This window comes from Scardinius erythrophthalmus, assembly GCF_964197995.2.
Source record: "Scardinius erythrophthalmus genome assembly, chromosome: 10".
NCBI lineage: Eukaryota > Metazoa > Chordata > Actinopteri > Cypriniformes > Leuciscidae > Scardinius > Scardinius erythrophthalmus.
The window spans coordinates 33,345,627-33,489,805 of NC_138230.1; the positions used below are offsets into that span (position 1 = coordinate 33,345,627).

The window sequence follows — 144,179 nt, forward strand, 5'->3', positions numbered from 1 at the left end:
TGCCATGTGGCTCTTAACTAATCAGGGACAGACCAGTGTCAGTAAACACACAACACAACAGTGCTAGACTGAGATGGGAACTTCCGTTCGTGACATATATACATGTTTACCTTGCTTTCGATATCTAAATCAGGACACACCACAGACTTGCATGTCAATGGCAAAGTGTCCATGATAAAAAAAAATCGAGTCTACACACTTAACCCTTTACCCCCCCCCCCATTTTTTTATTTTATTTCTAAAACTTTTTTTTTAAGTAAAATGTATTTTATGATTATTTACAAATATAATTAAATGTTAATTGATATCATTAAGATTCGACATTTTTCAAAAATGTTGAGATTTTTGTTCATTATGTTATCAGAACAGTTGACATTTTTTACTTTTTCAGAAATTAAAAAGCAGACATCATAGAAGAGTGTATTAATTGCATTTTTAATGTATTTATATGAAATAAATGAATAGATCTGGACAAAAAAAAGAGCACCATGTCATTGACCCTTATATTGTTTTTGTATAAGCATGCTTTTATGTATTTTTCAATTTTTCAACTGAGGCCCTCTGCAGATTTCCCCTAAGCAAACTTTTGTTCAGATTTAACATTTTTAGAGATACATTTGCTCCTTTCTATAGCTAAGTAACACACACACACACACACACACACACACACACACACACACACACACACACACACACACACACAGTGAGATTAACTCGTAGAAGAGCAAGTCTAATGAAGCTTAATTAAGGAGGCCCATGTTAGCTATTGTTTTAGCAAATATTTGGTTAATGGCAAAACCTCTGCAATGCAAACGGATAACCAGAGCTTTTTTTTCCTCACGTGACTGAAAAAATAAGCTTGCACGAAAAAGTCTTAGACCAGTGCTTATCTTCTTAATGAAACATCAACAAATGTAGAGTCCACTGTCCAAGTTAACAGTCATACATTTAATAAAGAAAAAGTCAGGTATGAAACGTTGCAGAGAAATGAAGCAGGAGTGCAAAATGTTAAAGGGAAGAGCTGCTCTTTTACTCTCCAAATCTACAAAACCAAAGATGTGTGGGGAAGTTTCAGCTTTGTCTCATAGTGATACTATTCCCTTGAATAATGACAGCTCTATTTGTATTCCTCTCTCTCTCTCCCCCTCTATCTCTCCTTACACACATATATATAAATCTGGATAATTACTTAAGTCATGACAGATTGTCTCAGCGAAGGTCACTTTAAGGGGCACCCGCTCTCCCTCTCTCCTTACTCTGCCCAGCCCTGCTCTGAGTGCCTAGTAGGACAGTCTCCCTCCAGTGTTAATGATTTCCGCCCGGTTGGCTGGCAGCGTTTCTGCCAGCACAGGTTGGAATGTGGCAGCAGTGTGGGTGACGCTGCCATCTGTCCCAGTAAAGTGCCCTGTGTGGTGCCCAGCTGGTGTGGAACTGCTAACGAAGGAGGGAGTCTCATCCACTCTTTCTCTGTCGTCTTCTTTCCTCCCTCGATCTAATTTAAGAAACTGTAGACCAAGTCAAGTGAGTGAGACCTTTTTCTGATTATAAGGACGCTTCAAAATGTGATGTTCAAAGTAGTCCATGCGCATTTTACTCCGTCATTCAAAAACCAAGCAATTGCTTTGTGTTAGGAAAAGACTGAAATGTATTTATTTATAACAATAAAACAATACAAATAGCAATATATATATATATACATATATATATATATATATATATATATATATATATATATATATATATATATATATATATATATATATATATATATATATATATATATATATATATATCCCAGACACACACACACACACACACACACACACACACACACACATATATATATATATACAGTATGTCTCTGTATGTACACACATTTATACAAATATATATTTGTGTCTATAAACACACACACACACACACACACACACACACACACACACACACACACACACACACACACACACACACACACACACACACACACACACACACACACACACACACATTATATATATATATATACAGTATGTGTGTGTGTGTGTCTGTGTATATATATAGCTGTCAAATCGATTAATCGTGATTAATCACATCTAACATAAACGTTTTGGTGTATGTATATTACTTTTATATTTACATTTCTGTCTGCTCTTTACACAACACACCATTTAATTTGTTTTGTATTTTTTATTTAATAGATAATTTTTTTGGTTGACATACACCAATATCCCACCCTCACACTGCTGTCTCAAATTTGACCAACCATTTGTTTGATTTCAACAGACATTGGGAAAAGAATAAGAATAAGGAGGAGGAAAAAAACAAGCAGGAATGGAAATGGACTAACCACACAGCTCTCTCTCTCTCTCTCTCTGGCACCTCGTAAAACAGCTCTATCTAATTGCTGCCGTTGGCTTTTTGGCAGTGTGTAGAGAGTCTGTCTCTGAGGAATAGAATGAGACTGTGTTTAAACTGTGCAAACACACACATTTGTGTCAGTGAGCGGAGGGTCTACCGCATTTACTGCCCTCAGGGCTTCTAGAGGGAAGAGCTCAGCAGGTCTGTCTGAAGTTCAGCACATTATCACCTCCTCTTCTCTCCCACCGCTACAACAGCACCTCCTAATCCACTTCATCCACTCATGATCTAGTGCCGCAGTATGTGAGGATATGGGCTATTTTTCACAGTCATGTTATCTCATGTTTGAAGGTAGATATTTTAAGTGCCTTTTTTAGGAACTACTATTTAGTAATTTTCTAATATTATCGGAACAAACAAACTCTAAATATTTAAGGAGGTCCTATTATGCTTTTTCACTTTTTCAACTTTAGTTAGTGTAAGGTTATTGTTATGGTAAGCAGCGTGACATTTCCCGAACACGCACTAAGCGGTGCCAGTCAAGCACTCTGGTCCAGCCGACCAATCACAGCACATTTAGTATTTCGAAAAGAGGGGCTTTATCGAAACAGGAACTAATGACTCATTCAGGTCAGACGGAGAGAGGTGCTGTAATAATGTAAAATATATGTGAAAAATTATGTTTTTTTTGAACAATCAAGCATGAAAGCATCCCAAAACAAAATCAAAAGTGGGCTCAAAGCAACCATCTAGAAACCACTAAAACACCCTAACAACTCCCTAGCAACCACTGAGAACAACCTAAAACCCCTTATCCACCACACAGAACACCCTTGCAACCACTGAGAACAACCTAAAACAACCTTAGCAACACCCAGAACTCCCCAATAACTCCCTAAAACACCATAACACTCTAAAAGCCCTTAGCAACTACCAAGAACAACCTAAAAACCCCTGACAACCACTCAGAACACCCTAACAATTCCCTTGGGACCATCCAAAAACCCCCAGCAACCAATGTCAGGGGTGAGCTCTAAGCAACCCGATATAAATCACTTCAAACACCTTGTCAACCCCCTTTAAACCACCCAGGACACCCTTAAAAACTTTAGCAACCTCCAATAACAACCTAACAACCCCCTAGCAACCACCCAAACCATAAAAACTCTAAGCAACCACTCATAACACTCTAATTGGAACCACCCCAAACACTGTAGAAATCATTTGTTAAATCCTAGCAATCAATGTCAGGTGTGGGCTCTAAGCAAAGATAGAAATCACTTAGTAGACCATATCAATTAAATAGTAAACACACAGAACACCCTAGCAACCACCATAACACCCCAACCCCTTAGAAACCTATCAACCAAAAAAAAAAAACACTCTGCACACATCTGCATAGCAACACCCTGGCAACTGCTCAGAACATACTAGCATCATGGAGGCATCTTTTGCACAAGCAAGCATCACTCACATATTCTTCAAAAAGTGTAAAAAACGAGTTTAATATGCACAGATTACATTGAATAAAAAATTAGACATCCAGATCCTTTCTTTAAGAACTAATTAAAATATTAGAAAAATCTAATGGAAATGTAATTCACTGCGTTTTTAAAAAGTAAATGCACCATAATGGCCTGAATAGTTAAGAGATAGTTATTCATCTGTCGCTGATTCTTTATTCTGCCTCTCTTCTCACACGGCTAGAGTGAATAGATCAAAGCTCGCGGACACATTGTTGACCTGTCATTTGTGTAGATCTGTCCATTTGCAGTCTATTCAGTTTATTCTCTTTGTCCAGTCTGCATGGTGCTGTTTGTCGAGACGCTGAGCGCTCCGCAGAGAGTTCAAAGGTTTCGTCCAGCTACTGTGTTGGGGTCACCGGGAGCTTGGCTTGGGGTCAGAGGTTGCTGGGGTACAGTAGTATCGTGTGTGACTTGGCACTCCATCACAGAGCGATGTGTGAGAAAGCAAAAGCTTTCTTTGAGGCCGCATCCTCTCAATTTGCTTCAAACCCACCTCTCATTCAACCTGTTGCTATGAGATTCGCTAGCAAGCACAGGCGAATTCAACCCCCCCTGGGCAATTCTGTGCTTGTCCGTATTGTCCCGGTTGTGTAAGAGGTAATCATTAGACACCATTAAACGGCGGGAGCATTTAACAACTTGTTGGGTGGCTGAAAAAAAGATTGTCCATTCAGTTTTAACTCCCAAACCTGAGAAAGATGGAGACCACGATGCTGTTAGAGGAGGGGGAGGAAATGAAAGAAAATACAGCAAAAATAAAAGAGGGCTGGGAAGTAAAAAGAGGGAAAACACAGTGAAGACATTAACAACCGGCTGCATATTGTCTGTGTTTCTTTTGTGTTGGAGAGAATGGGTGGAGCTCATTCAGAATGATATAGGGTGAGAAAGAGACAGGGCTAGAGGAACAGAAACATATAGTCAATGTTAGCTTGTAAATCCCACAAATGCTTAACTTCATTACATGGCAATTATCATCAGTAATTGGGAGGACAATGGCTTTGGCGTCGTTTCAGGGCCGGGATTCAGGGCAGAGGAGGAAGGCATGAAAGGGTCAGGCCTTTTACATATTATTAACTGAATAGGACCCTGGTTACAGTGAGAACAAAAGCAATGCATCTATTCTTCTGGAGTGGTTAAACTTTAGGCTTAATGTGAGTGGGAAGTGACCAATCTGTAAATGTTTCAGCCATAGTTTGATTGGTGGATGGGCGGAATGGGTTTAACCACTTTAGGGTCATGTATAGGTAAACGCAAGTTCACCTTGGTGCTCTACTATTGTATGAATTAACTATTTACTGCGATCACAAATGGCTGACATAGCCCCATTGGGAAGAGAAATCATAAATTAGAAGTCTCTTATATCTCATTTGTTTCTCCTAGACATCATAGAATGCAAAATTTAGCGCAAATATTAATCTCATGTCTCCTCAGGTTTCTCAGAGATCTCTACAGTGTCTCAACAAAATCTGCAGTCAAGAGTCAGAAATCTCAATATGACCTCAACCATTTCATCATCCAAACCACATTATTTAGGCATTACCATATCCTCAAGAAACATTTATTATTATTATCAATGTTGAAAACAGTTGCTGCTTAATATTTGTGAAAACCATGATATATATATATATGTATATATATTTGTTTTAGGATTCTTCTTTGTGTGTGTGGCTAGCACAAATCTATGCTTCTTGCATTTTTAAATATTTTTAGGATAAAGAAGTTTACTCCCCTACCTAAAATAATGAATCTTTATAGTAGGATATTATAAGTGGAATAATCTTTATTTATTCATCTGTGGAAAATGTGGTCACAATATTATTGCAGTTGCCATAGATGAGGCTATAACATTTAGAAGTTCTTCATATTAGCAGCACTATCCCACAGCACAGGAACATCTTATTAAAGACTTCACTGTTTGCATAGTGCTGGCAACCAATCAACAGCCTTCATCTAGTCACTGCCTTTAGAGCTAATCCAGCTCAAACATTCGGCTTTATCTGTTTTGCCGTAAAAGACGGCAAAATCCGATCCAGTTACTCTTGACACATGCCAGTGTGCTCACTCAGTACCGGATGCTTTTTTAAAATGCCGGTGGACAGGTAGGAGGCGTAATAATATTTCGATTGATTGAGACCTTCCTCTTCTCAGGTTCAACCCAGCATAATAATGATATTGGCGGAGGTCAACAGTGCTTGGCTGCCATCATCACCAGCTTATTAACCCTGTGGCCCGCAGAGATCCACACAAACACATCGTACAAGAGGCTCATTCAGGCCTCAGGTTGGCCTGGCAGAGAGAGGCTGGGGTATTATAAGACCTAATCACGTCGAGGTCAAATATTTATGAAAGCTGCTTAAGAGAGAATGTGTTTTAAAGTCGATGCAGTTCAGAGTTAGCATAAACCCTCTTTAAGGATCCTGAACGATCAGATCCTGCTAATTCTAAAATAATGATGCTAATGCTTTTTGACTCCAGCAGGATCATTTGAAATGGTACTTGTTGCAGTAAAGTTGTAGAGTCTGAAAAGCTGAGCTGATTGATAGTATTTAGACAGATTAGGTTTATTGACTGGAATGACGATAGACACCATCAATGCGCTTAAGCCCAGAGGAACACATTTTTCTGCATTAGGTCTTGACTTAACCAATTTGAATGTCATTGTAACAGTCTTATTGTTTAAATGAATTTTACTCTTAATTTAATCAGTAAGAAACAACGAAATATCTATTAAAATTTCATTATTTATTCTACATGTATTTACCATCTGATAAGGCCCGTCCTTAGGTCGATGCAACCGGTGCAACCGCGAACTGACCAAGGGGACAAACCCCCTGGAAGGCGAAACTAACCAACCGAGGAGGGTCCACGTCCTATAACTCGCACTGGGACAGCCCTGCCTCTGATGCATGAAAAACAGTAATATTGTAAAATATATTACAACTTAAAATAACTGTTTTATATTTTAATGAATTTTAACTCTTTCCCCTAGACTGGGTAAACCCAGCCAGATCTGTCGCCGATTTGATTTTGCCCTGCAGCTCAGGCTGGAAACCTGTACATGCTTCTATCCTGCTTCCGTTACAAATTTGCGGGGACCAATCACAAACTGGCTTATCCACCTGGCACACTATTGGTGGGTTTAATCCAATCCAATTCCTTTTAACCTCTCGACGATGCTCAATGGCTTCTTTAGTTAAGCAAACAAATCGCTCGAGTAGGTGTAAATACCACTCACTTTCATGTTTTTTTTTTTTTTTTTGCACAACCTGCAAAAATCTCTCGATGCCATTGCTGCTTCTGCAAACCGCTGATCAATGCTCCAAACCAACATGTTTGTTGACACGTTTCCTGCCTGGAGTTTTCGCTGCAAAGTAAGTCACCTGGATCGTTGGTCTGATTGGTTGAAGGACTATCCAATTGCATACAGAGTCGTTTGAACTATGCCCGTTGATCACTCCTCTTGTGCAGTAGAAAATACAGAGCAGACTCCCCAGACTAATGTTCAATCTTAAAAGATTGAGCTTGGTCTGGTGATAGCCAGACTATCTTTCCCCGCCATTTATGGAAATTTTAAGGTATAGGGGGTGCTATTACACATACTCTGGAAGAGTACTGAATCTTCAGATCAAAAGACATGTAAAGAAGCAGAAACAAGCGATAGCATAAGCAGATGTATATATAAAACAACATGATATATAAATACGCGGCATATATATCAAAACTGCTTAATGTTAATGAATGAAATGTTGACCCAGCACAGGGGTAGACAAGTTTGGTCCTAGAGAGCCGCTGTCCTACAGAGTTTAGCTCCAACCCTGAAGAAAAAAAAAAAACCTCACCTGCCTGTAGCCTTATGCTGAGTCCCAATTCGCATACTATCCGTCCTAAATAGTATGCGAAACTAGAATTAGTACGTCCCAAATCGTAGTATGTTGAAATGAGTATTCCAAAGATACCCGAATAGTCTACTATTTCCGGTTAGAATTCGAAGTGCAGATCAATGCACACTCTAACGGCTAATATTGCCCACAACCCATTGCATACGGGAGGGAGGAGCTTTGTGGTGATAGTGGTGATCAGTGTTGCCAGACGTACGATAATTATCGTATTTGTGCGATAATTTTGACCTCTGTACGATGTACGAATAATAATGACAAAAAATCATAATGTAGCCTACGATAATTTCAGAACTGTGTGACACTTCAAATGATGGTCGTTCGTTTTAATCATAGGGCTTCTATACTCATTGATCTAGCTGTGGATTCTACGTCTACGAACGTGAAGAGAGAGGGAGCGAAACCCCTGTTGGAGACAGGTTTGACTCTTGTACGATAATTTTCTTCCAAATACAATAATTTTGAGCTTCTGGTACGATACTTGGACGTGATGATGTAAACATGGCAGTCGGATGCAGCAGCGGAGATGCGCCCTCAGTTTTTAAGTGTAAGAATTCAAATGTTTAACCCTAATTAAAGTTATATTTAACCACACTGACTTGTTTGTTGTAATACTGTGGCTGTACAAATGTTTACTTTATCAGTCCAACCAAAAGACACATGGTTACTACACTTTTTCTATAGTAAAAGCTTGGTTCATTTTCATCGGGGTATTTTTGAGTATTATACACAATGATAAAATTAAGTATGAAATACGTTAAACAATAGTTATACTATAAACTTTAAATATTTTAACTCAAATAGCTTTCGTTACACACATTGCACATGAACGTCAGACCCAGCCGCCTCACAAACGACCTGCGTTTGGTTAATCTACGATGACGCCCTGCTTCACTCCTCAATTTGGTAGAAAACATTGTAAATGTATTGTGGAAAAAACGATGAGGAAAAAAATATGGGAATAGTAAATATATTGGGCATAAGAATGAATGAAATGTAAAATGTTTTGTTAATAGTCGCGGTGTGCATAACTAGGCAACCACGTTCAAGTTCACGTTGCATGACGTCATCGAAGTATGTCCCAGAAAGTGCATACTCTTTTGCTACACACTCAAAAGTATGTACTTTTTCCTCACAAAAAAAGTACATACTTTTAGGTCGTAGTATAAGTAGGCGAATTGGGACTCAGCATTAGTAATCCTGAAGACATTGATTAGCTTGTTCAGGTGTGTTTGGGTTGGAGCTAAACTCTGCAGGACAGCGGCTCTTTAGGACTGAACTTGCCTACCCCTGATGAGCCATAGGACTGTGAAGCTTTGGGGGTGTTGATGGACTCATTCTTATCAATCTACGATCTACTCGTTCTGAATGCCATCAAAGTCTTTGACAAAAGTTTTTTTTTTCTTTCTTCCTTTTTATATATTGCATGTTCAGATATTCATACAACAAAATATTCTGGGGGCCATGAAACTTTTGAGAAAATGATGGCGGTGGCTGCCAACTTAAAAAAAAAAAAAAGCTGGCTGAGAAAGAGTTAAAATGCAGTTAGCGAAGGTGAATTTTCAGCAACCATTACTCCAGTCTTCAGTGTCACATGATCCTTCAGAAATCATTCTAATATGCTGATTTGCTGCTCAATACATATTTCTTCTTATTATCAATGTTGAAAAGAGTGCTGCTCAATATTTTGAGGAAATTATTATACATAATTTATTCTGTTCAGTGATAGTTATTTATTCTACATTTATTTAACCCTCAGATGCTACATGATGAGATGTCCTTTTAGAGTCTTTTCTTTGCAGTCATTTCTAACCATTCAGGCTGTGATATTATATCTAAACCAGCATGGGCAATGACCTTTAACCCTTTCCCAAAATGCTATATAAATGTCCTCTTTATATAGGCTGTATCCAAAATCGCAGGCGAAAAACAGTAAAAGTTTAACCGAATTCCCAGAACTCATAAAATAGGCAAAAAGTACCTGGATGACCTACTTCTTCCGGCAAGATTTTGAAGTGTGCATACGATGGACACTTTTCTATACCATGAGGCCACGGAAGAGGATTTATGAATGGCGGTGACGTGACGCTGATCAGGTCACATGATAAGTGCAACATGGCGAATGTAGTACATCCATATTAAATTCATAATACACACATTTATATATAGAACATACTTTTTTAGCAAATGAAAATAAGTACCTACTCAAGGGAGTATCCGATTACGGACTTAGGCATAGTGTTTATTTATTTAATTAAAGATAAGTTAAATATGACTGATGAAAGATCCCCTAAATATTTGATACAATCTTCCGTTGCAGTGGAAAGAAACGCATGATTATATTCTTGTTTTGAAGTAAAAAGTCAATTACAGTTTTTTACAATCACTTTGCTACTATTTTCAGAACCTTGATGTCATTTTTCAAAACTCTAGACACAAAACTTAAAACGGTTATCACTTGTAACACAGGCTGTCTAATGTTCAAAACATTGCATTGTACATTCACATCTTTAAAGAAATCTTGCACTTGCACAATCAGTGGTTCAAAAAACAAATTTACTGTGAAATACCATTGAAACATAACTATAGATCAAACACACACAAGCAACCGATAGTTTCACTGTGTCATTGTTCGTACAATCATTAAATATTGTAGAACAAAATAGGTGATACAGGTTTCATTATGGCACTACATGTACAGTAAATACATCTCTGTAAAAGCACTGCAGTAGTAGAGAGAATACTACAGACACAGTGGAATCATTGAACAAAGTTTGTAATATATTGATGAAAAACACTACAGTACATTCACAACATAGGTTTATTTGAATCAAAGCAAAAATAATAAGCTATGAAATAGAAAAGAAAAGACAGTACTGTAAAACATCAAATGCAGTATTCCTCAACTTGCTTGTACTGTAAGAAACCGAACAGGAGTGATGATCTGTACAGTGCAGTGCTGTCAATACTGTACATAGTCTGAAAAGGTGGTACAGTATTTGGGACCATAGACACAGTGTCTGATGAAGCATTATGATAAAATATTAGGCTACATCCATGGATAGTGTAGTCTAATTGGTTCATGCTCCACGCTAATTGGTGACAATGAATCTCGTTATCTTGAAACTTTCATGATTTAGTAAACATGGAAGATTGTTTGTCTGTTTCCATACAACTATGCATTCAGAGTAATGCAACAGTAACTTATCATTTTGAGCAGTTGTATCAATTGATAGTTAGATCATTGTAAGGAAATGAATAGACACTCATTTGAAATGTAATGTGTGAATTGTCTTTTGAAATAGCAGTACTGTGATCAGGGCCGGTTCTAGACATTTGGAGGCCCTAGGCAAAATTCATGTTGGAGGCCCCCCACCCCCAATAAAAAACACTTGAAACAAATATGATTCCTAACTTTTTTATTTATACAACATTTCATTTTAAATTTAGTATATTTTTACTTACACAGTACATAAGTTTGGACAAATTACTATTTTTAATGTTTTTGAAAGAAGTCTCTTATGCTCATCAAGCCTGGATTTTATTTGATCAAAAATACAGAAAAATAATATAGTGAAATATTATTACAATTTAAAATAATGGTTTTCTATTTTACTATACTTTAAAATATATTTCTGTGATGCAAAGCTGAATTTAGTGTCACGTGATCCTTCAGAAAACTTTATAATATTCTGATTTATTATCAAATGTTAGAAATGGTGCTTAATATTTATTTTATAACATGTGATACTTTTTTTCAGGATTTTTTGATTATTAAAAAGTTGTTTTAAAAAAGTCTTCACTATCACTTTTATATATTTAACACATCCTCGCTGAATATTCCTGTTTTTTTTTTTCTGTATTTTTGATCAAATAAATGCAGGCTTGTAGAGCATAATAAGAAACTTCTTTCAAAAACAATAAAAATAGTAATGGGTCCAGACTTTTTACTGGTAGCCTACTACATCAAACTTTATCTAAAGTAATCTCTTTTTTGTTTAATGAAGATGTTATTGTTCTTGTTGTTATTTTGCTGGTGTATTCAGTTTATTCACAGTTCCAGAATACCACTTCAGTAGATGAACATAAACGTGCTTTTATAATTGTTTTCATAGCTGCGTTATGGGCAGATATTGCATTGCTACCTTAAATATGCTATACACAAATCAAGTGGAAGAGAAAGATACGATCGCTACTGAGCAGGGAAAAAAATCTAAACTAATATTCGTATAGGCTATGATGTCAGGGTATTATCTAATCATCAGCAGAATATAGAAGATAGACCCATAGATATGAGATCCTTTATTTGAAACATTTAAAAATGTTGCAGTGTGTTGGTTTTTTAACTTTGAATACAAACGTCTTATCTTTTACTTTTGTAGCTTTTTTACTAGTCAGCTCCCAACGCGATGTTATTCATTGTACGCGCAAATTCAAAGCGTCGCGTCTGGGCACGTTAATGACGCTCGCACTCTTTTAAACTCGTAGACTAACAAAGCGGTGAATGATTTTTCCAGAAATGACGCTGATCTACAGTAGCCCACACGTTTATATTTAAAATACATTGCAATCACTCCAAAATCGATGACCTGCATTACGAGCTGTGCTTCTTTGCGTGCCTATGTAGACTTTTGTACAGTCATGGGCTGGCGTTAATGTGACGTAATGTAACAGTCTATGGTTAAGATAAACATCGTCACTATTTTTAGTTAATTAATAAATTTTGAAATAAATTGTAGATAGGACATTTGTACATTTATTTATTTATTTTTTATTTTTTATTTTTTTGTCCCTCTGTCTGGGCCCCATCCCGCCAATCGGGCCCTAGGCACGTGCCTAGTTTGCCTTTGCGTTAATCCGGCTCTGACTGTGATGTTAAGTTGTGTCATATTGAACAGGTGATTTTTGTTGAATGAACAAATGATCTAAGTTTTATGTGTATTGTATCCAAGCAATTGAGAAAAAGGTTAGAGTTTTGAAAAATGTGCATTTTGATCATTGGTTGTGAGTTTTGTGTCTAGAGTTGTGAAAAATGACATCAAGGTTCTGAAAATAGTAACAAAGTGATTGTAAAAAACTGTAAGATTTCCCATTGCATCAAAGGGTTAATATCTATTCAAATTGTGTTTCTTGGTATAAATTATGTGAGTTTTAATTGAGAGTTTCAATCACTTTTCTACTTGTACCGTCTCTATTAGCTAAAGTCATTTCATCCTGTACTGTGCACCGACTCTGTTCTGCTGAGTGTAATATACACCCGGATGATGAATTATTCTGGTCAGATCGGCCATGCAAACCCAAACATTCCTCAATCTCTCTCTCTCGGCTCTGAATGTTCTAGCAGGATGGACATAGGACAGGAACGAACAGATGTAGTTTACATCTGCCAGTAAATGGCACATGACACTAAGCTCTGTACGAATTTCCAGATGAGAACGGTTCTGCTGTTCGAAATGAATTCAGACTAGCACAGTCTGTAATCATCAACTAGCATAATTCTCTCACTATGAGAAGTGCCTTTGAAATGTAGTTGTGTTTCAACTATAGAAAAACAGTGGGAAATGTTAAAAGCTAGTAGTTTTATCAAGAAAATGCTCCAGGTGGGTAAATTACATTATTTAGACTTTCTCAGATACACACACAGCCCATAGGTGTGTGTGTGTGTGGCTAATTAAAGAGCAGTTAGCTTTGTGGAGCAGGTTCCTGGAGAGGCACTCGTTACCCTGTCCATGTGTTTCTGACCCCCATCGTCACGTCAGTGTCCTTTCCTGCAACACACACACTAATGAGCCATGAGGGGATTGAGTGAGTAGAGCAGAATAAATACTCACCGACCATCATATCAACACACACTCGGTGAGCGGGAATGGAATGATGTCATCTCAAACGTTTTACTGTCTAGACAGATTGTGAGAATATTTTGAGGTACTGTGTTAAGAGAGATACATGTTTGTTGGATATTGATCTGCCAAAGAAGAGACAACTGGGGAAAAAGAGAAAAATCAAAGTGTACAGTAGAAGAAACAAACAATGCTGTTCACCTGTTAAGGGTGTGTGTGTGTGTGTGTGTGTGTGTGTGTGTGTGTGCCTACTTAACTCTATTTTGGCTACAAATTTGTACCCAGAAGTGACCAAAATCTCCAAAAACCTCTCTTTAGGGACATCCTCATTTGTAAATCTGTTGTGTGTGTGTGTGTGTGTGTGTGTGTGTGCAGCACTAGCAGCCCATACAATCTGGATCACTCCTTTAATTCTTGCTCTAATCTTTCCGTTTTGGCCAGTATTATTATTATTTTACAGATTTTCAGGATGTAAAAAGATGAATTTCATTTAGATGTCAATTTGATTTGGACATTAAAGGATAATAAACAAAAAAGCTAAAATTTACAATAGGCTTGAGCTCAAAGGTCATTTTTTGTGGTGGTTTTCTTATTGACCACCTTATTTTAAGAGGGTCCAGTTAAATTGCATAGTTGCGCATTTATTGGTTTAGTTTCTTAATAAATTTGTTTCATTTTTATGAAAACAATTCCTGATTCATAATGCATAGTGAACATCCATTGTGTGCATTGATAGGTAGAAAAATATTACCTTCACTAGAAAACTAAAAATCCTTCCATCTAAACTAGTGGCAAACTAAAACTAAACTAAACTAAACTAAATTGTGTTTCTCTGTATTTCTCATTCTGCTATGTCACATTCAGTAAAATTCCTCTAGTTCACCTGGTAGTATTTTAACATTAAAATATTCATAAGATGGGAAAATAAAGAATAGAGATGAGATGAGAATGTGGTTTATCCCAGTGACCACTGTGCCTGGAATATCCTGTGTGTATAAATATTTTATTTTGTCCTCAATCTTATTCTTTCCTCTCTTATTTGTATATCTTACTTTTACATTTATTCAGTTTTATTTGTTCTTTTAATGAAGCATTGTCTTTTAGCGCAAGCCTCATTTTTGGTCTAAATTAGCAACAAACACAGGGCATTTTATGGTTATTTAGTGTGGATTATTATGTTTTAAGCAAGTATTTATAGCATAACATGTGCACAAACAACTCATTAAGCCGAAATCCATTGGGAAACAATTATGAAGTAAACACAAGTGAAGCCTCATTTAGAATAAAGTCGTATTTAACATTCTTTGGTAACTTTTTAAAGTTCTTATACTTTTTAGCTAATTGAGTGCAGAGCGTCTCAGCCGGTTGCGTTATGAAGGATAAGTAGAAATTTCACTCTGGGCTTTTCTTGTATGACTCTTATCATCTGCTTTGAGGCACGGATTTCATTAGGCTCCATATACCACAACATACTACAACAACCAAAGCTAATATAGAAAACTTTTTTTGGGGCATTTTGTCTTTTTGACAACACATATCCCGGGTAATCTTACCTGCTCCGAATATCAAATGGGAGCATTTTTAACCTCGTATTTCCGATCATCCACGGCGCATTCAAACAGGGCGGTGTGTTCCTATCTAAACACTCTGCATTCATAGCACGATGACAGGGTGTGTTTCAAAGCACTCTCTCTGCATTCTTCATACGTCTCCTTAAAGACACAGCTACTGTACTGTGGGTGCCTGCCAGTCTGCTAACCTCTACCCAAGACAATGTCTTAGGCTCCTTGAAATCCCTACTATTAGATAAAAGAAAGAAAAGAGGTGATCCCTTAATACGGCTGAATGGCACGTCTCGGCCTCAGTGGCTGGCTTGTTCTTTTTTGTTTGCGTTTGACACAGAACGATCACCTAGTTTGGCATTTCCCTAGTCTTTGTCTGAGATGAACCTCTGCAAAATTACTGTTTGATGTACTTACAATATTTTGGCTGTCTGCAAAGTTTTAGTCATTATTATCCACCGGCTTTGAGGTCATACATCACGAACGGCTTCTTCCCTCCTCGCAAACTTATGATCAAAATGTTCTCGGTTAATTCTATGTTTTCCGTAGATTAGAAGGAGAATGTTTCGCCTTTAATTTTGAGAATTGTAACTAGCGTCCTTTACTCCACCCCGTTCACAATGGATGGGATGTAGAATCACAGAAGTAATGATTACACGGCTATAAGCAAACGTTTCAGCCGTTTAGTCTATGCTTGACTCATAGGTTTGCAGAATCAGGGTGGTTATTATAAAGGAAGCCATGGTAATCTGCACACATTCAGTTTGGGGTATCGGTTTAAGAAACACACAACCTGTGGGGTTCCGCATCAGTATATGACAGAATATTTTGGTTGTGGTCGTTATTAGAGATGGTTGTGGTGCAGTGTGTGCATATTTTTTTTATCATATGTCCATGATACAGAAAAAAAAATCTCTGTCACATGGTTTTGAAAAGCTTTTATACCATATAAACTTATATTCCTTGAATACATTGTACACATCTTAATCATTATTTTAAAAGGTTTATATGATATACTTAATCAAATATAATGAATTCATACTCATCATTACATTTTTGGAGAGTAAAACCAAATGATATTTTACAACCTAACCTAACATCACCTTGTCATAAAAGGTCAAATTATATTTAATATAATTCCTGTTTCTGCATGTTGGATGCACTAGTTTTTCAAACATTAATAAGCATTTTTTTTTCTTCAAAAAATAATCATTAAAGAGTACGACAAACTACTTAAAAAGTTTCCTTTTCAAGTATTTAATTTTTATTGATTTAAAAAAAACAAACATTTTCTTCACTTTAATATCAGGACAGTTGTATCAACCTGACAATTTTTACTCAATATATAAGGAATCATAAGAGGTGTTTTCAAGTCACTGAACTGTACGTATGAATTGCATGTTTAATATATTTTGAACAAATCAAAGCAGGACAAAATAAGCTCTCGTAAAATATTTCTGTGCTCGGAACATTTTCTGTATTTGAGCAAACATTTTGGAATCACAGTATGTCCTCTGTTTCTTGCACACACATACAATATGATTCATAGTTCATGGTATAAGGTTTCTTATTTGATTTTATTTGAGTATCTTGTTTAGAGCCCCAAGGCTACCTCTGCTCCTAATAGTAAATTGGCTCTGCAGAGAGCAAGTAATAATGATCATACAGCTGAAAACAATTGTATTGTTTAACTGGTGGGCATTACTCATTCTGGGCATATCTGTTCATTTATTTTGAGGCTACTTTACTTTTACATTTATTTGTTTTTATTTTTGCATGCTACGCACTGCCAGCATGCTTGCAGCATTTCCTTTTTCTTAAAGCTCTTTTTTAATATCTTTTTACTCTGCAAGCAAAAGAAACACACAAAAATTGCTATTTTTTATAGCCTGTGCATAAGATTAACAACAAATGCATGGGCATGCATTAAAAATAAGTGTTACTGCACATCACAGTAGTCTAGATAAGCAGTCTTGGCATCGTCTGCGGCGTTATGCTTGAACGGAAAGGTATGGTCTCCGAGGAAGAATTCCACCTGGAAACAAACAGGTTGCTCGTGGCTCGGATGAGGGGAATGTTTCCCCATCTGTGCCCGATGGAAAAGTATGTGTGAGAGGAGCACTCGACGGGGGCTCTCGGCTTTCTGCCCCGCCGTTAATGATGTGGAAACGCCTCCATCTCTGTCGGAACGAATGCTCTGAAGGATTTATACTGAGCCCGTGGCTTAGCGAGATCCTGTAAGCTCGCTAAATTACTAATGTATCATTTGATGAATTGGCATTTCTGCCGTTCACTTTGAGAATTGTGATTTCTAGTTTTTTATTCCCCCTACAGGAGTGCTGCACTTCAGTGGCAATCAGTTTACTAAAACGTCCACCGGTCAAAGCTGCACGCAATCTTTTGTTTTTTTTGTGCTTTGTGCTGAAACTAAAAGGCCTCCTGTCAGCAGCAGCTCCGTTGCAAAGTAAGACCTTGACTGAGAGACCCAAACAAGTTGCTTATACTGTTTATTTTAAAGGAGGAAGGCAACAGCATTTTTTGCCCTGCGGGTAGCGATGCATTCTGAGCTTAGGCTAAAGCTCTGAATGATGGTAAATCCATTCAGTGTGTGTTTGTTCTCCTCAAAGCAGTGCTTTATCAGATATTCCAGAGAACTCAATCTATTGCCTGCCCTTAGGTGATTTGTAATGGCTGATCATTGTCTATAATGCATAATACATTACTGCGGGTCCCCCGCTCCTATCAATTCAGCTCACTTCAAATGCCTCTGTCAGCCTATCTCACCCTTGAGCCAGTCCGGATGTATGAATAATGTGTTTAAAAAATCAATTGAAGGGATTGGGTCTTCCCTGTAGCGTCTGTTTATCAACAGCGTCTTTAGAGGTACCAGATTCCCCCTGCCGTCCTGAGGGAAAAGTGTGTGAAATAAGTTGCGAGTAAACAAAATGCATACAATTTCCCTTGGTCGCTAAAAATTTCGGCAGGCTGATAATGGAGTGAGAAGATGTGATGTATATGATTGAAGGATGAACTGAATGGAGAGAGAGAGAGAGAGAGAGAGAGAGAGAGAGAGAGAGAGAGAGAGAGAGAGAGAGAGAGAGAGAGAGAGAGAGAGAGAGGAAATGCTTCTCAGCCTTCAGAGTCGCTCCATCTGGCCCCTCCTCTCCCTCTGTGAGGGGATTTGAGTTTTATTTACATTTCACAGGGGCTATTATCCCCTCATTAGTGTAGCTCTAGAGGGGTCTGAATTACCCCAAGAGCCGGTTAAGAGCTCAGCGCATTTAGCAGCTGGACTAAAACAACCCAATCTTTTTTAATAAAGCAAACGTAGCATGCTGAAGGTACGGTTACATTATTGAGTTTTCTGCGATGTGTGAAGCACGCCTTACACAGAAGTCTTTCAAAACAATCAGCTTTCTGATGCGGATCGCGTGGCTTCCTATTTAAATGAATGGACTTCGCCTCGGAAAATGTGCTCATCAATGGTATATGGCGCATCTTAAAGTCACCATGAAATCAAAATTGACAATTCTTTTTTTTTTTTTTTCATGGAATATTGCAGTATTTATTATAAATGATTTATCGGCGCACATCATTATTTTTAAAAAATTCATGTCCCCTCATAATCTTTCATCAAAATAACTTCCCCTCTATCTTGCAATGATATTTCTTCTCTTCTCAGATGATGTGTTCACTGGTGTGAGGGTGGAACAACCTGTCACTCACATGACATCACAGCAATAGCAAACCACAAAGCCTATCCAATCACCAATGGATAAAATCAAGCCCCGCCTTAATTTTTCTTAGCCATTTCACTCATCACATTAGGGGAAAAAAGGCTATCTGAAGTGCCGTTTCATGTTGACTTTAACACCATTAAAAGCGCACGTCATGCAGACTCTGTGCTAATCACCACTGACAAGCTTCCAGGTTCACCTGAATTTGCCATTTCGGAAATTACCTACTGTAATTAGTCCAAATAAAAAAAAATGGCTGAAGATACACCATCTGAGTCTATTTGAACGCTTGTGTGTTATTGTTAAATGTGCGACTTCAAAAAAACACATCCAGACGACACAGACAAAGCTAACAGCGAGTTATTCGGTGGCATTCGATTCATTTCCCCAATCCTAACTCTCTCCCGCGCAGACACAGGGCCCCTTATAAACGCACAAGCGCCTTTGTTCTTCCTTTGAAAAAAAAAATGTGGCGAGAAAAAGGGGAAATATTTATAAAGCCCGGAACGATTGTGTGTGTGTACCACCGCTCGTCCCTGAAGATCGCCACGGAGATGAGGGTGATTATAGGAAATAAAAACAGCGGCGGCAGGCTCATTAGCATAATGATTTCCCCTCGCGCTCCAGCGCGCCAGAGAGGGGGGAGAGCGCGAGAGTATGAGAGAGACTCCCAGCGCTCCTTAAGCATTTGAAGCATGTTAATAATCATTAAGTGTTTGGAGTAGAGAGGAGGGGAAAGAGAAATCTGCGAGGGTTGACTGGTTGGTTCACCTGGGCAGGACCAAATTAACCTCTCGCCTCCTTTTCCGCCTTGTTGCCATCCCGCTGCCGTAAGGGACCTATTAGCGCAGGCTTTTAGCCGGGAGAGTGCTCGCGCTACCCTGCTATTGGCTGTGGCCATCAATAGCGCGCTATTGCGTTTAATATAGCTAGAGTCGTCTCTCTCTCTCTCTCTCTCTCTCTCTCTCTCTCTTTAGAGATGCTAATAGCCTATCCTGGGAGATTAGATAAAACAGTACAGAAATCAGCTCATTAGCGGACACAGATGCTAAAGAGTGTGGTGTGGCATATCAACACTGTGCATGATGCCTATGTCCCGTTACTAGTCCTGCCAACCTTGCATTCGCCTACCTGTCTTTGTCAGCTTTCACAATGTGACACTCAGACATTGCACTCATTTATTAGCAGGTAAATTGATTTTTTACGTAATAGCATTTAACAGTGTTCGGTTTAATTTTGCGTCTGACCCTTTTTATCAAGTTGTGGACTGATATAAAGGTGTGTAACATCCAGTAGTGTCAGGCTCAAATCAATTTGACTTTGATAATCGGATAAGATTTTCCATCCCCAGCAATTTCGTCGGGTTTCATTTTGCATTATGGAAGAGCAGCTGTTCATAATTTCCATGGCAACGACCCTGCTGGTTACCATTTGACCTTCATGTCTCTGGGCCAATTTTAATTGGCTCTTGTATCAAATTAAAAGGCTGTGACAAACTAACCATGGCCAGACGAATCAACACATGAAATGTTTGTGTATACTATAAACCGGAAGCTCAAACCATTTGTGGGAGCAACTTTTATCTATCCAGGGTAATGTATTTGCCTTTTGAAGTTTTAAAACACAGGAAGGAAATAGATTGACTTAAAATAGGTATTTGCAAATGTTGTATTTAGAGTAGGCACTGACTTCACAGACACAACATTGCCACATATATGATTATTTTTATGTGTATGTGTGTATTAGCTTCCTTCTTTGTCAAAAACTCAAGGTTCAGACCTCAGGAGTTAAAAAAGAAATAAAAATAAGAGAAAAGCCCCATACCGAATGTGCTTTTTCCCCTCAGTGCATAACCAATCACATTCAAATGATGGAGTCGGACCCACATGAGGTTCTCTGTGACGGTAATGAAAAATCTCACTCTCATTTCCAAGTCAAACTCCTTTCAATCTGTCTACCCTGATATTCATTTCCATATCTGTATAGTAAATATGGATGCAGATATGAGCTCCATTTTGCAGTATTTGTCTGTGGAAAGGCAATGATCGGTCTTATTCATCCTAGCAGGCAGGGAAAGACTCCGTTTCAGTGCAAATTCCCATAGCGACAATTTTAATTTAGTTCAAATCTAGGGTATAAAGCACAGACCATAGCCTACCTTATGTGTTCATTTCATAAAAATATGAGCATCATTATATATATATATATATATATATATATATATATATATATATATATATATAATACGTTGGGATTTATATTAAGAAAATTTTATCTGACTTTAGTTAATGCAGTGTGAACTAACATGAACATTTTATTAACAAGCATTAATAAATGTTGTAAAAATGCTGTATTGCTCATTATTAGTTCATTTTATTAAAGGGGTCATATTATGCTTTTCCACTTTTTAGTTAGTGTGTAATGTTGCTGTTTGTGCATATAAAAAATCTGCAAGGTTACAAAAGCTCAAAGTTCACTTCAAAGGGAGATATTTTATTAAGCAGAATCCCCTTTTCCAAGAACTACAACAAACAGCTCGTTTGGACTACAACACGATTTTTCTGGGCTTTATGAAGTCATAATGTTCCTCATTTAAATAATCTCCACCCACGGAATACGCACAAAAAGTCACAAGGCCTGTTTGAGCTGCATTAGAGAAGACAGTGTTGTCGCTATGCCAATGAGACACTGTCTTTTCCACAACATTTCCAAAACTCATTTGTTTGACCTTCCTAAGGTTGACAATCTTAGAGTGGTTAAAATTTATTTTAAACACTGTTCCTGAACATTTTAACCCCAACGTTTATCTGTGCGCTGCACATTTTATTGAGAACCGCTTGTTTTCTGTTGCTTTTGTAAGCTCTCGCTTTTGTAAGACGGTTCACCGCTCCTTAGAAAAATTAACCATGATTTTGTGATCGATTACTGTTTGTATTACCGTAGTTTTCCGATAAATATCATGATTAAATGGTGGATAACATCGTATCTAAAATGTATAAGGAAATTACAAAAAAACATACCACTCTGAAACGGCCTGTGAAATCTGTTCTTGCAAAGTCTCTTGTTTGGTAACATTGTCAGAGTTTTTAACATTGTCGAATTGGTTTGAAATTGACGCCATCCTCAATTTTTACACAAGATGAGAACTCGCAGTTATGGAGGGGTGGGACATTTCCCGAACACGTGCTAAGTGGTGCCAATCTCAACACACTTGGCCAGCTAACCAATTACAGCACATTTTGTATTTCAGAAGGAGGGGCTTCATCGAAATCGGCAGTGTGTTCGACGTCGGCTGCGGCTGGATGTAACCGATCGGCGAGAGTAGCCGCGTGGAGGAGCTGAAAATGAAGTCGGACTCTTTCTGGTTCCCATAGTGACCGCTCACAAGGTGTTTGCATACTTTACCACAGCAGAAGTGAAATAAATGCAATATTTGCCAAATACACAGATGTTTCAGAGACATTTTCATTCAATACTTATAGGCTACTTTATGTACTATACAGCAGCAGTTTAATCAAGAATAAAGTTCAATAAGCCTATAGCTACAGTAGGCTACAATAAATGAAATGGAGTCTACGTTTTTTTCCCCATTTTGATAAACATGACACAATATAACATCACAACTACCTGAAAAGAGTGTTTACTGTTATAAAAAATTGATTTGTGAGTATTAGTGGAACTATAGGAGTGAGAATAAAAACAAAACACATGTGATTGTTGTCATGCGGTGAATCCGGCCAATCGTGGAACAGCTGTGTCGTCATCAGAGCTTGTGCAGCCACTCTTGAGTCCTGCGCCGGCTCTCGAATAGCTCTTGCGGTTCTTTGATGGCATACGTCACAGTCACGTGGCGTCGGCGCTGTATCAAGTCGGACAAATTTCTTACAGGCATGCACTACTTCAAGTCAACTGCCGATCGGTCTGCGCAGAGCTGCATGAAGTCGAACAAGCCTATAATGTTCGAGAGTATGGGGTCTCTACTGAACAAAAGTGGGCGTTTCTATATTTGTGGGTGTTTTCAAACTGGTGGGTGTTTGTAATCATTCAATGAAAATTATGCCCTTTACCCAACCCCATACCACCCCTAAACCCTACCTTTACTGTGACGTGGGCAAATCAGGTACACTTGATGTTCGAGCCAGACTGCGGAGAGAGGTGCTGTAATAATGGAAAATATGTGAAAAATAATGTGTTTTTTAACATTCAAGCATGAAAACATATTCTAGTAAACCCCTAAAACAAAATCAAGACTTCTTAAAAGGGCATAATAGGACCCCTTTAATGCATGTGTACAAATGAAACCTTATTTGATAATCTTCTTGCTCTTTCTTTCTTTTGATTCTTGTGATATAGGCTACATGGACAACTTTACAATTTTATAACTTGTCACTGAATAGTTCCAAATTGAACAATGTTCAGTCAGTAAATAAAAGACATTTACTTCTTAAGTCTTTCATTTTCCTCGTTCTTTTATTCAGCCGTGAACACACAGTCTCACACATCAGTCAGTCCTTGAGAACGGATCATCCGTGCCATTGGTTCATATTCATATTCAACCTGAGGTTCCCCATCTGACATTCCCTTTCCTGAGCGCTCCTAAGCATCTCCCCCAGCATCCCTCTTTCTCTCGCTCTCTCTCTCAGAGCTCAGCAGTGAGATTAGCCTAACCAGATTAGAGTGCTCTAATGCATTATTCCTCAACCCTTCCCTCCACTGCAAATCCACTCATGTGAAAATAATACACATCCCTGTGTCAATCACTCTGGCCTGACCCCACTGGGGCCAAAGCAGCCAGCATCACTCCACAGTGATTACAAACTATAACAAACGTGACCTCTGAAATCCACCACTGTAAACAGGGAATCAGGAAACTTCCAAGTTGGGGTACATTCAGTGGCTTTGTAAATAACTATGCTATCTTAATAAAATCTCTGGATATGACTTAAGGGATAGCTCACCCAAAAATTCTGTCATCATTTACTCAAAATTGTTCCAAACCTGTATGAATTTTTTTTTCTGCTGAACACAAAAGAAGATATTTTGGAGAATGTTGGTAACAGAGTAGTTGATGAAGATATTGACTTTCATAGTAATTTCCCCCATACTATGCAAGTCAGTGGGGTCTATCAACTGTTTCGTTACCCATATTCTTCTAAATATCTTCTTTTGGGTTCTGCAGAAGAAAGAAACTCATACAGGTTTGGAACAACTTGAGGGTGAGTGAATGATTTTTGGGTGAACTAATCCTGGGTGTCTGAGTTTTACCTACCAAAATAAACTTCTTGGGTCTACTCAATTTTATTTGTCATGGTGCCAAATTTTGTTATTCAGATGTACTTACATTTTTTACTTGCATCAATTCCTAACGTATATGTACTCAATAATGTAAAAATGTTTTACCCCAAAAACATTGCTTCAAAGTTTTTAGAGTGTAATGAAATTGGCTCTATGTTTAATGCCAAAGGATGTTGAAATTCTGCCATGCAGCTCAGAGATCTACTGACATGAGGTTGCCATGGAAATTAAGTGATGCCATATTTTGACATGATAATGTCCTGCACTGTCTGTCTGACTTGGTGGGGTTCAGCGAGGGGGATAATCTATTCCTTCCCTTTGAGATTCTGGCCTGGGGGGTGGGGGAGAGGAGCGCCAGGAGAGCTCTTCTGTCTTCAATCATATCAGAGGAAAACTCCTCCATTAGAGGCACAAAGACATCTGAAGTCCGAGAGAGAGCTGAGGTCTCCTCTTATTTCCTGTGTAATGTATTCTGGGAAATTGTCTGGATTTATTCCTCCTGCAGAAGTCAGGAACGTGTGCGGGTTTGCTGGAGTCACTCTGTGAACATCGATATTGACACATTTGGCCACATAACCTGGTTGTTTGTTATACTTCAACACACACACACACACACACACACACACACACACACACACACACACACACACACACACACACACACACACACACACACACACACACACACACGCACACACACACACACACACACACACACACACCTGTATGGACCCCACAACCGACCGCTGTGTAAAGGCATTAATTATAGATAAGAGGCAGATGAAAGATTGATGACTGGTTGATAAAGTGTGTGCCGATCCCGTCGGCTCTGTAAAGACATCAGGAAGGAGTCTTGACTGCTTGACAAGGTGGTCCAGAGGGAGCAACAGCTATAGGTGATGACATTTAGCACACATCTTCTGCTCTCCTGTCCGCAGGAATCAACTTAAATGATGAATATAATAGCTTATACAATATAGGATAATAAAGCTTTGAATTTTTCAGTAGATTCAATTGTTTCATTAAAAAAAGTCAATGTGAAATCAAAACTGACCCTATTCAAAACAAATTAGGACTATAGATACAAATACAGAACTGTGTTTTAAGGGATAGTTCAGCAATCATTTACTTGCTCTCATGTTGTTCCAAACCTGGATGACTATTTATTTATTTGGTTTTGTCCATACAATAGAAGTCAATGGTAACCAAAACTGCTTAATTACCAAAATTCTTAAAAATATCTCTACGTTCCAAAGTCATATAGGTTTGGAATGACACGGTGAGTAAATGATGATGGAATTTTCATTTTTAGCTGTACTATACGTTTAGAAAAACAAAAACAAAAAAAAACATGGATATTGTCATAAACCAAAAGTAAAACATTGTCAAGGAGTTAAATGTTTGACTAAACATTTCAGACAAAAGGTCTAGACCTGCATTTTTCCAGTTTAATATCCAGCTCCACTCATCTCATGTTGATTTTAAATTCTGTACTTTTGATATGACACTTTAGAACAAGAAATGTAATTAACTGAATGAAAAATAATTAAATACCTTTTTTGTAGCATAATTAAACCCCATGATGGTTCTCACAGATGGGAGAAACTGTCACCTGTTCACAAAATACGCTTTTGTTTTAAAGAGACAATCACTCAACTTTAAGTGTTTTACTCATCCAAAATTTTGTTTTACTCAAGAGATCTTTCTTTTCCCAGCATGACACATGGGAATCATCTAAACTTATGTGTGTGAGTATGTGTGTGTGTGTGTGTGTGTGGCCCTCCAAAACCCTACATTATAGGGACAAAATGTCCCCACAAAGATGGCAATATCTGAAATACTTATATAATATATAATATATATATATATATATTGTATGTGTGTGTGTGTGTGTGTGTGTGTGTGTATACATATAATTTATATTTATATTATTGGCTTTCACACAAACTAAAATAGGCTTTCGCTCTTCTCTGTCATCCTATTACAGGCGGGGAAAAGCTCTCTGAAGTCTTCACACATTCAATTACAAAACCTGTTTACTCTGAGCCTCCCAAAATCCCACACCTCTGACGTGCCTATTCACACAATTGTTTCCTCTTCATAAAGGGCAGACATGTCATGAAAATGCCTTAACATATATTGGCAACAACAAAAAAAGGGCCTTATGTGGTCATTTTTATTATCATCAATTTGTTGAGGTAATGAAGAGCAGTGAGCAGCACTCATTGATTATTCCACAGGATACATGAGTGAGACTCACCAAAGAGGATCATGGGAAGGGAAGTTATTTCACGCAGGCATAGGTGAGCAGCTTTCCTGGACAAACATCTGTACAAGGCTCGTTTGTTCGTGACAAAATCAGAAAATTCAGAGATTTATTGCAAACCTGATTAAATGAAAACAGGCCCTAATCCGGCGGCGTCTGCTGTATCGGTTTGCCCACACGTCTCTGTTAGACATATGTAACCTAATTCTGTTTTGTTTCAACTGCAAGCTTAGCTGCAGGGTGTCTTGGAAAGGTTAAGCTAACATGACGTAGTGCCAGGAAAAGCTGCAAGGTGTGATATGTTGAAATGGACTCTACTGACATGAAGTTTTAATTAACTCGAGGCAAAAACAAGTCGGGAAGTTTTAGCACTTTTCAAACTGTTTATTTAACTTTTTACATCATACACTCAATAAAAAGATTATTATACTTTTAACTGACGCGTTTTATTGTTAAAATGATAGGCCTAACTAACATTTCATTAGCTACATCTATTCTCTATTATCTAAATAGCCTGACTAATCCGTCAATAATTTAATAATGTCATTCGGAGTTTTTCATGGCACTGCATACTCATTTTACACTCAGGATGTATTTAAAAGGAGTCCATATTGTAAACAGCTTGAAAAGGTGCAGTCATTGACTTCTCCATCGATTAGCTAGTGAGGAGAGCACAGTGTGTTACGACATCAGACTCCTCCTCTCAAAGGAAAGATCTGATGCTCTTTTATAGACACATCTCATGTGGGGGATGACGGCAAATGCTATTCCTCAATTATTTACACCGCTTAAATGGCAGCCACTGCAGGGTGTCAATGACATGTGTGTGTTTGAATTAGATAAAGATATATTTTTTTATATTTGAGATTTTATTTTTCATTTCGCTACAGAGATAAGTAGGCTATTAGTCGCCAATGTTTCAAAAATATACACAGAAGCTATTGTCATGCTTTGCTGTGGTTGCTAATTGTTGATGTAGCCTAGCCTAAGAAAGTGACTGAAATTTCTCAGTGAAGATTTTTTTTATTATTTTAAACGTACACAGGTATGCATTTATAAATTGAATGTAGCCTACATTGTATTTAATCATAGGCTATCTATTGCATATTTTACTTTTGACTATAGGCAGTTTGATAGGTTGCATACTACCTGACTGTTCTTGTCACAAGGCTGCCCTCTATCTTTCAACTGAGGGAATGCATAGTGTTTGACTGTAAATGTGGCTTAGAGAAGTTTACCCATATAATTAAAAATTCGAACTTTTACTCAGTTTAGCTATATTTTGAATGTTAGAAAAAATGAAGAGTGAGGTGAAACCATACAGATTTACCACAACACTGTAAAAAGTGGTTAACATTGTTACCTTAAAGAGTTATTTATACCACCTGATTTATTCCAATAAAATGAGTTTTGTTGGTATAAATGAATGTTTTTTGGTTTATTCAGTGCTATTACATTTCTGACTTGGATAAAACCAGTTACATTAGATATTACCTTTGTTTTTCTCACTGTGGAACTGATTTGACAGTTATTTGAAAGACATTGGACTGTGCTGTTTGAAGGCGTGGGGTTTCTAAGCGTGTATTTACATACAAACATTGTCATTATGGATATGGACTGAAATTCCAAAGCTCTAATGTAATTTAAGGTTTTAGAAATTGTTATGAGTGTAGAGGGTGTGATCTGAGTGAGATGTCAACAGAAAAGCTTTCAGGATGTAACCACACGGTGGAGGTCTGGTGCTTAATTATTGTAATAAAGACAGAATTTAGAAATGAAGTGTAGCTGAAAATGATTGGATTCATTGAAACCCAATGAAAGATGCCCATAGTGTATTAATGTAATCTAAAACAAGAATCAATATATTGAACACAGAGTGTTCTTTCTTTATATCTTCATGGATGGCTAAAGAGAATTAGTTCAAATATGCAGTACATTATATATTGTACATTAATAATGTAATAACAATTTAATGCCTGAATTGTGTTTTACATGTAAAGCTGCCAGTGCCACTGATTGATTACTCCACATCTAATTTCTCTTGCTGGGAGCAATCTGGAGCTGAGTGCACACACTTCGAAGGCCGTCACCTGTCAATCATTCCTATAATTGATGATTCGGCCAATCTTGTGTCTGCTCAACCCCCTGCAAAGGAAACTTGTACTGTATCCACTCAGAACAGCCAGCTGCCAGTCAAAGCTATAGTCACACACAATCTTTTCCCATGCTAGGACAAAATCAGTCAATCCTTGTCTCACAGTTCGTCCATACGGAATCAACCCAGCTGTCAATCAGACCGCAGGTCAGTACAGCCCAAAGATCTAAGCAGATGGAACCAGCCAATCCCTGTTGTTTTTCCTTTTCTCTCTAAGATGACTGAATCTATAAGGTAGTGTCTTTTACTGCACCTCCAGGCTGTTTAATCCGTTTGAAGAGGGTCGAATCAAATCACAATAGTGATGATACTCATGTAATGTTACAGAATGAAGGCTGAGGTTGCTGGCGCAGCAAGACGGCGGCGTCCCTGAAGATCCCGGACTCTTAATTATGGTGAAATAATCGGTGCATGCAGCATAGCCTCGGGCTGTCAGCCCCAGAGGTGAGCTCTACACAAGCACATAGAGAACACAGAGCAGAGAAGATACTGGTACTGCTTTGAAAACGCTGTGTAGACCGGCCAAAGTGAACAGGTTTAGATTCATCTGTGACAAAGGTAGCGAAGTGTCATTACAAAGCAATAGATATAATTGGCTATTCAATACAGATATAGTCACTTTCTTTTTGGTTAGTGGAACATGTTCATGGTTAATGTGATGAACTACATCTGTGGTTACTTTGTTGGACAACTGTGAAAATTTGAGGAGAACTGACTTCACCTTGGCACCAGTCGCTTCAAAGTCGATGAATAAGTTATGTTTGCCAGTCCCATGTGGGTCAATGTTTTACATCTAATGCAATGACATTGAATTGTTTGTAATGTTATTGGATATTAACAATCAAACATGAACGGCCTACTAATTCTGCATATAAAAGTGGGAGAAAAGTGTTTTAAAGGGATAGTTCGCTAAAAAAAGCTGTCATCATTTTCTCACCCTCATGTCGTTCTTCTGCGAAACACAAAAGAAATATTTGGAAGAATTAAACAGTTTTGGTTGCCATTGACTTTTATTGAGTGGACAAAAACATTGAAACATTTTTCACAGAAGGCAGAAAATCATACAGGTTTGGAATGACATGAGGGTGAGTAAATTACGACAGATTTTTCATTTAAATCCCTTTAACGTAAAAAACAGCATTTAAAATGGCAGTCAAGCCATTGTCTTCGTTAACACACCCTCATGACATTCTAAACTATAGGCATCCTTTATTTCTTCTTTACAAAACAAGATATTTTTAAGAATGTTTAAGAATGAAAATGGATGGCGACCAGGAGCTGTCAAACTCCAAACATGACCAAAAAAAGTCAGCTAATTTGAAGACTTGAGTTGTTGGTCACCATTCACTTCAATTGTTTTGAAATGAGCAGCATAGACATTTTGCTTTATGACGCTCCTCCGTGGAACAGTGAAAAAACAACAGCAACAACATGAGTGTGAGTAAATCAGTACAAACTATCCAGTGTGTACAATTTTGATATCAATAGGAATTCAGAGGGGGAAGTCAATCGAACGCTTTTGTGGAAACCTCTTCATTTTAATCAGCACTGGAGATGGTCTTTCCCGTTCACCACCAAGAAGATCACACACACACACACACACACACATACACATTATCTTCTGCTTATTGTGTTCCAGCCCGTGTCTTGAGATTAGGATTTTGTGATAACAGATCTCACCCTTTGAAAGTATGTGAAAAGCAGCCTAAACATCCAATCTACATGCATTCATCCCCATGACTAATCTGCAGGCCTCTAATACTGTATGTCTGCCCTGGAAACAGAGGTGCAATGAGGACAAACATCTACTGCTGCTCCCCAAGCCCAAATGAAAGCAGATTAGCGGGGGCTTTATCTGAGATGGGGCTCTCCTGTTGCTCTTTTCTGTCCCAGATCCCTTCCTTCACATTCTCCAGTAGGCACATAAAGGGGAGATTTCGGGGCTTTCGACTGCGGGGGTGTCTTTCGATGCATTTAAGGAAGTTTCGGTCGTCGAGGCATCCAGAGCTTTTCAGCGCTTGCGTCGAACAATGGCGACGTCCTCCATCCCCCAACTTAACTGAGCCGCGGCGGACGGAGAGTCGCCCCTGCTCGTATGAATGGGTTTGGTAAAGGCCCCTGCTGGATGGGAGAGGGCAAGGCCTGACAGCCTGGTCCTCGTGTTCCACGATAGCCCAATTGGAGGTGCCCGGCGGGGGGCCCACTTCCCCCCGGCCTCCGTCACGCTGAGATAATCAGGTTTGTGTGAGGAGTATGTGCTCTTTTGACAGTCATCATCCCCTCATTGATCCATTACACCCAAGCCTTCATTGTTCCCCAAAGTGTTTGAAATGCCTATTGGAGGAGAGGGGAGGGGCCGGCTTTTCTCAGTCCTGTCAATCAAGACGGACATTTTTCTCACTGTTGCCATAGCCCGAGGTGAGAGGTCAGGAAAACACTGAATGAGAGTTGACGAAGCGATAATAATAGCGTATTTGGGAGGTTCTTTTCAACGGGGAATTCTGCGAACACACTAACACACAGTGAGTAAATGAAGACATGTTTGGATACCACAGCCCCGCTGTGAGACTGAGGGGGAGACAGCGGTGTTTGAAAACTAAATAGGCTTAGGAGATTTTTTACCCATGAGTCTTAAGGAGAAACCCCCTTTGAATTTGTGACCCTGCGGAGGCTCTTTATTTCTGCTCTCCTGAGCTCTGCCGAGGAGCTGAAGTGACCGGGCTGAATTGACTCCGGACGAGAGAGCTTGTTGTCTTTAGCTGTGATTCAACTCAACGACTGCATTGCTTATTTGAGAGAGGTGAAAAGGATGTTAGTCTAAAAGGCAAAAAAGAAAAAAGAAAAAGTTGCAATGAGAAAGTCAGTCAGTTACTCATTGCAGAACTCATCGATGTCGTTCACGCCATCAGAGATTAGATTTTTTTTCTTTCTGTCATGTAGGAACATAATACATTGTAGTATTTCCTTTGTCAGAGAAACAACTTGAAATAACTAAATTGTAATATATTGATTTATAACTTATTTATTTTTCTAATTTAGGTAACACTTTATTTTACAGTGTCCTTGTTACATGCTGTATGTACTTAATGTAGTTACATCAGTAAATTAGGCATAATTACATGCAACTAACCCTTAACTAAACCCTATGCATATGTTGTTCATTAATATTACTCAAAAAATAAATGTATAACACTGTAACAAGGACACCTTAAAATAAATTATAGCCTTAATTTAGGTCTATACATAAACATAACATAACATATGTTATATATATTTTGTTGTTGTTGCTGAAATGAATAAGAATTAATATAGATTTATTATTTATTTAATTATTTATATGTATTACTTGCATCATGCATGCTTTATTTATTTATTTATTAATTAATAGGCCTATAACATTTTATTATTAAAATGAATGATTATTAAGAATAAATATGTATTTATTTATTTACTTACTAATTACTTGTAGGTCTATAACACTGGATAGCTGAAATGACTGTTTAAGCATTAATGTTTATTTATTTATAGACCTATAACATTTTATTGTTGAAATGAATGATTAAGCATTATGTTTATAGTCATATATGATTGTATTGCTAAAATAAATAAGCAGTACTATTAATTAATTTACATACTAATCATATTTTATTTCTGAAATAAATTATGAAACATTAATATTTATTTATAGGTCTATAACATTTTATTGCTGGAATGAATGAATGAATTATTTATTTGTTTATTAATTTATTTATAGGCATGGCATATACAATTTTATTGCTGAAATGAAACAAAATAAGCATTAATATTCACTATCTTTTTGTTTATTTGTAGGCTTATATCATTTTATTGTTGAAATGAATGATAAAGAATGAATAATTCCTTATCAGAATATCTAGCAGGAAATAAGTCTGAAAGGCTTAGTGATGCTCTACAGTCCAAACTGGATTGATAAACCCAACTTTAGCCATTCTTTTACATTTCACCATTGTAAACCAAGACAACACATTGTCCCCATTGAAGATAATGACTGCGTAGACTTATTTAGAGTACTGAGGATCCCCTTGATAGCGATGTCAAAAAGAGGCCGGTAGTTGATTTATGACCCCAAAACATAGCCCTGGCCTCACAGAAGGATGATACAATTACCCCAATATGAGCCTTGTTACTTTCAGCTAAGTGTCATGCTTGAGATGAAGGCTCTGTGGAGTCTGTTGTTTGGCTGGGCTATTTAACCGAGCGTTTATTACTCCTCCCCTTATAAATCAGCATAGACAGTCCTGCTGAGGCCAGAGAGTCCCACCAAGCACTTTTCATATGGCTTCAGTTGTTGGTTTGCTTGCGTGATCCATCCATCTTGGCTGCGACACACGGACCAAACAAGTTGCAACTAGGTGGCAAAGAAAGTTAAAAAAAACAAAACAACAAACAAAAGATACATTCAATGCTAACAAGGCCGGTGAGATCCTAATCCTCGTCCCCTGTGTTTGCAGCATGCGCTTGAGTTTCTGCATCCTTCTAGGGTTTCTCTGGGAATGTTGAGTTCTTTTACTGGTGCCGAACCTGAAGATCTTTCCCCAGTGCTGAGAGGCTGAGACTGAGCTCCCACCTCCAGACTCAGTTTGAAGACACCACTGAGGAGTTCCTGATGGAGTAAAGGAAAAGTTTCGGTTTACTGTAGAAGCATTAGCGGTGACTATTTGACATAATATTGTAATGTAGATTCATTGCAAATTTAGTAATACATAGCTAAATGTCAAATTGCTATTGCTTAGCAGTCATATACAGCATTAGAGCTCTAGAATTTCCATTTACAAATATTTTTATTCAAAATATTTTTTACTACATTTTTATTAACAAATACCATAGTTTATTTATGTAATATTATTTTTTTACAGCCATATATACATTTTAAAAAATCAAAATACATGTGTTCAAGCAGGGGTTTTCAGAATTTTTGATAACAAAGACACCAAATGATGATCCTCTTTCTAAAGTTTAAAAAGTAATTTTCAAGAAGTGGGACATTTTACACCAGGCTTTTACATTGTCACTGGTAATATTATCTGGTAAATACTGACTTTAAGTTTGTAACCTTTTTTTTTTTTTTACCAACTAGTAATGCATGATGATATAGATACTAACATTTTTAATTGAATTTGAATTTATTTGAACATTTTTTAACAATAAATATCATTCCAAAGCAGTTTTAACTTTGCTAGTCCAAAAACAAAACAAAACAAAAACTACATTTTGTAAAGTCTCAAAGTATTTTCCACGGAGCCCCCATGAAATCTCTAGCGGCCCCCGTGGGCCCCACTGGAGAAACTTTGGTACATATTCATTGTCATGTTTATCATTAGATGTTTAAGTCATTAATGTGGGAATTAAGTGGCAAAAATAAATGTCTGTTGGACATACAGTGTTAAAGATTAATGTACCTCCAGTGTGATGAATCTGAAATGCAGTATGGATTTTTCCCTGAGGCTGCAGAAACTCCTCACCGTGTGGTAATTGCAATTGCACGAAACAAGGTTGGTAGTGACAAGTCAATGCTAGAGAGGACTTCACTTGGATGAATCCATTAGTTTGTGTGTGTGTGTGTGTGTGTGTGTTTAGGAGTAAGTGTTTGCATATGCATGTTTCATGCTTCAGGAGGCAAAAAGAAAATTAACCACCAATTGACCTTCTGTGTCTTCCACTGTAGAAATGGAGACTTCCCCTTAGCATAATTACTAGCCTTTTACCTAGTAGTGTGTGTGTGTGTGTGTGTGTGTGTGTGTGTGTGTGTGTGTGTGTGTGTGTGTGTGTGTGTGTGTGTGTGTGTGTGTGTGTGTGTGTGTGTGTGTGTGTGTGTGTGTGTGCGCATGTGTGTGTGTGTGGTACAATGCAAGTTGGTGTATATTTAAATATATGTTTGTGAATTTAAAGTGTGGGAGGTGTTTGTGTGTATATGTTATCATGTCGGGCAATATTACACCTCATTACCAGCTTGACTGCAAAATGATTACACTTGATAATGGGATACACACACACATTATATTTTCTCTCTCAGTCTCTCTCTCTCACACACACACAGTCTGGCGGGGGTCTCGGTAATGGAGTCATTATAGGCTTCACTGGTTTGAGGACTTATCACAGGATACAGGAAGTCTGCTGGGAGAAAAAAAATCAAATGAGTTCAACCAAGCGCACAAAAGACCATTTCATTAAGCTCTGCCCCTATCAGCAGAAGATGGGCGCACCCGAGCCGCCCTCACCGTACAGGAATAGGTCATTTATTAAGGGAGACTAATGGGATTGTGCTTTAATGTAAACGGCACTCATCTGTTTGGGTTCGGTGTTTAAACCAGCCATTATTCTGCTCATTACAAAGAGAGGGTGGGAATTATCTGACGGCTGTCAATATGACCATCTGCGTGAAGCCGTCACAAAGATCACTGACCACAAAGCTTATGATTATTCTTATATGGGTGTCAGCATGTGTTGTGTGTGTTCGTTTTCCTTATAAATCAAATGATCTCCTTTGGGATCGTAGGCATTTTTATTATGTGAGATACTTTATGTGGATGTGATGGATATAGAGACAGGGAGAGAAAACTCTGTTCCAAAAACCTGTTGAGCTTCCTTGTTTTCTACTGCCCAAACAAACTGCCATCTCCTTTTAAGGCAGCATCTTATGACAAGTCCTTGTAATTTGTTTGTGACTGTGAAATTATATGATGTCAAAAGAGACTTTATTTTCTCTTGTACAAATATGACTTCTCATGAGACCAGGTTGTGCATCATGCTTAATTGAAAGTTCAATTAATTTCAATTGGATTGAAATGCGTACTTGTAGAATACTTCAAATCTTAAAATTATATATAACTATACTTGCAAATAATATAGTATTAATGAAATAAAGACTGCTTAAGTGTACTTAAGAGTGCACTGTTTCTTAACACACTTAAACCACCTTTAAATAGTGCACTTTGTAATACATTTTACTTTAAAGAACACTTTAAATAATTGTTTTAATCTGTTGTCATGCTTTAAAGAAGTACACTTATTTTGATGTGTTAACATAAAGCATAAAAGCAATTGATTATAATTTATTGTTGTGTGTTTTTTTGATATTACATTTAAAGTCAATATATTTTAACTGTACTAAATTGCAGCTTGTGTATTACAAAAATGACATTTATATATATAAATGACACAAGTTTGAATAGAAATGACAAAGTATGCTTGTAAATAGGGTAGTACACTTAATTATGAAATTATATATAAAGATATATGTTAATTGGGTCAAAAACACTCCAAAGTTCAGCAAATTGCATATAATATAACATTTTCATGAATTATATTAAGTTATTTCAATAATTAGTACTGCTGTAAAAGTATGCTTGTCACAGATCACAGATGCTAAAGTGTACAACTTTTTACAAGGGACTTCATACACTTTAAAATGTCAAGTTATGTTATGTGATGAATGTTATGTCAATATTGTGCTTTATGAGTTTTCTTTTTACTACATTAGTTTATACCAACAACAGTAATTTTAGGGTTTAGATCAGGTAACTACTAAATGTTACCATTTTTTTTGGGGGTTTTAAGCAACTTATTTGGTATACGCTCTACATAGACAGCATCTCTATGTCTCATATGAGAGACTTGACATACAATGGATTTCAAAATAGTTTGGTTTTAGCATGTTGCTGAGATAAATAATAAAAAATACTGATCTAAAAATGACAGCGTACATAAATATTGGATAAAATGGTAGATTTTTAAATCAAAATTGATATTTTTTCATACTTTCACATTTCAAGTAAATTATTATTTTTACTGTTACTCTTTGTCCTCCACTTTGAATGTGTTTTTTTTTTTTTTTTTACTGAGGTTGCATTATAGTATCACCTTTCCTATAGATAAAGTGATGCTGCCTTAGAATTTGACCAAAAGCAGGAATCTTATTCTACCTTCTGGAACAGGCTCGAGAGCGCACATATGATGCCTTAAAATGCTGCATAGGAAGCTCTCTAGGTTTTGGAGTGAAAGAGTGTCATTTGATCATCCTTTCATTCCTTTCCCCAGTCAGTGCTTTATGTAATTGAGTCAAATGGGCCATATTAACCCCGGCCAGCTTGTGACTGGCCAAGCCACTGGTCATATAAACAGTTGGCGGGTGTCCTGTTTCTCTTTCGCCTGACTCTCTATGTGCTCTAAGGCTGCAATTGATAAAGAATACTAGATATCAGCTCATTCTCAGAGGAACGCTCGCCTGGAATCATAGTGACCCTCCTGGGAAAAGAGAGAAGTGGAGCGGTATTGACTGCTGTCTGTCTCTGAGGGAGGTCAATAGGCAAACACCAGGTAATTTATCCACCCATCAATGACTCAGTACTGCGTTAAAAGAGAAGGCACAGCAGAACGCTTCAGTTATCAACAACCTACGCTGCTGCTGCAAGGTTACGGGCCATTTTCTTATCACAAGCTAACAGATGTATAACCGGGCGGTCTAAAAGCGATGCCGGGATCAAATGGTGTGCTGACAAGCTGTCTGCTAGTTGACCAAATAATTCGAGAATCATTAGTGTCATGGGATACCCCATCAGTGAGGAGAAAGATGACCAAATGGAGGTTGAAACATTGAGAGTGTGTGGGACGGATGTCTAGACTTTGGTGGTCTGTGTCTGGGGGGTCTTAAATGTGTCGTTGTTCACAGTCAAAATCACAGTACTTAAATGTGATCAGGAAGATGATTCACTATTTATTCTGAAGATTATGTGTGATTATGTTCAAATTTAAAACACGGTCAGAAATTAAGCAGGGCTCAGGTCAAAACATCTAAAGTGATAGTTTAATTTAAGAGGGCCCCGAATGTAACATTTAATATATTTCATAACAGTCTGTTCTAGACCCACCGATAGTTGTTATACACTGTAAAAAATACATTGCTAATGCTTTGTTCTTACACTGCTTTAACTAATCAAAATAAGTTTTTGTAAGTAAAATAATAAGTAACAAAAAGCAATTTTCAACTTAAAAAAAGTCAGTTTAATGTAATTTAAGTTGAAATGACTTAAACATCCAAGTTGATTGTACTTAAAAATTTAGGCAGCAACTTTTTATTTTATTTGATTTTTTACAGCGAATACAAATATCCGTTTTTGCTGTTTAAATGTGAAGCTAATATTAAGTGGGTTTTGTTGAAAAAAAAAATCACTTTACTTTTATAAAACAAAATAAAATCTGGCAAATTGTTTATTGTCTTATATCTTTTCAACTACTTTTGTAGGCCTATTTGATGTTGATTTTATAGGTAACTACCATCATTTAAAGAGCATTTTGATTTGATGATGATTGAATTACCGATTTTGTTGAATTAGTAACATGAATCGATAACATATTGTGTGATTTTAGGCCTAGTTGAAAAAGAAAAGAAAAGAGGATTCGCCGCTTTAAAGGTATAAAATGACCCTGCAAAATATACCGAAATACGGCCCCTTAATAAAAAAAGTTGTTTATGGCATTTCATTTATTTGTTTGTTTTATCTTCATTTTTAACATCTAATTTCATCAAATAATACACTGCATAAGGTGCACATCAGTGAATGGTTTCTGACAATGCTATATTGCTTTATGTCATTGTGACAGATATTGAGAGTAGCCTACCTGAGTGTGTGTGTGTGTTTGAGAGAGGGAGAAAGAGTATGTGGTTCAAATGCTGATTACAGTAGAATAGATGTAGTAATGTCTATTGATCATACGCCATGGTTCTTCAGTGTGGCTGCTGCTCTTAGACGGAGGTTGTGTGTTACTCTCCCTGACTGAAGATGTCATTACATTGCATGTTCTCTCCATTACACATGGTAACACACACAAAGCACTTCTTTTTGATTTTGTCTAATCAGATTGCCTGTGCACTAGACTAGAGCACACACTATAACTACAGAAAACAATGCAGTACTGAAAGTCCATAACTATATTATTTTGTGTTCTTCGCATTAAGATTGTTCTGTTCTGTATCACATCTTTTCTACTAATATAAGGGTGCACATTTGATATGTTTAATTGAATAACCTATTTAATATACACATAATCACAATCAGGGGCAGGAGAGTCAAAGTGTGTGGAGTGTCGACTATCATCTCCAAAATTCTGCAGTCATACTCAAACTGTCCAGACGGTGGCGCTTGAATTCAGCATGTCATATTTACCCTTTCCACCTCTGCACATCCTCTACTTAACGAAACTCCATGTATGGGTGTTTTGAGTGCATTTTGATTGTTTATGTACAATCATCTTTTAGACATTTAGACTGAGGCTGATTGGCACAGTTTTCATTTGTTTGTTTAATATCTCTAGTGGACTGAAATTCAGACTGGGGGCTATAGATCATGGGTAAAAAAAAAAAATAAATAAATAAAAAATAAAAAAGATATATTTAACATCACAAATTATTTAACAAATTATGTTTATTCATGAGGTTTGCTTTACTGTTGTGCCAGCCAACTAACACATGGATGGTTGGCACAACCAACATGGTTCTGGCACAAACAGAAAATTCTATTTTAAACCAAACCAACTCCACTCACATTTGTGTGATATAATTATTTTTATAATATGATTCATTTAATCATCTTTAAAATCTTTTACAATAGCTTTAACACCTTTTTAACTACTTAAATATTATACTGTACACTGTAAAAAAAAGAAGACTATTGGTAAGTAAGTTTTACAAGAAAATGCTATTTCTGTTTTTCTACTTCAAAATTTCATGTTTAATTCACTGTCGTTTCTTCCTAATTATTAGAAAAATGTACTGCCACTTATTCAAAGTAAATTTGGTTGTGTATAGTTTCAAAGTGTATAGTTGTTGAATGTGAATCAGAGGTTTAATGTTTGTTCTGACAGGAAAATTTGTTAATATATATTGTAACACTTAATTTTACAGTGTCTTTGTTACCCATGCTACATGTACTAACTATAGTAACAGTAAATTATGCATAATTACATACACATGCAACTAACCCTAAACCAAACCATAATCCTAACATTATAGTAAGTACATGAATCATGATGTTAATTAATATTACTCATACTTAAATGTATAATTAGACTGTAACAAGGACAACTTGAAATAAAGTGTAACAATATATATCAACATATTAAAATAAGGTGATCTTAATAGAGTCAATGAGACCAAGAAGTTAACCCTTTACCAACCAACACCTAATATATATCCCAAACCATAAACCAAGCATAAAAAAGTTTTTATCACTTCTATTTTGAACCTAACAAGAAAATATTATTATAGGGTGTTTGGACTGATAAAGAAAAAATAAAGAAATACAGGTAAGAGAGAGAGAGAGAGAGAGAGAGAGAGAGAGAGAGAGAGAGAGAGAGAGAGAGAGAAGCAAAGCAAGATAGAGCGAGGGCAGACTTTAGATAGTAAAAGAGGCTAAAACGTTTTTCAGCTAACATTGGTCCCAGTGGAGGATGGATTGACTGTGGGTGAATAATACATGGCTGGTGAGGGAGTAATGAAGTGGAAGTGATGGGGAGGAATACGCTGCTCTCAGTGGGATGGGGAAATGCATACTTTAAAGAGCTCTCGCTCTCTCTGTGGCACTGGCCTGGAAAACAAGCCAAGCAGACGCACATACACTTCCCACAGCCATTCCTCTGGAACTCCACACAGCTGTCGAGATTGTGTTTGTAACTTCGCTCAGACGTTCACTGCTCGTATGGGTTCACCATCGGGTTTGACACTGCTGTGCTGGTCTTCAGCATTTAGTGAGCATCGCCTTGACACTGAACTCATAATGAAACTAAGCAACAGTGATGTATATTCAGGCATTGACAAATATATAGAGCTAGACATGTAGCAGATCTCTGTTAAGTGCACTTGAGTGCATTGCCAATTCACCTGGTCGATTCCGCTTCAGATCACACTATATGTGAATTTAATGCTCTTTTTAAACAGTAATGAGTAATGAAAATTGGTTGACTTTTTGGAGACCTTTAACTTTATGATAATACCTATGGAATATGTGAAAACTTATGAGTAGTACTGAATGATTAACATATTCATATAGTATTTACGCTCTTAAAAATAAAGGTTGTTTATTGGCATCTATATTGACATTCCATGAAGAACCTTTAATGTCCATGGAACCTTCCATTCCACAAAAAGTCCTTTATTGTGGAAAAAAAATTCTTTAGCTAAAATGTTCTTTACAAACTAAAAAAAAAAAAAGGTTCTTCTTGTGGAGTGTACTCCAAGTAAAGGTACTTCAAAGAATATCAAGGTACTTTTAGAGACATCTGAACTATAAACCTGGCATAGACTAGTGTTAAATACACAGAATATATTCCAAAGGCTTCAGTAAAGCACTTATACCACATCCTCACCATTCCCCTTCTAAATAAAATCCACAAGAAAATGGTCTACAGTCCCCAGACTACATGTGTGCGAGGATAACCGTCTCCAGACCCCCTCTAGAGAAGACTAAAAGCTTTTTCCATACTTTTGCCATTTTTAAACTTCCTGTAGTGGAAACAACATGATTCCATGATCATTTATAATTTGCTATTAATAGTATAAGCACTTCTTGTGATAAAGGAGTATGCTTAATTGGATTTAATGTGCAATTATAGTGTACTTCAAATCTTAATTTAAAAGTATTTTTTAAAAACTGTACATGCAGATAATATATTATTAAATAAATAAAGGCCACTTAAGGGTATCTACTTAAAGAGAGTACACTTTCATAACTGTTCCTTAACATGCTTAAGTACACTTTTAAAATGTTAAAATGTCAAAGAATAGTTTAAAAGTACATTTTAAACATTTAAATTTTAATATTCTTTTGATCTTTTAAGAAGTACTTATTCTGATGTGTGTATGTACACATATAATAATGTTGTAACCAGTAAGCAACACGCACGGACGAGGAATACTACAATCATTTATTATAATTGCAGTAGATTTTTAGAACAACACAAGAGTAAACAACATATTACGCATAGAACGCAATAATCAACAAAGGACTAAACTGAACAGGGAGTATATATATATATATACAGAGAATATAATCAGAAATCAAGGAAATCAAAACTAAACAGTGAAGGGAAACAGGAACTAAGGGAAACACAACAGAATATCAAAATAAGTGTAACACCATGACAGTAGTTCCCCCTCCCAGAAGGCACGTCCTCATGCTGTAACTGTGGCATTAGAGGAGGGCGCGGAGAAGGTGAAGGACAGGGATGAGGAGTCGGTGGAGAGAAACACCACGGTGGAGCCGATGGCACGAGGAGCCAGGGTGGAGTTTTGACTGAATGCCCGGGCAGAACCTGTGCATGGAGAAACCGGCAAGCAACATCCACGGGCCGGAAGCCCAAGGTGGAGCTGCTGACTTGCGGGACCGAGGTCGAAGATGGGGGTTTGGCAGACCAGGGCAACAATGGAGGTAGTGAGGACAATGAGGAAGCCAGATGGAAAGAGAGGCCAGGTGGATCCAAAGGGTTGGAGGGTCGAGGCGCAGCCAGAGACCCTGAAATCCATGGTGGAGGCAGAGCGATGACTGACAGAGGTTGAGCCTGAGGGACGAGGAAGCCCAGAGGAGTCCCAGGGCTGATGGTCCACGGCGGAGACAAGGGAACGCAGAGCTAAGGCGTAGTCGACGAGCTAACAGGTCAAGGTGAAGACATGGGCCTGGAGGCCCGAGGTGAAGCCGGTGACTCAACCTTATGCCAATCTGGTGGTCGGGAAGCCCGAGACGGAGCCTACGAGCCTCAAGGAGTTAGCGGCGAGGGCAAAGCCGAGGAGTTGCACGACACCAGTGGAGCCGAAGGACCAAGGGGACTGGACGTAACCAGCGGAGGATATGGGACCAGAAAGTTGGGTAGGAACAAGGGAGGAGGAAGATCTCCACATGGGAATGGAGCATCCAGATAGACGGACTGGACGAGTGGAGAAGGCGTTGATTCGAGGGTGGGGACTCAGGGGGGAACTAGATATGTGGATCACAGGTGTATAAGGCAGTGGTCTGCTCCTGGCTCTGGAATGGACTGGACGACTGGCAATTCAACTCTGTGATAACTCCGGTGGGAGGATCTATCGCTAGGCCTGAGGTAGGCGCAGGGTATAGGCACTCCCTCTCTGCCTCGCAGATGGTTATTTCTCTTTTAAGGTTTGTTATTCTGTAATGAGTAAGCAACATGCACAAACAAGGAATACTACAGTCTTTTATTATAAACGCAGAAGATCGTTAGAACAACACAAGTGTAAACAACACATTACACATAGACAATAACCGACAAATTCCATATTTTTATATTAATTATTTGGAATGCAAGGGTAAATGAAGAACTGACCATCTAGAAAGCCACAATATCAACTTTGACGACGCAGTGTTTAATTATTTAAAAAAAAAATGTTTTTTCCCATTTCCTGAAAAGCTGTATTTTCCACCTGACAGTGACGACATTAGAGAAAGAGCCATTTAGAATCATGATCCGGGGAGCCCCACAGAAAAAAAAAAAAAAAAAAGGTTGTTGATTGTGGCCTGTGGAATGTCGGTCCACTCCTTTTCAATGGCTGTGTGAAGTTCCTGGATATTGGCAGGACCTGGAACACACTGTCGTATACGCTGATCCAGAGCATCCCAAACATGCTCAATGGGTGACATGTCCGGTGAGTATGCTGGCCATGCAAAAACTGGGATGTTTTCAGCTTCCAGGAATTGTGTACAGATCCTTGCAACATGGGGCAGTGCATTATCATGCTGCAACATGAGGTGATGGTCATGGATGAATGGCACAACAGTGGGTCTCAAGATCTCGTCACGGTATCTCTATGCATTCAAAATGCCATCAATAAAATGCACCTGTGTTCGTTGTCCATAACATACGCCTGCCCATACCATAACCCCACCGCCACCATGGTCCACTCGATCCACAACATTGACATCAGCAAACTGTTCACCCACACGACGTACAGTGAAAACCAGGATTCATCCGTGAAGAGAACACCTCTCCAAAGTGCCAGATGCCATCGAATTTGAGCATTTGCCCACTCAAGTCAGTTTTGACGACGAACTGCTGTCAGGTCGAGACCTTGATGAGGACGACGAGCATGCAGATGAGCTTCCCTGAGACGGTTTCTGACAGTTTTTGCAGAAAATCTTTGGTTATGCAAACCGATTGTTGTAGCAGCTGTCCGGGTGGCTGGTCTCAGACGATCTTGGAGGTTAAGATGCTGGATGTGGAGGTCCTGGGCTGTTGTGGTTACACGTGGTCTGCGGTTGTGAGGCCGGTTGGATGTACTGCCAAATTCTCTGAAACGCCTTTGGAGACGGCTTATGGTAGAGAAATGAACATTCAATTCACGGGCAATAGCTCTGGTGGACATTCCTGCAGTCAGCATGAATGAATGTGTTTGGGATGCTCTGGATTGGCGTATATGACAGCGTGTTCCAGGTCCTGCCAATATCCAGCAACTTCGCACAGCCATTGAAGAGGAGTGGCCCAACATTCCACAGGCCACAATCAACAACCTTTTTTTTTTTTTTCTCGAACTGCACATTTTAGAGTGGCCTTTTATTCTGGCCAGCCTAAGGCACACCTGTGCAATAATCATGCTGTCTAATCAGCATCTTGATATGCCACAACTGTGAGGTGGATGGATTATCTCGGCAAAGGAGAAGCATTCACTAACACAGATTTAGACAGATTTGTGAACAATATTGGAGAGAAATAGGCCTTTTGTGTACTTAGAAAAAATCTTAGATCTTTGAGTTCAGCTCATAAAAAATGGGGGCAAAAACAAAAGTGTTGCATTTATAATTTTGTTCAGTTTAATACAGAGATGTTTATGATGAACCGATTCACTAGAATAAATCAGGCTTTCGCGCACTACATTATAGAAAGAGAGAGAGAGACGTTTATAATGAACCAATTCACAAAAATTATTCTAACTTTCCATTGCTACATATAATAGAGAGACAGAGATAACAGGTTCACTAGAATCAAACTTTACCGATTCAACAGAATGAATCAAACCTTCCAGCATTACATACGAGAGAGAGAGAGTCATTTATGACGCACTGATTCTAGAATGACTCTGACTTTCCTGTGCTGCATATGCGAAAGAGTTGTTTATGGCAGAATGATTGGTTTGTTACTGGAAAAGCTACGCTGCAAACTTTTAGTATGCAAACTTTACTCCACACACTGATGTCCATATAATAGCTTGAGAGTCAGACCCTGGCATTTAATATATTGAACTAAACTAAGAATTTTAGGAATGCATGTTGATCTCACCAAAGACCTTTTACATGTTACAGCACTTGCAGCTCTATCAGGTCTTCTCTTCAAGCACTGTTTCTGCGAACTGTGCTTAGACTCCAGCAATAAGCTGCAGTTGAGTTCTTCCCTGCTTGTGTCTGTCAGAGAGGGTTCTTGTGTAGAGAGGGAATGAAGTGTCAGAGATCACTTGACAGTGGTCCCCAAGGTGCAGCTCATCAGGGCTAAAGTGTGTGAGAAGAGAGTCAACTCCCATTCCATTTCCTGTCCTCCCCCTCCCAACCCTCCATTTTCTGCCTGGATGAACCAATAGTCTGCCTGAGAGCGTGCAGCAGGTCCCACCTGGACCATTCGGACCAAAAAAAAAATACAAAAACACAAGAGCAAGCAGGAGAGAGATTGAGAGGGAAAGGTTTTGGAAACTGCTAAGTGTTATAAAAATTGAAAGATGGAGAGTGGAAGGAAGTGGCCGGAGGTTGAAGGTCAGTCGTGTGCAGATTCATACCATTCTTGTTTTGAAGGTAAGTCAGTTTCAGACAGCAGAGCCCCACTGTCACCGTCCCTGGAGACTGAAAAAAGAGTGTTCACTCACATGAATGACATTTAATTTGTTTCATGAAAAGAATGCTCATATATTGAACAAGCACTGTTGTCTGTGTTCGGAGTTTGGAATGGAAATAAAGCTTTTGCTCATGTGCTGCTTCTCCAGTCTAACAAAAAACCTGTCAGTTAAAGGACTGGCAATTTGTATTTGCCTGTAACAATGAATGATGGTCTCTTCATCTATGTAAACACACCCGTTTCCACACATTCATCTTCCACTGCCTCAATCATTGAGACAAACATTTCAGTAGATTATGATGTAACTCTATCAAGCAGCTGTCCATCCAGGAGCTCCATTTAAACGGCTGAAGAGCTTGGACGTCCCACAGTCTGCCAGTTTCATTCTGATCTACATCAGATGGGGGCATCGGAGAGATACAAACATGTTTTGTCAATTCAATCTGCCTAAGCCATGATTGAATAAAAGCTTTATAATTTTCCATAGACTCTCTAGTGCCTTGGCTTGATATGTTTTTATGAGTTAAACCATCCCTACACCCAAAGAGCACTGGGATATGGATTCTACACCCCGGGCAGCACTTTTTCCATTCATTGTTTCAATTGGTCAATTCACTCAGCTTCTCGTGCATTAACACTTTTAGCTGTGGAAAATAATGATTTTCTTGAAGTTGAGAGTATATACCCGAGGTAAATATCTCAGCTATATTTGAAGATCATTTTTGTAGTACGCTCTTAAAAATGAGTTTTTTTTTTATTGGCATATGATTCCATGAATAATCAGAAAAGTTTTACACCCCCCCCCCCCTTTATTCTTAAAAGTGTAATATTTCTTGAATAAATACAAATTCTAAATAGTAATTTCTTAGTAATATTTCTGTAATTTATTTTTTATATGGTTTATTATAATTCATTACCAATTTTACAACTAAAAGATATACTTGGATATGAATGCTGGGCTCATTGATTTTGGAAAAACACTTTACTCAAAGCCTTTATGTATAATCCATTGTAAAGCTATTCATTATGTACGTTATAATGCTTTATATCTTTTCATAAATAACTGTAACCAAATTTAAAATGCATTATAATATTTGCAGATTCTGGGTTGTTTGTCATTGTTTTTTAATGCATTATACTTAAAGGTGTGTTCAATGATTAGATAAGTATTATAATGTATTATAATGTTATTATAGTGTTAGTGTAACTATACAGTTGTTATAATGTAACTGTGGTTACAATTATTCATGAGACCATACAATGCATTATAAGGTGCATTACAATCCATAATTAATGCATTAAAATACTTTTATAATGCATTATACATAAAAGCTTACCGATATTTACTATGATGCAAAGTAAGTAATGCTCACTGCTAAATAAATTCGCCAAGTGCTGCTATTGGCTAATGGTTTATTTGTTGTTTGCTTTTTGTTCTCGGGCTGGTGAAATGCTTTATATATTTATTTATTTGTACATACTGATAAATGTATTCTCTCTGTGTTCATTATATTGTGATTTTCTCCCAGGTTTGTCCTTCACCGGGCATTCTGCACATCAACTATTCATTCATATGCACCTCACAAACAAAAGTGTTTTTCTGCAAATTCATTTTAATCACTGTCTTTTGCACTTTTAGTCTCAATAGCAAAAGAGGTTGTGTTGAACCTTGTTAATGATGCTAAAAACCCTAACTGTTTTGTTGTTGTTTTTTAGCATAAAAATGCTATACATTAATATACAACATTTCATCAATTTCTAAATAGAAAAGACAGAAGATAAAAAAATAAATACTGTACCATAATCATGCATAATATAAATAAACCGTTTCACTGCATGCATAAACAAATAAGATCTTCTGGCTTCTTTACACAGGTGCGGCACCTCAACATTGTAATCAGTTGTGTTACATGTGTTGTGACCTACAGGCAAAAAAAAAAAAAAAAACATAAAAAAAAAAAAACCCTGAACACTGAATTAGGTGGTTATAGTGCTTTCAAACGGGGATGTCTATCACAGTTTCAATCTCTAATGAAAAGACCTCAGGAACAAAGTGTTAAGTAAATGCACTGAAGTGCCCTCATGCATTATACATATTAAATGAACTCTGGCAAGCCAAACCTCTTAGCCTCAATGAAGAAAGAGTATGAGGTGGCTGAGAGACACATTTAAGGTACTGTATGTGATAAAGGACTGATTGATATCCACAAAAAAAAAAAATATATATATAAGGGACCGAAATGTGACTGTGCTGCAACACAGTGTCACTTTTGGGTTTTAAAAGAGTTATTAAATGAAAAAGATCTTCACAGAAAGAGAATTAATTACTATAAATTAGAGAGAAACCATTTCTATATGATCTGAGTCTGACCCTTAAAATTACTTTTATTGGTGTGATTTTTGTATAATGTTGGTTGATTTAGTCATATTAAATAATAGTTTTTAAGGTTAAAAGACAAAACATGTTTTACACAGTTTTCATCCTCAAAGTTCAATAGAAGTCACTTCTGAAGAAGAAATAAACTATTGTTTTAGGTAACAATGCTTCGAAGAAGAATAAAGCCATTTCATTTTAATGCCACATAGATTACTTACCAAATGTATTTCTACCATTTAATTTGTGTGTTTTTCTTTCAGGTACTTTTGAGAGAACTTTATTTTAAGATGACACACACATCTAACTCAACAAATCTAGCTATAGTGAAAGTGAAGTTTTTTAAATCATGTTTTCTCTCCTGCAGTTAACATAATTTAAAAATAATTACCAGTCTGTTTTTGTTGATGTACGACATATTTTTCACAGCACTGTAGGCCCTAGTATTTTGATAGATATCGATCTTAGACTGTTAGTTTTTGTATGTAGGTTTTATAATTCAGAGATGATTTTTTTCAACAAATCCAATGTTATTTAATGGTACAAAGGTGTTTGATAACTACATAGAAAGGCAATTATGGTAATCATTCCTGGGCGGTCATCAATCATGTGCGATCGAGCTGTCTGTGAACTGAGTCAGATGTGTGATTGGCTGCTGGCGGGCAGGGAAACTGAACACGTCCTCATTAATGTGAGCGAGACCCCGCAGGCTCCTCACGAGGACACAAGCGCATCGTTTGACTCAAGTTATGCAGCGGCTATAAAGTGTTCCTTTGTGTGAACAACAACTTTTTTCCGTGATTAGCGTTTGTTATCTGGACCTTTAAATCTGATCCTGTGACGTCAGCGTCACCGGTGTTTAAAACAACGTGCAACTGAGCCAACGTTTGTTATGATTTTTTTTGAAGTTCAGTTACATCGCTGCACCACATTGAATCCGTGTCATACTGCACTTTCTGCAATTTTTTTATTGATGTTTGTATGAAAGACTTACAGAAACCAGAAAGGGACGTTTACCTGCAGTTAATGGACGATTTTCGTGATGAACTGATGACCCGCAGCGGGACTGCAGCTTTCTCTGTGCTGGACACTCATCATGTCATTTACACAGTTTGGCTATTCATATCCTGCTGCACCACAGGTAACTTTTTTTTAACACTTCCACACCTCACTTTAGTGTGCCAAAATGTGTCACACGTGCTAGACGTTAATATTATGATTAATTGTGAATGTTCCCAATTTTTGTGTGATCCTTTAGTCAGGGGAAATTAATGAAAATATTTGTTAAGTAGGTATACTATGTAGATTATAAAACCTTTAAACTTTTATGTGTACATTAATCACTTTTAAAAAATACTTTCTACTTATTTTTTAAGAGTGTTGAAAGGTTGCACCTGCCATAATGTCTCTTTTGGGTTTGTCCATCACGCAGATATTTTAACTTTGCCTTTATAATGCATGTATAAAAACTGGTAAAATCAGGGAAATTCAGAGAACCCTTTCCCTTTGAACTATATATTTAATTTAATGTTTTTCTTGAATTTATATTTCATGAGTTTTCAGATGATCACATGAAAATGAGAAGTGGCAGGGAGGCATATCGATACCAAAACAAACAGCACAATGATAAATTTGAAGATCATAAATGTAATTTATTTTAAGATTGAAGATCTGCAAGTAGTTTTAATAGCGATTATTGCTAATCAATAATTAAAATATTAAAAATTGCTAAAAATACTTTTTTTAGTATGAAGAACATAAGGTTAATAATCTAAACAACCTTTTTTCATTATGTGCAATGGGAAAGTTCCATGGATGTTTAAGGTTCTTCATGGAACCATGGCAATAAAGAACCTTTATTTTTTTATGTTTATTTATATATATAAATATGTATGTATATGTAATTTACTGCTGGTGAACATTTTGTATTTGCAAGTCTAAGACTTAGCCTTTTTTTGGGGGGTCAAAAAAGAGAAAGAATTCATTATTATCCAACATCATTGCCCTCAATATTAAAATGATTGGAAAAAATATGACACAATCTAACATTATTCAAAATCCATAAGGCCATGATCATATATGTATACCAGCACTTGTGTTAAATGTTTGACGATAAATAAACGTATTGCAGAAGTGTCCTTTTCCAAGATTTCATGTAGTCAGAAGTGCATTGTAACAGTAACAGTATTGTTTTCTACACAGATGTATCTGTAAATGTAGATAGCACTGGAAACTAAAATTCTTTTAACTCATTTAAAGTCATTAATAATCTAAAGGCTGTGTAAAGTGTTTCATAGTTTTCAAGGACATGCTTTAGCCTGTTCGTCCTTTCGTTGACAGCTTTTAATGTCTTCTAACGCTCTGAGCGCCTGCTATGAGTCTAATGGTTCTCTGCTGGACACTGGAGTGGCAACTTCTCCTCAAAACTCACTTTACTGCCCGGTATATGAAAGTAGGCTTGTGGCCTCCACCCGGCATGACCTGATCCCTACTGCTGTCTATGGAAACTCCTGTTCAAAGAGTCACAGTTATGATACCTACAGCACTTACGGTCCAGATTCAACCTCATGCTATCCTCTGGTACGCATTTCATTTATTCATTTCAATAATAATAGATGTGCATGTTACCTGTACTGTCCAGAAAAGTTTTGGAAGCTTTTGTGATTATTTGCATTTTTGCTTTATATTAGGGTAAACTCAGTGAGAAAGATGGAGTGGCGACGGGACATTCAAGAGTTACCCAAAGCTCTGCATATTACCATTACGACAACCCAATTGGACCGTACCAGTATGACCGATATGGGTAAGGGTAATCTTGTTATTCAATAGAAATTTGGTTGCATCAATGACCATTTTCAAATACAGCTATTGTGCATCCAACTTTAAAACAAATGGACTACTTGTCATGTTATTTAGATATGGATCTGTAGATGTGAGCACAAGAAGAAAAAATGCTACCAGAGAGACCACCAGCACACTGAAAGCATGGCTGCAGGAACATAAAAAGAACCCGTACCCCACCAAGGGTGAGAAGATCATGCTGGCCATCATCACTAAGATGACCCTTACGCAGGTTTCCACCTGGTTCGCCAACGCACGCCGGAGACTCAAGAAGGAAAATAAAATGACGTGGTCGCCGCGCAACAAGACCTCAGATGAGAAGGAGTGTGACGACGAAGAAGATATGGACGAATCACAGGGGGAGCCAATAAAAACCGAAAGAGATTTCAATGGTTTGTTGAAAGCTTTTTTTGACGTCATTCTTGGTTTGAAAAGCAAATATTGTTCATATAGCCTATTCAGTGTAGCGATACAGTTAGGTAATGTTTGGTGGTTTTAAATAAAAACAACATATTTGTAATTCTATCAGTGATGGTGATCTAGATCAGTGAATTGGTTACCACCTTCAGTGAGTGTCTTTTCAGCAACAACTTTTGCTACTAATACGTCAAAATAATAGACCTACACATACCACCCAGAATTTGAATGCTGCAGTTACAGTATGACATTTAACGTTATATACAGTGATTTTATAACCTGCTTAAATGTTTTATACCTCCAGACAACCAAGGAAAGGATGATACAGATCAACTTCACAGCGATCTGGATGATTTTGATCTGGTGGAATCAGATGGTTCGGAGTGCGAATCGAAACCATCCTTTGTCGTGCGGGTTTGCTCAGAGACCAGCGAATCTCCAGATAACCGCTTTAAAGAATCCGTTACCGAGCTTCCCAGAGATGTTCATGAATTTATTGAAGACCGCCTAAGACCGACTGCTGAAGACAACCAAACAGCAAAGTTCTACCTTCAACAAGGCCAAAAGACTATTGAGACCAAGCCAAAAATCTGGTCTCTTGCACAGACTGCTACGTCATTAAACCAAGCCGATTACTCATCATGCATGCATGAAGGAACGCCGTGCTCTTCTTCGAACTGTGACTCAGACTCCGACATAGTAAAGAGGAAGCAAGAGTCTCCAGTGGCCACACTGAGAAACTGGGTTGATGGTGTGTTTCATGATCCTTTATTGAGGCACTCCAACTTCAACCAAACTTTCAGCAACTCCACAGAGTTATGGACTGAAGCCATTTCCTCACAGAATACCTAACATGAACACTCAGAACCTATTTTTTCATGCATTTTTTGCACCATCACAAGGCTTAGATTCTAATTGTGTTAATGTCTTATTTATTAGTTTCATTCTGTGAGCTGTTGTAATATGAGACCTCCTGAAAGTCTGAGCTTTATACATTAGAACTTGCCAACACGCCAATGTAGATTTAGGAAGATTGGCTTTTCACTTAAAAAAAGAAAAGAAAAAAAATTCTGATTCTGTCTCTGTAAAAGAAAGTGATCACTGCTGTATAATAGCACAGTACACAATTTCCCCCAATCTGAAGTCTCAATTGGTCATCTGACATCCCTCAGTAATAAAGAGTCATTTTGTGAAGAAAAAGAATAAAAAAAACATCTGCTGTCCATGGTGCTGAAATATTCCCAATCTCGTGTTGGTCACTAAAGTTGTTTTATTCGGTTGAATTTATTGTTTGACTGACATTTTTTTTTTCTGTGGAAACACAAAATGATTTTACATGCATTAATAATTTGAACCCTTCCACACAATAACCTTTAGACCGGGACTTAAGTTAGAACCACTCAGTCATGATAAATATAAATACTCAAGGGGCTAAACTGTTAACACAATGGTATTTCTAAAATTCATAGTCAGTGAAGCATTGTTTTTCAATGAAGTGACTGATATGGCAAGCTGTTTTAACATTTATTACTTATTATACTTATTAATGCTATAATTAGTATTATTTTCAATTGCCACACTGTACAAAAATATTGTTGCTTTAACTAAAAGTAACCCGTTTGCCTTAAAATGTAAAGTTAATTGAAGAAGAAAAAAAAAGAGTTAATGAAGGAGATTGGTTTAATCAACAGAAACCCAAAATGTTATGTTATCTGAAATCATGAAAATAATTCAAATCATAAAATTATTTTTTTATGATATTTATGAGATATCTATAAGAGACACTATTTAATGAGTATACTTCAATGAAACTGGAATAGACGATAGTAACTATTTGCATACCAGTATACTGTACCTAACTAAATAATTAGTGTTAATTCTTAAATAATAATTAGCATGAATGAATGAAGCATTTATATAGCACTTTATTATGTTCTATTTTATACCCAAAGCGCTTTACAATCATATCAGGGGTCTCTTCTCACTCACCACCAGTTTGCAGCATCCACTTGGATGATGCAACAGAAATCACATTGCGCTCACCTCACATCAGTTATACATTGAGGAGATGATAAAGAGTGATAAACCCAATTCAATGGACGAGGATTATTAGGATGCCATGATTAAAAACGAGCCAATTTGGAGGAAAAATCATTATACTGGGGCTTTAGAACCCACAAAGAGTGAGCACCCCCTGCTGGCCTCATTAACACCTCTTCCAGCAGCGACCTAGGTTCCAGATTTACTAAACAGGGCAAATTAGCGTGAGAGCGCAATTCCAAAAGCGCTGATGGGAGTAGAAAGTTCTCTATGTGATCTACTGATAACATGCACATTAAAGAACACAGACGCAGCCGGATCATTAATGACCAACTTAATCTACCAAGAGCAGCGCAAATTAGCATCTGGTTTAAGACATGCTATTTTTTGGTCTTTAAATAATGGCGCAAATACCAGTAAATTGACTAGCGCAAACCTTAGTAAATCTCCTTGCATGATTCATTTAAATTCTCTCCTCTCAAAAAAATTGCGTCTGAAAGGGAAACTCCAACAAATGCATATGCAATAAGGTCAGCCACAAAAATAACCCTGTCCACGCCTTTTCAGCGCTATTGTTTCACTGGGTGTCTTTAGTAAATCCCGACAGTAGATTTTTTAACGCTAAAAGAGGTTTTGCGCTGGCGCAAGCTGTTAGTAAATCTGGCCCCTAGTTTCCCAGGAGGTCTCCTTATCCAGGTTCTGACCAGGATTAACCCTGCTTAGCTTTAGTGGGCAACTTGGGAATAGGTACCAGAAACAACGGGAATATACACCAGAAAGTGAATAGTTGATGTCTGACGCACAGATCCCCACACAATTCAAATTTGAAATGTAATAACTACTTGTCACTGCTTGGAAATTGACTATAAAAAGGGAAAAGTAGTATTTAATGAATATCTACAAGTGAAAGTGGAAAGATATGGTTAATACAGGGTTACTTGCTAATGATCTATAGCAGAAAAAAATATTTAATAGTTAAAATGGCTTGCCATGATGTCAACGAGGAATTGGTGCTATTTAGAGCCACCTGAGACATGAGCGACCCCCTGTGAAACTAGATGCTAACTTTTTAAAACCAACTAGGAAGAAAGACAAATGGTGTTTGACAGTCTAATCCTAACCCCTGGTGAGAGGAGTGAAGTAACGCATGATTTGAACGAAGTAGACAGATTGGCCTCTAACTCTTTTCATCTTTGATAATTTAAAATCCCCATGGTCCAGATAATTGGCACAGACATGGATATCACTCCATCCACTCAAGATTTTTCAAATAAAATCGACTTATATATGGACAGTTTCACACAAATATAGATATATACATACATATATTAGATTTTTTGTTGTTGTTTTAAAGCATGCAAAAAAAAAAAATATTGTTAAGTAAAATTAACCATCTATCCATAGTTTAAAAATACATAAAATTGCATAAAAGTTTTGCTGATCGGTCATTGTGTTAATTGCATGCTTGAAGTTTGTCCTTGATTTATTTATTTATTTATTTGTTCAATCTTTCCAGTTTGAAGCTTGGGATGATGATAATAAAGTATTCATTAGAACAGAGGAGAAACCTGCCACAACCTTGTATGGGGTTAACGATTTTAGACTGAATTATTCAGGATGAATTCATCCGAGGATTCCTTTCTTTTTCGGCATTATAAATAACTTACATATATGGTAATAAATAATGACATCCAGGCGTTCAGTAAAGAAACTTGGAGCACTAAAGAAATAGGAAATTCCATTTTCGTATTTAAAGATGTTGGAAAGATATTAAGATTTTTTGGTTTATATTCGATAAACACTTCATCCCATACAAATTGTTGTAATTAGTTGTTTTATGATCTCAATCCAATCAAAGTATATATTTTTTTCTATAAATTATATTATCCCTCTTTTTGAAGGCAGAAAAATCAAAACCTTAAAATTTCTCAGTCTAATTTTAACTAATAATTTCAGCATTAATGTATATACATCTTAATGTATGGTTTAATCTGTAAGCCTATGATGCATTAGCCTGTTCCAACATGGTCTAACTTCCAGCATATGGGAATCACAACCGAGGTATTTAGAGTGTTAACTCAACAAAGTTTCTCCAATGTAACGTCATTGTGTCCCCTTTGTTATTCATGATTTGGATTACAAGGTTGGGATGTGTTGAGATTTTGTTCTAAACACATGAGGTCAAATAAAACAGGCATTGCAGTGTTAACTGCAAGCTGTAAACATCATGGTGTCACAGGTCTGCAGAAGCACTAGATCAACCGAATTGTTAGTGATTTGTCTCATTCAGAGCCATTATGTTGCAACAGCAGAACAGTAAAATAACATATGCCGACAAATATGCATCACTAAATGTTAACAAAACATTAGTTTTTCTTTCATTTCTGGTGGCACTCATAAGTAGTCTACACACACACATACACACACACACACACACACACACACACACACACACACACACACACACACACACACACACATAAACTTTCTTGAAGCAATAGTTGGAGGAGTCTGCGATAGCTTTGAGAAACATGACACAATCTCACGAGTAAAGGTCATGACTCTAGTACATGGGGCAGAAGGGAATTAATGCAGACAATTAGGTGAAGTTATGAGTCATTTCACAGAGCACTACAGTTTCTTTGTGACGGTTTGGAAGAGTAGACTAATTATAAGAAGCAGCCAATCCGTTCATGTGGTGAAAGACTGCCATATGAATTACATAAAATAATCCTGCAATATTTGAAAAGCCTGTTGTGCCCAGCAGGGTGGGGGTGGAGCCGTGGGAACAGAGCAAGGCCTGTGGTGCAAATGTTAATGAGGGTCTTGAGGGTCACCATGATTTGTCCAAGTAAGACAAGTTCCTGGATCAATATATTTGTTGATCCCGGAATCAATATTCCTGACCAAAAATGTAGTCATAACCCTACCCCTACCCTTGAACCGAACCCTACCTATAAGTAATCCCAAAAATCAGAGGGAAATGATAGTTGAATTACACTGATGTAGAAGCAATCAACCCTGGTTGTAAGCCTAATTGACATAAACTCTAAACGTGTCCCTCAAATCTGATTGGTTGATTGGAATGTTGTTCCAGGATTAACAACAATGTTGATCCAGAAACATGCTGTACTTGTTGAAATCACGTTCTCCGGAGTGAATTCCAGAAAGCAGGTTATGTGACATACCCGGGAATGTTTAAGGGTAATAAGTAAGCGGATAACCTCAACTTTCGGTACCAAAAACGGAGGTAACTTTCAGGGTGTGCAATAGCCATAGCAACCTACTCGCTCTGGCTCCGGAACAGGTTCTGTTTCAGGGTTAGTTTACTTCAGAGGTGTTCAGCGCATGCATGCAACTATTGATGAGGCTCTAGTGGGCGTGACAGATTGCGCACAATATTATATATAGTTATATCGATATATAAAGGGTCGTCCGTGAGGGGCTTTTATTGTTTGATGTTTATTTTTGTGATTAAAGTTACGTTTACTGTTTGCCAGTTCCGGCCTCCTTCTTCCCTGAGTTACTCTTTAACTTTGTTACACTGATGAGGGGGATTGCAGTGCTGAGGAGGACGGGCAGCACAAACTAACGTTGACCGCCAGTGTCTGCTGAGAGGGGCGGCTGCCGTCCATGAGGGGGAGAAGTCGATGGCGTTTGCCTGAGGAGCCTTCGCCGTCCACCACGGGGCATCCAGTACCATCGATTGAGGGCCTCTCAGCTGGTTGAGGACTGAGTGGCAGTGTGTACTGGGAACTGGAACACAATTTTTGTGAAATTCTTTTTCCTCTCTCCCCTCTGTCTCTCCTCATCCGTCCATCCCTTTTTCTCTCGACTTGTCTGTTCATACCCCCAGCTGCTGTGGCTGTTGTGACGCTCGTGGGTGTCCCCCAGCCTGTGAAGAATGATGAGGGTATGTGGCAAGCAGGGAGGGGCCGAGAGCCGTGGGTACGGAACGAGGCCGGTGGCGTGAGTATTGATGAGCCGGAAAGAGTCAAGGAGGAGTGACGACAGTGGAAGACGAGAGTGAAGATGAGTGGCAGTCATCCGTGAGGGGCTGGTGCTTTACTTTCATTTAGTTGTTTGTTTATTTTGTGATTAAAGTCACGTTTACTGTTCGCCGAATCCCGCCTCCTTTTTCCCTGAACCTTTAACATTGTTACTCCCATTCACACCAAGAACGAGAACTATAATTATACCTATATTAGCATCCACACCAATGGACGATAATGTTCTGTTGCCCACTGCAGTTTTGTCGTCTTGCGTGCTTAGTCAGGTGGATTCTGTTTGACAGCCGTCAATTTATCATTTTATCAGCTGAAAAAAAAAAAGATTCTGAAAGTGATTTCAATTATAGGCCTATCATTCCTCTATGCCCTTATCAATATAGGGTAGCTGGGGCGTGGACTTTCCTATTCTCAGGATTAGAACGATTATTAAAACTTTATATAGTTAACTATAGTTAACTATAGTTAACATGTGAACTTAGTTTCTTTAATGGAATATTGCAGTATTTATCTTAATTTAAATTATTTTTCCAACATAATTTTTTTCTTCTCTCCTCTGATGATGTTTACTGATGTGAGGACGGGACAACCTATCACTCACATGAGATTACGGCAATAATGAGATTACAGCAATAACAAACCACAATGATTCAACGATATCAACGCTATCGATATCAACATCAAATGTAGTCCTACCCTACATTTTTTTTCTTGTTTGAGAAGCCGTTTCACTTGGATATGCTTATAAGGAACTTCCGTTTTATGCCTGAATAACAATTTAGATCAAACGGAAAGATCTGATCAAAGAATGCAAGATTTGTATCAAGGGTGAAATTTGGATTTAAATGAAATAAAAGAACAGTTCTGTTACTGTGGAAAGAAATGGTGATCACATTTAAATGTCATATACGTACACCTACCGCCAGCACTGCAGAACAATTTAAATCGTGAAAAACGGCATTTTCTGCCATCCCACAACATCCTGCTGTATCTCTGCTGGCTCCATTTTAGCTTCATGAATAATAGAGAGCACTTTCCTATGCAGCACAATTCATATGCTCAGTTTCACCCCAAGATTTTGCTCAGAGCAATGTTTAAACTAGCCAACCACCTGCAATTTAGACGCCTCCTGATAAAGAAAAAAGCCACAGCCCTTAACAATGAAGCCTTCCCCTTACCTATCACACATATTGGACAGGACAGAGCGCAGATGAGGGTTAATTGGCATCACGCTGTCTCCTGCCTTCTGTCACCAGCCCCAATTATAGCAGCATGGCTGCCTTTCTCTCAACCTGAGGGGTCTCCAGCCGGAAAACTCAGTTCCACTGCATGCACCACTAGAGACCGGGCTTCCTCCACACTGCCACAAGGCCAATTTGGCATGGCCGTGCCGGCAGAGAATACTCTTGATGAAATATATATATGATCTTCCTCAAACATGTATTGTTCCGCACTAGTGTTTCTTATCAGACTATTCCCCCCTTGACATTCTCCAAACTTAGCAGGAACAAGACAGGAACGCAGCTCACCAATGCTTAAAGATGCAGGTTGCTCCGTTCTTTCACCCTTTGCTTCTTTTCATGTCGTCCTGCCCTAGCCCGCATTAAGAACACACAGGGCCCTGGGGCTATGGCAAACCCAAGGGCCCCCTTTCATAGTAGCCTATCTTTGGTGCCACAATGTTTTCATACCGCATGAATAATATTTAAAAAAAAAATCATATCTTTAACACAAAGAGATACAATGTATTGCATCTCTATCTGAAATATTAAATATTTTTATATTTTAGATAGAGATACAATACATTATATCTCTTTGTGTTACAGATATGATTTTTAAAAAATATTAATTATTCATGCGGTTAATTAATTATTCCCACAGGTTTCCCCATTAATGTTCTGCTGGGGTAACTTCTATAAATTGGAATAAATAAAGGACAGAAACAATATAAAAATATTAATAATGAAAGGCTCTTATTTTTTTTATTAATATTTTGCATTTAAAGTTAATTAGAACTGAACTAGAAAGAATAAAAAAAGTATTGTCCTGAAAAGATACCATTTTTGCTGCATTGTTTAACTAAAATCATGACAGGAAAAACTAGCTCCTAATTACCATGGGGTTTCTATAAAAACAATAATAATACTAATACTGATAATAAACTATGGCATTAATAAAAAAAACTTAAGCACTATAAAACAACCTCTATAAAAGTAATTTGTTTGCCTTTATATTACCCAATATTTAATGTAAGGCTAATAGGGGTTATGCGCAAATTAACTTCCGCATTCTGTCAAACAGATTGCTTCCGGTCCTGGGGCCTCATTTATAACCGTTGCGTACGCACAAAACAGGCCCTGAAAGAGGCGTACGCCACTTCCGACGCATAAGTTGTGATTTATAAAAACAAACTTGACGGGAAAATTTGCGCACCTGCACGCAAACTCTGACCCATGCGTACGAACGTTTTGGAGATGGAGCAGTTTGGCGACACCGATGGTGAGCTGGAGTTAAGTGTCTTTTTGGTCACTTTTAGACAGAAAATCTAAAGAAAATTAAACATACAGAAAGATAATACAAATATACTTTCACTCACCAAGCATGTCACTTGAAGCAAATATCCATCCCATCTTAAATGTCCGCTCCAGCGAGCGTGTTGGGCCGTTTAGTGAAACTGACGCAAATACCAGTTTAAATAAATAAAATAATGATTTAAACTATGTTTTACTTCTGATATAAACATTTTGATTAAATATGCCATTCAAATTAATGGAGTTAAACACTTAAACATGAAATCATTACTTACAACATTTTTTATATTCAGATTCAATCAATAGAAATATTTGTTGTGGATGTGATGTTTTTGAACACTTTTCCTGTGGCGTGCTGTGTTTAAATGTTTTAACCACAGAGATAATTGCTTATCATGATAATACCAGATTGTCTGAGAAAATAGTTTCGTGCAAATAATGCCCAAGGCCTATCTGCTTCAATTAAAGGAGAACTCCGGTCAATTTTAACATTGAGCTAGTAGTCGATTCCCGAGTTCACGCGCATAGGTTTAGTACCTATGATCACGCGCGTGAACTCGGGAATCGACTACTTTGGACTTCACCCGAAAACAGGATGTAAACACAGGTATTTGCGCTGGCTTAAAAAACATAATTTTTATACATTTCTTTCATATCTACTGCAGTCAGATTCACTCGTGTTCACTCTGAAGGAATCACTCACATTTTCTGTGCACTTGTAATGACACATCAAGGATGTTAAGAGGCTAAAAGCAGGTTTAGTACTTGCCCCACTGAAGTCAACATGGTGCAAATTTAAAAAATAGAATAACTCGGTGTAGGCAACACCGATTTTTGTCGTTGTTCTCTTTATTGACAGCACTCCAAATGTACAAAAAAAAAATGAGCTCAATGTTAAAATTTACCGGAGTTCTCCTTTAAAAATACAATTCGGCCAGTGCGAAAGAGTGAGAAAAACTTTCTCTGAAATGTATTTTATACACTATTTGATTTTTTTTGATGATTTTTATTAATGTAATGTGTCTTGTACATTATCACATGGATTAATAATCATATGCAAAGGATATGCAGATGAGGATCTGCATAGTAAAACTAGGCGTTGTAAGCTCCATATATGGTTATTTCGGGGAGGAGACGCATGTGCGCACAATCTTCCACTGACTGGGATTTACAAAGTGAATTCTGCGCAGGTTCTGGCGTACGAACGGTTTTATAAGTCTCAATATTTTTTTGCGTATGCCTTTTTTGGCTTTCGGGCGCACGTACACTTTTAGTAAGGTTCCTATGCACAGTTTTATAAATGAGACCCCTGGACTTTTGTATTTGCTTCGTGAAAAAATAAGCTGTTTTCCTCAAGATAAGCTTAAAAGGAGCGAGCAAAGATGAGCATAACCAATGTCCCTCGGCCTAGGCCTATCTAAAAATTTTTTCGTTTTCACACTAACGTTTAGATATTTAAATAGAATAAAACGCCAATAACAAAGTGATCTAGGTAGGTTAGCTGATTACCTTAAAAGTCCATAGTAGATATCGAGTCAGTTCATTCTGCTGTTAACACTTTCTAGCAACATTATCAATAGACACCACAACGTCATATTTTTACAGCTTCAGTACTACATGGTCATTTCGATTGTAGTGGCGGCGTATGTATTAAAAAGATTGAAATGACCATTTTGTGCAGTTTACCTCAACAATTCAGTTTGCATGGGAGCTATTCTGATTTCAGCTAGGTTCACCACAGAGTCTTTAATGTTCACATATGAACACAGATCAGCAGTCTTCCTCTGCTTTTAAACACAGACCTGCGTTTCCGGGTCATATGTCAGAAGCGTCAGCATCACACACGCATGCGTCACCAAGGAGACTGATGCGGAAGAGAAGAAATTGTTGAATAAAGTTTTTTTTTTTTTTTGGCACACAAAAAGTATTCTCGTCGCTTCATAAAATTAAGGTTGAGCCACTGTAGTCACATGGACTATTTTAACGATGTTTTTCCTACCTTTCTGGGCCTTCAAAGTGTAAATTAAACAGCTGTCAATGGAGCCCTTCCTGAGCCATCGAATTTCATCAAAAATATCTTAACTTGTGTTCCGGAGATGAACGGGGGTCTTACGGGTTTGGAACGACATGAGGGTGAGTAATTGATGACAGAATTTTAATTTTTGGGAGAACTAACCCTTTAAGCCCTGCATAGCCCTATTGTTAATGCGGCCCTATGTGCTTCAGAAACATCGCTGAGAGTAAAATGAACACCATCCACCCTACAGAGTCTGTCGGAGCAGGAAAATGTCAAGTTAGTATTAGACCTGAAAGCTGACTGGTCTTATTTCAGTGCTAGAAGACAGAAGGCTATATGATTATGCACGAGACCTGTCAGATCATTTAGGGCACACATGTATTACATTCATGGTATTGCACATATGCTGTCAGAACTCAGTGAACCAAACCTCAAAGGAACTTTTTATAGAATTACTCTCAAACACAAATGGAAAACATAATAACTTACAGATATGAATAAGTATGATTTAATTTAAATAATCACTGAGGTAAGCTGAACCCGGTATAGTGGCATCAAAACCAGGTGTAATAGAAAGATAATATCCAAAATACACATCCAAAAAAACATTTGACTAGAAAGTGCTGAGGGTACATTTACATTCTAATTCTTTTAAAAGGATAGTTCACCCCAAAATCAACACAAAAGAAGATATTTTGAAGAATGTTGGTAACCAGACGGTTGATGGTAGCCATTAACTTCCATAGTAATAAAAAATTCTATAGAAGTCAATGGCTACGATCAACTCTCTGGTTACCAACATTCTTCAAAATATCTTCTTTTGTGTTCAACAGAAGAAAGAAACTCATACAGGTTTGGAAATTATGACTAAACTACCCCTTTGAGTGATGATAGCATTTTGCAAAGACCATGTGCGCCATCTGTCTGTGAATGCTGGAATAAATCATGTGCATGATTTGGCGACCTTGAGAGTTGAGACGCAAGCTTGGAAAGGTGCAAAAGACACCAGAAAATAAAGAACTAAAAATGTAAATAAGAGGCAATGAAACGCTGCAGCTTCTGTAGTTATATTATACTAATATTTTATTTTACAGAGAAAGGAATAAGATATCTTTAAATGTAAATAATGTATACCCCACACAAACAAAAGACAGTTCTTCAGTGATGATGCTTCTGCTGAAACTGCAGCCCACAGTATCCACAAGTGCCAACTTTGGTCTCCTTGTCCTGTGAAAAGGTTGAATTAATTAATGCATGATACAATAATAAATGTTACATGCAGCATGAAGACAGACTTAGTTTTAATCTCTAAGCATTTGATTAGTTCAACTGAATATGTGACCCTGGATGACAAAACCAATCACAAGTCGCATGGGTAATAGTCAACAATACATTGTATGGGTCAAAATGATTGGTTTTTCTTTTATGTCATGTTCCATGAAGATATTTTGTGAATTTCCTACCGTAAATATATAAAGAAATATTTTCAGAGTGAATGCAGCACAATCACGAACACAAATGGACAACTTTAAAGGTGATTTTCTCAATGTTTTGATTTTTTGCACCCTCAGATTCCAGATTTTCAAATAGTTGTATCACGGCCAAATATTGTCCTATCCTAACAAACCATATATCAATGGAAAGCTTATTTATTCAGCTTTCGGATGCTTGATGTATAAATCTCACTTTCAAAAAATGTACCCATGTGACTGGTTTTGTGGTCCAGGGTCACATGGCATTTCAAAAATGTGAACCATATGGAGTTAAATTGTTTGAGATGTTTCCTGGGAGTAAAATTCAAAGGGAAAAATTTGTATTTTTATTTTGCTGCTTTGTTTAAAAGGTAACCTTCTCATTCCCTCTCCCACTTTCAGAAACTATTATAAAATACATGTTTACCAAGTTGATGTAAACTTTGGGGTGGCCGAGAGCCCCTCCGCCTCCATCACAGGACACCACTCTTGACTCTACGTTTGACACTGGTTCTTCTGCAACCAAGTTGATTGCAAAGTTCTCATTCACCTGCACCAGAGATTAAAAGCTCCATGAATGAACAAACTAAGACAATATTTTACTTTGGAGTAGATTAGTAGAGTATGGAAATTGTTAAGAGGGTCTGTAAATAGTTATCTTTACCTCTTTTAGTCTACCGATGAATCTAGCTCTTCTCACATCATTTTCGTCATAGAGCTGCAACAAAAACAAGCAGCAAAAGGAATCACTCCAGTCCCATCATAACACTGACAAGAGGCAGCAGCATCCTTCATTTGCCATTAAATGCACAAAATACCGCACGACCAATCCTTAACAGCAAGATCTGAGAGTCAATTCTCACAACAAATGCTAATACTATAAACAGACGTGCATTGAATCCTTTAAATACTGTAAAACTGTGCCTCACCTGTCCCGTGTGAGTCACTTTTTCTCCATAATTAGAAACCGGTACACTGTATTGCTGGACTGAAACTACCGATAACCTCATGCTATTGAGCAGAGCCTTCGTGTTTTTACCGAAGGACAACATCCTTGGAAGGGTGGCTGCCATGTTTGCCTGCAAGTATTACCCAGCAGCCTTTGCTTTGCTTTGCTTTGCTGTGTGTATAAATCTCTTAATGGTTCACTGCTGGCCTCTGCTGGTCGAAAACAACTGAATTAATTTGTGCATTTAAACAATTTCCCTTTACAATATATAATGGACACTTATTTAGAAAATCCACTCGTTATTTTTAAATAAAAAAACAAGATATATAACAAAACCTTTATTATTCACAAGTTTGAGTCCTCCTGGTTCCAATAAGGGTATTGTACTGTGCGCATGCGTGCGTTATGACTTTCCTGAAAGTCATTACGTCACAGGAACTTGTACACTATACAGTTTCCGCACGCTTGAAGCATGCTACCTTAACATCGATGCATTTGGGAATAAATAGATTTATACACGTTTCTATCGGTATATTCAGACAGGTACGCGATGCTTATGTTTTTGTTTGTATTTCTGACTGTAATCATTGTATTGAAATCAACACATTTATATGCCGTTGAAGAGAGAGTGTTCAGTCTAACGTTAACAAGCTAACGTTAGTTAGCGCTCAGTTTATTTTTTTTATGCCAACTTTGTTGTAATGACGCCCTCTAACGTTACATAATACTCTCAGGAAATTTATATGTGTGGAAATGGGGTTAACTTAGCCCGTATTAAATTGTAGCATGCAGCTCTGAATACGAACTAAAAGGACAGAATGAAAATTAATGGCAGTTGTAATCTAGCTATTAGTTTTTAAAATACCAAATTAATCAGAGATGACATTTCAATTTCTCTCTTTATTTTGTCAAATAAATGACAATCTCTTATTCCTTTTAACGTTACCTGTCCTCAGACCATAACTCAATACTGTTTATGGGTTATAATAAGAAAAGAAACACTAAGTTACTACTATGTTCAGGCAGTATTTTCTAAACTGTATTTTATAAGGTTTCACTGCGTTGTCACTTTGCCATCAGATATAATTGATATTTGAAATCATTTACAAAATATGGTCATACAAATAGATAATATAAGTCAGCAGTCATCCAGAAGGTTAGTAATTGTGTATTTTTTGTCGAAACCATGATAATTTATAATATATTGTTATAAGTACATAAGAAATTGTTTGACATTTTTAGTATTTTCCTTCATTTTAAGTAGATCATACTAGCAGCTAGCAATAGGTACTGGTTTTAATATATGATGCAAAATATGGTAATTTTGTCAAATGATGCTGGTCACACACCTAAATGTTGTATTTTCTGTTTCACTAGGTGTTGACACCATGACACCTCTATTGCTCTCTAGTCTTGTCGGTTCCTTGACTCGGCAGATGTCCCAAGTTGCCAGATGTGCTGCGTCCTGCTCCTTACCTGCAGTAGGTGCACAGAGATGTATCTCCACCATCACAGTTGCAACAATGCAGTTTAGGGGATTCTTCAACCCAATGTGCAAGCCACACACAGCTTTCCTCTCACCCCAGCTTGGACAATGCCAGCAGCTCCTGTGTGTTCAACCATCTGCTGGCATGAAGACAAAAACAGCTCTTAAAAGACGCTGTAAAGACTGCTTTTTCGTTCGCCGCCGTGGAAGGTTGTTTGTTTTTTGCAAGGCCCACCCCAGACACAAGCAGCGGCAGGGGTGAATTAATGAAGACCTCAATGTGTGTTTTCATGCCACTGGCTGTTTCTCAAATGAAGACTTGAGAATCACTTGTCTTGAATGATGTATTTGAACATGTAAAGTTCATAGAGTTTCTAATAAATATTGACATCCGCATCTGGAAAGATTCTTTTTGAGAATTATTCACTTTTTTTCCCCTCCATATATTTTCAAATGTTCAGGAGAGCAGCCGTTACCTAAACCTAATTCAGACCTTAAATATGCATGTAAACCCACTGAATATTATAGAGGTTGCTTATTAATAATAATTAAAATGAAACTTTTGCCAATGAATCATGCACAGCTATTTGTAAACTGGTTTGGTCTGGCAAACGTTTGGCTGTTGAAATGTCAAAGTACATTAGAAAAACATTCTTGACTTTTTCAGGTCCAGAATATTAATAATAATAAAATTAAAAGATCTCTTGATATTTCCTGTTTGTTCATAACTGCAAACTGAATTTATGAGGATTAATATATTATTCCAGTTAGCAGATATTTATTTGTACAGCAGGGGGCGATGCTACATTCATGAGGCTGCAAGCGATTTGATTCAAAGGTTTCTTGCATTCTTTTGTCTTTTCTTATTGCATCCTATATAATAAGTTCTAACATGCGCACTTCAATTTTCAGAATTTTATATAAAACGCTTTCAATGGAGAAGCATGAATGGAAACTAGTTTGAAAACATGATGCATAAGAAAGGACAAATTATATGTAGACCGAGTTAAATAACATGATTTTTACGTAGAATCCTTGTTTTGAGCTCTGAACGCTGTAATGATCACCATTCACAACACCCCTCAGCTGTGGCCGACTATGGAAAGTTGTTATGTTTACAAGATCCCAACGGGTTAAACACGTGCATGTAAATGATTCTCTAGGCGATAGAGCTGGAACTAAACTGTTATGAAAAGCACCGAGAGTGCCTTGTCGTTTTTAGTTCTTTGTTTATTTTCAGCTGTAGCCCTACTGTCAGTAAACGGGGAAAAAAAAGACAAATTATACCAAAAACAAGGGCGAGTAGACCAATTAATTGTTCAAATAACACACCCTCCAGTCCATATCGTTAGAAAAACCCAGTGTTTGGATGATGTCAGAACTTGCGTCTATCACGCATGCGCACAATTAAAACGAGCATGATGCTGCCCGCTCAGTAAATTACAGGAGTTGACAGCGTCAAAAGAGAAGCCGAACGCTGGTTGTTTAAACTCGACCTGAAGCGCACGTAAGACCAGGACATTCAGAAAAGTTCTTTAGTATATAAGAGCAGCACCGCGCGGGCGCATTTGCTTTTCCTTTTATTATTATTTTTAGAGATACATGTTTACTCTTTCAGCATGAGGATCTCTAACAGAAAACTACACACGGCGGTGGACGGAGGAGACTCGGGCGTTTCAGCACACTTCAAAAATCCTTTCGTACACGAGTTGAGATTTACTCCTCTGCAGAAACTCAAGGTAAAGTAACTGTAAACTATAAACCACGTTTTAAAATTTCCTCCTCACTGAATACATCCGCTGAAGAAAGAGTGAAACGTTCAGCAGGAGTTATGGTTGCTATTTCACGTTTCAGCACGCTGAATGTGGTCTGTTAAGGCTCGTCGTGCGTCATCTGCCAAAAATGCCGAAAATCTTCCTGAGTGTCCCCAAATCGACAGACTGGTTAAAATCTTTAAGCAGGTGTAGATACCCTGCAGGTTAAATGTCAGAATTAGTTGTTGTTTTACTTGCGTTATTTCTTAGGATACAGTTGCATGCTTGTTTGTTCTGTACAGTTGTGAAATCTATATTGTTAGATTCAAAAGTGCTGATCTAACGTTACATGGGGTTTGACCAGTCTATGGGTTTGAAGCGAAATCAGTGAACCGAAAAGAATCCGGGTTAGGCTATCTTGTTTAAAATACAGATTTACAGATGAGTTACAGTTTGTTCTGTTACTCAGTGTGTCGTTATTTCAAGGCTGTCCAGACTGTATTTCCGTAGTGGAACAGCCTGTTGTTATAGTATGAATCACTGAGTGTGTGTTGGTCATGTTTGCCTGGCTGCCCACCCGGGTTTGGGTCTGTAATAAGATCAGAATTGACAAGGGATCAGGGCAACCAGGGAGCCAGTTCCTGAGATCTAAAATGAAATGAAATAAATAAACAAACTCACACTGCTGAAAAAGGCATCTTTTATAATCTAAATCTCGCACAAAGCTGTCTAAGATGATTATTGTCTTTTCTAACTTAAACTAATCAAATATGCCCATAGTGCAGAATATCTTTTTTTCATTGGTATTCTGATATCACTTGCATGAAAAGTGTTATTTATTTCCTGGCACTGGGTCACCATTGTCCTAGAAAAACCTGGAAATATCAGGCAATTTCAAAAGTGTGAATTTTTTTTTTTTTTTTTTTTTAGGCTGGGAAAGTTCATGGAAAAGTCATGGACATTTCTATAGTAAATACAGCCTTTGCATCATGTATTTCTTCAGCTAGAAATGACTCTTTGTTCATTAAACTTATTTTCACAAAATTTATGGTAACTTAGATCCCCGATATGCAGATCAGGGATAAAATCAACTTTTATTAGATGCACTTTGTGTTTGTTTTTTGTAGTTGCGTAGTGTTTTGTTGTAAAGCTGGACAAGCCATGACACAAGGTGAATGTTAAAATTAATAAAATTAATAGCCAACTGTATGGATAGACTGAAGCACGATCATGGGATGTGTATCCATCCAATTCTAAGTGATTTTGGGGGTTTGTCATGTTTTGTTTTTTTAGGAAGTTTTTTTTTTTTTTACTTTTTGGTTGTTTAAGGTTGCCTGATCCATACAGATCATAGATCAAAGTTTATAGTGCCATACAACGATCAGGCACAACATTAAAACCACCTGCCTAATATGGTGTAGCTCCCCGTCATGCTGCCAAAACTGCTTGAGTCATGGACTCCACAAGACCTGTCAATGTGTCCCGACTCCTGTGGCACCAAGACATTAGCAGCAGATCAGTCAGTAGTTCTCAACCTGCGGCCCGTCACTAATGCAAATGCGATGCATGATTTGCCGACCACATTTAAAAAATAACTCTGTCTCATCTTCTGTCCAAACATACCGCACCTTCTTTAAAGAATGATTGACTTTTACGTACGCCAGGTGACCTGTAAATGCGAAAAAACGGTTTCCATTGCAGTTTTGCGAAATATTGCTTTAATATTGCTCGAATTGCCTGAAAATCCACCTCATGCGAGCATAAAAAAAAAACATTTCTGCGATATATGGGAGTTTTGGTGAAATTGACATGTTTCCATTTGGCGTATTTTCAATTCGCAAGTTCAATTTGCACAATTTGAAGGGTAATGGAAACGCTGCGAGTTGAGCCTTGGTTGCCCATGACCCTCACACCAGTTCACCGGCTATCCTTCCTTGCTCTACTTTTGGTAGGCACTAACCACTGCATACCAGGAACACCCCATTTAGTTGCCATTTTGGAGATGTTCTGACCCAGTTGTCTAGCCATCACCATTTGTCCCTTGTCGAAGTCATTTAGACCTTTTTGCTTGTCCATTTATCCTGCTTCCAACCGATGAAATTCAAGAACTGACTTGCAGCTTAATATATCTCACCTATTGACAGGTGGTGCTGTACCGATATAATCAATATTATTAATTTAAAGTCACCATGAAATCCATTTTTTACAGAATGTTGCAGTGTTTATTATGAATGATTTATCCGTCACCCTTGCACATCATTATTTAAAAAACAATAATATGCCCTAAGCCTTGTAATCTTTAAAGGGGTCCTATTATGCCCTTTTACAAAGTCTTGATTTTGTCTGCACTAGAATATGCTTTCATGCTTGATTGCTCAAAAAAAACACAGTTTTTCACATATTTTAAATTACAGCACCTCTCCCCAGTCTGGCTCGAACGCGCTGAACAGTTCCTGTTTCGATGAAGCCCCTCCTTCTGAAATACACAATGTGCTGCTTTGATTGGTTAGCTGGCCCAGTGTGTTGTAATTGGCACCACTTAGCGCGTTCGGAAATGTAACACCCCTTTACCGTGAACGAGTTTCATCTGCTCAGGTGTAAATATTAAAGGAACACTCCGACTTTTTGTGACTTTAGCTTATTCACAGTATCCACCAGAGTTAGATAAGTCCATACATACCTTTTTCATTTCTGTGCGTTCTGTAAGGCCCTGTCCCAAATGGCGCACTTCATGCGGACTTTCGGTCTCGTGGACTTGAATTGCGCGTGCTCGCTGAGTCTACGAGTCCGTAGACTGTCCCATTCAGCATTTTACCGCTCTGAAGTGTGCTCAGCAGCGCCCCCTTTGTACCCTTGAAGCGGTCTTCCGCGAAGCCCGCATAGAAGCAGGCTTCACGCACTTTAACTACCCAGGAATCCTTGCGAAAGGCCAATCACACAACGGATGGGAGGAGATTTCACTCACGGATAATTGTTGACATGGCTGAGAAGAAAAGTTTTTATGACCTAAATGTACATTTTACCAGTTGTTCCCTACAGTTTATACAAACATTATGGTCATCGACCAGTGGTTGATGTCTCAAACATAATAATAGTGCGTTGAATAATACGATCACATTATGATTCATTTAATAAATAGAACCGAATATCAGGGCTTTACTGAGTCATATGTAAACATAGTATGAATATTGAAACCTGTAAATTCATCTGAAACTCATGCACATTTTCATTGTTTTAAAATTGCAATCTTAGTTCAAATGTAACATTATGTATTATTATGTACAACTGTATACATCATTTAAATAAGCATGATATATCTATTGTCTAATGCCCAGGTGATATGCACAATATCAAAATATAGAACTGTAAAATTAGGCTGTGTAGTGGACGTGGAGATGAGACGCTGGAGCGCAAAAAATGTGATTTCTCCTGTCCAACAACAACCAGACCTGTAATATTTCTGTCAGTAAGGTTATTTTTCACTCTGATGTCTCTGAAAATAAAAAGCTAGGCCTAGATGATATATTAAACTTTTTCTGTACGATGGGTAAATATCATATTCACAAAGCAATATACCTTAAATTCAAACCTAGTTGAAAATTTTTTGCTTATGATTTACAGTTATTCTTCACTTCAAAAAATCCCCTCCAATAAAAGAGCTTCGAAAATATCCTGTATTATAGCACAAGTTTTATATAAATTGTAAAAATATTTTATTTACTGTTATTATTTACTTTAATTTTCTCTGTATCCCCACATGTTCATGTTCATTGTTTTGTATTATTTCCATTGTAATGATATATATTGTAATGCAAAAAAAAAAAAAAAAAAAAAAAAACAGGCCGTTATTTCCGGCGTGACGATCGAGTCTGTCCCAAAAATACCTCTCAATGCGCCCTCGTGGACTCGCGCCAAGGGCCCTATAGGTCTGCACTACATGACGTCACCAAAGTGTGGACTCTGAGGAAGTCCACAAGTCCGGAGTGTGCCATTTGGGACAGGGCCTAAGTGTTATTTGACGCACCCACCGCTAGCCTAGCTTAGCACAAAGACTGGATGTAAATGGATATGGTAGCATACTAATCCCAATAAGTGACAAAATAATGCAAACATTTTCCTATTTACATGTTGTGATCTGTATAGTCACAGCGTGTACAAATAACAAGGCTATATGTGACAGAGACCATTTTTAATCGTATAAATACTGGGAACTATATTCTCACTAGGCATAGGAGCACAGCTACTTGGGCGGAGTGGCTACTTTGTTTACTGAACCATCAACAGGGCGTCTCGTGTGCTGCGCTAATCACTCCGCCCAAGTAGCTGTTTTAGTTTGACCACAAGATGGCTTTTGAGCGAGCGAAGCATAACAATTGCTCAATAATTACTCCGCCCAAGTAGCTGTTTTAGTTTGACCACAAGATGGCTTTTGAGCGAGCGAAGCATAACAATTGCTCAATAATTGGATATACAAATGAACACCGAAGGGTCAACACAGAGCTGGGCTTGCTGAACGTCTGAAACTAAAGTCTGGATCACTCTCTTTGGCTCAGCTACACACCTCGGACAAGTAAGTCAACTAATGATATATAAGTGTGTTGCTTTACTGTTTACGGTTACCTAGATTGTTACACGTAGAATGTGGCTGTAACATTAGCTATGCAGTTTATGTGTGTGAATACACACACTGTAACGCGAGTGTTGTACACTTATTTGTTATTTGGATAACCGTTTTCCTGTTGGTTATATGGCGCGCGCCATATCTGCATTTCAAGATCGCAGAGCTTGATGATGTAATTGTAATAAGATAAATTACAGATGTTACAGATCTCTCATGAAAAGGCAACAGTAGGTTAGCGTTAGCTACATGATAATAACTGTAAACCATCCGAATAAAGTACCGTATCCAGACATAATATTTTAAACTAACCATTCGGAAACGTCCTGCTGGAGCCGCTGAGTTGCAACTTCTTCATCCGGATCAGATTCTGGGTCAAACTGAAATGCTTGAAAGACTGCGTGTCTTCGTGCCATTGCAATATATCCAACGTAAACATGCACGCCACGGTACCGTTGCACAAGATGGTTAAGGGCACACCCACCCTCCACCTTGCGCCGCCTTTCTCCTCCTCATTATCATTTAAAGCTACAGACACCGAAACGGCCCGTCTGAAGGAAGCTCATTCTGGGACTGGCTTGTAGTGGCTATAATTCTGCACCGAGGCTGAATTTTTGGAAAGATTTCAGATACAGTACTAGGGACCACTAAGGCCTATATTCTGAAAAAGTAGCATGTCATGGGACCTTTAAGAATGTTAACTAAAAAGAGGATCGTCCAGAACTGATTTCATGCACAGACTTTGCAAGCATGGATTTCACAGGACAGAGTGGTATGTGTTTTTTTCTCTTTTTTTCTTTTTCTTATACATTTTAGATACAATGTTATCCCCCATTTAATCATGATTATTTTCGGGAAACTATGGTAATACAAACAGTAATCAATCACAAAATCATTGTTAATTATTTTAAGGGGCAGTGAACCATCTTACAAAAGTGAGAGCTTACAAAAGCAACAGAAACACTATATCAACACTTATGTTGGCTGGCAGGCGAGCGGAGCCAAACAGCTTTGCCCTTTGTTTACATCGTAGCAACAACATAAAACTCATAATTGGAACTGTTAATAGAAAATGCAACTACAAATACTAAGACATACTTAAGTTGTGATCCACAAACAACAGATTGTCCCAACAAAGTGGGAACTGCTCCGTTTTAGGAGAAGCTTTTGTGCACAGCATATATATATATATTATCAATGAAAACATTTTTTTATTTAATATTTCATGAATTCTTTAAAATCACTACCCCAAAAATGGGGTAATTGGGGTGATCTCAAATTGACCCTTATTTGTTTCCTATGGAATTTTGACTCAATCTAGTATAAAATCCTTCACAACTGACTGCAAACTGGCATTCAGATCTGGGTCAATTAGTTTGCAACGCCAATCAATTCCCAATGACAATCTCAAGTCTCGTCCTACATTTTATTTTCTCATTCCAGAATCTGTTTCACTTGGATATACTTCTATATAAAGGGAAGAAAATACTATCACAACTTCCGTTTGTCCTGCTCTCCCTGTTTAACTGTCATCTCGATCTTCTCAGCTTTTCCTGTTGTTTGTGGGGAATAGAAAGCAAATACATCAGTTGCTATCAGGCAGGAAATCCACCAGAGTCACTGATTTGATAATAGATCCACTTATCCTAACATTTCAGCAGGTAGATAGACCCTCTGAAAGGGGACAAGTATGGTCACATTTCATAAATCTGATGAGGTCAGATAATTGGTTACTAGAAAATAGTCCAGTCTCTCTCTCTCTCTCTCTCTCTCTCTCTCTCTCTCTCTCTCTCTCTCTCTCTCTCTCTCTCTCTCTCTCTCTCTCTCTCTCTCTCTCTCTCTCTCTCTCTCTCTCTCTCTCTCTCTCTCTCTCTCTCTCTCTCTCTCTCTCTCTCTCTCTCTCTCTCTCTCTCTCTCTCTCTCTCTCTCTCTCTCTCTCTCTGTTCTATTAGCCCACTGTTATTTTATAATATAGCATTCTTAAAAAATAAATAAAAAAACAGCAGTTTGAAGGATCCAAAATAGGCAGTGATGATTCACCTGATTTCCATATGCATCAGACTCAAAGATAAATGGACATTTGTGGTATTATGCAAGATTTTTTTTATAGGCCTTAGGGTTAGAAACACTATGAAAAAGCACAACATCTATTTATAGCATTTACTTGCCATATTGGAAATCTGTGAAAGTAGGTGTATCACCTACTTTTCTTTGCCGGCTCTTGTAAATGAGAGGAAACTTATTCAGACATCCGTTCTAGAGAGCTATTGGCATTAAAATGTTATAAGCCTTGCTGACAGTTAAAGTGGCAAGCTGGTAAAATCAATGAAGACCAATAGAAAGATCATGAGTAGGCTTGGAAAAACATTTGCATGAATGCTCCATCACGGAAACCCACTCTTGCTCACTCGGGTTTCTGTTGTTTTTGATGGCATTGCTTCATGCAAGTGTTCCTTTAGTGCTTTTTTACAGTTACGTAATGTATCTTTGAGCAACTATGGTCAAAACAAGCAGAATTCTTCAGATTCTCTGAAACTGCTCGAGCTGTAACATGAGCTTCGTCACTTTACGGTGTCTGTTGGCATTGTAAGTCTCATTGTGTTTCCTGCAGTGAGCGTAGAGCTTATGTTGTAGTACAGTGGGATCCAGGCAGTCAAGCAATGATTATATCAAAGATCAAATTTGAATTAGGGTTAATAAATTTATTAAGTAAAATCCAAAGTATTGTACCTAACAGATGAAGATTGTGAAGATAAGAGTATAGAGAAAGAAGGGCAAAATAAGTAAGATCTTTGCAGAATGAAAGGAGGGGTAGAAGAGACGAAGCAGCAGAAGATATCTGTAAGTGTAGGAAAAACTTACATCTCACTTTACGATCTGTTGTTGGTCTGATAAGAAAGCTCAAGCTGAATTATCCATTGTGTCAGTATTAATATATGTCTTCCTGTTAAAGGGTCGTGATAGGTCGTCGTGACCTTTGCAACTTGCAAGAGAGACAGAAATAGATGCAGGAGGTGTGGTTTTAACACCTTCTGAAACAAAAGAAAGCAAAGCTTGCACATTTCAAATATCAAATCTTACGTTACAAAATATTATTGCAGGAAAGGTGCATCTAGTTTCACGTATCTCAAATTCTGAGAACATCGTCACTTATGCAGTACTCGGAAGGCGTCCAATATCTAACAACATGAGTTATCAAAATATATCTTGTCAAATAGGAACTTTTGCAGAACATTTGAATATAAAAGTCATATCCTCAAACAGTATTACATTGATAAAATGAAATAGAATAATCATAAACGAGTAACAAATCATAAATGAATGTATGATAAAAATAAAGACATTATCATAAACATTGACCATTTTGGATACACCAGTTGTTAGATAGGAATGCACAATATGTCGGCCACCACATCGGTATCGGCCGATATATGTTAATTTTTAATGTTAACGGTCCGATAAGAAGATTTGGCTGATATCTTTTAGCCGATAAATAGGCTAATAGATTAGCTATTTCTTTCAGCTGAGACACTTCGTATGCACACTGTTCGCCATGATGGTTTTGATTTGTTTGAAATATGATTAAAATTTTATTTGGTAAGGGAAGTTGGCCACAGGAGTGTACTTACACTGGTTCAAACTAGGCTACTGTACTTTTTTTGTTTGATTTATGTTGAAGTGCTTGAGACATGGCTTTTAATGGTGAGACTTTTGTTTTTGTAATCAGGGCTCTCAAAAATTGTATAAAAATTCGGATTTAGATTTATCAGCCAGCATATTGGTTATCGGCTTTCAAATATAAAGAATTGTCTGTTAGCGATATCGGCCAAAATGTTCATATCGATGTATCCCTTAGAGAGAACGATTGATGGTGATCCGAAGGGAATGTGGAGTAAGCAAGAGCTCGGTCCCCTCAACCGTACGTGGCTGTGAAGTGCTCACAGCGAGAACTGATCTTAGTAGATCTCTCTAGCTGATCTCTCTAGAATGATTTACCAGAGTCATTTCCCTTGTAAACATGCACGATTGAGATGACATTGCAAGCAGTGTAATTGACCAAGACAGACCCAACAGCTTCCTGCTGTCTTGTCTCCACACACTCTTTTATTGGTATAATGTGATAGTTTACAAAGCAGATTTGGGTTCTGGCTTAGTTAAATGATCATCTGGGAGTCATTGAGTTTTGTAAGGGCCTCAAGCTTCTACAATGCTTAGCCCCTACCTATATTACATAGTCGGACAAGTGAAGTCTGTTGACATGAATGTGGTTGAGCAGGTTTGAGCATACGTTAAGTATGCTATACCTTGAAAAAAGTCTCAATTAAAATGGCCAAGCTCCTTTCAAAATGAATTTGTTCTCAGCATTCATTACACCAGAATAATAATGACAAATATAGTGCAAATATAGTTAAAATAAACATTATGTATTATGAGACCTTTATTCAGCAAGGATGCACTAAATTGATCAAAAGAGGCAATAAAGACATTTACAATGTTGCAAAATAATTTTATTTCATATAAATGGTGCTGTTTTAATCAAAGAATCATTAAGCAATGTTTTCAACATTGATGATGATAATAATAAGAAATGTTTCTTGAGCACCAAATCAGCATATTAGAATTTTTTTCTGAAATATCTTTTTTTTTTTACCATTACAGGAATAACTTACATTTTAAAATATATTCAAATAGAAAAGTTATTTTAAATTATAATTATATTTCACAATATTACTATTTTACTTTATTTCTGATCAAATAAATGCAGACTTTTATAAAAAAAATGTAAAACTCTTACTGGCCCCGAACTGATTGTTATTAAACGTGTTTAATATTTACATAAAAAAATGTAGGCCTATCTATTTATAATGTATTTTGGCATGTGGCTTCATGTGATTGCAATGTGACTTGAAGGGAGAGCTGAATTGCTGAGCTCGTGCAAACATATCCACGTCATGTGTTTATTTTGTCGTGTTTATTTTGTATATTAATAATTTCATCTAAACGCCGCTCTCAGCAGCGTGGGTAGTGTCGTGATGTTTGCTAACAGTATACCGCTGCTCAGGTATTTTCAACTTCTTTTTACCCCCAAGCAAAGAGCCAAAAAAAAAGTTTGCCATGAGTATACCAAGGCCTTAAGGGTGGTTTCTTTTTACTCGGACCAGTAAGCAACCACCTTGAATACCCTGAGAAAACCATAGCAACCACTCATAACACCTTAACAACCTTGAGGTCAGGCTCTTGCGTGGGCTTCGTTGTGACTCTAAGTAGCTCTTAACCCTTCTCAAAGACACAAGCATCATCCACCTGCTCTTTTACAGCGCTGCTAAAAGCATCAGATGCAGGTTAGGGTGAAGATGGGCTTCTTAACCAGCACATCCCCCTCATCCTCCCTCAGGCTGAAGCAGATGGAGAGTAGACATGAGGGGGAGGCTGTTAACAGGACCCTATAGGCTGGGATCAGGGCTGCGCCTCTCACTCCTGAGACATTATATAGTGGGTTGGGGTGGGGAAGGTCGAGACCGGGTTATAATTCTTGTTCTCAGCAAATGATTTTAGCTCTTTATTCTGTTTGAAAAGTAAGTATGTGTTGTTGTTTTTTTATTTTTTTTTTCAAATCCCATTGGGAATAAGTGCTTTTGTATGTAGTCTTCACTTATAATACATTTTACACTAGCTCCTTCTAGCTCTCTGCTGCTCCCTCCCTTTCCCAAGAGAGCCATTGCCTCAGCCTCTAGCTCAGTTTAATCTTTCTGTCAGGGCAGACTGCAGGAGTTGACAGCAGCTCTAGATAAATATATAAATACTAAACCAGCCACGCAGTTCATCTCCTCCTAATGGAGGCGACGCGTGAGCCCATCCACTTTTAATCACCACTCTCAGAGAGATGCTCCGCTCCAGCTCTGATCTCACGAATCACAATGACAACCTTAGCCCGTTGTGTCATAGCTAACTGCTAGTAAATTTAACAAGATGGGTGTCATTTTACAAATTCGTTGTTTGTGAATGAGAGACACACAGGAATAACCTTATTTTAGGCTCAACAAATGGAGCAGTGGTCAAGAAACTCACGCTTTTCGTGTCACGTGTCACAGTCGATTTTTCTTGGAAATTGGAAGCACATACTCTAAGGCAGATTAAATATTCATTAACCATTCCGGGTCTTAATGTGAGCTCGTTCCTGTCTTCTACTTTGTCATTGGTTCTTGCTACAGTCTAACCAAAAAAAAAAAAAAAAAAAAAATCTCAATTAGCTTTTAGCTGCAATCAACAAAGTTTTTGTACATATATTTTTTTTTACTCCAAGCTTCAGCAAGATTGGTTCTCAACCTGCTGATTTAGCCCTCTAAATTGTATTATGTGTTCTCAGATCTAGGAGTCGTTTGAAGCTTTTTTTTTATTTTTGAATTAAGTATCTTTTTATTTTGCATGTTTATTTTTTAAATTAAAGCAAACAACATGAGCCTGGTTAGTACCTGGATGGGAAACCTCCTGAGAAAACCAGCTTGCTGCTGGAAGAGGTATTAGTGAGGCCAGTAGGGGGTGCTCACCCTGTGGTCTGTGTTGGTCCTAACGCCCCAGTACAGTGATGGGGACACTATAGCAAAAAGCACCGTCCTTCAGATGAGACATCAAACCGAGGTCCTGTCTCTCTGTGGTCATTAAAAATCCCAAGATGTCCTTCGAAAAAGAGAAGGGGTGTAACCCTGGCATCCTGGCCAAATTTACCCATTGGTAATAAGCTGGTGTGTGGTCTGGCGCAATATGGCTGCCGTCGCATCATCCAGGTGGATGCTGCACATTGGTGGTGGTAGAGAGGAGATTCCTGTAAATCGCTTTGAGTACCCAGAAAAGCGCTATGTAAGGGATACCTCCGCTTCGCGTCGGGGTCCTGATCAACTTGTCGGGGTTGTATTCGCTATAACAACCGCCTTGTTTTACATTATCCCGCTTATTACATGGCTACCTACCAAATAAATCAATAATTTGACACAAAATATTGATTTAAAAAGGAGTTTATTGATTTAAAAACGATTGTATTGCGTCCGCTAAAGAAAATAGTCTGTTCCGTCTCTACGGTTAGAATCCTGTGTCCATAGCAACGCTCTGTTTTTCATGGCAACGGTGTGTTATACTTAGCAGCGGTCTGTTATCAAAAAATGACAGACCGCATTCTACTTTAGAATTCAACCAAGCCATGTAATAAATAAATGTAACGTAAATAAATGTAAATATACTCCAGAATGAACCCAGTTTAACCTTCTTGTTTGGAAATTGAATTGAAAGACCCCAAGAGCAAGCAATTTTATACATATATATATATATATATATATATATATATATAATATATATATATATATATATATATATATATATATATATATAGAGAGAGAGAGAGAGAGAGAGAGAGAGAGAGAGAGAGAGAGAGAGAGAGAGAGAGAGAGAGAGAGAGAGAGAGAGAGAGAGAGAGAGAGAGAGAGAGAGAGAGAGAGAGAGAGAGAGAGAGAGAGAGAGAGAGAGAGAGAGAGAGAGAGAGAGAGAGAGAGAGAGAGAGAGAGAGAGAGAGAGAGAGAGAGAGAGAGAGAGAGAGAGAGAGAGAGAGAGAGAGAGAGAGAGAGAGAGAGAGAGAGAGAGAGAGAGAGAGAGAGAGAGAGAGAGAGAGAGAGAGAGAGAGAGAGAGAGAGAGAGAGAGAGAGAGAGAGAGAGAGAGAGAGAGAGAGAGAGAGAGAGAGAGAGAGAGAGCTTTTCCAGTTGTTTATTTTGATTTGTCTTATTGCATATTTTACAATATATTTTTGCCTGAGCCAAATATACCTCAAACTGAACTGAAGACACATTTCTGGACAAGATAATGACTTTTTTTAAGTGCACAACTGCTTTGTGGTTAAACAGTGTTAAAGCTTCAATAATATATCTCTACTGGGTTTGTTTCGGTTAGAGGAACATAAAAAAAAAAATTAAGCGAAAATGATTCATTTTTATTAGTGTTATTATTATTATTCATTTTATATGTACAGCATTTGAGTCTCTGGGATCCCAAATGTTACGTGAACGTCAACAGAAAATTAGTGTTTCAGCACAAACTTCTGCTTATCATTGTGAGCTGAGGTCTTTAGATGTAAACCATTGATGAGAACATGAGATATCTGTGGTCAAGAGGTCATCAGAAACGCTGACGCATACCTAATCTTGCTCCTCCGATGATGTATTGTATCAGTAGCCAGTGTACAGTTGAGAAAAGCCTGGCAAACTACATGAAGTTGTGTGTGATCAGACACAGGATATTCAGGAACATTGAATTGAGTTTGCAGGATAAAACTATTGCAGTGCAATGCTTTCGTGTAAAGTCCATATCAGATACTATGATCTCTCTTTCTTCTGCTTTTAAATACCCTTTCTCATGGGAGAAGCATCTAACATCAGTTGAAATTTATCTCTTCCTTAATTCATGTTCCCTCTTATGTCCTTATGTGATCTTGTTTTCCTGATTTGCCTATAGAAGCATGACATGTGATGTCCTTGTGCTCTGAGCTAATGGTTCTGCTAGTGCAGTCATGAATGGCTCACCATACGCATTTAATTCTGGCATTCAAAAGCATTATTGGATTTTATGTTATTGTGAACTTTGTAGAAATCAGTGGCCTCGAATCATGCTAATGTGAAATGTTTCTGTTTGCTATGTATAAAATTATAGTACACATGCATTCTTTTTTTCTAAAGCCACATTTTGAAATACTAGACTATAGGGCTGTCACTTTTGTGAAAAAATCCTGTTCGATTTTTGACACATAAGTGTTTATTGAATCGATTGTTAAATCGATTTTCCATGTCTAAAGACGTTTCCATTTTAAACGCCAAATATGGGCAAATCCACGGACAACTAACAGGCATTAGGACGAATGTAAAGAGGGCGCTTGAGGAGCACAAGTCAGCAATATTTTTGGCGTGAAGTTTCGTGCACAATGACAAACAGGAGTGCAACATTCTCGAAAAACAATAAACAAGAGTGGACTGCCATAACATCAATGAAAAACATTGCTGCAGTCTTCAACGTGGCTGTGTTTACAGTTAGAAATGTCAAACAAATTTGCCTACGTAGGCGATTGTTGACTGTAGCCCGAATCTGTATCTGTATGCATGAGACTGTCTGAATACCGGCAGAATTTACATTTTTGTTGTAAAAAGAGAAACTTTATGCAGAAGTATAATTTGCTGTTATGTGTGTTGCGGGCGTATCGTAACGAGCTGGACGCGCTCCGAGAAAAGACCTTTAAAATCGATTCCCTATTTTTGTTTTCGAAACTTGTGTTGGTTGGTCCGATCGATTGCGCAATCGATTTTCGAACGTAAAGTGACAGCCCTATTAGACTATATTTGGTCCTATATGAAATACCTTTTCCTCCTCAGTTTTGAGTGTTCATTTTTACTATTTAATTAATTTTGAATTAAATGAAAAATCATGTATACGCTAATCAATAAAATCTATACAATTTTAACAATTTAAGAATTTATAAGAATTTTAACAGTAATATGATTTTTTTCCCCTCTAAATTCTGTATAGCCTAATATTTCTGGATTCTGTGTGTTGTGATCGAACAGAAATAATATTAAAAACGAATCAAATGAATTCATAAAACGGTTTAATTAATGTTTTATGATTTCTTTTAATATTGTAAAATGTTTTTTTTTCTTTTCTCCAAATATGTGTGTTTAATGTCTCATAAATGCCATCTCCTAGCTCCTAAAAATTACACACAGATATAATAGAATATTGCAGTGTGTGCAATGTGTCTGGTGACTTATTTGCAATTGCATCACAAAGTAATCAGAATTGATTTGATACTTTTAATGTTGGATCAAATCCATGAAATTTATCATCAAAATTGTTCATAGATGCATTTTCTAAAGCCCCAGGGTTCTTCATTCTTTATAGTCAGCTTTGTTTGAAGTAAACTTTAGATCATTAACTGCAAAGAATCTAGGCCTATCTCTTAAAGTCATGAAACAAAAATCTTGATACTTTTGTTCTCAAGCATTTCAAACACTAGGTCTCTTAATGTAGCCATTACATCAACTATCTTTCTTTGAAATCTCAATGGTTTTGCTTAGAAGAGCCGAATGTGAGCTTGGAACTATTGGCCTGTCTGTCAGTTAACTAGGGCTGAGTAGTCTAAATGTTAATGTTCTCCAGGCCAGTCTCTCTATGTCTAAGTTTTGCACAGCATAGCAAAATGCACTATGGTCTCACTGCATATTCTTGTTTCCCTGCATATTTTTGTTTCCCATCTCTTTCCATAAATGACCCTCATGCCACACAATTTCGGTGTGTTCTCCAGGTCCACAGCACTGTTTGAAAGCTATCCTGGCAAATTCTGGATCAACGTGAAAATATTTGGGATTTTAACCTCTGGTTACCTCTAACACACTCTTTCTCTCTCTCTCACAGATAGCTGTGATGTCTGTGACACTTTTCCCTGTCCGTCTGCTCTTTGCTGCGTTCATGATGTTGCTGGCCTGGCCCTTTGCGTTCGTGGCTACCGTTGGCCGTACTGAGGATGCAGTTGAACCACTATCCTGGTGGAGGGGGTGAGTAACAGATCAGAAATGTTAATCAGATGTGAGAGTTCGGGAACATTACACTGCCTCTACATTTCTGCCCTCTGCATGAGACTACACTGCTAAAACAGGCCAACAGCTACAGCAACCGTTGGCATATTCAAATGAGTAGCCAATGCGAGTATAGACGGTTGCATGATTCACTTCCTAATAAACTGCAGTCAGTTAACTTCTAGGGCTGTGTATCACAAAGAATCTGGCGATACAATATGTATCACGATACAGAGGTTACGATAAGGTATATTGTGATGTATTGCAATTCTGTAAGAAAGCTAATATAGTATTGCAATAATTATTTTTTTATTTTTTTATTTATTTTTTTAGGAAGATCATCTCATTTTAAAAACTGTCATAAAGAACATAAGAACAATGGAATCTGCATTCACATTTATATGACTAGTTTTTGTGCAATCTAAAGGAAAAATAGTAGATTGCTTGCAGGATTCTTTAGGTATATTAGCTTTATATATATTCTTGGATCCTGCTTTAAATATTCAGTCTTATATTACAGAAAGGGCATAGTCCACTTAATATATAATAGTGTAAAGCTACTTGCTTTAGAGCAATCTATTATATAAAACAGCATATGAATAAACGTAATGTGACTGAAGTTCTGAATTGCAGAGCTCGTGCAAATATATCCACATCGCTTAGATCAGAAGCTTTCTTAATTGTTTTCTCACTGCAGTCCTTTTTGTTGTTCTTGAGAGGAACATATTTAATATTTATATTTAATATTTAATTTGTACATATTTAATAATAACGGCCAATAGCACGGATGGCGTTAGGATGTTAAGTGAGCTCTAAAGGTGATGATACACGGGGCAACTTTTTGAGCAATGTTGCTGGGCAATGTTGCCATCAACGGGCAACCAGGTGAGACACAGGGCCCACAACCGATCTAAATTATCCAGATAGAATGGGAAAGTGCCCAAGCAACAATCTCTCAGCAAGATTGCCCAGCAACATTGCTCAAAAAGTTGCCCTGTGTATCATCACCTTTAGATACAGTGTGTATCCCGAGTAGGCCTATTGTATTTTAACATGGCTTCGAATAAATATTATTTTTTTGAGAATCGATAGAGTATTGCCAAACATACTAGTATCGCGATATTCACGTGTATCAATATTTTCTACTAGCAAGCAAGTAAGGTGAAAAGACCTTTAAAGGGATACTTCACCTCTGGAAAGATGAATGTGTATTTAAAATAGGTAATTTATGTAGAAGAAATGTGAAGAATTTTTTTAATTTGGAGCTTTCTAGACTGAGAAAAGCCAGAAAATGTATTTTTGGCTTATGTGGATGAAAGACAACAACTCCCAGAATGCACTTGCTTTGCTGCCCTAGGAGGCCACGCCTACCGGTTAGAGAGCGCAGTTGAAAACAACAAGCTTAGGCTACCAGTGAGTCTCCGTGACGAGTGTGCCTGGGATTTCGAGATCGCCCAAAATGTCCGGGATTCGGCTTTTGCGTTCTACAGTCGCCATTCATCGACTAGACATGTAGACATGTTTACAGTGGCGAGCAGGACGAGGCTGACGGCCACGGGAGAACGACGCGAGGACGATGGCGTCATTACTGAGACGCGCCGGGCCTCGCATCTCTCACGGAGGTGCGGGAATTTTCTTAGCAATGTTTAAAACGCACATCAACCGATCACTTGTTTAGCATTCATGTAAACACTACATTCAGATTCACCAATCGGAATTAATTCAGTTAGATTGAAACAAGAGGTGTGCATGTAAACAATGAATTGCGACCGCAGAACGCAAAAGCTGAATCCCGGACATTTTGAACGATCTCCCCCGCCGGACAAGTCCGGGAAAAGGAGGATGGTAGCCCCTACTACTCAGCTTTCTCCTACTACTCAGCTTTCTTCACAGAACAAGAGCCTGCAAGCTTAGCTTCCAAAGAAAGACGGCTGACTGTGTGAGTGAGATCCCACCCTGTATGGGCGGGCTGAACACATGCGGAACAGCCCCTACTACTGGCTGTAGTCTTTAGCCTCTGGCCAAAAAATCCTCCGATGACGCAAAATGACGATTTTTGCGTCATCGGAGGATTTTTTTCAGACAAAAAATACATAAATCTCTCCTCTCAGGGGGATATGAGGGTGGAAAGCACGGTAATTTGAAAATACTACAGGTTTTCTAGTCTACTAATACAAAGCTTAATGCTAAATCCTGAAGTATCCCTTTAAGATCTGTTTCAAGCCCCAGAGCTCTTCCAAAGAGTGTTTTCGGACGCAACTTTGTAATAAATTGTGCCATAGTCAAATCTCTCATGTGCTTTACGTCAGGGTTATTAATATTGTTTACATTTTTATTAGATTTTTTTTTTAGTTTCCACGCTATCATTGTTATTTATTTATTTTAGTTTGCATTGTTGTGTTTAAAGGAGGCAGAATGTAAAGGTTTCATGTTGTGTAATATATCAACATCTACAATTAATTTGTGGCCTTTATTTTAGCTTTAGAGTCATGAATGTGTATTTTAGTTTTGTTTAAGGTTTTCACAGTTACACTATGTTAGTTTTTCTTTTTAATTAATTAAAATTTTTTGGGTTTTAATTTTGTTAACTGTATTAATAGTAGGCTAACTCTGCTTCACATTTGGAGTGTCGTATGAGTTTTAATGCATTCACTGCACATCTATAGTGTTTTAATTCAGTATCATTGGGTTCCATTGTGGTTGAGACACTTAAAAAGCTAGCTGCTAACATCAAACTCTTGGAATTAACTGATTGAGTCTGTTCAGTTCGTGTGGTGAGCATTATATGGCGTGTGTGAATCAGCATTACTGCGGTTGCTCACCATGTAGGCTACGTTTAAATTCAGTCACTTGTTAGGATCCATTGGTTAGAAGCTTGCTGCCAACATAGACGATTACTAGGGTTTGGAACAAAGCAGTAGACTAAATATCCTCAGATATTTGAAAGCTAGCTCTTTCTCACAATTGTAAACTGCTAAAAATAAGAGAGGTGTATTGTGTGTATGACGTATATATGGCACACCTACTCACAAACACAGTCACATCACACTACTCCATTCACACAGTCTCCATTCCACTATCACCTGATAGCTTCCAACAGGGCTTTTTATATTCTCTCACTGTCTGTTTGTATGTCTGTGTGTGTCTTTCTGTATCCCATTGTGCGCAAGTTTGTTCTTGTGAGGTGTGGAGAGGAAAAGTTTTTGTCTTTGTCAACAGTGAAAGTTTGAACAGGAATGCTCAATTACAAATACTGGAAAGGCACAAGTCACGAAACTACGCATTTCACTACTGTGCATGTGGAGGGTGTGCATGTGCACGCGAGAGTGTTTCAGTGTGTTCATGAGCCAGCAGTGTTTCTAGTGCTGGTAACATTTAGCTTGAAGTCCATGTAGAAAGCTAAGGCTTAACTAGTTCAAAACTGAATTTTCAGCCTCCTCTAAAGACATGCATTTTTCGACATCCCAACAGTTAAAATATCAACCTAGCCTGTGAAAACAAAAAACGTACAGTAAAACATGAATTAATCCTAATTAGGCCTTTCTTTATACATGTTCCTGTGCATTATTACATTATAATGTAATATACTCTTTTTCATTTTTTTTGTTGTTGTAATTGAATATCCAAATAAGTTAAGAAATGCGTCACATTATTAAAGGAAAATAGTTTGCAATGCAGTTTCATGTCGACTGCTAAATGAGGTACTACAGTCAGTTGTATGTGAAGGCAATTGAATTGGCCCACAATGTCAGGAAGCAGATGATAATATTCTCCTACTAACCCTGTCTTTGTCTTCCCTTTTGTTTGTTTCTCTCTCTCCAGGCTGGTAGATCTGGCCTTAAAGGCCATCATGAGAGCCATGTGGTTTTCCGGAGGGTTTCACTGGGTCCGTGTAAAGGGACGGCCGGCTTTGCCCAGTGAAGCACCCATCCTCACGATGGCCCCTCACTCATCCTATTTTGACGCCATCCCTGTCACCATGACAATGGCGTCAATAGTGATGAAGGCAGAGAGTAAAGACATTCCAGTCTGGGGCAGTAAGTTTTTAAAAATATGAATAGACAAATATTTAAACTCTTTGGTTTGTTTAGTTCACCTTAAAGCTTTTGCATCTGATAAATTGAGATGTGTACTGTACTTGACTAACTGGGACTTGTCACAACACTTAGATATCGTTGCTCTTTTGTTCAGTTGGGATAAACTTCAACAGTAGTTTGGTTCAACTGCTTCTATTGTTCTCCTCATTTGCAAGTTGCTTGAGACAAAAGCGTCTGATAAATGAAAATGTAAATAAGATTTGATAAGATAATTTTTTTCCCTCTTTATGTAAAGCACTACTCTGCTGTTCACAAGTTTGTGGTCAGAAAGATTTTTTAAAATGTTTTGGAAGGAAAAATAGTTAAGAAAACTATCTGACATTTGTGTTTGCTTTGGGCCTATTACTTGTTTATTATAGAAAATCTCAATTTATACTCTTAGCATTTTGCAAGATTTGACTTGCCTACTTTTTAGGTCTCCCTTTTGTCACTTAAAAAAAAAAAAAAAGAGCATAATCTTTTATTGCTCTCTCTCTGTGACCCTCTATTCTCTCATTTGCCCCACCCTCCACTCTTTCTCCATTTTAGCTCTTATCAAGTTCATTCGGCCTGTGTTTGTGTCACGCTCTGATCAGGACTCTCGGAGGAAGACCGTTGAGGAGATCAAACGCCGAGCGTGTTCTGATGGCAAATGGCCTCAGGTACCACACAAACACACACAGACATCTGATATTTTGCATTTAACGTAATGTCATTCGTACAGTTTAAGTGTCCAAACACATTTGTGGGCCACTTTGTATCATTATTTTGTGAGTTAGAGCAGTACTGAGGTATTTCTCCTCTGACTGTGGCCTGTTTCCAGATCATGATATTCCCGGAGGGCACATGCACCAATAGATCCTGTCTCATCGCATTTAAGCCTGGTATGTGTAGTACGCTGTCTGTGCCCACCTCTGATATCTGCCGACTAAACGCAATTTTCATGTCTTGAATGAGTGATTTGTGTTTTTTGTTTTTGAGTCTTTGTAATAGAAATTTTAAGAATGTTTTTTGAGGATAATTTGCTGATATTTAGCTATCTATAGTGGGTATATGTGTGCTTTGGTGTTTGCTCTCTCTTTGTACCCTCTCTAATCTGCTGCCCATCATGGTTCACAACGCTGAGAGATCTGGTACTTGGCTTCCACTTCCTGTGTGCGCTGTGGAATCTGATGGTCTTTTTTCCTCAAATCCCCCTCTCCTCTGTCAGTCATTGTATCGGTTCTATTCCTCTAATCCCCAATCCTCCTCTCTCTATCCCTTGCTTATTTTCTCTTGTCTGGCTATCTCACTTTTCTCTCTACAACCTTTAATACTGGAGCTCTCAATGTACCAGACAACATCAGCTCTGCTGGTCCACAGCCAGATAGCTCTCCAAAACAAAAACAAGGCCAGAATCTGAGTCTGAATGTGTGCAGTGAGTTCTGGTGCTTTTTGATGATGTACAGAAATGTTTATAGTGCATTTTTTGAATAAACTGTGGTAATCAATTTCTTAAGCATATGATGTCAAAATTGTATTCCATTTTCATATAGTATGGCTTCCATTGGTATTTTGATGACTCGAAGGGCATCATAGTCTGCATGGATACTTTTAATTCTTCAGGAATAAACAGAAACAAAACATTTTACACTTGCTGTACATTGCAGCACCTCTATTCCCAGTCTGACTGATTGATTTCCGGTTTTTACAAAGAACAAAAAGCCAAAAGTCCGAAAAGCCAAGGGCACTCTGATTGGCCAGATGACACACTGCGTTGTGATTGGCCAAACACTTCAAGTGTGTATCGTATATGTAACACCCCTTTCCATAATCACGAGTTTCAGCTTCCCAGGCATATCAGTTAGAGCCAGAGTCAGATTCTGAAAATGCGGATGATCAAGCAGATCGTTCGGAACATACATTGGATAGCCACAAAATGGCAACAACAGTACAATTCTCTAAAGCCTCGCCGCCTTTCTTTGGGTGGGCATTATGTTAATATTTCAAAATGTGATGTAGACTTTTGCGGATGTGATATCTGGACATTGATCTGTGTTTTAGGCAAGTCTAGAGCAGGGGTGCCCAATCCTGCTCCTGCCGATCGACCTTCCTGCACAGTTCTTCTCCAACCCTAATCAAACACACCTGCCTTTAATTTTCAAGTGATCCTGAAGACCTTAATTGGTTGCTTCAGGTGTGTTTGATTAGGGTTGGAGATGAACTGTGCAGGACAGTCGATCGTCAGGAGCAGGATTGGGTACCCCTGGTCTAGAGCAGTGTTCTCTGTAAGATAGAATAAATCTATTGTGGGAATAAATGAATTTTTGCTCCGTATAAAACTACCAAACTGTGCAAAAACCTGGATTTTTAAATATAAAATCATTATATTTTATTGTATTTTATTGTATTGAAAAACAGAGAAGCTGCAACTGTGTATGCAAAATGGTGCTTTTGACTTATTTACGTTCTGCTCTGCCTAAAAATTACAGGCACATGTGGACGCTTTAAGTATAAACCAAGCTTTAGTCAAATACCAGCACAGAACATCTCTATGGTGAAAGATGCAAATGAATAATGGGTGTTTTGTATATTTGCATTGACCTGCTCTGTATAAGAGCTGTGTTGAGTTTGTCAAAGGTGAGTGAGTTCAGTCTCTGTGGAGGGTTGGTCAGTTTCTATTAACAACATGTAATAAGAAGCTGCTTGTAAGCTGAAGGGCATCTCTCATCTCTCTAAACCTTCCCAGAAGTGATGAGATTTGACTGGCACAGACTGATGCTCAAAATGTCGAGAAAACAAGACTGTGGATACAACTCGTGTATATTGCTTTGTTGTTTTAAAAAGTGAAACACAAAAGAGGACAGTTAGCAAAAATGGCAATCAACTCCCATATTAAGATGCAGGTCACTTTTTTTAAGAAGTGTTTGAAAGAAAATGACAAAATAAACAACCCACCTTACTAAAAGACACCTTTAAGTGTAAAGATCTCTTGAGTGAATGTTCAGCTAATAAAATTGTCTCTTGATGGAAACACTTAATCCTCTAAATTATTTAGTATTATTCATTATAATAGGTACCATCTTGCAAAGCTGGAATGTTAGCAAGTAATTGGTTTGCAGTGAAATCTGAATATTAGAAACACTAAAGCTGGATGAGGTCGTGGATTTGGATACTTAAGTTCACACTCACAGTCACACAGAAGGGTCATGTTTCAAATGGGACAGGCTATAGTTTTGATGCCACACCCATCCCTTGGAGTGAAACAAGGTCAAAGCATAGGATCTCTCTGATTCCCACTCGTTTACTGTCCTTTTGTCCCTCCTTTCCTGCAGGTGCATTCATTCCTGGTGTTCCTGTGCAACCTGTGCTGTTGCGGTATCCTAATGAGATGGTAAGAATAACCTCAACGCCCAAACAGGGTGTGTCATTAGTGTCACTGATCTGTCTGGATCTGTGGATTATGTGTCTTCAGTCATGAAGACTTTATATATTTAATTTTACAGCCCAATCAAATAAGCTATACTTTTTTTTTTGTTCCACTGTTGAAACCTTTCTCTTTTTGTCTGTCCGTCTGTAATGTCTTTGTCTCCTTCTCATAAATAATACAAGCCCAGCAACCAGGTTTCATTTAGACTCCCTGGAAAACTTCCCTGGCTCTTCTCTTAGCATTTATCGCTACTGGAATTTAAGCACGGGGCCCTTAGAGTCAAGGTTGTGCTGTCAGAGGAGCAAGGACAAGTTCAAGTGGTTGGGTCGTGTGTGTGTGTGTGTGTGTGTGTGTGTGTGGACATGTTTTTCTACACCGGTGGGGACTTAAACCTGAATGCACACAGACTCATGGGGACTCGTGTCACCGTGGGGACCTAAATTGAGGTCCCCATGGGTACAAAAGCTTATAAATCATACAGAATTAGTTTTTTTGAAAATGTAAAAATGCAGAATGTCTCCTGTGATGGGTAGGTTTAGGGATAGGGGCAGTGTAAGGGGATAGAATATACAGTTTGTACAGTATAAAAACCATTACGTCTATGGAGAGTCCTCACAAAGATAGTGCACCAGACGTGTGTGTGTGTGTGTGTGTGTGTGTTCAGGCTAAGGTGGATACTGCCAGGGACTCATGATTTTGTTTGAGATGCTAATCCCATTCATTTACATCTTTCTCTTCTCACTTCCTTGACAGGATACAATCTCATGGACGTGGCAAGGGCCTGGAGCGTGAGTCTCTTGAGTTCCTTTAAAGGGACAGTTCACCCAAAAATTTAAATTCTGTCATCATTTACTTACCCTCATGTCGCTCCAAACCTGTCTGAGTTTCTTTCTTCTGCTGAATACAAAAGAAGATAATTGAAGAATGTATTATTATTATTATTATTATTATTATTATTATTTGTCTAGAATCAATGGGTTCTCTCAATTTCTCTTTTTATCTCCCACAGAATAAATAAATGCAAACAGGTTTGGAATTACATGAGGGTGAATAAACAATATGCATAATTATATAAAAAAAAAAACATTTTTTGTTTTTGGGTAAGCTATACCCTTATCCTTCCTCTTAGTATATTATAATGACAGTATTGCTTTATGGAAAAAACATTACAGGGGAAAACAACCTTTAGAGAGTCCTCTGGGTCTAGAGTAATGGTCAAGTTTTATGTGCTTGTATATATATTGTTGAGTTAAAATTAAATACCATTATCTTTTTCAGGTTTAAGATTTTATGGCTCACATTATGTCAGCTACATAACTTCGTAGAAATAGAGGTGAGAACTCACATTTTGGTGTAATGTTATGTTAGTATTATTTATTTACTAAAATAATGTTTTGAGTTTTAGCTTTTATATTTTCATTTTTTTTTCCAGTTTTAGTCAGTAACTTTAGTACTTCAACAGCTTATTTTTTAGTACTTTTCAAATGTATTTATTTCAGTTAGTTGTCAATTCAACATTTCTAATTTTCATTTCATACATATATATATGCTAACACTTTATTTTGATGGTCTGCTAATACTCTTAGTTTTTTTGACATGTAGGGTTATATATATATAATGATAATAAAAAATTGTTCTTTCTGTCCAGTATCTTCCTACATATACCCCATCAGAAGAAGAGAAGGAAGATCCAGCCCTGTTTGCCAGTAATGTGAGACGCATCATGGCCAAGTGAGTGAATTTTAAAAAGGCCTAACAAACTTATGACAAAGATTTTTTTTCTCACTTTATAAAGGGTATGCACATGACGTCACAGTGGCAAAAAGACTAAGTTGCAGCATTGGTTTTCATCATGAATGTAGCGAATAACACATTTGCTAGCGAATAACACAACAGCTTTGAGATTGACTGTACAGATAGATTTGACAAGAAATCTGAGGTATATTTTTACAGACTGCCGAAAGCTACAGAAAAGAGAAGCAAATGGATCGCTGCAAATCACAGAGACAACTCTAGGCAGCGTAACATTGATTTGCAGTTGTCATTTTGTGTCAGTATGTTGAATTTTGAGGTGTTTTTAAATAAACACTGACAAAAACGATACAAGTTTTTGGGCTGGACGATAATATATATATATTATAACATTGATATAAGTGATCACATGGATTTAGACCTACCTATATTGTATATTTATATAAAGCGTTCACAAATATGCTGTATGTATTTCCCTGGCGTGGAAATCAGGCATAAATGTCAGGAAACATGATTCCTGGCTGCATGTCAATATCTATGGATCACTGGATAAGTTGTAAGGAACACTAGGCCTATATTGAGTCCAACCTTTAGTTTAAACTGATAATCGTTTGTTTTACTCGCGTTTTCGCAGTTTCCCCTATTAAATCCAGTCATGAAACAGGCTCTTTTGCCACTCAGTCAGGCTGAGGGGGCGTGTTTTTTTTGCGGGAATGTTACGTCAATGCATACCCTCTATTTCATGCTGATCAAAAGAACTGAGAGGTCTGTTTGTTTGGCTTTACATTTCATCCTATTACCCCTGGTTTCACAGATGAGGCTTAAGCCTAGTCCCAGATTAAAGTGCATGTTTGAGCTGTTTTAACTAAAGCAACTTGTACTGACATATCTTAAAATATGTCATTGCCATTGTTTTGTCTCAAGATGCACATAGTAATGTTTTTTTTCTAAGGCATGTTTATAAAAGCTACTTGAATGTCCTAATTGAACTAAGGTCTAATCCTGACTTAATCTAAGCCCTGTTTGTGAAACCAGGCCTTAGTGCTGGGCGGTTTGACCAAAAATCAACATCACGGTTTTTTTCTAAATTATACCGGTTTCACGGTTTTAACCGGTTTTTTTTTTTTTCCCAAGCATGATGGGTGTTAACCACATTTTCTACTGAGTGAGAGAGGAAATACTGCAGTAGATTTACTTATAATGCCCTATTTTATTGTCATGAGTGAATATTATAGAAAAAATCCACACTAATATTAATAATACAGGTTTGCAAGGCTGTTTACAAAGAGGTGCCAGCAGGACGCGCTTTAGGAGCGGCAGAAACAGTGGTTTCCCCGGTAACGGCTGTACACAAAGCAGCAACGCTCATAAACACTGCTTTATCAGGAAAGATAAAGAAAGATTCAATCGTAATAACAAAGAAACTTTTCTAAAGACCGTCAGATCAGTTCAGATACGTTAATACAGTATAAAAACACGCGCTCCGCGAGAAAAAAGACACTCTCACCCCCACACGTCTCGTGCCCATTCTAGTCAATACCCAGAGGGCAAAGGGGGTTTAGCAGACATGGGCTGCTGTAAAAGGTTGTCATATAAAAATGAAATCTATGATGTCTGAGGATCACAACCTGGGTGGCCAACCCAGTCAACAAGCTGCTGGAAACTTGTAATTAGGGTCAAAACAATGTTACCTCAAATTCGGCTTTAACTCCCAGAATCACCCAAACATGCTAAAACAGTTTAATTATATTCATGAATCGTGAGCCATATCTCCCTGATACTTTATGCTAGAAACAAACTGAGCACACCTTTAGAAAGAGTGGAAGATAAGCTTTTATCTGATGCCTTGATTGTACATGTAATTAGAATGTAAGAGTTAACAATGCCTCTTAATTCATAGGTAGGCAAAAAAAAAAAAAAAAAATATTGAACATTCCATTTGTAATCGGTAGCATTCTTTTCCCTTTGTTGTTGTTACAATAAACAAATTACCATGTAAAGTTAACTTTTACTGGATGAAATCATATTTTGATTTTTTTTTACTAACCAGACAGTCCTCATGGCCCATAACACATTTAGGGGGAATTCAATTTCAAGCCTATAATAGCCTGTCAATTCAAACAAGATCCAAGAAAGAAGTTTACCATTAACTGGTGTTAATTTTATACTGCTCTGTTTCTGTATGTACAGTATATCGTTTGCATATTTATGCAATATCAATTATTTGTATTGCAATGTCTATTTCTAATATTCTTTCACAAGTGGGATAGCTTTATTTATTCTATTAAAATAAAAAAAGGGATTTGAGGATTTTGGGTTAGGCTGGTTAGTGTTCAATCCTGGTGTTTGGAGTGTGAGACAAAGGTACTGACAACTAAATGCTGAAAGACTAAAACACACAGGAGTCATGTGTGGAGTAGGTTTAAAAGTATTTACTGATTAAAACTGTTACATTAAGTAGCAATTTGTACCAAAAAACAAAACAAAAAAACGAAACAGACAAACAGATTACAATTCAGGGTGATAACTAATTTCTGTAATAATGTTTATACAATTTGTTTAGCTGTTTCGGAATCACCGCTGCTGTCGCTGCTCTCTAGTGTTTCAGCATGCTGTGTCCTGCTACATTTGGTTGCCAACCCCTAGCAACGGCATCCTATGTAGCATGGAGCAGTTCTTCTGACAACCTTTAACCAGAGATGGGCACAAATACATCAAAAAGTATTTAATGAAAATACAAGTAATTTGTAATTTGAAAATACAAAAATATATTTTTTACAGTCTTCTGTAGTGTAAGTGTGGCGTTAGGTACATGTAAGAGTCTAGAATATTGCAATATTATTGTTTAGTGCAGAAGATGCGCTTTTAACGTACATGTTGCCACATACTGTCATAATAAAATATAATTACGCATATAACACTATATTTGTATTATTTACACAAAAACTAGTTAACGCTGCTGTGAGGGTGTTTCTAATAGCGCGGCTGTGACAAAGTTGACAACTTTCTTTCTTCCGACTGCCATTATCTATTTTTTTACTCTTTTTGAAAGTTGTGAAAACACTGTTGTGGCCTTTTTCTTTTGCTATTTGAGCAAATTGGAACACAAAAATATATATTTAATGTAGTCTTTCATTCACTGCTATAGAAGTTAACCCAACTATGATGCCTTACACTTCTGAGAAACCCAGAAATGTGAACAGGGTCAATAGGATGTGTCACATCACGTGATTTACTTGCCAAAAACTGTGATAGGCAATTTGGTAGTCCTATTTGTATTTTATGTCTATGGTCCTAGGGATAGTTCACCCAAAAAGGAAAATTAGCCCATGATTTACTCACCCTGACGTCATCCTAGGTGTATATTACTTTCTTCTTTCACAAGAATACAATCAGAGTTATATTAAAAAGTGTCGTGGCTCTTCCAAGCTTTATAATGACAGTCAATGGGTATATTTTTCATCAAAGTGCATCTATCCATCATAAAAGCATATCTATCCATCATAAAAGTGCATCTATCCATCATAAAAGTGCATCTATCCATCATAAAAGTGCACGTGTCAATCATAAAAGTGCATCTATCCATCATAAAAGTGCATCTATCCATCATAAAAGTACATCTATCCATCATAAAAGTACATCTATCCATCATAAAAGTGCATCTATCCATCATAAAAGTGCATCTGTCCATCATAAAAGTCCGTCTATCCATCATAAAAGTGCATCTATCCATCATAAAAGTGCATCTATCCATCATAAAAGTGCATCTGTCCATCATAAAAGTGCATCTGTCCATCATAAAAGCATATCTATCCATCATAAAAGTACATCTATCCATCATAAAAGTACATCTATCCATCATAAAAGTGCATCTATCCATCATAAAAGTGCATGTGTCAATCAGAAAAGTGCGTCTATCCATCATAAAAGTGCATCTATCCATCATAAAAGTGCCTCTGTCCATCATAAAAGTGCATCTATCCATCATAAAAGTGCATCTATCCATCATAAAAGTACATCTATCCATCATAAAAGTGCATCTGTCCATCATAAAAGTGCATCTATCCATCATAAAAGTGCATCTATCCATCATAAATGTGCATGTGTCAATCATAAAAGTGCATCTATCCATCATAAAAGTGCATCTGTCCATCATAAAGGTGCATCTATCCATCATAAAAGTACATCTATCCATCATAAAAGTGCATGTGTCAATCATAAAAGTGCGTCTATCCATCATAAAAGTGCATCTATCCATCATAAAAGTACATCTATCCATCATAAAAGTGCATCTATCCATCATAAAAGTGCATGTGTCAATCATAAAAGTGCATCTATCCATCATAAAAGTGCATGTGTCAATCATAAAAGTGCGTCTATCCATCATAAAAGTACATCTATCCATCATAAAAGTGCATCTATCCATCATAAAAGTGCATCTATCCATCATAAAAGTGCATGTGTCAATCATAAAAGTGCGTCTATCCATCATAAAAGTGCATCTATCCATGCATAAAAGTACATCTATGATGGATAGACACACTTTTATGATAGATAGATGCACTTTTATGATGGACACATGCACTTTTATGATGGATAGATATGCTTTTATGATGGACAGATGCACTTTTATGATGGATAGATGCACTTTTATGATGGATAGATGCACTTTTATGATGGATAGACGCACTTTTATGATGGACAGATGCACTTTTATGATTGACACGTGCACTTTTATGATGGATAGATGCGCTTTTATGATGGATAGATGCACTTTTATGATGGATAGATGCACTTTTATGATGGGTAGACGCACTTTTATGATTGACACATGCACTTTTATGATGGATAGATGCACTTTTATGATGGATAGATGCACTTTTGTGATGGATAGATGCACTTTTATGATGGATAGGTGCACTTTTATGATGGACAGATGCACTTTTATAATGGATAGACGCACTTTTATGATGGATAGATGCACTTTTATGATTGACACGTGCACTTTTATGATGGATAGATGCACATTTATGATGGATAGATGCACTTTTATGATGGATAGATGTACTTTTATGATGGATAGATATGCTTTTATGATGGATAGATGTACTTTTATGATGGATAGATATGCTTTTATGATGGACAGATGCACTTTTATGATGGACAGATGCACTTTTATGATGGATAGATGTACTTTTATGATGGATAGATGCACTTTTATGATGGACAGATGCAGTTTTATGATGGATAGATGTACTTTTATGATGGATAGATACGCTTTTATGATGGACAGATGCACTTTTATGATGGATAGATACGCTTTTATGATGGACAGATGCACTTTTATGATGGATAGATGCACTTTGATGAAAAATATACCCATTGACTGTCATTATAAAGCTTGGAAGAGCCACGACACACTCTGATTGTATTCTTGTGAAAGAAGAAAGTAATATACACCTAGGATGACGTCAGGGTGAGTAAATCATGGGCTAATTTTCCTTTTTGGGTGAACTATCCCTAGGACCATAGACATAAAATACAAATAGGACTACCAAATTGCCTATCACAGTTTTTGGCAAGTAAATCACGTGATGTGACACATCCTATTGACCCTGTTCACATTTCTGGGTTTCTCAGAAGTGTAAGGCATCATAGTTGGGTTAACTTCTATAGCAGTGAATGAAAGACTACATTAAATATATATTTTTGTGTTCCAATTTGCTCAAATAGCAAAAGAAAAAGGCCACAACAGTGTTTTCACAACTTTCAAAAAGAGTAAAAAAATAGATAATGGCAGTCGGAAGAAAGAAAGTTGTCAACTTTGTCACAGCCGCGCTATTAGAAACACCCTCACAGCAGCGTTAACTAGTTTTTGTGTAAATAATACAAATATAGTGTTATATGCGTAATTATATTTTATTATGACAGTATGTGGCAACATGTACGTTAAAAGCGCATCTTCTGCACTAAACAATAATATTGCAATATTCTAGACTCTTACATGTACCTAACGCCACACTTACACTACAGAAGACTGTAAAAAATATATTTTTGTATTTTCAAATTACAAATTACTTGTATTTTCATTAAATACTTTTTGATGTATTTGTGCCCATCTCTGGTTAAAGGTTGTCAGAAGAACTGCTCCATGCTACATAGGATGCCGTTGCTAGGGGTTGGCAACCAAATGTAGCAGGACACAGCATGCTGAAACACTAGAGAGCAGCGACAGCAGCGGTGATTCCGAAACAGCTAAACAAATTGTATAAACATTATTACAGAAATTAGTTATCACCCTGAATTGTAATCTGTTTATCTGTTTCGTTTTTTTTTTTTGTTTTTTTTTTGGTACAAATTGCTACTTAATGTAACAGTTTTAATCAGTAAATACTTTTAAACCTACTCCACACATGACTCCTGTGTGTTTTAGTCTTTCAGCATTTAGTTGTCAGTACCTTTGTCTCACACTCCAAACACCAGGATTGAACACTAACCAGCCTAACCCAAAATCCTCAAATCCCTTTTTTTATTTTAATAGAATAAATAAAGCTATCCCACTTGTGAAAGAATATTAGAAATAGACATTGCAATACAAATAATTGATATTGCATAAATATGCAAACGATATACTGTACATACAGAAACAGAGCAGTATAAAATTAACACCAGTTAATGGTAAACTTCTTTCTTGGATCTTGTTTGAATTGACAGGCTATTATAGGCTTGAAATTGAATTCCCTCTAAATGTGTTATGGGCCATGAGGACTGTCTGGTTAGTAAAAAAAAATCAAAATATGATTTCATCCAGTAAAAGTTAACTTTACATGGTAATTTGTTTATTGTAACAACAACAAAGGGAAAAGAATGCTACCGATTACAAATGGAATGTTCAATATTTTTTTTCTTTTTTTTTCGCCTACCTATGAATTAAGAGGCATTGTTAACTCTTACATTCTAATTACATGTACAATCAAGGCATCAGATAAAAGCTTATCTTCCACTCTTTCTAAAGGTGTGCTCAGTTTGTTTCTTGCATAAAGTATCAGGGAGATATGGCTCACGATTCATGAATATAATTAAACCGTTTTAGCATGTTTGGGTGATTCTGGGAGTTAAAGCCGAATTTGAGGTAACATTGTTTTGACCCTAATTACAAGTTTCCAGCAGCTTGTTGACCGGGTTGGCCACCCAGGTTGTGATCCTCAGACATCATAGATTTCATTTTTATATGACAACCTTTTACAGCAGCCCATGTCTGATTTCCTAAAAAACAGGTGTTTTGCCCCCTGGGTACAATGCTTGTGTTTCAGATCGAAGCTTCCCAGAAGCGGCTCTCCGCGCCGCTTCGCTAAATATAGGCGCCTAGTCTATTTTGACGCACCGCGTGGAGGACGGAATAAAACCTTGTCGCAGCTGTAATGCACCGCAGACGTGTGTTGTAAATGAGGGGTGAGACTGTGTCGCGCAGCGCCGCGTTCCGATTAAAGCGACATACACCGGTATTGCGGTATATTAAAAATTCATATCGTAACAAAAATAAACACCGGTATTCGGTATGAACCGGTAAACCGCCCAGCACTACCAGGCCTTTATATATCAGATCATTCTAAAAGGCCTTAGTGTCCTGTAATTAGTAATAAAACATACTTGTCTTCATTCTGTGTGTTTTCTCCATAGGGCACTTGGGTTGCCCATTATCGATTACTCCTTTGAGGACTGCCAGCTTGCTATGGCTAAAGGCCCTTTGCGTTTACCCAGACACACCTGCTTGCTGGAGTTAGCCAGACTGGTGCGAAGTTTGGGGTGAGTAGATCAGTAGTTTTAAGTTTTAACACCACTGCATGATGTCTAGGGCGATGTACGGTGGCATACACTACCGTTCATAGTTTTTTTTGATTGTTTTCTTTTTTTAAAGAAATTAATACTTTTATTCAGCAAGAATGCTTTACATTTATCAAAAGATTTCTCTTTCAAACAAATTATGCTCTTTTTTTTATTTTCTATTCATCAAATAATCCTGAAAAAAAATTATCATGGTTTCCACAAAAAAGTTTTTTGAAGGATCATGTGACACTGAAGACTGGAGTAATGATGCTGAAAATTCAGCTTTGTCATCAATATTTTAAAATATTTTACAATAGAAAACAGTTATTTTAAATTGTTATAATATTTCACAATATTACATTTTTAATGTATTTTTGATCAATAAATTAAAGCAGTAGTGTAATTCAGAGTATTTCCACATTCGTTGATGAGTTTTTCATCTATTACTGTACGTTAATGTTAAGGAATTTATATTAAGAATTTTTGTCCATGCAAAATATATGAATCTAAAAGCAAAGAATAATATGCAATGCTAGCAACCCAGTATCTTGTAAACATAACTTTGATACCATACTATCCATCTGTTATTATCATGAGGATGTCCTGATTTGGTGAGTAACTAAGCAGTGACCAATCAGACAAGGCTCCAATGAGAATTACCGGAAGAGAGTCTGTCAAAAGTTTTCCTGTGGTTCCTGGAAGTTGCTTAAAGGGAGTCTGTCAGATTATAGCTTGTAAAAACTCTAGCCTTTTTTTCTGTGCAGTGTGCACCAGATGATCTCTGAACAAACATGGACTTTAGGTGGTCTGTAGGTGTGTCTAGCAGAACAGCAAACTTATTTTTTTTTTTTTTTTAATATACTTGATCTCTCAATTTGTAGATTGAAAGAATCAGTGCTTATGTTTTAGTTAAGTAGGTTATAACATGTGAAAGACAGTCTCAGGTACACAAGGTGCTGGGTTTGGTCATTGGTTGAATCAACCATCCAGCCAATCAATCCATTAGCACGTTCATCAATCGCTTGGCTCTACATATCATAGTATTGATCTATGGTTCTTCAGTAGAGCCACACCATAAATGATCATTACGTTCAATAGTATGAGCAGCGCTGTGCTGATTGATGAAAAAATCAAACATAGCTCTTTGCCTGCCAGCACTGCACTCATAACGAGAAGTTAACATGGGCGTTGTTTGCTTTGGATTTAGAGGCTGATGATTGATTTTACACTGGTGGTACAGCAGTGGGCCGGTTTGTACTGATGCTTCTCATCAGGCAGTGAACATGCTGCCCTCTAGTGAATATGATGAGAAAATACAATCAACAAACATGACTTGCTGTTATAATGGTCAAACTATAACATTCTTTGAGCATCAAAGGTGAATAAAAATTGGCTTTGGCAAGTAAATAAAATAGTAAATTGCCAGTAATTCCGTCTAATTATGTATCTTATACTACGAATACTACTACTATTAATAAAAATAATAATAATAATAAGTGAAGTAAGCAAATAAAACCAGAGACATACACTACTTTAAAATTTGGAATCACTTTTGATATGTTATTTTAAAGAAATTGATACACTTATTCACCTTCAATCTCCTTCAATCGGCCTGTATTTCGGTCTTTCGACGCAGGCCACAACAACTTCGCCAGGCTTTTCGGTCACGGCCCGCTTCCATCGCCCGTCTGACCTCCTGGCCACGTGTCCGGCCCATCGCTTCTTGGCCTGTTCGGCCTGGCTGGCGTCCTTGACCTTGCTCGTCTTCCTCAGTAGCTCGTTGCTGATGTGGTCTGTCCTCTTGACGCCGACCATCGCGTTTGGCCAGCTTCTGCCTGTCGGCCGCGGTCAGCGACCAGGTCTCGGCCCCGTAGAGCATGAAATTCACTTATTCACCTAGGATGCATTAAATTACAACAAAGACATTTACACTACTGTACATTCTTGACAAAAAAATACCAAAGGTTTATGGTCAGTATATATAGTCACAGGCAGTACAGATGAACCAATGTAAACCTCAAAGTATTGCAACGCTAAAAGTAGTCCTCAAGCTTCTTTCTCTTCTCTAGAATAATTTATCTGATGTTTGTTAAACTAAAATTCGAGAAAATTAGCCAATGGGATTAACTAGACCAGTATCGTCCTCCTGGAGGATTACGGCCCCAGTGCCTAAATCACTAGCGTGTCACATGATCCGTTAGAAACCATTGTAATTTCCTTATTTGGTGCTAAAAAAAAATCAATATCAATGTTGAAAACGGTTGTGCTTGCTTAATATTTTTGGATCAACCATGATAGATTTTTTTCTGAATTCTTTGAGCAGAAAGTTCAAAAATATATCATTTATTTGAAATGGAAATCATTTGTAACATTGTAAATGTCTTTTGTGTCCATTTTGATCAATTTAATGTGCAAAAAGTATTAATTTCTTTTAAAAAATCTTCTATTTCCCCAAAATGTTTTTCTTTAAACTCAGAAGAATCCTCCACATGTAGCATAGACCATATGCAGTCAGTTTATTAAGAGGTTCAACTGAAGTTTAATCTCATGCATTCTGCTGTGCTTCCCGTAGGTGTTATTGGCCTGTAGGATGCTTCCTTTAAACTGTCCCCACTATAAACTTGGATGCATTCATCTAGAAAACACTTTTTTTTTATCTTTTAACATTCAGTCTTTGTTCTTTTGCCCATCCTGCCCCTTTTCTTCTTTTTTTTGTCTTTCATTATTTTTTTCTGCCAGTGTCAGATGTGACTGTTTCTTTGAAACTCTTAAAAGCCCAGTATCCCAGAGTCTTCTCTCCACTGTTAGTGATGAAAAGCTGTTTAGTGTGTACAGTTCAATGTAGCCGCCAGCTGAGCACCAGTAAGGGGTCTGCTTCTCAAACTAGAGACCCTGATGTTCTCGTCCTCTTATTATTCTGAGTCGTCCACTTCTCTCCCTGTGCTGGTTAGATCCATTTTGCTTTCTTCTTTTAAGACAGTAGTTCATGAAACAACCTTCATCTCTCAATATAACAATTCACAGAGTTTCAAGAGAAATATATATTTTTTTTTTAAAGAGGCTATATGCAACTTTTTCCCCAAAATAAACGTAACAATAGCTTTTTTTATTTGACCATATATGACTCAAACATCTCCTGATGAGCATACTGACACCTTGTCAGCTCACAGTGGGTGCACCTATAAGCCTGTATCCTATTTTTCCTATTTTCTGTCGGGTCGGATTTTTCGCGCGCTGTCTGCGGATGTGACGTCAAGCGCGTTCATGTTAAACTTTTCAGATCACTCTGCCACCACCGCTAGTCAGCAAACAAACTTAGTTTCTCAAACAATATATGTATTTGACTGTTCTTACCTCTGTAAACATAATGTTGACTTCTTTGCAGCGGATGACTTGTGAAGTGTGCATTTGCGAGAGCGAGCAGAAAGGAAGAGCTGTTCCGTTTTTTGGCCACAGGTGTCAGTCACGAGTTTAAATTTCAGAAAATCGCATGTAGCCTCTTTAAAACAAAAAGTGACTTGTTAGAAATGCAAGTGTACTCAATACTTTTAAAGATATAGAATTTTATTGTTGCAGTTCATTAGACAACACAAGGATAAAAAAGGGTAGTAGTAGTTTGTAGATATCTTATATATCAGTATATAAGATTTTCTAGGTTGAAACATTTTTAATATTTTAACTAGTCTTACATTTTCTCAGTTCACCAGACAGTGGCACATTTGGTTAATAATACTACTACTAATAAAAAAGTTAATAATTAATGATTTTTCGTCTTCTCTTAGACTGAAGACGAGGGTCACTGATGAAGTCCTGCATGAAGAAGCCTCCAGGGCCCATAGGATGTGTGGAAGCAGGCTGGATCTGGAGGGCTTTGCTCAGTACCTGAATAAATCCACGACAGAAGCAGTCCAGGACATCTTCTCTCTTTTTGAGGAGGTTAAACATTTATCAGATATCTTTATTAGAGCGTGACTGTATGGAAAACAAATTAACTTGCATTTCAAACAGATCAGTTGTAATCAGTTTTGCGTTTACATTATGTCTGTCAGACTGTGATGACATTTTAATGAATTGTTTCCAGCATGGGAAGATGGATGTGAGAGAGTATGTCATCGCCCTGTCAGTGGTTTGTAGACCTTTCAGATATCTGGAGACCATTAAACTGGCCTTTAGGGTGAGTTGAGTTTCTAAAATCTCTCGTTGTTTCAAAAGGACAAGATCTCACACATTACATGTGCAGTATAATACAGTATATTCTGCTTAATATTAGGGGTGGAACGGTACACAGAAGTCACGGTTCGGTTCATACAGTACCTCGGTTCAGACATCACGGTTCGGTACGAGTTCGGTACAATGGAGGGAAAAGCAAAACAAAAATGCAGAAGGCTTGTGCATGTCTCAGGCTGTACCACCAAAGGAAAATAAATTACTTAAGCCTTGCATTTTTTAAATAAGTTTTATTAATAAAGTATAGGCATAGAACCCGTTTATTTGTAGTGCACTGACAATAGTTTTATATAATTAGTAGAGGTGGGCATAGATTAATTTTTTTTAATCTAGATTAATCTAGATTAATTTTGAAATTAATCTAGATTAATCTAGATTAAAATGGCACATTTGAATTCTGCCGAAGGCATTCAGAATATGTGTGCTACCCAAATAATGACTATAAAAGTAGGCTTTGCGAAGTCCACAGTAGTTGACTGTCGAGTTCACGCGTGTGAAAACCATAGGTGAAAACCCATGTGCGTGAATTCGACAATTGACTACTGTGGACTTCGACCGACAACAGGAAGAAAATACAGGTATGTGCGCTGGCTGAATTAACCTCACTTTTATTCATATCTTTCACATCTACTGCAGTCAGATTCACCCGCGTTCACTCTGAAGGAATCACTCACATTGGCTGTGCACTTGTAATGACACATCAAGGATGTTAAGAGGTTAAAAGCAGGTTTAAAACTTGCCCCATTGAAGTCAACAGGGCGCATATTTTAAAAAGAGGATAACACTGTGTAGGCAACACCGATTTTTGTCGTTGTTCTCTGTATTGACAGCACTCCAAATGTACAAAAAAATTAGCTCAATGTTAAAATTGACCGGAGTTCTCCTTTAAACACTTTGCAGTTTGAATGATGTCCTGTATAAACAAAATGGAGTATGTTTTTGTTTCCACTGTTCGATCGCGCCCGCGCCTCACACACACATACACACACAAATATAAGTAAACACTTTGCGACTTTTTGATCACGCCCACTTGTAAATTCTCTGTGTAAATTTATGCACCGAACCGTAACGCCCGTACCGTTTCGGTTCAGTACGAATACATGTACCGTTCCACCCCTACTTAATAGATTATAGTTATTAATATGTATTTTTAAGCGAGACATTTAACATTTGAACTTTTCCTTGTGTCCAGATGTTTGAAGCACAGGAGGATGGAGCAGTTGTAGAAGATGAGCTGGCCATCATTTTGAAAACGGCTCTAGGCGTTGGAGATTTTGCTGTTTGCGATCTCTTCAGGGCCATAGATTGCCAAGACAAAGGGAAGATCACATTTGGTAGGACCCTTTACTTTGATTTACATGTTGAATGTGATTGTCTGATTACTTAGGTGTTTGTGATTTGCTTTATTATAAACACAAAATATCAACTACTTAGGTGTTTGTGATTTGCTTTATTATAAACACAAAATATCAACAAGGAAATTAAAACTTCTTTGCTACTTCAATCCTTGTGTTCCGTTGAGATCGGCTTCACTTCATCATTGTTTGGGGTCACAGTGAGCAAAATGATGAAATGAATAGTTCTCTGGTCCTTGATTTTAATTGGCTGAGCCGCATTCTAAAAAAAGTAAATAAAAAAAACCCTGCATCATGCCCAACAACTCCTTAGCTGTTCTAAAACCACAGTTTTAGAGGGGCTTATTGTTTCATTATAATTACAAAGTTGTAATTAACATAAAATTACATTTACACTTCAATTTTGAGTAAAATAATATAGAGTGAGAATTTCTGTAGTCTGGAATTTGATTTAATCTATTGGCATTCAGTTAGATGGAAGTGTGTGCCTCTGATAATGTTTGTGATGATGAAAAAAAAATCTATATTTAACAAGGTTACTTATTACAGAAATAAAATACTGTTCAGTTCACAGTATATATTTTTAATGTTTTGGACACTTAAATGCATGTTAATTAGACTTTAATGAAAATGTATTATAGTTGAAATATATACTATTAAATGCACTTTATATTGAACTTTAGAGGGGATCACTAAAAAGAACCCAAGAACATCTTTACATGTAATTTCATAATTGCTTCTAATTACACATTTGTAATGATAAAGTTGCAATTTAGTAAATATATTTAAAATATATTACCTATCAATGTAATATTAAATAAGTTAAAGTTAAAGTTAAATTCACTACAAGTGCACATTCAAGAAAAAAGAAAAAAATCAATTGCATGCTAAAGAAATGTGTAGAAGTTTTGCCCTTTTTTCTTGAAAAAAAAAATGAAATAGAGCCTGATTATTATGTTTTTGCATCGAATTGAATGAATTAAATTTGTCTCATATATTTGCTATGTTTTGTGGCAGATGATTTTTGCCGGTTTATGGAGAATTGTCCTGATTTTGTGGAGCAGTACCACTGTCTCCTTGAGCCAATCCCTCAACACTCCAGAGAGTCCACTTCACCCTCAGAGTCTCGGCCTTCTACTAACGGCTTCTGTGCTGACTTCAGCCCTCGAGATCCAAACACTCACAGTGCTGCACACTGCAAGAAACAGGACTAAAAGCAGCTTTTACTATCACAGCCTGTCACCCTCAGTGTTGAAGGGTATTTTGTGTGCATGTGTGTACTTCTGTGTGCAGGAGAGTTGATGACAGACGTTATCTTGAAGTTGAATCGGAATTTGCACCTGGGTACATTACCCCAGGGAATTTTTTTTTTTTTTTCAGAGATCTGTTCAAAATCTTCAAGGCGGTTCGTTGTCTGACAGATCTTACGGATGGAATCCAAACTGACTACATTTGAATGCCTTGCATTTTTTTCTTTCTTTCTTTTTTTCTTTTTTTGAGAGATTACAGATCTTCTATATAAAGTATTGTTTCCTTTATAAAATGAGCGTGTGGTTTTAATATATGCAAGAAACCAAACACGTCTTGGCTGATGTCTTTCAGGGTGTTGAGGTGCAATATTACAAAACATACCACCATGTGCTTCACAAATATATTGGTAAAAAGTACATTTGAGTGAACCTGTAAATGTCTCGGGTTTGTTTTTACACGAAAGGAATTCCTTCATTAATAAATCCTATTACAATAGATTAAATAACTCAAATATGTCTGATGATATTACTAAAAACAAATTCACACTGATGATATTACTAAAAATAAATTCACACTATTACATTAAATGGTCATGAAACACTAAAAAACATTTTTTGAGATGTTAACAGATATGTACATTAAAAACAACAATAGCACTTATATGTATTGTTAAAGGAAAAGTGGTTTGTTTATTTTTTTTTCTGAGCCATTTTGTTTTTTTCAGTCTAAAGCAAAGTTGAACCAAAAATGACGAAAGTGAGGTATATGCGTTAATTCGGAGTGGTGATTGGCTACCACTGCCGGACAGTACGAAATTACGTCAGCAGTTTCTGAGCATTTCTCTGCATTATTCATGAGAATGTTGTTTAATTTTCCCCACGATGTCATAGATGGAGTTTGACTACCAACACATCGGAAATATGACTAACAGTACTTAGTATACAAAAACATGCATGAGAACGGTTTCTACGCGGAACGCCGCGATGAGTTTAACAACGCGGATTATTGATTTTATACTGACTGGAGTAAGTATAAGTGCATTTCAAGTTTTTATAAACATGTTTAATCTAGTGAACATGAACCAGCACCGTGTATTCGCAAATAATCACGCCTTCTTCAAATGAAATATATGTGCAAATTAGTAGGCTACATTGAAACAGCCGTACGTTACATTTGATAATTTTTTCTTCTGATAAACAGAAGACAATAATGTAGACCGAAAATTCAAAGTTGCCTACAATGGACAGAAAAAAAAAAAAAAAAAAAGAAAAGTAGTAGGCCTATGCATGTCTTTATTCTCTCTGTTAAATTGACGTATGTGGTTTGTTCAGAGATACTTTAAGACGAATGCGTGTTTAACAACACACTATTATTGGTAGCCTGTCTTGTTTAAAATCACAAAATGATTTTCTGGCTTGTAAAGTCATCTAAAAAAAAATTCTTTTATGAATTACTTTTTTTCTTCAATGACTCCTTAATGCTTTTTTCACTGCTTTATGGGTAAAATAAATGTGATTTTTATTACCGACCTTTTAAAATGAAAGATTAATATGCAACAGACGACCCAACTGATCATTGACGGCTCCAAAAAAAGAACAACGAAATTCCAGTGGAGTTTATTTATTAGCAGTGTAGGACTTCACCACAAAAAGGCGCAATATTCAAGAGAGTGTATTCGAATCATTTTAGGACATTGCGCTGGTTTTCTTTGTGATAGTAGTTTAGAGAATGTTTCAGCTTTTGACTTTGGAGGATGAGACAATGTTACTTTTGGAAGCCCCTCCTGGGATGTGACGTCACAGAGTCATTGAGCCCGCGCGACTTTTTTTTTTTTTTTTTTTTATTAATTTAGGTATTAATTCAGGTTAATACCAGGTTTAATTATTTATTTAAATTATTTCTTTGTGAAAGGTAATACAGTAGGCTAAATTTTTCTTTCTTTTCTTTCTTTTTTTAATGCTTATAAGCTATTTGTGGTATTTTGACCCCAAATGACGTTTGCTGAAATAAAATAATAATAATAAAAATCCTTTCATCTAACTGGCACTTGATGTCGTGGTTGACACTTTCTAGCACTACAAATTAATAAATAGGAATGATATCTGGTTATGTTGGCGTGAAACTGCTCAGGATTTTTTTTTTTTTTTTTATGTAGGCCACTTGTTTAAATTTACAAAACACCTTAAATCTTCCCAACACTGCACAAATGTAGAGTAAAAACATAAAGTGAGTGAAATTACATTTGTTTAAAAAAATACGTTATTACATGTATGTTACAAAAATGCATTTTATGGGGTCTCTGGAGACCCCAACATCCTGAGTGTAGGCCTACATTCAAAATGAATAGCTCATAAGGGTTAATAATAGAATGCCATGAGCACAAAATATTTAACATTGCTGATAAAATTGTTTCATCATTATTCTTGAACATGACTCACTGTTTTCATTCACTTTCACATGTATAGTCTTTCACATTTTCTTCCTCTCGCTCTATTTTTTCTTCCCTCACCCACCTTTTTCTTCCATTCCTCTCTGATCTGTCACCTAAGCCTACGATGTAAACACATGATGTCATTTGTTAGAGAAACTTACATAAAGGAATGTTTCGCTGCACCACAGGGAGGCGCTATAACATTAACAAAACGCCCCAAATCAACTGGAAAGACGGCAAGAAAAAGCATTACATCATCCCTGTTGTAAAAATAGACTAAGAATTGCTTCTTGAGTTCTTGAAAGTGGAGCATTTTGCCACCTGTGTCCAAGCTGTTAATAGATAATGACATCATCTGAAATGGCTCATGGAAAGCAGGATTTGACACTCGGATGGACTGAATGGATGAAGTTGCTATGCAACCTGGTCATCTGAATTAGCCAAAGTGCCCTTGAAATTCTCCCTCAGTGTAATTCTTTGTTCTTCGCTTTCCTTTTACATGAATGGACGGAGCAGAGTCACATTAGTATGGTCTGACAGAATGTGTGAGCTAGTCAAATGTGAATTCTGAAAGGTCATTTGCTTATTCAGCTCATTGTAGCTGTAGGACTATTTAGAGCATTGGCACTAAATTCATGGAAAATATTTCAGTCTTGCAAAGATCTGAATTGATTATTGATATTTATGCACAATGCGATCAGCTACAAGACCACGGTGTAATTGCTGATATAAATGCTGCTAAAATGTACAAAATGTCAAGTCACCTTTATTTATATAGTGCTTTATACAACACAAGTTGTTTCAAAGCAGCTTCGCTGTAAAAAACATAAGCGGCTTCAAATATTAGACAAATATTAATTCTGCTGTAAAGCCGCTCTACACACACAATAGTGCTATTATAGCTCAAGTCAGTTCAGTGTTGATTTGCTTCGGTTAAGTAAGTGTGTAATGTTCATCAATTATGAAATTAGTTCAATGTGAACATGTGTGTTCCAATTTCTGGAAATTCATATTCTTCGAATATCCAATAAGACTCTGGGGAAAAAGTCACCCAATGTTGAATCTAAAGATTAACATACATTCATCTTACAAGCCTACAATATGATGGTTTCACAGACAGTTTGAAGAAATGCATGCGTCTACATCTGAATCCACACGTTTGTATAGTATCAGTCTGACCCCGCGACATGTCCATCCTTATGGCGGGCATTATTATGATAATGATATGGAATATGGAGGGTGATATTTGGAAAGCATACGTTTCATCTCGTCTGTCTGTCCCTCTCCATGTATAATCACTCTCTGCCCGTGTTTGATGAGCAGGGAGAATTTCATTAAAGCGCTGATATGGACTAGTCTCATTCGCCGTGCCTCGGGCTTCCTTCAAGAACCTGCCAACATCTATATGTGTGTGCCGCTATTCATATATGCAAACATTTCTGTCAAATCTCTCAGCACCTGACAGCAGTGTGAACCCAATAAACCAGAGGCAGATAAGAGCTGGCGTCAGTAGGCAGAACTAATATTATTTGTGCAGTGGAAAGCGTTTATCTGTCACGGACTGAGAATTGATGGTTTTGTGTCACTTTTGTTTAATAATGATGTGGTAATCTCAATATGCCCACTGGCTCGGGCTCTATTAAAGTTCAAAAGATTATCCAAATTAAAATCTCATTTGAAATATTGCTTTTTCCCAATATTTTGACTGGAGGTGGATTCTATTGGATGCGATATTTCTCACTTAGCAATCCAATTAACATTTTATGTTTGACAAACTGCAACGATGGCAAATAGGACCGGGGCTGTGCGACTGTGAAATCTTATAATGGGTCTTTCAAAGATACTGAACTAGCTGCAATAAAACTTTTTTAATTTCACGACAGACGAGATTTAAATATGGCCCTCAGTGTGATGACTCAAATGTGGCTGTCACTAAACAAAAGCAGAAAAATATTTTCCGTATCTTTGCGGTGACAGTGGATGTCAGAGCCCTTATCATGAAGACAGATTTCCATTCACCGTTGCATAACATTGAATTAGCTTTAGTGATTGCTTGCCAGAACTTGGTGTGCGTCTTTATGTCACATCACGGGTGATCACATGCAGCACATTGTGGCCTGAAGAAGCCACTGACTCTGAACAAATGAAATGAGGGACTTGATCACCTGTCAGTCATGTGATCACTGCGTATTTCGTAACTATTTATGTACACTATTAGGGTGACCATACGTCCTCTTTTTCCAAGACATGTCTGGCCGGGATTTCGAGATCGCCCAAAATATTCGGGATTCGGCTTTTGCTTTCTCGTCGTTTACATGCACACCTTTTGATTCAGTAGGACTGAATTAATTCCGATTGGTGAATCTGAATGTAGTGTTTACATGAACGCTAAACAAGTGATCGGTTGATGTGCGTTTTAGCATTGCTAAGAAAATTCCTGTGTTTTCGTCTCGATCGGGATCCGTGTGAAGCAGAATGCATGACCTGCAAAGCTCGCACGGACGTGTCAGTGTCAAATAATGTAATAATGTAAACATAATGAATGGTGACTGTAGAGAGCAAAAGCCGAATCCCGGGCATTTTGGGGGATCTTGAAATCCTGGCCAGACGTGTCCTGGTTAAACAGGACGTATGGTCACCCTACAATATATACTTTATACTATATACATTTACTGTCCACCTTATTAGGGACACCTATTCAACTGTTCGTTACACATGGCAGCAACTCAATGCATTTAGGCATATAGTCAAGACAATCTGCTGAAGTTCAAACTGAGCATCATAATGTGGAAAAAAAGGTGATTTAAGTGACTTCGAACGTGGTTGAACAAGGTTGTTGGTGCCAGACGAGCTGGTCTGAGTATTTCAGAAACTGCTGATCAACTGGGATTTTCACACACAACCATCTCTTGCTTTTACAGAAAATCTCCAGTGAGTGGCAGTTCTGTGGGTGAAAAGGCCTTGTTGATGTCAGAGGTCAGAGGAGAATGGCTTGACTGGTTCGAGCTGATAGAAAAACAGCAGTAACTCAAATAACCACTCGCTATAACCGAGGAATGCAGAAGAACATCTCTGAATGAAAATGAAAAGCAGACGGGCTACAGCAGCAGAAGAACACACCTAAGAACAGGAAACTGAGGCTTCTATTCACACAGGCTCACCAAAATTGAATGAGTGGAAAAAACGTTGCCTGGTCTGATGAGTCTCGATTTCTGACATTCAGATGGTAGGGTTAGAATTTGGCATAAACAACATGAAATCATGGATCCAGCCTTGTATGAACTGCATGAACTGTTCAGGCTGCTGGTGGTGATTTAATGGTGTGTTGGATATTTTCTTGGCACACTTTGGGCCTCTTAGTACCAACTGAGCATAATTTAAATGCCACAGCCTACCTGAGTATTGTTGCTGACCATGTCCATCCCTTTATGACCACAGTGTACATCTTCTGATGGCTACTTCCAGCAGGATAATATGCAGGATCTAAAACTGATCTCAGAGTTCCCTATACTCAAATGACCTCCACAGTCACAAGATCTCAATCCTATAGAGCACATTTGGGATGTAATGGAACGGGAGATTCGCATCATGGATGTGCAGCCGACAAATCTGCAGCAACTGCGTGATGCTGACATGTCAATATTGACCACAGTCTCTGAGGAATGTTTACAACACCTTGTTGAATCTATGCCATGAAGAATTAAGGCAGTTCTGAAGGCAAAAGGGAGTCTAAAAGTTTGGAGTTCATTTATTATTACTATTTTCCACAACTAGTAAAGATATCAAATTATGAAATTGAACAAATATTAATATATAAGTATATATAGTATATATATATATATATATATATATACAAAAAATATACGTTTTTTTGAAAGAGATATGTTGACCATTTTTTGGATGTTTTCCTTCATTATCTGGTAACCAGCCACTTTGAATGAATGAATGAATGACATATGCAGTTTCTACAAAACTCATCTAAAATATTTTTAGCATCATGAATATTGCATCATAAATAATTTAATCGAATTCAATATTTTAATAAATAATACAATTGTCAAGTGTTTTCAAAATTGCCATAAAAAGTTTGCATAACTAGAGATAGCCATAATTCAGTATCTAGCGAATATAGAAAACATCACTTGTCAGATATTCCATATTAAAAAATAATAAATGTAAAAATATTCTAAGAGTGGTTTTAACACTGTATCTGCTAATGTTTCATGCTATTGCATCAGTTAATCGTTCGACTTCTTGGATAATAAGTGTCATAGACCTCAATTATCTCACATTCTTAAATAAACTATTTGAGATGTTGCATTTTAGAGTCTTTTATGGATAAATAGCAATAGGCTCTTTATTGTGGTTTGAGACCTTGAGCGCATCAGCATCACTCAACAGTGCCAAGAGTTCATAGGTTCAATGAATTTCTGCTGTGTGCAGTTTCTCAGAGCAGTGAGTCATTTTCCACAGCTCAGTCAATGGAGCATGTCAGTTTCGTCTCATTTCCCCACCCCCCCCACCTCAAACTGAACAGACTGCTCTGGTGTCGCAGACCCTCCATGTATCCGCCTGTCTCTCTACTCCATGCAGCCTGAGCTTAGATTCTCCAACTCACATAGGCTACAGTTGTGAGTTGTCGGTTAATGACATGTAGTAAGGCTCCTGAGTGATGGATGTACTGAAAAAACTGACCTGCCTGCTGACCTAAAGCGATAATTCATACAAAAATTCTGTGATCATTTAATCACCCTCATATCATTCTAAAATTGCATGATTTTCTTTATTCTGCGGGACACACATAAAAAAAGCTGTCTGTATTATGAAAGTCAATGGGACCCAAACCTAATTTTGGGACAGAAAATTAACTCAACTGGGACCCAGACAGCAACATAGTGTCGGCCCAGATCCGGCCCACAATTGGTACACATGGATTCCACACGTACCAGATGTGGGCTGGATCTGGGCCGACACATATGTTGCTGTTTGGGTATATTCCAATTCATTGTATACAGAGACTATATCAAATATGGTGCCACATACCTCAAACATCAGCCAAAGTTCAAAGAATATAGAGCCTGTCCCAATACACATACTTATAGCCTTGGCCACTTGAGCGCGTGTCGTGCACGTGACAGGAAGTGAGACTGCCCCAGATCTGATAAATGCCAAAGCTCAGTGCCATTAATGCACTCTAAATTCACACTATCTCTAATAACGCTACGGACTAACGCTGTAGGCTGTGTATCCCATCATTCTTCATGTTCAGAAACTCATGGGAAATCGCATGAATTCGAGAAAAACTGTAAGTTAACTTACCAAACATCCAAAACAATGTGCTAAATGCACTTTTTGTAGTACTGTGTGTGTACATATGATGATACTGTATTTTACCAGCTGAGAACTCACGAAGAGCTTATAAATGTGACCCTGGATCACAAAATCAGTCACATGTCGCACGGGTATATTTGTGGCAATAGCCAACAATACATTGTATGGGTCAAGATTATCAATTTTACTTTTATGCAAAAAATCATTAGGATATTAAGTAAAGATCGTGTTCCATGAACATATTTAGTAAATTTCCTACCGTTAATATATAAAACATTTATTTTTGTGAGTGAATGCAACACAATCGCAAACATAAATGGACAACTTTAAAGGCTATTTTCTCAATGTTTCGATTTTTTGGGACGCTCAAATTCCAGATATTCAAATAGTTGTATTTCCGCCAAATATTGTCCTATCCTAACAAAACCATACATCAATGGAAAGCTTATTTATTCAGCTTCCGGGTGATGTATAAATCTCAATGTTAAAAATTGTACCCATGTGACTGGTTTTGTGGTCCAGGGTCACAAATGTGTAAAGGAATCAAAACAGTGGTAGGAATTCCTCTGTTGCACACATAAAAGTTCTGCTTCAAGAAGATACAGTTCCAATGCCTGTACCGAACTGTAATGGCAACATTGTTCTTTTTAGGGTGGCATCTTGTGACATCACATCCTGTTTTGGTTTGTTTAGAGTCTGAACACACCCTTAAAGTGCAAGTGTATATTAAAAATATGTAAATAAAGCTCTGTAAAAAAAAAAAATGCTACTTGATTTTGACAACACTTTAAGGGTGTCCTCTTGGGTAATCAAAAGTTCTACACACACTTTGCGGGCTTCTCGCCCACTTGAACACTTGAGTCAAATACAGGAAATATGTCAAGTGGCCACAGATAAGTGGTTAAGTGCAAAGACCACAAGTGTGGGTATTGGGACAGGGTCAACAAAAGGCTGTGAGTTTGGTAGTAGATGTTCAAAACATTCATGAAGTGTACTTTGGGTTTAACATCAAACCTCATTGGTCTTCGAATATCACATGACCAAACGTCATGCCGTTTGTGGTTTGCCATATTTGATGTAGTCTTTACATGCAATGTTTTGAATTATATGAGAGTGAATCCTTAAATTTCAACCTGTCAACCAGAATAGGATGAGTAAATGAGAGAATTTTTGGGTGAACTGTTCTTTGAAAAAAAAAACACGCTCCGAGTGGGATTTGAACCGGCGTCTCCGGTATGCAGGCTAACAAGGACGCAGTCTCTAGTACACCTCTTAAAGGCCAGGGGAGTGAGGTTTACACACACAGCTCTTACTAGATTGCCTCCATTACACTCAACCCCCTAAACCTCACTCCCATGTGTCACGGCACCAAATATAACTGGTCCTGTTTGAACCATCAGAGCGGGATTCTAACCAACGTCGGACGCAGGCAAGGATGCTAAAAACTGCAGTCTCTAGCGCAGTCGCTAGTACACCTCCTGAGGCCAGGAGAGTGAAGTTTACACACACAGCTCTTACTAGCTTGCCTCCGTGACAATAGATTTACCTATTCATGTTTTTGAATCCCGTTTTTTAAAGGAACCACTCAGGGTAAAGAGCATTTTAGTAATATATATATATATATATATATATTAATATATATATATATATAAGGTATATAAAGGTCCTTCATGAAACCATCAATGCCAATAAAGAACCTTTACTTTTAATTGTTGGTTAAACATTTCACTAGGCAGAAATAATCTTAGAACTTAGAATTTAGATGTACCACCATTGGTACCATGACTAACCCACACCTATACCCCTAAACCCTATTCCCAACATTAAAAAAAATGCAAGTGGATTGTTCATCCTGAGTGTTAGGGCCTATTTTCTGTATACCTAGCACACATCAACACGCTGTAGCGTTCATCTGGTTTGGCTGTTCTAAACAAACATGTGTTAACAAGCTGCCAACACATTTCAGGCATCAAGCACATGACCTAAAGCTGAAGACAAACAACATTTCTTCCCATCTCACTCTTGTTTTCTGGATAAGCGTCGCTGCAGAGGAGTGAACGATCCTTGATGATGGCTCTACATGTTTGGAGCACTGGTTAATTGATTGTTAACAGCCCGCGTACTGTGAGCTATGACTGTTATATGAGAGAAGGTGACTCACGGCGAGCCCTCGCGAGACAAAGAAAGAGGAAGAACACAGTTTTGTGGAAGCAAGGAATAGAGCTGGGATGAGTCATCGCTGTGTCCTGCATCTATTTACAGTCACTCAAATGGCCTACAGATAGACAACGATTTACAACATTAAAAGAGATGTCTCTTTTGTCACACCTTTCTGAGTGTGGCTTTCAGTTCATTCACACCATCAATGAATGAAAAGGTGTAGATGAGGAAAAAAAACACCAAAAGAGAAGTGGATTAAGTATGCTGACATTGATTTATTGGGCTTGTTTAGAGAAGAGCATTTAAATACATTAACATAATGAGACAGTAAGACTGTAAACAATTAAGGTGTTGTGTACAGTAAATCCCATTTAGACTCTCACATTCTATTTAACTGCAGCTGATGAAAGAGTAAGATAGAAGAGAAAATTATTACCTGATATCTTACATAGCAGAATATCTGATAGAAAAGATGTCAGGGATCCAGAAATAGAGACATTAAGAGTAGGTTTGTGCCGGATTGTGCATATTACTATGACAGACCTGCATTTTCTACAGTGTTTGCAAGGCAGCACTGTATTGCTATTCCTCAAACATTGTGGTTATGGCTTTTTCTAAACTACTAAACTCTAAACCTCTTCCTAAATTAACATAACATCAGACTCCACTCCAACTTGTGCTCAAAAACGTTAGCATTCCAAATGACATAATATTTGTATTTGCATATTGAATTGTGATTGGTCTTTTCATAAACCATTTTTACACTTTAAAAGGTGCACACTAGGCAGTGAAGATGCTTTAAATATTTATCTTTTTGTATTTAATATATAGAGACTACCATTCAAAAATTTGGGGTCGTGAGATGTTTTAATGTTTTTGAAAGAATTCGCCTCACCAAGCCTGCTTTTATTTGATCAAAAATACAGTAAAAGCAGTAAAACTGTAATGTATTACAATTTAAAACAACCGTTTCCTGTTTGAATTATTTTAAAATGTAATTTATTGCTGTGATGGCAAAGCTGAATTTTCAGTATCATAACTCCAGTCTTCAGTGTCACATGATCCCTCAGTAATCATTCCTGAAACATTTCATATTATTATCAGTGTTGAAAAAAGTTGTGTTGAAACCACGATTTTAAGGATTTTTTGATGAATAGTAAGGTCAAAAGAACCACATTTCTTTTCATCGAAAAATAATCTTTTGTAACATTATAAATGTCTTTACTATACTACTATAACTTTTGATCAACTTAATGCATAATCGCTGAACAAAAGCATTCATTTCTTTAAAAAATATTATTTTTACTCAAAAGCTTTCTTTTGCTGCCTTGCAACTACTTAGTGGCTGTTCATTTGATCAATACTGTAATGTAGAAAAATACAAAACTTATTTCGACGACAATTATACAAGGACAACAGATGGCACAGGTTTGCTCCACTAATAATTAATAATGTAAGGCTCTTATCACACAATTATCAAACACAAATAAAACACTCCCAAATTTCTCATTGAAATAAACAAGGAGCTTTTTGCTGATTGTTTTGACAGCACTCTTGAACGGGCATTGCCAAAAAGCTCTTTTATGAGCACTTCTGAACTTTATCGTCCCTAGCAAGAGGAGATACTACTCCTTCACCAGAGGCCGGACTGGGAGGCTTCATTACAGGGTCTGCTGGGCTTCTCATTGCACTCAGGACTCTGGTCCCCCCCTTCCGTTCTCCTCTCGAGTCTTCCTTTTTTGTGGGAGTTGTGGAGAAGTTAGACGTCAGGATTCCACCTGCCATCAGAACCCCGCCCAGAGTGAGAATCCCCGTCCCGACCAGAACACATATGTGTAGCGAGTGATTGTGGCGCATGGCCTGGCGGTCCACAAACAGCAGTTCGCCTTCCCCGAAAGCCTCAATGCGAGTGGGGATGGCATAGCCCACTGTCATGATCACCAGCCCCACTGTCAGGAGTACCACACCAACCGCAAGTGTGACCTAAGAGTGAACAGAAGAGTGTTCTTCGTTCTCTTGCACTATATGTCGCTTCTATTGACCCTACGACAGGGGTTACTTAACCACAGCCACAGCTTTTCAAGGGCGAGTAATCTATCTATGTCCGTCAAACAAAACAACCATGATACCACGAAATGGAGTTAATCATAGTTTATCATTACACGAAAATCAGAAAGCATCAGGTTGTTATGTTTAAAGGGGTGATATAATGGTACATGCACTTTTAAAAGTTGATTGTACTGAAATGTGTGTTGGCAGTGCCTGTACACAACCATCATAAAATGATAAAAATCCATCCAGTGTTTTTTTTTAATCTTCTTATACGTTTTCCCCTGTCTCAAATCAAGCCACTCCCACGATTGTTGATTGACAGCAGCGTTTCAACACAGACCCGCCCTCGCTCGTGAGCGAGCTGTCAATCATAGTCCACGCGGTCATTGTTGATACGCTGGAGCACTGTCTATGAGCAGAATGGCGTCTAAGCGATTGTGGTGTTCTGTTCTTGGGTGTAATAAGGAACACAGCAGTCATTTTGATGTTCCTAAATCTGAACCGCTGAAGACGCAGTGGCTGAGTTTTGTTTTCGAAGGGAATATTCCCCACGATCATCGTCAATGCTTTCATGTTTGTGCGAATCATTTCACACACCAGACTGCTTTACAAACGAGGGTCAGTATAAAGCTGTTTTTTGCTAAGAAGCTGCTCCTGAAAAAAGGATCGGTACCAACTATTCGTGTTCCTGCTGGACCTCCAGAAGAACTGAAGTGAGTGTAACGTTTTATTAACCTTTATATTAATATTTATATTAATCTTTGCAAATCGCTAGCACGTTTCATGATGAATGCGGCTAAGGTTTACACTCAGGGTACATAACAGCATATTTTCTATGTACGACGTTCTCGATATAATTCATAATCCCACGTTTATAATGAACAACGCGTTATGGTTATTGTGTTATTGTGTTACAAACGGTGTACGCACAGAACAGAGGGGCGGGGTGAGCAAAGCTCATTATCATTTAAAGACACATGCACTTAAACGGCGTGCTGAAAACAGAGCTGTTTTTGACTAGGTAAAATTAGTGTTTTCTTATAATACTAATGAGAATTTTACATTAAAGTATATTACAAACTTTTAATTTAGACCCTAAAGAATCATATTAGCTTGTACAAAAATGGCATTACTGTATATGACCCCTTTAAACACTAAATATAATGGTAGAAGACAAGAAAACAATGAAACACAAGGGGAAATCTTCAAGTGTCAAGAAGTCTGACAGTTGACATGGCAGATACATTGACTAACATTAATTGACATTGACTCAGAATAATGTGTAATGGACAATTTACAGATGCAAACAGAGTAAATATTGTCTTTTTTATGTGTTTTCCTAAAAATAAAATGAACTTTGGCTGCATGTACTCATCAGAGCTGTAGAAAATCCATTCAGCATGTTTGTTTTTCAAATAAAACCAAATAATCCACACATTAAATGAAATCATTAGTATCTTGGATGAAGCCTATGTGCATTTACTCGAACAGCAGGTAGAAATATGTGGAGGAAATAAACCAATTATCCTGCTCGATGTATCTGACTTTGAAGCACAATGCCATATAAAATCCTTGTAATCGCCTAAATCTAGCATTTAGTCTAGTATATTTATTTTAGGAGAAACCATCGCAGTTTACGGATGTGTAAAATAAGTGAAGGTCAATGTCATAAAAACAAGTCTTATTTAATTTAATTGGCTATTTGGGCCATCACTCATTTATCTGTTGTAAGGTTAATAGACAATTCACAAAGTTTTACTGTAAAAAAAAAAAAAAATTATATGATCAATCAGTTATGACAGAAGATGTTTTAAAATAGCTTCAAAGCATTTTTCTGCTTTTTTCATAAGTTATACAAGATTCAATTCATTTTAAGTCAGTTTAATGTAATTTAAGTTGAAATGACTTAAAAATCCAAGTTGATTGTACTTTAAAATTTAAGGCAGCAACTTTCTTTTACAGTGTTGGTTTAGTTTATAACTTTTGAAAAGACCAGTCGAGACAGAAAGTGTCTGATGGTTAGTTGATGTGATTGATAGTTTATTTGTGATGCGAATCTGAAAGTGAACCGCTATTGATGCACATTTTATGGAAAATAGATATCTTCAGTGCTTTTGAAACTTTTTGATAACAAAAGCTTTTGAATATTATTTTGATAACAAAAACATTTTAAAAAATTACCAAGTTTCAAAACAACATAACACATTCTGAAAGACCAGAGGGGGCAAAGTGGAGTCAATCGAGTTTGGTTTTGGACTCAAGCAAAGCCAATAGTGAAAACAACATTAAATGAGGACTTTGGATCTCTTTTACAGAAAAGTGCAAACCCAACAAAATTTCTCTCTGATACCTTCCAGAAGCATGAGCTCCACCGAAGCGGTGATCTCTGGTCCTGAAAGTCCTCTTGCTGCTCCCTCATTGAGGCTGTGCACTCCTCATAGAAGTGGTGTAAATAGGAGCGCACTCCCAAAACACGACAGCCGGAGTCGACCGCGTGACCGGACCCACAAACCTCAGCGCAAGAGGCCATCTCAGACCTGTGATTACAACCACACATCATTACAGACAACAAAAAAGACATCCCAAAACATCGAAAAACATTTTTTTAACCTTCTCAGATTTTGCTTGTCATTGAGCTATAACAGTGTCCAGCATTTCTCAATGTGACCTTAATTCATTTTGTTGTTTTTTTAAGTCAGCCTTTTCTGATCTTAGATCAAATATAGGCTACAATAGCGCAGATTGCTACAAAAGCTTAAAGTAAACATGCAAAATTATTATTATTTTTTTTTATGGAATATGGCAGAATTTATTATAAATTATTTATCTTTTCCTGATAAAATCAAGTTCCAGCCTATATTTGTACTTCTTGATATATGTCACAATATGAAAGTAAATACATAATATATAGTTATTTGCTTATTAATTCTCACACACATTTTTTTTCTGAATCTCAGCATTATCCATGCTTACTACAGTTGATGGTGTAGAAATGAAAAACCACCCACAGATGAATTACTCTCTCACAGTCATCAACACGCTCAAGAGCATCATTGCATGTAATTAATAATAGTTCATACACACTTCCATTAGCATACTGTAGATCCATAGATTCTAACATAGTGTTATATTTAACTGTACACATAACTATACCCTTACATTTTAGATTAAAAATGCAGTTTAAACAAAGAGTTTATAATTAAGCTTATTCATATTCTGAATACTCAGGAGGCACTGTAAATGGTTCATTAGCTAAAACTGAATATCAGAATAATGAACACAGAGGCTTAAAAAGAGAATTATGCAAATTAGTTCATAAATCATTTGCAGATTAGTCGTTCATATGCAAGGGATGGCGCACTTTTTGGTTGTGGTGGGGCAATTAATACACCCTCAAAGAAAACAGACTAGTATGTACAAGTTTTTTTATCCATATAAACATATATGTTGTAAGAGTATTTACACACGTTTCGGTAATATATTAAAGATTATTCAATTGAGTTGGACTGAGGAGGTAACCATAGCAACAACAGCAGACCCCAAAGATCATTATCAGACAATTATATCAGAGAACATAAAATCATCCCTCGATCATAAAGAGGATTCACATATCAAAACCGTGAAAAGTCTAAGCTGACTAAACCGCACGAGAGGAATGTAGGCTATTCCAAAAATTTCATAAATCGACTTCCCTTTAAATTCCTTTATTTAGTTATATTATTTGCACACTAGCTAATAGATTCAGTGAATCTAGGCATATTATAAATGTTTACATTATCCCATCTATGACAAAGTGCTGATGAGAATGACTCATTACTGCATGTTTATGACCATAATTGTGCAGCAAATCAATCATACGACGTGATCTGCTTCCGTGACATTCAGAACACCAAATATATTTTCTTATCTATATCTGCACGATCAAATCCAGTGTCTTATGAGCAAACGTTTATATGCAAATAGGATTGTACAGAATCGTTACGTTTACAGCGATTAAATCAGGCGGATCCAGAGATGCTGAAATATTGGAGACAGACAGCAATAAACATGTCAATAAACGCCAAGTCAATAAAGAGGATTTAACGAGTTAGCGTAATTATATAAATCACAATGGCAACAGTACATTAAAATGCCACAGGCAACGGATATTGCTCATACGTCGCTATTAAAATTCATTTAAATAACACGCTCATATTATAGACTATTCGTGTTCATAATGATATGGCGCTTGCCAAGCAAAACGAGAGACTAACCTATCTGTGCAAATGTATCATTATTTTAAAATGTAAAACAGGTCAAATAAATTTGGCTACTACCGAATATTCAGTAATCGATCCTTGTTGCTTGTTTTCGTGTCTTCATCAGCCAAAGTTTGCATTTGCTGGAGCGCGCACAATGCGCATGCGCTGCGGATCTCCACAGCATTTACACTGTATCTTTCCCGTTTTATTTACAATTGCGACTCTACGTAAAGAAGATATTATTAATAATAACAATAATGAGTACTTGATGAAGTCACCTTTTAGACAGATCGCCTTCCAACCTGCACAACCACAGAGAACAATTAGTCGATTTCAAGGTGAACTTCAGGGAACTAATGTTCTTGGATCAAATGGTGAATACAACAAACAAATCAGAGTTCTTGATGCTTTCAAATTAATTTTGTGAATGTAAACATAATTAAACATAATTAAAAAGAGATATATTTGGGCATTTTGGCCATCAATCATTAATCAATGGTAATCAGTCAATCAATGTTGATTATATTGTATAATGAGAAATCTGTAAATAGCTGAAATCATATAGCATAGGCTACACTGTGTGATTTTAATATCCTGTAGATCTTTTTTTTTTTTTTTTAAACCATAAAATCAGTTTGAACATTGGCTTTTATTTTCATGCAAAATGATACCACAGTCTTAGTAGAATTGTACTGGCATTTTACTAAATTACACACGTGTTTGGTGAATTTAACTTTCACTTGGCAAAGTATCATGTGTGTTTGTCAGAACGCAAAACATATAACGTGGTGACAGTATGTGCCTATTTAATGTGAATATGTCAATAACACACATTCACATTAAAAGTTATTTAAGCCTAAAGCTATGAATGATTAAGAAAATAAAATTGCTTTTTGCTCCCTGCCTTTAACTTTGAGAACCATATAGAAAGAAAGAGATGTGGAAAAAAAATTCCTCGGAGTTTTAAGTGCTCTCAGAGTATTTGTTAGCATTGCAACACTATAAGCCATGTTCAAGGTTGTACATCTATTATGAGGCTCTGAGTGATGGAAATGACATTTTTGTAGAAATTCCACAAACTCATCAAGTAGTTCTATGCCTGCACATTACAGCTAACCTTTGGATATGTTTTGTGGCTATGAATGCTTAGAAAAGTGGATGTCCTCACATGGCAGGTTATGTTCATGTTAACACGCACTCTTCCTTCTTCAGTCCAAAAGTGTTATTTCCAAGGTTACACAAGCAGATAAAAAGAGGCATTCAGTATTTTAAAAGGGGCTTACATGCAGAGAGACATTTTCCGTGTGGATTTAAATATTTCCTTACCAGTGTGACAAAAGGTCAATAAAAAAAGAAAAGAAAAATATGTCTTTGTGCCAATCACGTACAATTCAAGGACTTACCAAGCATTCTTCCTGATTTGCTTGTTTGTCTGGTTGTACAAAGCAAATGATTGGTTATAAAATAAAACAGCTTGTAGGCTCCAACAAGGTGGAGAACACAAGAATCGTGTTAGAATTCCTGTGGTACCTTTGAGAGATAGTTGGACCTGTCCATGGTGCTGAAGCTCCAGAATGACAGCTGTCTATTTATAATGAACTACATTTAACTTCAATTCTTTTCACTAGATGCATTGATGAAGAAAAACACGATGCAGTCATTTTGCAGTCTTTCTTCACCAACTGTCTCATACCTGGCTTTTTCCATAAACATAGGATGTGAATATTTAAAGTGCGGGGGCGAGCAGCAGTCCTAGAGCGCGCAGATAATGTGCTCATTATGTCGGTGAGGCGGCGATGCATAAACGCTATCAATGGCAATGCCATCGTTTCCCTCTCACCCGTGATATACGATGCGCTAACACGGCTGGCGTCGTGTGGAGAAGCCAACTGAGTTCAAAAAGTCAAGAGACGCGTCTCCTGATGTAGCGGGACCCAGACGGTTCGCCTGCGTGCCAAAATGGAGATGTTACATCATCTTAATGGTCAAACAATGGGGCGTTGCGATGAATAAAACATGTCATCTCAACCTAAGCCTTGCCTGTTTCATGGGGGCTGAGGTAAACCCCGCGTCCAAGTATGCAATAGTATGCAAAAGCTATATGTCAAATGGATGTCAGACAACGAAGTGGTCATGATACAGTTAGTGAACAGTCCTCTGTGCAACCAGAGGAATATTTGCTATTATATGAGGCAACTGAAGCTGAGAAGCCATCAGAATTTAGAAGTTAAAACATAAAAATGGTGGAGACAGTTCTTTTTTAAAATGTAAGAGCGCTGCAAAAAATATTCCATAAAATGGATTTATCATGGACGTCAAAGTATAAACCTAAGATGTTAATTAAATATGCGTAGTGTGATCATTTTTTAACACATTTGCAAACTTGACATTATTACTGCTTCATTCTACTTTATGAAGTCAGGTCAGAAATCAGTAGAGATATGAATGAATAGTTTGCATTTGTGTTGTATATCTTACTACAGAGTTTACTCTCCTCAGCACTGTGGCCTTTATCTTGCACCATTCACTGTAAAACTGCTTTGGAACAGTACTTGTATTATGTAAACCGGTATGCAAATGTATGTATTTTTTTTTCAGGGTTACATCTAACACTAATAAACTGTCATACTGCACTGAAAAAAAGATACACTGGTCACTTAATACAAAGTAATATTTTAAACATGATCATTTATTTTGCCTTTTGTATAATGACGATAAAAAATTAATTACTTTGTTAACTATAGTATTATAATACTTAGTTATTATAATACTATTTTTCTCAGTGTATAATTACATATTTGCACAGTACATGATATATATCTGCCTTTATATTTTAGGAAGGGAGTCCATCACAAGGGAAAAATCATATATTGGGGTTTTTTGGCAGTAAAACAAACAAACAAACAAACAAACAAACAAACAAACAAACAAACAAACAAACAAACCAGAGGTAACAAAAAAGCATTTGTGTGTGTGTGTGTGTGTGTGTGTGTGTGTGTGTGTGTGTGTGTGTGTGTGTGTGTGTGTGTGTGTGGTTAAATTGTACTAGTTTAACAACACCCAAGGGAATTATTTTTGTGGTCACTGTTAGTATGTCATTTGGGTGTCTGCTTTGTTTTATTCAATATGGAAGTTTGGTCTACACATTTAGTTTTTACCATAAATAAATAAGTAGGAAATATGGTGTGATTCAAGCTTATTGCCAAGATAATGTTAATAATGTTAATGTTGTCTCAGTCTTGAGAGTTTATATTCACTCATCCTTCAGCATTTTTGTCATCTCTGGTTACTTAAGCATATTGTTTTCTCTCTTTTTCTGTCTCTCTTCTGGACACTGTGGCCTACATTTCACACATGGACATTTGTGTCTGTCGCTTGTCCAGCGAAAGTCCCAAATTGCCTAAACGCTAGATGGCGCTATCATCCCAGACAGCTCATGTCAGAGCAGCTCTCGTCTTTGTTTTGTCCACGAGACACACACTTAGTCATCTAGAAGTGCCTGCTGGTGCAGTGTTACGTAGTGGACAACTTCTGACACGTTTCTTGTGGTATGTACAGTATGTGAACAAATGCTGTTTGTTGATTATTTTTGTTTGTTACTCTACCACAAACATTCTTTCCACTTTCCCAGGACTATTTAATTCCTAAAAACAGTCTTCTTAGACTCTACCAGTCAAATGTTTGCTGTGCCACATTAACAGTCCAGATGCGTAAAAAATCCCTTCACCAATAAAGGGCACATTTATAGGTTTCAATCCACAGAGGTAAACATGTCATACATGCCTATGAATCCAGTGTTGGCACCGCGGACAGCTCGCATCCTCTGTACAGCCCTGCCCGTACCCCCTGCCATCTGTCCCAGTGTCCTACACACGCTGCTCTCTCTGCACACAGCCCCAGGGCAAGCGCGGGGGGTGCCGCGGCACAGCAGCCCCGACATCTGCTGCTTCCGTGGGCTGGGTGGATGTGGAGGCCCCCTGGGTTCCGGGGAAAAGCGGCAGAGGCCAAAGCAGCCACACTGTCCTGCAGGGTACTATTGTCTCTCCACCACATCATGGTGGTGTCAGCGATCACCATTCACGCTCCTCTGGGTGAAGCGTGGAAGGCGTTTTGTGCCATTTGCCTTGGTCGTTGTGCTGTAAGGTCAATTTGACCTGAATTAATATAAATATTTTGTGTGACAGTTGGCACACAGATGCAATGGGCGAGTTGCAGGGTCGGAAATTAACGGGGGAACAAAAATGCTTCCCAAATTCAAGTTAAGGGGCAAAAACTGCCTTTGCTCAATCAAACTAAATCTAATAAGTCACCTTTATTTCTATAGCTCTATATACAATACAGATTGTTTTAACCCTTAAACATATTCTCTGGGTTTTTATCAACCTGGGACATCATTCACTACCCTCCCCTTCATTCTTTTTTTAAATTTTTTTTTATTTCCTTCTTAATATTCCTCAATCTATTCATTGTCAACAATATAGCAAGAAAATGTTTTATAAAAGAACATCTGCTTTCTAATATTTTTTATTTTTTTTGTCAAATGTGTATAGGGTCGCTAGTGACCCGAGGTATGTAATAGTGTAAGTATATGTTTTTTGTTGTTGTTGTTGTTTTTTCTGCATTCATCTTTATTCTGTAGGGTGGCATTGTCTGATACACACTGATGATGTGATGTTTCACTCATAATTACTGTGTCACGTTTTATGTTTGTTTTCATTCATGTCTGTATTTCTGTATCTAGAAGTGCCTGCTGGTGCAGTGTTACGTTTTGGACAACTTCTGACACGTTTCTTGTGGAATGTATTTCTAGTCTTGTGTTTTGCTGTCAGTGTGTTAATTGGTTCTGTCATCCTCAGTTTCCATTTTCTGTTTGTCACCATAGTTACAGATTGATTTGAGTTTCAGTTCAGGTGTGTCTCCTTAATTAGTCTCGTTAGTTCCTCTTGTTTACTGTGTATTTAAGCACTTTGTTTCAGTCTGTTCCTTGTCTTGCATTATTTAATTTCTTTGTGATGTGTGGTTGTACGTTTTCTTGTTTAAGTATTGGATTAAAGTCCGTTCCAGTGTGCGAAATCCCCTAGTCTGTTCCAGTGTGCGAAATCCCCTAGTCCGTTCCAGTGTGCGAAATCCCCTAGTCCGTTCCAGTGTGCGAAATCCCCTAGTCCGTTCCAGTGTGCGAAATCACCCGAGTCCGTTCCAGTGTGCGAAATCACCCGAGTCCGTTCCAGTGTGCGAAATCACCCGAGTCCGTTCCAGTGTGCGAAATCCCTGAGTCCGTTCCAGTGTGCGAAATCCCCGAGTCCGTTCCAGTGTGCGAAATCCCTGAGTCCGTTCCAGTGTGCGAAATCCCTGAGTCTGTTTCAGTGTGCGAAATCCCCGAGTCCGTTCCAGTGTGCGAAATCCCCAAGTCCGCTCCAGTGTCCGAAATCCCTGAGTGCATTCCAGTATGTGAAATCCCAGAGTCCGTTCCAATGTGCAAAATTCCCGAGTCCACTCCAAGGAGAGAAATTTCCCCATTCGTTCCAGTGTGCAAAATTCCTTCAAGTGAAGGGAATACCAGAGGTCTTTCCAGTTTTTGAGTCAGTGCCTGAGAATGCAGCATTGACCATTATGGTCATGGCCAATTGGTGTGTGTGGGCTGCACACACGACTGCTCCAGCCCCAGCCCCTGACCAGAGTCCAGTGATGGCTCCAGCCCCTGACCAGAGTCCAGAAATGACTCCAGGCCATGAGCCCATGAGCCCATTCCTGAGCCCTCTCCTGTGCATAAACCCATAACTCCTCCCATAGTGGCCGATCCTGGCTTCCTCTGCAATGCCACGAGGGCTGGTGCCTCCCTGGTCCCCATAGTTGCCTGAGCCGCCCTGGAGGGGTCCTGTTCTAAGCCACGCCCTCGGCAGCCTCCAGGACTGTCCCATGGATGTGATATGGCACGAGAACGCGCCTTCTGTGAGGGTACTGTCACGTTTTATGTTTGTTTTCATTCATGTCTGTATTTCTAGTCTTGTGTTTTGCTGTCAGTGTGTTAATTGGTTCTTTCATCCTCAGTTTCCCCTGCCTGTTTGTCACCATAGTTACATATTGATTTGAGTTTCAATTCAGGTGTGCCTGGTTAATTAGTCTCGTTAGTTCTTGTTAGCTGTGTATTTAAGCCCTCTGTTTCAGTCTGTTCCTTGTCTTGCATTATTTCAGTTCTCTGTGATATGTGTTTTTAAATTTTCTTGTTTAAGTATTGGATTAAAGTCTCATAGTATTTCATTCCTCGTGTGCTTGTTTACAGCCACCTAATCCGTGACAAAATGCAAGACTGAAGAACAGAAATAACTGAATATTATTTCCTCTGCCTCCGGCAAGATGGCCGTCCTCTGGAGCGGTATGTGGAGGAGTTTTTAGAGTTTTCCACCAGGTGAGTTGGAGCAACACCACACTTAATGCCTGCTTTCAGAGGGGACTGGATGATGAAGTCATTTGGTTCCTGTCTTCTGGTCATTTTGATACACCATTAGCCAATTCCAGTAATTTCATCCTTTGGCTAAATGGTTCTAATTTCTTGGTGGAAAAAGTTAAAGAGAACCTTTACAACCCTCATCCAATCCCATCCAAAAGCATTTGGGCACTCCAACTCACCCGAAACCTGCAACCAAACCCTCCACATCCCTTAACATTGGGACCATCTCAGCCGCTCCAGAGTTCATTCCAGCTCGAGAATCCTCCACATTCTCCCGGTTGAAGACCATACTGAACCCAGCTCAAAAGAGGAGGCGAAGAAGGAAGAAATCATCCCTTCAAAATTCTACTGAAATCCCAGAGTTCGTTACAGTGTGCGAAATCCCAGAGTCCATTCGATTAGTCATCAATGCTGAAAACGGATTCTGAGCTCAGGCGAATTCTATCATCAACTACAACAAGTATGATGTAAGTAAGAGATTAATTTTGCATTATAGACATCTTCAGTGATTACAATGGGAGTTTTTGCAAGAGTGCATAACTCACACTACACTCAGAAGTCATGGACCACTTCAGTGTTATTTGTTCGCTTTCTGTTTATAATTTATTCCCAGTTTGAATAAAGGCCCCTTCACACCAAGGACAGGTGGATGTGTAAAAAGATTGGTTCTTACTAATAAAATAAACAACAGTTTACACAGATACAATTAATAAGGTGATTATAAAAATGCCCCTGAAATCAATGGAAAAGTCAATTCCAGACCCTAGTCGTGTGATTTACGGTTACTGTTTTGCTGTTTCTTTTCACAACCAAACGCTTGCAATTCTTCATTATGCCTAAGAATTCTTGTGAGAATTGCTATTCTTTTGTGGTATGTATGTACAAGAAGCTCTTAAAAAGATGCAGCATTGTGAAAGAATACCCATTTGTGATGAGCCTACCTATGAATAATGAAAATTAGAAGTACTTTGATACTCTAACAATGTAAAAGGAAAAGAATCAAACTCTCAAGGTCTTGTTTTTCTTCCTCGACACTGCGCTGGAAGCCAGGGCATCACTCTCACTCTCTCTCTCCCTCCCCATGTCTCCCTTTTTCATTTTCCTCCCTGAGAATCAGGGTGCACGGCATAGCATCCTCTTTTATCTCAGGAGCAATCAATAATGTATGGGACTCCCGGGCTCTCTATGGAGAGGAGCTCCAGCTTTGCTGCCGCCCTGCCGTACCACTCGGCACTGACAGCCCTGCTCAGCACCCCGTCTGCCAGCCCCGGCCCGGGCCTCCAATTAAACACGATACTTAGAGAATCCGGCAGCTTGTGTACAAGGGGAGCACATCTCGGAGAAGACCCCCCCTCCATCTCCCCCTAACCTCTGGAGGCCCCCTAACCAACTCACCCACACCGTATTGATCTTCACGCAGATGTTAAAGACTATTGAGGTCATCATTCATTTTTTATCATTCCCAAGAAAAAAATGTCAAAACGTGTGGCAAAAAAACAACTTTGTGTCAGATGTAATGGGCTCGGCTGCAACAGCGTGGGATGCTGGGATGCCGAGGCTTTATATCAATGTGGTGAAAACTTATGCAGCAAAATTTAGCTTGGTTCTTGACCCTGTGAATCCACATTAGGTCATGAAGCTCAGTAATGCATCTCTGCAAGAGTCTGTCGAAACAATCTGTATTGTATAAAGCTCTGTGTTAATAAATCTGATGTGACTTGACAACAAAAATGCATTCACCAAGAGGTTAACGTTGGCCATGCTGCAGATGTGGTATTGATGAGTGTGCTCCAGCAGATGTGGGTTTCGGCGGCTCTCTGCTGAGGCCCGGGCCCTGTTGTGGTCACCGCGTGAGCCGGTAATGACAAACACTGACGCTGCTGAATGCATCAGCCTACAATAAAACATTCAGAGAGTCCCACTGTGCTGCAGGCCCACTGACCAGGGCTAATTGGAGGTGCTTATTCAAGGCACTTTCCCACCGATAAATATTTAAATGCACTTAAACTTCTACCTGATGTGGTCTTCATACCCAGTGCACTGCTAAAATTATTTATTACTCAGAACTTTTTTCCAGTAAAAATATATAAACACTCATACAACAAGGCACATTTACTTGCAAAATATATTAAGGAAACCAGTTTTTTTTTTTAGTTCTCATTTTCAGCATTAATCTAGTAAAAAAAAAAAAAAAGCCAATTGGGTAGATTGGGAGGTGGAAGATAATTCAAGACAAAGTTTTCATTTGTTACCATTAGTTAAACACTATGAACTAACAATGAACAATAGTTCTACAGCATTTATTAATCTTAGTTAATGTTTAAAGCACTTAATTAATGTAATTTTCTCATTTTCTGTGACCTAATCTAACGTGATAACTATTTGCAGCTGATACGTTGTTAACAAAGCATTATTTAACTCTTTTCATATGAGCCAATTAAACAATATGACTTTGTTAATTACAGTGGCAATGAATGAACTCACTATTTGTATTTAGTTTTTCTGTGCTTAATAAAACATAATTTTGTGGCCAAAACATGGAAATAATTTGTCATTTTTATCCTTTTGTTCAGTATATTTATTTGCTTGGTCAGTGTCGTTGTGATTTGGAATATTTTGCTGTTGTAGGACACACACACACACACACACACACACACACACACACACACACACACACACACACACACACACACACACACACACACACACACACACACACACACACACACACACACACACACACACACACACACACACACACACACAAACGTTTTAGTGCCATGTTAAAAAATCTGCCACGAGAGGTAACATTATGTGGATAAAATCATAATGTTTATGTTAATTAGATTTATATTCATAATAGGCAATTTATAAGAATAAAGTAATACAGTTTTGAGAATAAAACCATAATATTACAAGCAAATTTGTTTTAGTAGCAACATTAAGCCTTTTTTAGAAGAACTTATGTTATAAACTGACTTTATTGTCATAATATTATAATTTTAATCTCATATGAATGACTTTATTGTCATTATATTGCATTTGGTACTATTTGGATTTTGATCTCATAATGCTACATTTATATTTTTTTCCACAATTTCCATACGTTATTTGTGAAGGTTCGCTAATGTTAATCTAATATTATGTGTTTTATTCTCTAAACTTTGTGACTTCATTTTCATAAAAGGCCTATAATGAGATTATTTTTTAAAACGTTATGTCTTCATTCCTCAAAGCATCCTTTTCTATTTTAACATGGCACTAAAACACTGTCATACTTATGCATTTTTGCTTTTCAGTTGAACTCAAGAATGGAAAAAAGACAAAAAAGTAATGAATAATTAAGAAAATTATTTTTTTGTAGTGCATGCTTAGGCCTGCTGCTCCAAGGGTTAACATGCCACACAAACACATTTACTGGAAAGAATATCTTTCACTCTCCCCCATGATTCTTCAGGGATGTCTTACCTACAGTACATGTCTCTGACAGTGACCCTCCCTGTGATGACCGTGATGACCGTGTCCTCCTCGTCTGGAGGATACACTACATCTCAGTGTTGGCAGAATGATGACAGCGTGTCTAATCTAACCCAGTGTGGATGCGAGCAGAACGGGCCTTATCCAACACACAGGCCTTGAGTTTCCAGCCTCTGTGGGAACGATGTGATAAAGTGGCATGATATTCCCTCCAGGAGACGCCACGAGTGGGAAAAAAAAGAGCAGTGAGGTCTGCGTCAACATTGGCCATTAGCGTCCCACAAATCAGCTGGGTTAACGGGGGGAAATAGCTTTCAGACTCTCCCCTCTGGAGGAGCGACAGAGAAAGGGCCCTGATAGTCCTGCACAGCTAGCCATTCATAGACCCCCAATTTATGGGCGACCCTAGAACAGGGCATCTTTGTGCGGAGGCCTTAACTGTACCGAACGCAGCTGCATAAATTACACTTTTATTGGGCACCTTGCCCGTTCCTCTCCATAACCTCAGCTAAACTTTTTCCATTTTTGGGAGAGCATGTAGCGATCGGACTTTCTCTCCCTCTTGGCCTCTCCTCACTGTAAAACCGAACAGTGAAATTAACTAAATAAACTGAGTTCATTTCAATCAAATATTAATTAAAAGAAAAAAAGTTATGTAATCTCAATTACTGATTATTTTAAACTGAACTTAAACTGAATGGGTTGCAACAGATTTCTAGTTCCCAGCATGCTTTATAAGGAGAATGTTGAAATTAATTGTTTGTGTTTGTGTGTGTGTGTGTGTGTGTGTGTGTGTTTGTGTGTGTGTGTGTGTGTGTGTGTGTGTGTGTGTGCGTGTGCGCGCATGTTTTTAAATCTCATGGGGACTCGTGTCACCGTGGGGACCTAAATTGAGGTCCCCATGAGGGAACAAGCTTATAAATCATACAGCATGAGTTTTTTTTTGAAAATGTAAAAATTCTGCAAGTTTTCTGTGATGGGTAGGTTTAGGGGTAGGGTTAGTGTAAAGGGATATGATATACAGTTTGTACAGTATAAAAACCATTACGTCTATAGAGAGTCCCCACAAAGATAATCGTGTGTGTGTATGTGTGTGTGGTTTTGCACAAGATTAATATATGGAAAGATGTGTTCATGTTTAATGTTCTGTTATGTTGGGATTTATAGTGGATTTATATATATCTGTCATGTTGCAGTTATAAGGAGTACAGTCTGCGGTTTGAAATACCTTAATCAAAACCTTAAGCCTATAAATGCTACTTGACTATATACATGCAAGTGTTTAGATAGTCTTTTTGCTAGTTACATTAGCACATGCAAGTGCACTGCAGTTAACCGCAAAATATTTGTTTTCCAATATAATAAAATGGTATGAGTTAGTTATGGGAATATCAGATAATTTTACTGACTTGGATCTCTGAATCTCATTCAGCAAAATGAACACATCTTTATTCAAATCATTTCGTTCATTTGAGCAGAATTAAATTAAAGGTTACATTTCAAATAGCCAGATTCCCCCAACACGTCTACTTACTCAAATTTTGATCATTTTCATAAAAAAGAAAGATATATAAATATATATTTTTTAGCCAATGAGAAATGATGAGAAACTGGTCCTAGTTATACTTTGTCACGTGAAGGCCACATAGTTTGTGAGTCTGTACAGGAAACAGAAAGGATTAGTTCACCTCCCAAGTCTTCCTGTCAGAGTTGTTCTTTCTTTTGTCAAGTGACAGATTCAATCAAATTCAAAATGATTAGTTCACCTCTAGTCTCTCCTCCAGTTTGAGTCGCTTTTGTTCATTTGTCACGTGACCGCTAATATCTGTATGTAATGTTGCATTTATTTAGGAATCATCATATCAAAGACATGTAATAAATACAAAGTTCTGTCATTAAACTCTAGATGGCGCAGGCTGATAGGTCCTTAACTCGTATTTGTTAGCGATCACATCGTTATCTTCATAGCGCAGCTGATTGGTTGCTGTGGCACCAGCAGCCAATGAGCTCGCTGCTCAACATTCAAATACCGGTAGTGTTGCTGTTAGCAGTCTCTAGCGTGCTTTCAGAAACCCTCCTCCGTCCCCAGCTCCACCTGTATAGATCTACTATGGGGTTATTTCATGTATCCAATATGTGTAGTAGCAGCAATAATCAACAGCAGCAGCAGATTTATTCCACCAAGACCAAATACATTAACATTGCCATATCCATTACCATGCCAATCTCTCCGAGAGTTGTCATGACAGAAATATTTTTTGTAAAGACGGTTGGGAATTATGTACTCATTTCTTAATCCGATACAGAATATATGCGGCTGTCATGTTATGTGACAAATGAAAAAAAATTACTCAAACCGCACTCGGGAGATGAAATAATAATCTCCGTTTCCTGTAAAGAACCATTTTCACGTTATAGTTACAAACGAACAAAACTTGAGACAACTTGTTATTCCTGAGTCATATAAAAGATTCATTCAAAATGAACAAAATGTTCATGATCAACCCATCACTAGTATGAGCTAGCCAGTGTATACGTACAAATTGTAGTCCGTTACTGATTCCAAAGTACTTGACAAGAATCGTAGTTAGTAACATAATCCATTATATAACACATTTTACGTAATATAATTTGACTACTTTTTGATAAATGTTTACCTAACTCGTTTATCACATTGAATAGGATAATATTGTACTATATTGATAAAAAGTACAAAGAGAAAGAAATAATATTCATATACATTCTTTGTTATCAACAACATGATGTGCATTAAATATTACATTAAGTACTGGGGTTTGTGAATGACAGGGGGTTTGTGAGTTTAATCAAAAGCTAATAATTAAATAAATCCTAAAAATTTAAATTAAAATATAAATAGTTTTTGAATAGTAAAACATATAATAAAAAAAGAAAGAAAATGCCTTCCAAAGACATAGCTATACAAAGTTAAATGACTGAGTGATAATTCAAAAACTAATTCAAATTTTCGTCAGGAGTTGATTCGATATGCAATGTTGAGAAAACACTCCTTAAAAGTGAAATGATTTCTGTAAATCCGGTGGTCAAATGGTTTATCGCCTCTAAATTTTCCATTTAATTATATAATGTCTGGTCTGTGTGTGCAATTTGACAAAACTAGAAGACTTTCTGAATGTAAATAATATTTTTTTAGAAAGAAAAAAATGTAAAACATGACAAAGAAGAATTAGGGAGAATCAATCAATTATAAATGGTTTATGCCATTGTGTAATCATGTAATCAATAAAAAAGTAACTAGTCTGATTTTAAAATGCAATATAATTTAATTGCAAGAACTTCATTTTTGGAATCTGATTACGTAATCCAGATTGGAGTCAATATTTCAATTAAATTACATTATTTTGAATTGCAAAATTAAGGTTTACTAACTTAATCTTTGAGTTCTGCAAACTTATTAGGGCTTACAGTGCTCCAATGACTTTCTTGGAAAGTCATCAGTGGAAATCAAACATCATGAGCTATATGTTCATGTACTGTATATAACTACCATGGTGACTCATTAAATGTCAGAGTTCCACATATTGGCTTCTTTTTATATCAATCCATATTTCCTGCTGAAAGATGGTCTGTTGAGTTAATTATCTTGCTCCGTTTCCATACATAGAGTGTGAAATGTAGTGATAAGACGCAGAGTTCTGTGCTTCTGTAATGAGCTTTACTATGAGTAATGGACATAGGCTACAGCACTGGATATTGTCAATGACAAGACTCCAGCGCTCTCTTAATTACCTGCACATCCATGCCTGGTGTAACATGGGTCCATCTCCCTACTGAGCTGAAGGATCTGTCAACCCAACATAAAGGATCCCTGACAAACCGGCGGCCCCAGTGCGGATAATTCTGCTGGTCATAGCTGTTAGGTTGACCTTTTTGCTTCGCTAACATCCCTGAGCTGTGAGATTTTCAGAAACTTCATCTCGTATGCAGGGAGAACAAAAATGTGGCGCATCAATGAAACATTACATGAAATACAGAGGAGGCGTCTCTCATGATGGTGTGAATCCACTGCAGTTCCTGCACCTGTCTGCATGTAATGAGGAGGCTTTGGGTCTTAATGAAATTTAGCATTGCTCTCGCTGGAATTAAAACAGCTGCTGCAATCTGCAGAGATGGAGGTGGGCTGACAACACCTCCATTGGCGCTAATTAGACCAGCCAAGGAGAGGAAACTCACAGAGCATATATTAGATAGGACCATTTTGCCAAGAAACGTTCAATATTTCCATACTGGCAGTGCAAAACAATTAGCGATATTCAGCATAAAATGTAACATAAGGCGGAAAAAGTTCTGTGAAGAACTTCCTCACATTTAGTCGGAGCTCTTTAAGCTGCTTGTTAATGCAAAGCGAGGATTATGCATCCTTTTATTAATACAAATGATGCTTGGATTTTAAAGTGTCAGATTGTCAAAGCATTTTCCTGCTGTGCGCAAGATGTGGAACATGTCTGGGCAAAGTTCCCGCTCCTTTCTTCACTGTTTTGCCCATTATCACTATTGTTTTCTAACAGACAAAAGAAGAAAAATGGAAGAGGGAGAAAGAAAGAGGAAGGAAGATGCAGAGAGTGTTTTGATCTCAATGTGTTTCAGAACAGAAAGATTCAAGCTGAGCGCTGCCACACAGAGACATTCACCTCACAAGACATATAAAGTGACTGCAGTGCTTAGAAGATTTTACTCTCAGTCCTTTGTGGTGTTGGTGCAGCTGTGCCAAGATATTCTTTTAAGATATATATGTGTAACGAATGTCCACTGAAGGCAAGTTGAAGTGAGAACCCATGTGCAGTTCATGGACTAAACAAACTCACCAACAGCAGGTTACAAAGATAAAGCTAGACAAGGAACAATGGTAACACGAGGAAAAAAAGACTAACAAGAAAGACCTGACCACAATGAACCAAAAACATAACAGAAAAAACACATGACCTGAACAACCAATCGGAACATGACTCATGAACAGGGGAAGCTCATGACAAGATCACATGAGGGCAAGGGAAACACATTACAAGTAACCAGGACACATGATTGTGGCAATACAAAATGTAAGAAATTAAAACCTAAATGTGATACCAAACCCAAACCAAACGCGAGTCAAGGAGGGGGGAGGGCCAGGCCCATGAAGAGGAACTGGACCTGGATCTTGGCATGGTGGCAGGCCTGGACCGTGGAGCAGTGCCGAGTCTGGACCATGTAGCAATGGTGGATCTAGACCATGGAGCAGTGCCAGGCTGGGACCTTGGAGCAGTGGCGGGCTGGGACCTTGGAGCAGTGGCGGGCTGGGACCTTGGAGCAGTGGCGGGCCGGGATCGTGGAGCAATGGCGGGCCAGGGCAGGCAGAGGTTTCAGAGATGGCCTCCTTGGCCATGATAGGGCAGGCAGGGGTTTCACAAGAGGATGTTGCTGCCTCTGGAGGAGCTGTAGCGCACGCTGTCACCTCTGGGGAAGTGTGTGCAGCCCAAACACACAGGATGGCGGTTACCATCACAGGCAGCACCGTGGACAGAGGGATAATTTGGACTTGGGACCACTGGACTTGGAAGTGTTGGCACATGGGCCACGGTAGTCATGGCCGGGATCATGTCAAGATCACATGAGGGCAAGGGAAACACATGACAAAGAACCAGGAAACATGACTGTGGAAATACAAAATAAAATACATTAAAACCTAAATGTGATAACAAACCCAAAACCAAACGTGACATATCCCCCCCCTCAAAGGGTGTTTCCAGATGCCCTAACAGCACCCCCACCCAAAACCCAAACAAAGATTCCAGGAGGGTGGATGGCCATGCCTGTAAAGAGGAACTGGACCTGGAGCATGGTGTGGTGGCGGGTCTGGACCGTGGTGCAGTGGCGGTTCTGGATCTTTGAGCAATGGTGGGCCAGGACAGGCAGAGGTTTCAGAGATGGCCTCCTTGGCCGTGAGCAGGAGTTTCACAAGGGGATGCTGCCACCTTGGGGGGAGCTGTAGCGGACAACAACGCTGCCTCGGGAGGAACTGTAGCACATGCCGACGCCTCTGGGGAAGTGTGTGCGGCCCAATCACACAGGATAGCGGTTACCATCACAGGCAACACCGTTACAGAGGGATAATTTGGACAAGGACTTGGGACCACTGGACTTGGAAGTGTTGGCGTATGGGCCACCGTCGGTGAATTCTTTTGGAGGCTCTGGAGTGGCTGCCGTGATGTGAAGAGGCTCTACCGTAAAGGCATGAAAACCTTAGCATGATACCAAATCCAATAGTAAATGAGTAAGGCATTTTTTATGGTATTGAAGTTTTTTTTTTTTTTTTTTTTTTTTTCATTTGAAGGCTGCATCAAATGCAACATTGAAAGACGCACAAAATTATTATTATAATTTTTTTTTACATTTTTGAAATAAGTATTGTATGCTCACCAAGGCTGCATTTATTTGATGAAAATACAGTAAAAAATAGTAGTATTATGAAATATTAAAATAGCAAGATGAATAGAAAGTTCATTTTCATTTTAGAAATCATTTGAATTTTCCTATTCCTTTTAAACCTACACTTCTATAGAGGCAAACATTGTATTCTGGCTATCTATCAACATCTGTGATTGAAACTTAAAACTGCAAATTACATGTGGTGGAATATTTTTACATTTTTACTTTTACGCATATGATGGTTTATGGTATACCCAAGGCTCTCTGTGATCACCATATCGAAGGAGGTCTTACTTAACACCAAGATTACTGTTAGTAAGAAGTAAGTCCTACAAGAAACATGGAAACCTGAATTTTTTATATGAACCTGACAGTGATACATTTGAATCATTATTGTAAGTTACACAGGGTATTTTTATTTTATTTTTTTACTAACATTAAATTTAATGGAACTAGCTGTTCTACTGTAGCTATGTGTCTATACTACCAAGTTTGCCATGACTTCATTGACACCCAACACCATTGGTTCTTTATTGTCATGACATGATTTGCTTAAAAAGTGAGATTTTTTTTTTTTTTTTTTTTTTGAGATTTGATCACCATCCAGTCCTTATATGTCAAACAGAAGCTTGGACATCCTCCCTTATATCTGCTTTTGAAAGAAAAAGGTCATATGGGGTTTGAAACGACATGAGGACTTGTAAACAACGACAGAATCCTCTTTCGGCTTGAACTATCCCTGTGTTTTGTTATGTTGGAATTCATAAAACATGACGTGCATTTCCACCTAACATCATCTAAGTGTTAAACTAATAAAAACTAACAGTGATCCAAACATTACCTTCAAATGTGAGCCATTCCCATGTCTGATTGCCTAATATATACAAGATTAATATTAATGCTTGACTGCTCCATCACAACAATGTCTGAGTCAAAAATTCACTTAGAATAATAAAATCCAGGGGTAACTGGTTACAAACTTGGCAGCATGTGCTGGCTTATGTCGACTCTCTGTGCTGAGGTGGCAGTGATTCAGATGTAATGGGTCCTGTGTTTATTTAAATGGTTTTTCCATCACGGGCTGTAAAGTGAAGGAGCAGGACACTGCAGCAGTAAACAGGCTTGCGACTGCACTGATTTATAGCCCATTAGGAGCAGAGAGGCACTTTACTGCTCTAAGCTAATCTGAGCTCCACTGGCACTTCTGCTCAGCACGTTTGTGTGTGTCTGTGTGTATACATGTGTGAGTGCTCAAACGGTTAACATTACACCAGACTGAGGTAATGGCCTTCCTTTTGCCATGTTCGCTTGTTGCATGTAAACGCTCGCACAGAGGCCAAGAGGTTATTGCATTAAACCTCCTTGAGCAAACAAAGAAGCCAACCCAGACACTGAAACGCTGTCCAGCAGAAAGGATATCACATCCCATTATCTTTTTAAAGGTAATTTTATTAGTGCAAACAATGTCATTCTATTCTAGTTTATTACTTTTCCCAGCAGAAATAAAACTAGGGGTCATCTGAGGCAGCTTCAGGAAAAAACACCTTGGGAATGGCTTCCCTCCTAACTGTGAGGTGCCCACAGCACTTAACATTAGCCATCAGTTCCTCAGTGACTGCTTGACATCACTCTAATTACATCCACACACATGCTATGCAAACAAAAGGCACCCATCAACCCCTCCCATCGCGCATCTGACCTGCTGCTGTCATTTCAAAGGTTTTTAAACCAGCGATGGTCCATTTCTTCATACGTAAGCTCCGCTCTTAAGCTGTTTAAATGGGCAGTTGTAAGCCTTGGGGAGAGTGGTCAATCCTCCCACATTGGCCCCTCTACCACCTCCTCTCCCTTGGGGGGGCGATTAACATTTCCATCTAGAAAGCACATCCATCCAGATAACCTTTTCATACAGGATCAACATGATTGTAAAGTGGCCATAAGTCATGCCACTTATCATAGGTTTAAAAGAGCAGTGTTGTCATCAGAGAGGCCTATCATAATCGCTCTGGACTAAATAATTCAACATGGGTCACACTGGGGTTAAGTGGAAATCACCCGAAGGGTAAGAGGTTCAACGTCTCACGTAATGTGTGCATTGTGTACATGACAAAAACATCTATTTGTACATTAAAGTGCTTCGCCAGTGGTTATATTCTTTACCTGGGCCTGTGATATGACTATATGTTTTGGTACCCAAGCTGTGGCCAGTGCCCTTGAAAAGACCAATCAAAAGACACCTGTAAGTTGTCTACAACAAGAAAAATATATTGAATGAGAGTATTATTATTGGTCTTAACAGTATACCAATATTTCACTAATGACAACTCTCTGAATAGTTTTAGCATGTTTAGCAGAGTCTGGATTTACAATCTTCCAATGATACACAGCTCATATCTGCAGCTCTGTAAGTTACCGAAACTACATATATAAAAACTCGCAACTAGTTGACTAATCCGGTTACAATCACACAGCAGGGCTTGAAAATGAGGTTGCGAGTCCTGAAAATGTATATCTGTGGGTTTGGTTACTGAATGCTCTTGTCATAACTCTGTGTGAAGTGAACATAATAGTATTAAGGACTCAAATACAGGACTGATAACCGCAGTCTGTGTGAACTGAGTTAAAGCTGAATCAGTGTTGAGTCTTCGATCAACACACAGGCTGTGTTCGAAATCACGTACTCTCTGAGTAGGTAGGTACTCCTTTTAAATACGCAAATACTTTTAAAAGTATTAAAAAGAATTTTCTAAATTGTATGAAAGTAATCTGGGCGGATTACATCCACCTTGTTGTCATTGTCATGTGATTTACAACATCAGTGGCGTTTGCTTCACAGCCATTCATAGCTCCTCCCCCATGGCCTCATGGGATAGTAAAGTGTCCAGTGGATGAGCCCTTCAGAATCTCGCCAGTAGATTTTTGGAATACTGTGATATCTGACATACTCTTGTCTTTACACATATTGTAATATTGTTATGGTTCAGTAAATCTAGTATGATAGCGCTGTTTCTGAATTTACAGTCACTTGTTTGGTTCCTGATTGAATCAGTGTTCTGAACAAATCAGTTGAATGAATGAATGAATGAATCAATGACTCAATCATAAAGAGTCCCTCGTCGCCACCTACTTGCATAACCATTTAACCTGCAGAAAGAGTCACTGAAAAATCCCCATCAATAATGCACAGACTGACAGTCTGTCTGAAAATAAACACAGACAAGTGGAGGGATACAGACAGTGAAAAGTCCCAGTGCTGCTTGTCTGTGTTCACTGCGTTCCAGACCAGAGTTTGTGAGCACAAAGTTTCCCAGCACCGTATTGTCAAAGTCACTCCCTGATCGCTTGGAGTGGAGTTTCTCTTACTAGTAAATAGGGAGTGTAACATGTCTTTCCAGTCTTTCTCTCTCATTATAGTCAATTCAGACAGCAAGCTCACAGCTAAAATATTTCTATAGTGCTGTAGATTCAGTAGCAGTTCAGGAATCACTGTCAGAGTACTTTAGTACAGTGCTCATGAACATCTGAATGAACATCTAATTATCCGCCACAGCAAAAGGTTCTAGTGAAGATTATGAAACGTGAAATCAATTGATGTACAAGTGGGCTAAAATGTGCTTGATTGTCCGCATGCTACAAATCCAAAGCTTTGTAATTAAATCCATCTATGCTCCTTTGTGATCTTGCTATCACCAGATCGGTCCGATTTCACATGCTTCCAATTTTCATGATACTGTATAAGCACCAGTACAGTACAGTAGGTTAAGCGTGACCTTCGTGGATCAATAAAACAAGTTATCGGTATGAAACCAGTGAACTTGAGTTCTGAAGATCAAGCCATTGAGAGTAATGCAATACTCATATGAATATATCATAAATCACTTGCATGTACACATCTCCTGATGGGCGCAGTAGCGGCATGCAAAAAAAAAAAAAAAAATGGTAAGTTGCTCTGGCTGGTTTAACGCTCAATACCCTTTCCTCTCGGCTCAATCTGTCACTCCTGCTCCCAAGACAAAGCTCCACAAACTCTCCCCACACCATTTTACAAGCCACTGGACCACTACAGATAAGACTAGGTGGAATATGAGACAGAGCGGCCTGCCATGAAGACAAACACACAGGGAGATGGACTGCAGGAGAGTCGTGGGGACAATAACACGCTGAGAGGAGCATTCAAAGGTCACAATAAAATATTGAGTGATTCAAGCATGTAACGGATTCTGATTCCATAAGACTGAAAGTGAGATTGCATTATTGCTGCGTGAAAACATATTGGTGGTGAACTGGCAGAGGATACACTGCATTTGAGGAGGAAAAAAAAATTATGCGCAGACAGGGGTATCATTAGACAGCTTCAAGTGAATGTTCAACACACAACCCCCTCGCACTCGCACATCAGTGGTTGAAAAGACAGAGAAGATTCATTTGCGCTGAATAAATAAACAGTTTCCATGTGAATGAACTTTAGCAGATCCTGAAACATTTATGCGTATAAAATCCAATACGGCGGATAAAAACCCCCAACGTCATTCCTCATCAGACCATCATGCATCCATTCTGAGGAACCCGGACAACCCTGTAATTTTGCAGAGGTCTTGATCAGGCATGTACATCCATCACAGTTTGGGATGGGAATCACAGGGAATTTAACGATTCTGGTCCCTTGACGATTCCATTAGCGATTCTTTTAGTACTTCCAAAGAAACTAAAACCCCACCACCACCCAAATAATTGGTATCAACAATACCATATTTTCATAATAATAATAAAAAATCTCTATATTTGTGCCTGATTTCCTGTCCTAACTATTTTTGGAAATACTTTAAAGAAAAAAAGTATCAAAAGAAAAACTGAAAAGAAAAAGCTTTTCTATCCTCATAATACAGAATGAAATGTGCAACTTAGTCATTCTTACAAAACAACATTTCTTGTCAAAGACAAGTCTGGGTCAACCACCACAATGCTGGTAAACAAAGCAAAAAATACCCATAATTGACTGCGGGTGGGTTATAAGTTCCCAAACCAATAACTCTTAAGGTTCAAGACTCATTCATGAATCACTGGTCCATTAAAAGAACTGGCTCATTCATATGTG

The 144,179-nt window shown here is 37.8% G+C and overlaps 4 protein-coding genes and 1 long non-coding RNA gene across 7 annotated transcripts; 3 read left to right on the forward strand and 2 right to left on the reverse strand.

Annotated features, from left to right (window-relative positions):
• Positions 1-48,427: 48,427 nt before the first annotated feature.
• Positions 48,428-52,650, forward strand: irx4b (iroquois homeobox 4b). 3 transcript variants are annotated; one of them, XM_081376469.1, is made up of 6 exons: positions 48,428-48,557; positions 48,855-49,007; positions 50,207-50,446; positions 50,557-50,669; positions 50,783-51,099; positions 51,429-52,650. In XM_081376469.1, the coding sequence occupies exons 2-6, from the start codon at positions 48,963-48,965 to the stop codon at positions 51,974-51,976; spliced, it is 1,263 nt and encodes a 420-aa protein (XP_081232595.1). In that variant the 5' UTR covers positions 48,428-48,557; positions 48,855-48,962; the 3' UTR covers positions 51,977-52,650. The 3 variants fall into 3 exon arrangements, with proteins under 3 accessions (XP_081232595.1, XP_081232593.1, XP_081232594.1); XM_081376467.1 differs by having other exon boundaries at positions 48,495-48,751; XM_081376468.1 differs by lacking the exon at positions 48,428-48,557 and adding an exon at positions 48,579-48,751 and having other exon boundaries at positions 48,863-49,007.
• Positions 52,651-61,614: 8,964 nt separating this feature from the next.
• Positions 61,615-64,319, reverse strand: ndufs6 (NADH:ubiquinone oxidoreductase subunit S6). Its single transcript, XM_081376437.1, has 4 exons — positions 64,121-64,319; positions 63,856-63,909; positions 63,619-63,741; positions 61,615-62,946 (listed from the first exon to the last, which is right to left on the reverse strand). Exons 1-4 carry the CDS (start codon positions 64,262-64,264, stop codon positions 62,878-62,880), a joined length of 390 nt encoding a protein of 129 aa, XP_081232563.1. The 5' UTR covers positions 64,265-64,319; the 3' UTR covers positions 61,615-62,877.
• A 226-nt stretch (positions 64,320-64,545) lies between these two features.
• Positions 64,546-66,034, forward strand: LOC308697266. Its single transcript, XR_014030922.1, has 2 exons — positions 64,546-64,683; positions 65,518-66,034. It is a non-coding gene; the product is annotated as an uncharacterized lncRNA (long non-coding RNA).
• A 970-nt stretch (positions 66,035-67,004) lies between these two features.
• Positions 67,005-107,747, forward strand: lpcat1 (lysophosphatidylcholine acyltransferase 1). Its single transcript, XM_081376878.1, has 15 exons — positions 67,005-67,133; positions 67,245-67,365; positions 82,443-82,582; positions 86,426-86,640; positions 87,229-87,341; positions 87,503-87,563; positions 89,994-90,052; positions 90,842-90,876; positions 91,367-91,421; positions 91,737-91,819; positions 99,521-99,646; positions 103,450-103,603; positions 103,749-103,841; positions 105,087-105,228; positions 106,267-107,747. Exons 2-15 carry the CDS (start codon positions 67,246-67,248, stop codon positions 106,461-106,463), a joined length of 1,593 nt encoding a protein of 530 aa, XP_081233004.1. The 5' UTR covers positions 67,005-67,133; position 67,245; the 3' UTR covers positions 106,464-107,747.
• Positions 107,748-118,003: 10,256 nt separating this feature from the next.
• nrsn1l (neurensin 1-like) lies at positions 118,004-121,004 on the reverse strand (the record flags this gene model as incomplete). The annotated part of the gene is made up of 2 exons (XM_081376028.1): positions 118,004-118,405; positions 120,825-121,004. The coding sequence occupies 2 exons, from the start codon at positions 121,002-121,004 to the stop codon at positions 118,004-118,006; spliced, it is 582 nt and encodes a 193-aa protein (XP_081232154.1).
• Positions 121,005-144,179: the final 23,175 nt, after the last annotated feature.

Bases quoted from the DNA above. Each gene is read 5' to 3' on its own strand.
- irx4b (XM_081376469.1), top strand. From the start codon at position 48,963: ATGTCATTTACACAGTTTGGCTATTCATATCCTGCTGCACCACAG. The intron at 49,008-50,206 runs GTAACTTTTTTT...TTTCGTTGACAG, and splicing joins CATATCCTGCTGCACCACAG to CTTTTAATGTCTTCTAACGC. The intron at 50,670-50,782 runs GTAAGGGTAATC...CATGTTATTTAG, and splicing joins TACCAGTATGACCGATATGG to ATATGGATCTGTAGATGTGA.
- ndufs6 (XM_081376437.1), bottom strand. From the start codon at position 64,264: ATGGCAGCCACCCTTCCAAGGATGTTGTCCTTCGGTAAAAACACGAAG. The intron at 63,742-63,855 runs GTAAAGATAACT...TCTCTGGTGCAG, and splicing joins TCATCGGTAGACTAAAAGAG to GTGAATGAGAACTTTGCAAT. The intron at 62,947-63,618 runs GTAAACATGTAT...ACCTTTTCACAG, and splicing joins CCAAAGTTTACATCAACTTG to GACAAGGAGACCAAAGTTGG.
- lpcat1 (XM_081376878.1), top strand. From the start codon at position 67,246: ATGAGGATCTCTAACAGAAAACTACACACGGCGGTGGACGGAGGAGAC. The intron at 103,842-105,086 runs GTGAGTTGAGTT...CCTTGTGTCCAG, and splicing joins CCATTAAACTGGCCTTTAGG to ATGTTTGAAGCACAGGAGGA. The intron at 105,229-106,266 runs GTAGGACCCTTT...GTTTTGTGGCAG, and splicing joins CAAAGGGAAGATCACATTTG to ATGATTTTTGCCGGTTTATG.